Source organism: Sprattus sprattus, assembly GCF_963457725.1.
Source record: "Sprattus sprattus genome assembly, chromosome: 7".
Classification (NCBI taxonomy): domain Eukaryota; kingdom Metazoa; phylum Chordata; class Actinopteri; order Clupeiformes; family Clupeidae; genus Sprattus; species Sprattus sprattus.
The window spans coordinates 25,548,728-25,692,906 of NC_137926.1; the positions used below are offsets into that span (position 1 = coordinate 25,548,728).

The 144,179-nt window shown below is 42.8% G+C and overlaps 5 protein-coding genes across 12 annotated transcripts; 4 read left to right on the top strand and 1 right to left on the bottom strand.

Moving 5' to 3' along the window:
- Positions 1-2,544: 2,544 nt before the first annotated feature.
- Positions 2,545-15,620, bottom strand: wt1a (WT1 transcription factor a; the record flags this gene model as incomplete). 6 transcript variants are annotated; one of them, XM_080842051.1, is made up of 9 exons in its annotated part: positions 2,545-2,666; positions 2,950-3,042; positions 3,494-3,583; positions 3,690-3,837; positions 5,843-5,942; positions 8,106-8,186; positions 10,512-10,614; positions 12,167-12,289; positions 15,191-15,620. In XM_080842051.1, 9 exons carry the CDS (start codon positions 15,618-15,620, stop codon positions 2,545-2,547), a joined length of 1,290 nt encoding a protein of 429 aa, XP_080698177.1. The 6 variants fall into 6 exon arrangements, with proteins under 6 accessions (XP_080698177.1, XP_080698176.1, XP_080698178.1 ...); XM_080842050.1 differs by having other exon boundaries at positions 8,106-8,189; XM_080842052.1 differs by having other exon boundaries at positions 8,106-8,189; positions 12,167-12,277; positions 15,185-15,620.
- Positions 15,621-43,089: 27,469 nt separating this feature from the next.
- Positions 43,090-46,180, top strand: LOC308368537 (DEP domain-containing protein 7-like; the record flags this gene model as incomplete). The annotated part of the gene is made up of 9 exons (XM_080842732.1): positions 43,090-43,165; positions 43,410-43,824; positions 44,065-44,189; positions 44,324-44,516; positions 44,692-44,930; positions 45,279-45,421; positions 45,600-45,725; positions 45,811-45,889; positions 45,975-46,180. The coding sequence occupies 9 exons, from the start codon at positions 43,090-43,092 to the stop codon at positions 46,178-46,180; spliced, it is 1,602 nt and encodes a 533-aa protein (XP_080698858.1).
- A 770-nt stretch (positions 46,181-46,950) lies between these two features.
- On the top strand, positions 46,951-51,430 carry tcp11l1 (t-complex 11, testis-specific-like 1; the record flags this gene model as incomplete). The annotated part of the gene is made up of 10 exons (XM_080841767.1): positions 46,951-47,160; positions 47,972-48,152; positions 48,556-48,688; positions 48,871-48,991; positions 49,277-49,497; positions 49,713-49,849; positions 49,988-50,163; positions 50,335-50,516; positions 50,650-50,822; positions 51,207-51,430. The coding sequence occupies exons 2-10, from the start codon at positions 47,996-47,998 to the stop codon at positions 51,428-51,430; spliced, it is 1,524 nt and encodes a 507-aa protein (XP_080697893.1). The 5' UTR covers positions 46,951-47,160; positions 47,972-47,995.
- Positions 51,431-53,813: 2,383 nt separating this feature from the next.
- On the top strand, positions 53,814-85,093 carry hipk3a (homeodomain interacting protein kinase 3a). 3 transcript variants are annotated; one of them, XM_080842693.1, is made up of 16 exons: positions 53,814-54,195; positions 55,913-57,155; positions 69,651-69,774; positions 72,301-72,420; positions 72,602-72,688; positions 72,886-73,070; positions 73,648-73,807; positions 74,329-74,452; positions 74,751-74,872; positions 75,093-75,211; positions 75,345-75,506; positions 75,686-76,057; positions 76,265-76,411; positions 77,798-78,063; positions 79,328-79,458; positions 79,601-85,093. In XM_080842693.1, exons 1-16 carry the CDS (start codon positions 54,120-54,122, stop codon positions 80,087-80,089), a joined length of 3,927 nt encoding a protein of 1,308 aa, XP_080698819.1. In that variant the 5' UTR covers positions 53,814-54,119; the 3' UTR covers positions 80,090-85,093. The 3 variants fall into 3 exon arrangements, with proteins under 3 accessions (XP_080698819.1, XP_080698820.1, XP_080698821.1); XM_080842694.1 differs by having other exon boundaries at positions 75,096-75,211; XM_080842695.1 differs by having other exon boundaries at positions 56,099-57,155.
- An 11,060-nt stretch (positions 85,094-96,153) lies between these two features.
- kiaa1549la (KIAA1549-like a) lies at positions 96,154-112,577 on the top strand (the record flags this gene model as incomplete). The annotated part of the gene is made up of 22 exons (XM_080841768.1): positions 96,154-96,196; positions 96,319-96,672; positions 97,098-97,805; positions 98,053-98,168; positions 98,686-98,908; positions 99,004-99,137; positions 99,328-99,496; positions 100,035-100,094; positions 100,694-100,845; positions 101,140-101,311; positions 102,168-102,328; positions 102,501-102,536; positions 104,385-104,569; positions 106,463-106,587; positions 107,293-107,417; positions 108,181-108,455; positions 109,004-109,136; positions 110,218-110,673; positions 111,087-111,178; positions 111,577-111,719; positions 112,022-112,179; positions 112,548-112,577. 22 exons carry the CDS (start codon positions 96,154-96,156, stop codon positions 112,575-112,577), a joined length of 4,050 nt encoding a protein of 1,349 aa, XP_080697894.1.
- Between the last annotated feature and the right edge of the window lie 31,602 nt (positions 112,578-144,179).

The following is a 144,179-nucleotide window of genomic DNA, read 5'->3' on the forward strand; positions in this document are numbered from 1 at the left end:
CACAATTAGTTGGGCTTTAAATAACTTATGTGGGACCCTTTTCTGAAGTATACCACAGGGAAAGAAATAGCAATGACATCTTGATCATTTTGTATGGAAGTGCCCTTCTAAAATCCTAGCAAGCGTTCTCCTCCTTTTCAAGTCAGCAGAGCATTTTTAACTGTAATTACAGAGGAGACGTAGCCACTGCAGTGATATTCTTAGTTTAATGGCTTCTCATTAAAACAATTTTCATAGTCTAATCAGAATTACCAATGTCCAGTTCCAGTTCTCCCTGGATAATGTGGTCCCAGACTATTACAAACAGAAGGATGAGTATCTGATCTGGGTATTGCACCGTGGGCTGGCAGAACAACTCTGGAGGCCTCCTGATATGGACCTGTGATCTGAGGCCAGTGATAGTGCTATCAGGTCCAAGCTTTGAGGAATCAGGAGCAGTAGGCAGATCACAGGGCGTCACCCCGTCCACCTCAGCCTGCCTATCTCTACCAGTGGCTTAGGCCTGATAAACTTGGTCACTGTCAAAAGCCACCAGCATGTGAGAATCAGGCAAAGATCTCAATTAATCAGAATAAAAGAAAAAAAAACTGATAGAGGCAAGAAACACACAGAAACACAAACACACCCACACACTCAAGATAGACACAGAGAAAATAAATCTTGTGTACAGAAATATCACAGTAATATCCCAGACAAATTAAACTTCCAGTTTTGAGAATAAGACTCCAGATTCTTTCCTTCTCCGATGAGAGTTCAACCATAAACCTTACCAACACCGCACCCCACCCCCCACCCCTCATTCTAAGCATTGTAAAGTTGACTGAACCGGAGTTACAAAAAGCAGCCACCTCGCTTCAAAGGCCAAGCAGCCGAAATCTGGGACAGAGATTAAGCACTGTCACTCTGACATATAGCGGGGGTTTTCTCATGAGTAATAGGGTGGAGAGTGGAGCTGATTTACACAGCACCCGAGCCAAGCAAATTGTTAAGAAGTAGATTTCCACCACTATATCCACCCCCAGATCATGATAAAATGCCATCAGATAAGTTTTACGCTTTGGAACTAGTGCTTTTTTTTGGTATGTTGTTTTGTTTAACAAATAGTGAACAAAATGTGAAACTGGTGCTCTCTGTCATATTTTCATTTTCTCTAAACATTTAGCATTTTGGTTGAGATGTTATTTCAAAAAGAAACGACGGGGGAAATGAAAAGTCATATTTCCTTGGGCGGGAAAAACAGGGTGCAACAGTGTGCTGTCATTTGACTGTGATTAAAAAAGCGGACTAAAGATAAAGATGTTTTTTTGCTCTTGCTTTTTTCACTTCTTCGCCACACTTTCCCCTCCCACCAAGGAGGCTTAGGAATTTGAAGAAGAATGTGTTCAGAGATAAAGAAAACAGCCAGACTTACAGTGCTGAGGATTCTTACACAGCCTTCAGTGAGTTTACCACAATCCTGACTTGTGTGTGTGTTTGTGTGTGTGTGGTTGTATGTGTGTGACCTTCCCCTCAGAGACGGCTGTCCGAAGAAATTGAGAGGGGTCAGGACCTAGGTAGGTTTCTCTGTGGTCAACAAGCAATCTGCTCAGGCATTAAGACTGGCTGACTGTCATCCTATACACCAGCTCCCCCACCCCCCAAACCCCCCTTCCGAAAAACTCGGTTCAACTTCAACAAGTCTTTAATTCAAAGCTCAGTGGAGAAAAACCAATAACACAGTTGTCATATACCTCAAAAGCAAGAACAGAAATGTAATAATAAAACTGGCAGCACTGATTTAAACGTGCTTACCTAAGAAAAAAAGGAGAATGACAGTAATATGTGTTTAAATCATACAGTTATGAAATCCACCTTTCAAGGTATTTCCTGGACCCTTTAAAATACTTTTAACAAGTCCTCTCCTAAGCTGAATATGAAAATCACATTTCCAATAGAATTCTGTTTTCCCATTTAGCTGTGAAACGTCACTATTATGTACAACTTCAGCTACCACAGCCATTGGATCACAAAGCCAGTGCGACCAAATCATAATTTAATATCAGAGCATATTTACAAACATCAGAGAAGAGCTTCAGTGAAGAAAGGCTTGAGGTTCTAACATGAATAAGAGCTGTACTGTGAACTTTTCAAATCTGAACGACAGGCCGAACAAATAGAGGACTGAAAAATGACACACCTAGAAACCTTGTTAAAATAGAGTGAGAAATTCCTTCTGAATAAAACACTTTCATTCATAAAAATAATAAATTACACTGAACATTGCTAACGACAAGAACTAAAAACTCACATCTCAAGAGTTACAGCAACTCAAGGACGCTAATGGAGTTTCCTCATTCAAAATGGCCGCCCTCTTGTCTGATGCTATAATGCTGGGAGCTTCTGAGCTTGCGCATGAGCTCCTGTAGGGGGCGCGGTACATGCAGGTGAGGAGCTGGGTGACGCTCCTGCTTTGGTCCTGTGGAGAAAGAGGAGGTGGCTCTTTGTTGCCAGGTTTCCCGGCAGCTCCGTTGGAGGGTACAATAGGTGTGAGGTCAGAGACGAGCCTCAGATGGCCAGCTGCAGCTTGGTCAGGTTCCTCTGGTGCATGTTGTGGTGTCGGACAAGCTCATCAGACCGGGCAAACTTTTTCTGGCAATTAGGCCACCTACAGTTGAAAGGTTTCTCACCTGACCGGAGGAGAGGCAGAGAGAAAGAATATTTCACTATAAAAGGTTCATTATGCAATATTTAGGGAACATTTAGAGGAGAAATGGTGACAAATATGAATTGATATTGATAAATTGTATACTTTACTTTTTGTCAAGACATTTTGGTGTTTTCAAACCAAAGAAGCACAGGGCTACCCAAATAATCTTAACCACTACTTTCTACAAATCGTTTTTTACTCATGTGCCAGAGACAGAGGAATAGGAGGGAGGTAAAATGTGGAAAAATAAAAGTTTTACGCACTTGTTTTACCTGTATGAGTCCGGGTGTGGGTCTTAAGATGGTCAGACCGTGAAAACTTTCTCTGACACGTCTCGCACTGGAACGGTTTAACTCCTACACAAACACATATACATACATACATGGAGAGAGAAACAGAAAACGGTGGATGCCAGGCGGGAAGCCATTCCAGGAGACGCCAGAGTGGAGCCACTTCCAGCTACTGCATGCTAGTGCTAACACCATCGCAAACAGTGCCATGACAACAATGTGGTGGTATGTTTTCAGGTTTGCACTGAACCCAGGAGGGTATTTAAAATGTTCTACAAAGAAACCTTTGAAGGTACCCCTAAGGGTTCTCATCCTATTAAAGGCTTCTGTGTGGAACCTCTAAAAGTTGCCCCAAAGAACCTTCTCTTGAGGTGGTTTAAGATTTTTGGGGAGGAGGGGAGGGGGTAGTAAAGCACACAAACATTCTCTTGCAGGTTGAAGCAGGCAATGAAATGGAGAGTGCAAAAGACAGGTTCTTAGAGAGGTGAAATGAATGGAGAGTAGAGAGGGTCCAAACCTGTGTGCCTCCGCTGATGTCTCTTCAGCTGGTCTGACCTGGAGAACTTCCTCCCGCAGTCTGTGAAGTCACACTGGTAGGGCTTCTCGCCTGCAGGACAGAGTAGGATCAGTGGTGAGGGTTAGCCGGGTTCAAGTGAGGAGGCAGGCCTTTCCAGATGACTGCTAACCCACTGGGTTTTCTTCCCGAGCCTTACCTGTGTGCTTGCGGCTGTGCATCTGAAGGTGAGAGAGTTTGAAGTAGCGCTTGTTGCAGCCGGGGTAAGCGCACATGAACGGCCTCTTCTCATTGGTCTCTGACGAGCGCACGATGGCTGGGGTGATGCCAGGCACTCTGCGGACATCCTAAAAGACAGGCAAAGACATTTCATCAGAGCGCAAACAAGGTGACATTTCACGACTCGCGTCAGAACGGCTCTCAAATGTTACAATGTAGCAGCAGCTCAGGGCCATGGCCAGCTGTCTCTGAGGGCTGGGGTTTATTTACAGTTAATATCTTTAATCATGCTTGGAAGAGTTCCCATTCATTGCAACATGCTTGACACCTTTTTGAATGACACACTTGGCACCCAAGGCCCACTTGCTACAGCCCAGTAGCTCCAAAGCTGCTGCCTGAATCCAGAGGAGAACTGACATATGACCCATTTAATGGCCAGATCATTTCCACAGTTAGCTCAGATCAGCTTTAAGATAGATCAACTGAAGCCACAGTTACTCCAAATGCCTTTTACACAGGAGAACCTTTGTCTTTCAGTGTTTTAGATCCAGAAGTGTACATTCTTGTTTGAGCTGGTCTTTCAAGTCACCATGTCACCAAAATTCTGTGTGACAAAACACTCCCTAACCCTAACACCTTAACCCTAATGCTGGCATGGTAAAGGTTACAGTCTTTTAGCGCCAACACAAGTCCTCCAGGTAGCACCTGGTAGGGACAAATATAGCCCAGATACGGTCCAGACCAGGCCCTGAGCCGATCCAGCTTGGGCACAAGTAGCTGTCACAGAGAACAGATTGCACATAAAAGGGTTCCTGAACTGAACACAGGGTCTTTCCGCAAAGGACAAATGAACAACCCAATTCTCCATAAGTGTGCGTTTAATAGATTATCATTTGGAGGGTGGGTGGGGGGACTAATTATATTGGAATTAGCTGTGATCACGGAGATTAAGCCTGGCCTCTGATTTACTATGTAAATGTTGGCCGTTAGTCACAGGCACTGCACAGACCCTATTAGAGATCAGCTCCAATCTACCCCAGCCACCCCCACCCCACCCAACCCAACTCAACCCTACCCCACCCACTCCTCTCCCAGACCCCCAGTCCCATCTGCTCCTCATTAGCCTGTGCTTAGCATAATGGTGTTTCTGGACACCGCCACGGTAATTAATGTATGTTAAGTGCTATTGATAAGTAAATTACTTAAAGTGTTTTACGGCTGTTCTGTCCCATCTTATCTATCCCATGGGGGTGATAACATCCCACAGCCAGGGCCAACTGTCTACCTCTACTCAAATCCTCCGAGCTCTGAGCCCTCTCAAATCAAGTCTTAACATGGGGACGGATCAGAGGCTTTCAGTGGCTTCTCGTATTGACCCCAACATATTTATCATGTGATGTGTGTTATTTGGTTGCGTTCTTGTTGGAACAAAGCAGGGAACGAAACCTGGAGACGTTGAGGGGAAACATCCTTTTCTGAATGAGCTGAGCAGCTCTGGACTATCTCTGCTCGCAGTGCTTTCAAAGCCTCTGGCAGACATTAATTAGTAGATAATGATTTATTAGAGCAGGCCAGCGTATGGAAACTGTATCTTTATTGCTAATGGAGTTCCTGAAAGTGATTCCTCTTCCCTTTTCATCCCAAAATGCCTTTTAAATGTTTCAAGCGCTCTGGCAAAGCCCTGCTTCCTCTCACAGAACAATTTTCATTGCATCAGCCATCTTTCTTTTTCTTTTTCTTTCTTTCTCTCTCTCTCTTGCTTTCTCACTTTCTTTTTCTTTCCTTTATTTCTCTCACCCTTTCTTTCTTTTCTTTTCTTTTCTTTCCTTTTCTTTCCTTTCTCCATTGCCCTATCTCACACTCACGTCTTCACCCTCAGTGTTTGTGGAGCACGCCCTAACATTCTAGTGTTGAGCAAAGACACCATTAACGTCCACCGAGGCCCATGGTTCGCCCGTTGGCACTCTTGTCCTGACCTTGGCCCTGAGCTTGCAGTAGCAGTGCTGGAGTGTGCAGGCAAACGCCGGCCCCAGCATGAACTCTCTCCGGGGGCGGCTACCCCCTCCCCCACCCCCGCCTTCAGCTCCCCCTCCGCCTCCACCCAACCTCTACCCCCACAGAGCGAGGACTGACCTGGAGGCCCCTGAAGACGCCATGCGTGTGGAAGCGGTACTGCGTGCTGCAGCTGTACACCATGGGCGAGTTCGGGTCGCTCTCGTAGCCCGCTGCATGGCTGTGGAGACAACAGGACGGTTCAGTTTTAGGATATGCAGTGAGGAAATAGAGAAAACTCAATTTATCATCCAAAAATTCTGTTTAATGAGAAATGCAATTGAAAGTAAAACAGAGATAACATGTGTCAGAGCTCAGCATGGTGGTCATGGGTTTCTTGTGTTATATCAGGGCAATATTAAAGTTTCAACTCAGTTGTGTTGAGTATCAACACTCAACCCAACTCAATTGGCTTCCCTCCCAGCAACTGAATAGTTGAATTGAAATTAGATGACGCATGCTGTACAAGCTAAATCCCTCAGTAAAGGGGGAAAGAAACACTGTAATTCAGTTTGACAGTGGGGCAAATTGCTCTCTGCTCTTTAGTGCCATATATTTAGCTCCGAAATCCCAGGTAGGGGCCTGCGGAAAAGATGAATGGGGGACTGTGTGCCGCCCTCAGATTTATCCACAAGTCTGAGTGCTAACCTCGTAGTCCCCTAACAGTGACCCTAGATTAGCGCGCGTTCCTCCCCCATCCTTGCATGCCATGCGCCCTTTCCTCCGCCGCGGTCGCGGCTGCGCGGGAGTCGGCTTTGGAAGCAGCCTAATGCAGACGGACAGCCCTGTTCAGCTCAGAGTCTATGGTACGTTTCAGAGTGCTGGTCTCGTGTCCGTACAGGGTCGGTAAAAGGTTTTCATCGCCGGCATTTAAAAATAAAAAAAATGATAGGTTAATATTTTTGCAGGTTTGATGTGTTTTGTTTCATAGTTTTTCGTGGAATGAAGTCCTGTTGAATAATATCTATGGTGTCTGAAGGTGAGGTCGACAAAAACATCATTAATGATTTCTGTTGACTATTGCAAACATTTCCAGAGATTTACTCAACAGTTAGGGTGACAGGAGGGGCAGGATTTGGGTCCCATTCGATCATAGATTGAATTTTTTTTTTTTTTAAATAAAACAACTTTGTTAGCGGGGCATAAAGGCTTCTTTGTCTCTCTGCTGTACTCTACAAGACAGCCAGACTGGGGGACAGTGCAGACGGCATCCTGTGATAAATCACCCTACAGTTCCTTCATTCACTCGCTTTTGGCGATGGGGAGAGGGGCTATGGCTAAAGCAAAGGGAAGGGAAGGAGGGGCTGCCGGCACTTGGCTGGAGGAGAACCAGAGGAGCGCTCTGGCTCTCGCTCTAGCTGCGTTCTCCCCGAGAGATGGGCCTTGTGCGTCTTATTTTCCACAGGCTGGCCTCTCGTCACTCCTGCACTCGCATTTAGCAGCGGATTAATCATCCTTTCGCCCCCGATTTTCTATCTCAGACTGTTTTTTTCTAATATGTTTTTTTTTTTAATGGAGGGGGCGGGAAGGGGAGAGTGGTGGAGCACAGGGGTCACAGCCTCCCCGGAGCTCCACGCACGCAGACGCGGCGCGACCCACAATACGGGATGCCGGGCCCAGCTCCCAGGAGTCGGGTCGTCCCATTGTATAAGCCAGGCTACTTCCACCAGCTCCCGGCCAAAAGACACCCCCTTTTCCTTCGCTCCCGTCTCCTGTTCTGGTCAAGGTTGACACACTGGGAAATATATGACAGGATACATTTCCCCCGGTAGACAAAACAGAGGAGCACACACACACACACACACCAGACTGACTGTACATGACCCCTGGCGTGAACATGGGGGCAAGGGATGGGGGCAGATGAGTCGGGGCGACAGGCCTAAAGCTTAAATTTAGACGTTTTGGAGTTGCATTATGCAACCAAAACAAAGAAGACACACTTTCCCAGTTAATGCTTCAAACTCTGTCAAGGACATTTCCGACACATAGCTTTTACTTAAAGGATTTAATAAATCCTATTTGTACTGCTATGAACTGAATTGAATTTTCAGTATTGCACTGTACGGCGTGTTAATTGCAATACATCTGGACAAAAGTTTTACAATGCATGTCTTTTACTGCATTTATGATGACTTTTTATGCCAATATATGTCTGCCCTTAAACAGCTTTGCGTCTCTACCCTATCATGCATTTCACCATGTGAGTGACTGGTAAAATGTGTGATTTAATGAAGTGGAGCTGTCCGGCCCAACACTATTCTGTGGCCATTGCAAAGATGAATGGTTGTTAATCCAGATCAAAGAGGAATTTCTCAGATGACAGGAGTGGGTCACGTTGACATACCTCTTAATGGAAGAAGCCAGCGTGTTAACAGGGTTCCATGCCATGCATTCCAGCGGAGATGCCATTTGGTATAAATTATCGCTGCTGGGGATTCAAACAAATAGAAAGATTACTTCAAGAAAAAAATGTATTAATTACCCTCCAAAACTGGCAGTGGGGGACACCTCCATTAAAAAAACAGTACAAAAGAGAAGAGAAGAAAAGGAAGGTAAAACTCCACAGGAGTCAGAGTTATGCTTGAAAAATGCCTCCTTTCCCATTTTGACTGATGCGTCCTGGGTAACGGCTAATGAATGTGTCATGCACAGAGAAGCTGCCCAACCCCAGCACCGTGGCCATTAGTTAATCTAACAGGGAGGGAAGCGTCCCTCATATGCGAGTGGCCATACATTATTAAAAAATTAAAAAAACAACGGCGGACTCCGGGGCCGTCCATTCTTTAACCTGCCAGGTGCTTACCCCAAACACATAGCTGAGATTTATACTCTGCGCCCCTGACACCCCAGTGTTTCATCACAACGCCAGCGGACGGGGAGCTGGGCAGCTGTGGTGCCTGGTACAACACTGAGCACAGCAGAGCAGAGGAGAGCTGGGCTGACCTGACCTGAGCTAACGGCCTGCACTTCAAGCTCTCTCTCTCTCTACTCTGCAGCAAACGGCGCTTTACTGTGCCCCCCCAGACCCCCCCCCCCCCCCCCCCTCTAGAGCGCTACCAGAGCTGAACTTAGAGCAAGACACTGGTGGGCTCGTGCTGACCTAAGTAACAGTGTGCAGGTGCAGATAATCCCTGTGCCTTTTGACAATGTGTACGCGAAAAGAAACATTAGAGGTCTGATTTAGATGTGTGCATTCACCCCAGGGATTAAGCCTGAAAGGTGGCAAGTCATCTGGCCAAGATGCTTCTGTTTACTGTAAGGTTTACTGTATGGTAGTTGCTCACTATTCTCTGATTCACTATTCCCTTTCTTTTATGTTAAAGATGGTTGACAGTTCTGGGATGGGTATTTGGCGATGATTTTGTTTGGCTTAGCTTTTGGATATCTGCCTTCATAGTTTGGAGTGGAGCAGTAACCCGTGTTGAGCTGGAAGTTTGATAAGTGGACATGTTTTTATTCCATCCAGCCCTGTCTGGCTAAAAACGGCAGCACTGCCTCTGGCCTCTGTAAATACAGTGCTGTTGGTACCAGGCGTCCGATTAGAGAACGGTCCCGGAGCTTTTGATTTGAGCATTCCCAGCCCCTGCGCTTTGCAGCAGATTATCAGGGCTGTTTATGACATTCGAAGAAGCAAAAGCAAAAAAAACATAGAAAAGAGGGACTGGAAAATTGACTGCTGCTCCAAATGGGCTGAGTGTTACCAAGCTACCCCCCCCCCCCCCCCCCCTCCTACTCTCACTTTCCTCTGCCCCCTCTCTCCTCTCTCTTGCTACCCCTTATCAACGTGAACTCAGTTATTTTGAATCAGTGTGTTCTCTCCAAAGTGAGAAAAGAAAGCACAACACGCCAGAGGCATGCAAGGCATGTGAGCTAATTTTGAGTCATCTCAGGCATACGAGCGAGTAAACAGCTCTGTGAAGTTTGCCGGATGGGACTTTCTTCCTCCTCCTCCTCCTCCGTCCAGCCATTTTATCTGAATGAGGAATTCCAAACTGGTAAAACAGAGTGGAAACTGGTAGTGGATTACAAGAGTTTATTTTGGCCAGTTGCATTCTGCTGTGTGGCCCCTTGACCTCTGATAAGACAGGACTGTAATGGATACAGCTGGACCATGCCGTACTTGGGACTATCAATTATAATTATGGCCGTTTACAACACAGCGCTCAGCAGTTTATGTGTGCGGTGGGGAAGTCCAGCTTGCTGTGCGTACAAGTGTGTTTGAACCAAAAAAAAAGGGGGGTAACTTCAACATAGAACATGCAAATGTCTGAGTTGGTGAGATTGCACTGGCTGTTTTTATGGAGAGTTCATACAGCCAAACTGGCCTATCCCTTTTCCTGTGTTCTGGAGGAATAGGGGTGTGCACCACGTAACCATAACTTTTGGGAGGGCAAGGCTCTTTGAAAGAACACATTCACACATTGATCATTGTCTCGGCCCCACTGCAGTGCAGGGCGTTTGCCGTTTACCGAAATGGCTGTGCTGGAGTTGAGCTGAATATCCTGTGCATCTGATAGGGGTTTATAACCATTGATATCTGCATTCTTAGTTTCCTTTCCATCTTTTAACACTGAACACTGCATGTCATCTCTATCTATGGCTCTATCAGTAGAGCCTTACTTAAGTCTGCATGTAAAAGCCAGTGGGAATCCAATACCTCAACAGATGGCATTTTTGGATATTTATGGCAGCAGCGACATGGTAGGTCTATGTTGGATTAAAAGAGTGCATCTGCGTTCAAGGTGCCTACCTGTTGTAAGGGTTCCGCAAGAGCAGTGCTTGACTGCCCCCACAACTGTCTGAGGGTGTGTGACAACCATAGACTGGGGGAGGAACAGGATACTGCTGTTCACCTGCAAACGGACACAAACAGAGAGAGAGAGAGAGAGAGAGAGAAAAAGAGAGAGAGAGAGAGAGAGAGAGAGATTAACTAGATGAAGATTTAGTTTGAAACAAAGAAGACTATGGCATTTTAATATTATTAAACAGAACAGATCTGTAAATTTAGCTGATGGCTGTGTGGCAAAGCAGGTATGTGGAAGTATCACAGACTATCAAAACCAAAATCTGTGTTACAGGCCTAACACACTGTAGTACTATGGGTGACTTAAATGATGATTAACTTACAGCTGTGTTTACACCGACAATGAAAGTATTTATAACTTTAATCCAAACATGCAAGGCAATCACATGGCACTCTTGATTCCAGGGGGTTCCCAAACAGTCCAGCTTAATACGAAAGCTATACAGATAGCACTGACCCCTTTCCTCATGTTTCGACCCTTTTCCCGTAATTACCCTTTAGTGCCATTTAATTTCAAATGTATTCTCATTTTCAAAATCATAATAGATGTGTGTTATCCTATTATAAGGTGACCATGGGGTAATCATCATGTATCAACCCCCACCCACTCCACCCCCCTTTTTATAAATGCGTAGCAAAAAAAAAAACATGGCTGGGTGACAAGTCTTGGGTTCTAGTGTAGCAGTAAGCACTGAAAGATGGGGGCGAGGGTTTTTGTGTGTGTGTGTGTGTGTGTGTGTGTGTGTGTGTTTGTGTGTGTGTGTGTGTGTGTGTGTGTGTGTGTGTGTGTGGTTGTGTACATGTGGGTGTGTGTGTGTGTGTGTGTGTGGTTGTGTGTCTCTGGAGACAGCAACCTGTGAAATGTAGCCACGAACACAGTGCACTTATGAAAACAGCGAGTTCGTCTTTGAAGCTGTTAAGCAAACCGCCTCGCTCCCCGTCTACGTTTCTCCCTCTGTTGCAACGTGCAAATGAAGGGTCTGAGCCTCAGCCTCCACAATATTGTGAATTGGTCCCCTGGCAGTTCTAGAACATTCCAAAAGGCCTCTAATTCTCTCCCTGTTCTCCAATGGTCACTTCCAAAGATAGCGTGCTGTTTACTAGTGGTGGAGTCAGAGTCATGGAGGACAGGAGAATGTCTAATGAAATAGGGGGCTGCCAGCAGTACATCATCCAGAGATGAAGCTCACCTCATTGAGACTTTTTTGGAGTAAACTGCATGCATATGCTGACATTCCCTCAAAGACACACACAGACACACTCATACAACCGCAAAGAGAACACACACCCATCTACACACCCATATACACACAGACATACACTCACATACACAAATTCACATACACACCCGCACACCCGCCTGCGCACACAGTTACAATAACACATACATAAATACACACACACGAGTCATTCATCATTTAAGGACTATGACACTTCAGTGCACGTTGTTGGGGATAAAAGTATCTGCCAAATTACTAAATGTAACTTAACATACGCGTGACAATGTTTACCAAAAACTTGTGAAAATGAATACATATAAATAAACAATAAAACCCACATAAATACACATACACATAGACCGTAATTAAAATGCAGTTTACCCATGTAGGTTGGCTGAGTGATAGAGTCCTCGTGCTTGAAGGAGTGGTTGGCAAACTGTGATGGGTGGTGAGAGGGAGTGTGTCCGTAGTTGCTGGCGCCATCGAAAGCTACTGCACTGTTACCTGTGAGAAGAACAGTTATTGTATCAGTCGACGTCTCAAACACCTTACATACAAGAAGAACTAAGAAAATCATACAGTAAGAACATAATTCACACAGCAAATTAAAGATGACTTTTACATTTGTCAATATTTATATCTTGCTATCCTCATTTATAAGTAAATAGATTACTTAATACTTATGAACTTTTTGTTCAGAATCTTGCAGGTCACTAAGTACATTTTTAAGAATTCTGCAATGTTCTATAACCATATTGCTCTTAGCCTTACCCTCAAGTCAACTTTAACCTTGGAACTAAAACAATACACATTGATAATTATGGTAGGTATAGCAACTATATGAACTCATATGATATATTTACAAAAACAATGAGCTCATAAGCATGTGCTGTAATGTAAAGGGTCACTGAAAATTCCAAGCGCATCCATCAAGGTGTTGACAGCGTCGCGAGACACTTTTGTGGTTAATGGGTACACAACCCACCCATCCCCCCAAAAAACACTCCACCCCTGTCCCACCCAACCCCCTTCGCCTAAGTTGCTCCCCTGCCTCGGTGAAGACCCACAGGGGGTGAGAAAGAACGCACCCTGTGTGAAAACAAACCCTGGCAGGACACTGAAGGGCCGACACCAGGTTTAGGGGGTGAGTCATGTCTCTCGCTGACCCCGGGTCCACCGGCGACTCGTAAATCACCCGCTCCTCACACGGACACCATTAATTACCCAGCACCACTCACTTTCACCATCGCAGAGGGAAAAAAAAAACTCATTAAAGGCACCCATTTGTCTTCAGCTTAAGACTGAGAGGAGTCGGATGTGCATGGAGAGGAGATGTAAAGCCAGGTTTGGAGCGGTCAGGCATATGGAGGTCTGCTCGGTGAGCCGTGCCATGATGGCATGCCGTTGGGTAAGGGGCGCAGAGGGAGCCCGCCGTGATGGTGCAGATGGGCAGAGTTTCAGTGCCCGCTGCACCATACCCACGGGTAGGGTTGCAATCCAGTGAGAATGCAATGGTGAACAACTCGGCAAAAGATTTTCCATGTATTCATAGGTTTAAGTGGTACTGTCTTTTCCTGATGTGCCTCTGTGATTGCCCTATATGTGCCATGAAAACAAAGTCACTCCTTTTTTCCACAAACACAGCAATCAAACTATGAGGAATATCTCCAACTCTACAGATGGAAAAGCTGATTACATATTAATTTCCACTTTGCTTTTCTGAAGGCTGCTTAGTAGTAGCTGTTGCATATGCAATTATTGGTTTAAAAAGCGTAGATTACTACTGGATTGCATGTTTGTAAAGCATTCATAAATCCAAAAGTAAAGTATTAATTAGCAATTCATTCTCATTGACTCAAGCATAACTTTATATTAGATTATTACATTGCCAAATAAGAAATACTAGGAATTGTGTTGTTTACTCAGAGGATTCAGTAACAACCTGTATTTTATTTATAGACCATGTATTCTTAATCACTGTTGCCTTAGACTTTGCCCCTATTTGTGAAAGTGTGCGGAAGATTATCAGATAATAATCAAATGGTGTATAAATATGAACACCATATGTCACTATAATAATCCTGTAGAGACTAACAATCATATACAAATAAGAATTAAAATAATTTTCAGTAATATATTTGATTTTAGTAAGAGTTAAAGAAGAATTCAAAATAATTTAATATTTTTTGAAGACTTTAGGAAAAATGTGTGAATGAATTAAAAGCAATTCAATTATGGAAACACTGTTAATAGAGGGAAAATAAAATAAACCTGATCATTCAAATGATGCCTTCTTGATGCGAACTTCCTCTCAATGCTCCAGATAAATTCATTAAGCAGCCAGTACTATGTTGCATATTACACACATCTTTCTCAAAGGTGACCATGTGTGGATAACCATTAAAACATTGTGTTTACCTCATCATAGTTAGCCCCTCATACATAAGATATTTGCATTTGGAAATTTCATACTGGGGTACTATCTTGGTTAATATACTTTATTATTATTGTAGACTAACAAGTTTGATATTTGGCATGTATTATTTTAATAAAGAAATTGGAGACATTTTAGAATGAATGAAGAAGAGGCTTTGATTTGAGTATGTGAATAATACAAAACTGACATTCGGCTACTTACATAGGTACAGACCCATATACAGGTCAGTATGAATATAAGACAATATCACTTCTGCTGTCCATTTAAAATGCACATCACAGAAAAATCTTACCTTACACATCTGAATGGCATAAATGATGATTATCTATTTAAGTCTATAAATTGTAAATAAATAAATAAAATAAAAAAGCAAATTGCCTTGCTTTAATATTTGCACTAGTCATCGAATATCACATCTCTGTTTATAAATCTGTTTTATGGGTATACAATTTGTTCAACTTTTTTCTTTTTACCTGGCATAAATGTTGTTTGTGCATACCTATGAACTCATAATGGAGTGAAAAAAAATCTTAATATAAGTAAGGGTAATTAAGACGTAGATTATGAGAGCACTACTCAGCCAATATGAGATGTTTCCTCATTCAACAGCTAAATCTGAAACTGACAATAATTCAAAAGGGAAAAAGCAAGCTGACATGAAAAAAATACCCTCTACCCTTGAGGGGCAATCAGGCAGGTAACGCTAGCTAATGCTTGATTAGCATGACCACTACGAGATGAGAAAGAGATTGACCTTTGTCATATTTGGAATGGTACCCTGACTTAAATGACCATGACAGAAAAAGATTATCATTCTTCCAACACTACACACAAACACACACGCAAGTTCTTGACACCGTGTTTCAAATCCACCTATGCGCCCAGAGCCTGATTTGAAACATTTGAAAAGTCACAAAGATTGTATGTGTGTGTGTGTGTGTGTGTGTGAGCGAGAGTTTGACTCTTACCCTGGTTCCTGGAGGCAGGCTGGGCATCCATGCAGTTGGACAGGTAAGACCCGTTGCCGAACATCCTGGGCTGAGTGGCCGTGGGTTGGCTTGGGGGTGGCGGGGCCCCAAAGGCCCCGTACCGGCAGGCCCCGGTGCCGGTGAACTGTCCGGAGAAGTGCACGGTGAAGGCACTAATCCCACAGTATGGGTCCTCGTGTGGGTCCGCGGCTGCGCTCCAGCTGGGCTCCTCCTTAATGAAGGAGTGTGAGGGCAGGGAACTGTAGGGGCCTCCTGCCGCCGGGTGGAAGTCCAGCACCGGGGCCCACTGAGGAGCACTGCTGACCGGTAAGGGGCCACAGCCGGTCCCGTTGCCTGCGGACAACGCTGGCACGGGTGGTGGCGGCAGCAGGGTGTTGAGGTCACGCACATCTGATCCCATGGTCGCCATTCCAAAGAGCCGTCCGGATGACAGAACACCTCACTGCAACCTGTCAATCACCTTGGTGTGACGGGGGTGAAGCTCTTCACGTACCACAAAGGAAAGAAGTGTCTTAAGCAAGTAGGGGGCTGAAACGATGGCAACTATCCAGCAGCAGGGAGTGAGATAGGCTTCGAATGAGAGTTGAGAGCAGAGTCAAGTCCGACAGTGTCTCATGGCGGCCAGCAAGGACCGCGAGAGGGCAGGGAAGAGAGAAGCCGTTTCCAGCAGACGCATGGGTGAGGCGGACCGGACCGACCCGTGACTGGTGAAGCAGGGGACGACAGTCGAGAGAGACGATCCCGTTGAGGCAGAGCGGCGCTGGTCTGTGGTCTGTTCAGCTCTACTCCACTCTGCTCTGGTCGGCCCAGGAGTGAATGAGAGAGAGCGCGAGTGAAAAAGTGGGAGTGGGAGTGGAAGAGGAGGAGAGGAGTCAGTCCTGGAGAGTAAGTGTGTCTGTTTTCTTTTGGGGAGCAGGAGAGGCGCCGATACCAACCCCACTGAGGAGAGCAGCGGAGGGAGGGGAGGAGGAGCCAGGGGGCCAGCGGGTGAGACGGATGAGAGCCCACTCTTCATTTATTTACTCTCTCTTTCTCTTTTACACACACAGACACACACACAAGCTTGCACACACACACAAGTATTATTCAGTATAGTCGTGAATGTGGGTGTGTTTATGTTGCTGATTTTAATTCAAATACATTTTATCCATTCATTTTCAAAAAACATTTGGTTTACCTTTACAGGACTGCTTTTCTATAGTAAATGTAACTATTATTTACAAAGCAGCTTGCTTATAGCAGAGATGTTTTGCTTCAGCTCTTAAGCAATTAAGCTATTTCTATTTAATATTGTTAGTCTGGGAAGTCCTAACTAAACGTTGAAGTTTAACCCTTAAATCTATCCAAATAATGTATTTTAGGTGCAATAGTTATCTTGAAAAATCGTTACTTAATTAAATTATTTTACCCCTTTTTCACCTCATTAATTCGTTCTTCATTTAATTTCGAAAACATATTTGAACTGATATGATAATGATATGATGCTATGAATATGATCTGGTCAACGTCTTAGTGGCTGTGTTTGGGAGCCAGTGTTCTATCGAGCCTCATCATCACACAGCTCCTACCGTTCCAATGTTCTGCATTTCGCTATCTGTTTGAAGAGGTCTGCCTTTTGACAAACAACACCGAGGGGGTTGGAAGATAATATATTCAATAACTCGAATTAAATAAATAGTGGAAGTGAAATCACAAAGACCCCTTGTTCTTTTACATTACCGAAATTGTTAACGAGTCATGCTAATTTCCAAAGAGGGTTTGTTACAATATTAATCAGTTTTCTAGAAAAAGCAGCTGGTAGTTTCGTTCAAAAACTTGGATTCTAAATCAAAACATTATAGCTAAACATTATTATTATCATCACTATTATTATTATCAATAACATTTATTATAAAGACTATAACAATATGTAAATGTTCTGCCTCAAAGGCCTGACTTTTTACTTAAACATGGGTCTTGTGTGTGTATGTGAGGCTATGGCGAAGACACCTTGAGTGGAAAATATGGTGAAATTAATTTTTGCCGAATAAACACTGCTCCCTTTTTCGTTTTAATGGTTATTATGCCTGTCAAAATCGACGTTCAAATAAATTCAAAATTCATAAATATCGATGTAAGAGTGGCACACTGTGGTAGGCTATGTATGTTCTTTATTTTTTTGGAAAGGTGAAAGGATTTCGGTTATGACCGTTTCAATATCATTTGACAGTGATCAACAACTGTGAGTCTATTTAGTTTGGTGATGAACCAAAAATAGGCCTAACTGGAATTTATAAACACAAAGGCACCAGACTAAAAACATTAAGCATGCCTTAACCAACAATGTTTTAATTTTTGCCCCTAAATCAATATATTAAATACCTTGATTGTTTTGTCTTACATTATTAAGTCCGAAATATACATTTTAAATTATGCACCATTTCGCCTTGACACACATGTTTTGTATACCAGGACAATATATTCCACAAAGACAACGTCAATAAAACGCTTCGCGGAGCCTCTAAATGCGCTACTTTAAGGAGCCAAGAGAATCTCGAAGATTAATGTACTTTGTCTCGGTGGGAATTCTGCTTAGATAATAACGCCCGTCTCTTATCTGCTTATTAACGGAGAGGTCATCCCGAAACTCATCCACAGGTGTTGACTTTTTGTTGAACTCCTCACAGAGGGAGGGGTGAAAACGGTTAACGGTCAAGTGATCCCAGCATGCGTTAAAACAAACCACGGGGTCAGCCCCTCACCCAGCACACCACATGAAAATACGCCTCCGTCAGGGGATCTGTCGTTTCTGACGGGAAAGTTACTCCAGCATATTGAGAGAAGAAAACTCAGCAGATAAGCTGGTATCATGCAATATCAACGGAGTAGCCTAAAGTTCCACCATTTTTATCCCCACTATTTAAGGGAAACGAAATGGGGTCACGTGCCACTGAATTCCAATTAAAACCGAAAGGCCACCATTTATCTCAGTAAAACATTGCTATTTTATGACCAAAATGAGCTGAGGACATCTTGTAATGTATTGAACATTAATATTTGTGTCCTGTTTTGGTGGTATAGGACAACACACACACACACACACACACACACACACACACACACACACACACACACACACACACACACACACACACACACACACACACACACACACGAGGGAGGGAAGAAAAGCATTATTTTTAACCCTTGGTATCAATTTGGAATTAGCAGAGAACAGGCGGAGTGCGTTTAAAAACAGACTCAAAGGTGTCATCACAGGATACACATGTGGCGAAGAAACAGTTTAGACAGAAGTCATCTAGAGTAGACTATAAGAAGGCAGAGATGGTGACACTGTCACTCACCGGGACAAGATTCTGACAAAGCCAAGCAGAGGAGAAAATATGATGTCTCCTGTCTCAAAGTGACCTATGATCATATATCTGACTGACTTTAAAATACAGCAAGGTCATGTTCTCAATTAATCTGAAACTTTATAAAAACATAATTATTCCATCATTACCTTTTAAAACGTCATTTCAATAAAGCGACAGAAGGTCTGCAAGTGTGACAAATACAATCCTGCAAGAAGTTAGAATTGCCATACATTACAATCGGCAAAAAAACATTTACACAGCAATGTGCAATCAAGAAGACTAATATCTTAATGTTTATATTTTGTATCTACCAACTTTCTGTTCTGATTGTTATAGTTAGAGAAAGTTTAGGCCGAGTCATCAAATGCCAAAGAATAATTAGAGGGGATAGTTAAAATGGCGCCCCACACACAAGCTGAAAGAATGATATCTTGCAAGTGTGGAAGTAACTGATGTAAATGGTCTCACCTCACTCGCTTATGAACCATATTTTCTGAGTTATATTTGACTTATCTGGTTCTAGCTTGTGAAGCATCAGTTCCTGAACAGTTTGTCCATGTGGTCGACGATTGAAAAGTGCATCTGTGGTTGGTTAAGGTCGTCACCACTTGTGGGCTCCTTTCCTCCATGACCTGGCATCATCTAACTGTTGCACAAATGTGTATACACATACAGTACCTGTCATATCAGTCAAGTGGTCTGAGACAGTATCTGCATATGACTAGGTAAGGGAAAACGTTTAGAAAAATCATCTGAGTAAAATGTCTCACTGTCTTGGTCTGAGGATAGCCACTGGCCAAACAGAATGGCAGAGCACAGAGCCAACACCTCGTTTATAGATTAAATCAAAATGTAGCCCATGGAGAACAGATACACAACAGCAACCAAAAAATGTAACCACAATACAAAATTAATCAGATGTGAACGTCAGAGAGTGGATTGGCAGAGTTGAAATACATGTTTTATCACACTTCTGAGATGTATGTTGAAAAAAAATATGTATAAAGTAATAAAAGGGAGATTACAGTGTCACTGTGAGATATATCTTTATGTTGCAATACATATAACTGACGAGGTCTCTGTCCATTCATATACACCCTGAGCCAAAAGAATTGTTAACACACAGCTGTTGGTGGACACTGAATGAAAAGCCAGTAGAATGGCCAGATACAAACCTTGTGTGTTGCATTTAATCATAAGAGGTATTCAGCAGTGTCCTTGAACAGTCCCTGTGTCTTGATCTATGATAGCTTTTAAGGTTATCTTCATTGCTTCTGGTCTTGCCAACCATTCTGCGCTCATGGCAACAGTGACACAAACATCAAGAGTTTGAAAGTTTGAGAAAATCTGAGTGTAGCCACACCATGGAGACGAGGCTGTTCTTCGCCTCTGATTAAATCACTGCAACGCTAAAACTGTCCACGACACTGCTGCCTCTGGCCTGCACGGGTGCTCCTCTTCACCTCTGCTATTTGTTTTTTATCTCCGAGTCGTTCGATCCCAGTGACGTGCTGGCATGGTGCCGAACAAGCCATCCTCTCCGCAGTCTGATCAAGCTGTTGAAGGTCCTCTTAAAAACATGTCAGTTCGGATGGGGTTCTTCTGCAGCCAATTCCAATCTTACACTGCGGTCATCGTGTTACCAATTAGGCGAGATATGTCTCAATTTGTCGGCTTGCGCAGGGCAGCCGACGCAACCGGAAGCTCTGGCCTGAGCGGGGACGAGGCTTTAGGAGCCCTCGTTAAATTGATGAGCTGAGACCCTCTCTTACTTCACCATCTGGAATTCTAGTCTGGGTTTCTGCTGAAAGCCGCTGACCCGGGATTCAACTTTTAAACTCGGGGAGAGCGAAAGCAAGAGGGGAAGAAAAAAGCCTGTCATGTCGGCAGAAGTCACTGTGTCAAAGTCCTTTATCTTGCCCTTCGCTGGAAGAACTTGAAATAAGTCTGGCGTGAGCGAGCCTGCTTCGCTCCTTGGCCAACAGGTCAACACAGAGGGCTCATGGACTTCCAAAGACTTTCTTTTAGAGTGCCACAATACTACAGTCACTCCTTGTAATATAAGTATGCCCAATATATATATATATATATATATATATATATATAAGTATGCTCAATATATATATATATATATAAGTATGGCCAGTATATATAAGTATGCCCAATATATATAAGTATGGCCAGTATATATAAGTATGCCCAATATATATATAAGTATGCCCAAAAGTGAATGCCTGTATGTCAATTAATAGTCAGTAAATAGTCATAACTATCATGCTAACATACCTACAGGCCAGTCCACAGAACTGGAGAAGTGAATTTGATGTATTTTGACGATTTTTATGCTTATTTTAATTCAGTGACCAACTGAATCTCCCTGTCCTGAATTCTCTGTTTTACCTTTAAAACAAATGCAGACTCACAAGGCTTTTTCTCTCCTTTCAGTTTTGAAAAAGGAGCATAGGTTCCTGTGTGTCCCAAAGGAACAACAAGGCATTCAGTAAACGTCCAACGCTTCGTCCTTAAAAAACAGCATAGACAAATAATGGCTCCCATGGAGATTCAAAGCCCTTTTTTACTCTACAAACAACAAATTATCTTAAAATAAAACCTAACTGCCTCCTGCCCAAGTGCTCTCCAGCCATAGGAAAAACAAAGCGGTCCAAGTGACCCTGAAAATATTTTGTTTTCCTACACCCAGCAGTTGCATCAAAGAGAGCCGACGTCAAGGTAGAGTCTCCACCAACTTCATTTGTTCAGCAGACTGACTCAAAGCCCCCAACAACTTTCAGCCGTTTGATGGATCTCTATTCAATTCCTCTGAGAGTATTTGAAGGCGATGAGAAATGGTCAGCCTCGTTCCATGACAGAGACCACTGCGCTTCTAACATGCGTGTGGCAGTGCGAGCTCACAGAGAACACTTGAAATGACAGCTTGTAGTAAACAGCAGATATAAATCAAATTTAAAAAAAATGATCCAACTATAAGAGCGATCTAAACAAAGGTTGGAAATATTGAAGTTTACAAAAAGTCATACAGTCACACAGCCATAAAACCTTACACACACACACACAAACACAAACACCTGTATGCACACATATTTAGATGGGAGAATTGAGGTTCATCCCTTAGCTCATCCACCTGGCGCTACATGCACAACTGTTTCCAAAAGTTCAAAGTCTGGTTTAAAAAAACAAAAGTACAGTTGGATAAGGAGGTGGGCTATTCGAGTGAGAGATGAAGCCGTCTTTTGTTCAGGCCTTGGGGCTCAGGCTCAGTTCCCTCCCTTAAGCACTATCTGCTGATAGCAAGGCCTATTCACATCAGCGTAGCCGGCTGGCAGGAATGCCATGCGCTCAGATGCCAAAATCCCCAAACAGGTGGCCGGAAAAATACATGTTGGGGGAATTCAAAAACTGATAGGGTCATCTCTATAGTCAGGGATTGTCTGACAAAAAACACAGACAGCCGAGTGGCCTTGGAAAAAAGAAATGGAAAATTAGCCCATGGGGATGACGGTTGTTTACGCATGGGATGTCATTCCCCATATGAGTTAAAATAATACAAAAGTATCAAACTACACAAAATATTAGTGAAATCATAACAACTTTTCAGTCTCGATTTTTTTTGTTGCAGTTTTTTCAGTTATTGGCATTTTAATAGCAATGTGCAGATGGTAGTAGCTTTCAGGGGGAATACAAGATAGGTCTGACTTCCCTGAAGTATACTTGACTTGCTGAAGAATATAGAACTTTGGCTCTCCCTCAAAAGACTGAATGGAGAGAAATTCAGCATTTGAGAGGATATGGGAACCCATCCAACATTACCTAAACACTGAGACTCTCAGAAAGGTCCGCCAACTGTGCATCAGGGAGAGTGGTACCACCAGCTGGGAGATCATTAATTAGCACATCTTGGTATGCCAGCAAAGCAGCCTTGAGTTTAGGTGAAAAATGCTTCTCTTAAGCTTTAATTAGAGACCCATCAAACGTGATGTCACTGTGATAAACTCACTGCAAAACATCCTTGACCAAATGACGGTCTGCTGTGGCTGGACAAAAGTGCAATATCTACTTTTTCAACCGAAAAGATAAAGAGCTATTGTCTGTGCTTTGGGTTTTGGAGTAAGCTCTCAGTAGATGCATCATGTCGAGTTCTACTCTAGTGCTCAGTAAAACACTGAGGGAGAAAAAAAAGACAGACCCTTGTACCATAAAAACGGAGAGTTCTATATCCTAAGAACACGCTATCAATCTTTACAGATGAATTTTTTTTCAGGCTCCACTTGAGTTTATGGGAAGGAAAAACTAGCTGGCTGGACTGGCTCCAAGAGCAAGTAGAAATTATGTTTGGTCGGGACATTTCTTCAAAGATAGTATCTCTGTGTTCGAATGCTACAGCATCAGTTCAGTGGGAATCAAATACCAGGCCTACAAATCACTGCAAAGTACTTATATTTTGCCAAAGCCAGAGTGCTGAACTCTCCACCAAGCAACATGTCAGGGCTGTTTCAGCAGGGGGATCAAAATCTGGTAATAATAAATGGAGAGAACGAACTGCTTTGATAAACGTCAAATTGTTACAGTGTTTAAATTGAAAATATCACCACCAAGGACACGGGTTCATTGCAGTGCAAAAACTCAGGCTTGCTTGCCGAGGGAGTTCAGATCAGCCTAAAAAAAAATGTAAAATAAAAATATGACTATGATAAGCCATTACATGGCACCGACTCTTTTATACTGTGTGTGGTGCATGAATGGGCAACCATATATTTAAAGTTTAGGTGCTGTGGCATAATTTCTTCACATGAAAAATGTTAAATACTGGCTATATGTCCACAACACTTGTCTGTAAGGCACTTTATCCTGATAATTCAGAGGTTTGTTGATAGGAACCTGGGTCTAGCAGAGCTAACTAGGCATTCCAAGCCAGATCATTTGGCAAGAAATCTAACAAGCATACAGTTACATGAGGAGAGATGTCTCTGACTGTGTCTGGGTTCACTGGCTGGTCATTTTTTCTCCCCATTCTTTATATGGGGGCTTTCCATAGGGAAAGCATCATTACCTGCCATCACAGAAATCACTAATTATCCATGCATTTAGACTCTAAGGCCTTTTAGGACAAGTGGCACATTTAGCTTTGCAAGAGACATTTTCTTTATTTAGAACAAAACTACTCAATGCCACTGGATAGGAACACAAATGTTTAAGGTGTGAAACTCATTTTGAGTGACAGATTCCACATATTCAAATCTATTGAAAATGAGCAAATATGTCACTTTCCTACTGAAAGGTATTTGAATCCATTAGTGTATGCTCAGCCACACATATCTATGCGTTTTATTTCCATAGGGTGGTAAGGCTGCTCATAGCGTTGGTGTGATTTTCACTCCGTGACCATGCTCAGTGAGTCAGAGAAGACTCACTATATAAACACTCCTTAGTGACAAGGAGGTGATCCATCATTGTGCACTGCCATTGTACTGCGTTTAAGAGTGATTAGGTCAAAGCAAGCTAAATCATCAGAATTCCTGCTGTGTCTTGGCCCTTGCTCTCAAGATTAAGATGAAAAGCCTGGTGCATTCCTCAGCTGATAATTAACGATGTATCTTGCAATCACAGTGCTAGTGTGGAATACAGAAAATAGCATGTGACTGAAGGCGAATGTGTGTTAATAAGGGGACTGTGCTGGATAGGAAGTCGTCTGACGACAAGGTCTTTAGCTTAAATGGTCTCTTGACAATTCTGAGACTTACATCAATTCTGTCCCAGCCCCTCGGAAGTCATAAAGCATTGTGGTTGAAAGCCTGATGCAGACGATTACTAGAAATAAACACAAAACAAATAAACTGAACTTTTCCCCTTATCGAGACAGCTGGACAGACAAATGTACACGGTGGCACCACCAACGCAGGAACTAAAATGATTTCAATCTGATGACCTTTGACCCCATTTTTCTGTAATCTGGCTGGTCATTAGAGGTTGAGCTTTAGGTCATTAATCTGGCGCTCAGAGGAGACCATTGTTTCCCTCCCGATATTTTTTAACTGACCCACTGCCAAATTCTTCGTCCACAACACTCAAGTGACTTGACGAACTGCTCAAGGTTGCCACAAAAGCTCAATCATTTCAGATGAAACGAACAGTGTCTCCTAACATCCCGTGTGAACAGCAGGTAGTCAGAACCTCATCCACTCCCTCTGATTTTTCCTTTGTAAAGTAAGCAATCAAAAGGTCTCCTTGCTGAAATACACTGTGGTTTTGTGGAGCCATGTGTTTAATAGGATGTAAAGCTATCTGACTCAACTCATCTCCTGCCCCTGCAAGGAGGGCAGGTACCCAAGGTCAGTGCTGGGAGTGATCATGGTGAACCCAGTGAGGTGCTGTGATGGAAGGCACCTGTTCTGGACCGCGGTTCCCCATCACTAAGCAACCGTCATGGCCTACTTTGACAGCCAAGCCCATCCCTGAAGCTCTGGGGTCACACTCTCAAGCATACCAGGGACTCACTCACACAGAGGGCAACGTTCGTTGAGGGAACTGAAAGGAACTGTCCTGCACTGCTGAAAAATTAGATGGGCTCTTGGAATTGGTGGGGAAAGTATGAAACCACAATGAAAAAAACAGGCTAAGGAATTGTTATTTTAGCAGATTTGTTGGCCTGCAATCTTTTTATATATTTTTTTTGTGCATTTGTGTATGACAAGAAAGTCAGCAACTTAGACTGAAAAAAAGATTTGGTCATGGTTGCCATCATCAGCAGGATATTATGTAAAGAAGTTAACTAAACCCTTTCAGAGAGTAATACAAACCTTGATCAGGAAAATGTATTAAAGGCACCCAGTGCAACTTTATATAAACATTCAATGAAAAATAAACATTCAATTTCTAGTCTTTTTTACAAGTAGTAAGTTTCAATAACTCCATACTTTTACATATCGACATTCAAGGAGCAAAGATGAGACGTCGTTGTGTGGTGAGAACTGATAGAAAATCGTAAACAACAACAATTGCCGGTGGGGAGAGGCCATTTTTCCATTGACTGGAATCCTGCTTTATTTATTGTGGGTCACAAAACATAAAGAAAATGGCGGCGATTGTTGTTGTTATCGATTTTCTATCAGTTCTCACCACACAACGACGTCTCATCTTTGCTCCTTGAATGTCGATATGTAATGGTATGGAGTTATTGAAACGTATTACGTGTAAAAAAGACTAGAAATTGAATGTTTATTTTTAAGCCTCGAAAGTTGCACTGGGTGCCTTTAACTGATGAGACCAAGCCGAAGGGATGGTTGAAAATTAAACATTTTAAAATACAACCCATAATTTAACGCAGGATTAATGATATGATGAAAAAGATTTTAAAAACTGTCTCTACGTACATCTACAGTGATAAGATGAGCCTGAAAGTGCTTGAGAACATTAATGATGCTAGATGCTACATACTGCTATTCAGTCCTACTGGTTATGTAAGCAAACTTTTGTGAACCTGTAGTAAATCCTTAAATAAAATGTAGCCCATCACTGTGCTGGCAAAGCTGGTGGAGAAATGCTTGAACAGAGTAATTTAGTGTTTCATACAAGCCTATTGTGAAACATATGAAGTATTTTATCTTAGTAATACTTTAAGGGTGTGTTCCAGTTAAGTTTAAATTTGTACATTTGGCAGTGAAGTGTATGATGTGGTTTTGTTCAAGAATTCTAGATTATTATCATTATTCTTGCACTATCATATTTTATCTCTCTCTCTCCACATCTGATATTAGCCTACACAGTTACTGAAGATTTGTTTAAATATTTTTGACCCAAATGTGCCGTATCTTCCAGCATAATCCAAGACAGATAGGGATTGGTTTTATCATCACTTGTTTTTCTTAATATTGTATGCTTACTCTGTTTCATAGTAACCAAAGAATGTTATGCAATCTAGCATCGTCTTTTATCATGACATAAGGTCTGTCTGAAAATATGAATAGTGCAGCTCGAATTTCTTTTCAGTCATGCAGTGAAGCAGAATCAAAATGTTAAATACATCCCTACAACAGAAAACAAGCCAGTCTGTCCAGAATTAGCAACCAAATCCATTTGTTTCCTAATGGGACTTGCCATGCCATTCACAGGCCATGATTTAGACTAGTGCGGAGCAAGCTGAGGTGGAGGCCAGACAGAGAGTCGGGGCTGGGGGGTAATGGCAGTTTTACAAGATCCCCTGGAGTGAAGAAGCGTTCTCCATCATTCGGCCGCGGAGTCCCTCTGCAGGAGACTTATGGGCTGACACCTCAATGGGGACGTGGCTAATGCAAGACGGCATTCGGGTTAAGACCCGGCTCTGCTTCCTCTCTCAATCACTGCCCAAAGCGGCACATCCTTTCACCGAGCATTCACAAAACGCAACTGTTTTTTTCCCCCCGTCCCTGCAGATATAAAGGCATCAGTGACACACCTTGTGTCCGTGGGAGTATCATGTACCCATGCGATAGTCTCAACCTCGGTCAAATTGAAAGCGTATGGGGCCTGCCATGGTGGTCCTCCAGGAATATAATTCAATCTGGTGGGGCCTTCCGTCGAGCACTGCCCTCACTTTCACATTTCTCACTTGGAGGATTTGCTCCAGGACATCCTGGTAATTAAAAGATTAATAACTGCGAGAACACGAGCAAAATTGTCCCAACACAAGTGCTGGGGCTTATTTAAGGCCTTATAAATGATGTGGATGGTGAACTTTAAACCCTGCTGACCTTTGACAGTACTGGGCAGGCAGGGATTATCTTTTCTTCTCTCTGCGAGGAGTAAGATGAGAAGAGGCTGAGTGCCGGTGATTCACAGCCGTGCACAGAGAGAGGGAGAGCAGAGGGGTAGCCATTCCTCTCCAATCTCACAGACACAGCTAAGGACAGTTATTCATCCACATGCCTGAAACATACGCTGGTTTAAAAAAAAAAAAAAAAAGCCCTGCTGTGGTCTGATGCTTTTACAACCACTTTGTTTCAGAAATGAAGATAGGAGCATTTGAATACTTGCAGGGATGTTAAGTAATCCTGACGAGGGATTTCCATAAGGTACGGACTAGATAATAGTAAAGTTAAGTAAATAATCACATAAATTACCTGTGCTCAAATGGAAGAAATGAAGAAAATTATTATTCAGGCGTGCCAAAGTAATTGTTATCAAAGACAGAACTGAAGGCAAGTGTTGAAGGTGTATTTTAATGGATATATTCTGATTACGTGCCTATTCGCAATTAATGTACAACGTAAGCATTTTCACATTTCAACTGTTTGGCACACAGAAATGGTCCAAAGAGACTGAGACAAGATTCTGGATGCCTTCGTCACAAATCTTTGGATTTGGTTCTTTTGTTGTCTATATTAAAACCAGATACAGGTGTGAGCAGTATTTCAGCTCCATTGATTCACTGGCATGTCTCACAATTTTGGAAGATTTTAATATGTTTCATCCTGTAGTTATGCTTACCACTGGAATAACTAAAAGTGTTGGAATACATAATTACTTTTAACCTATTTTTCTAAGTCACCACTGACCTCAACTATGGTTGAGTCAGAAGAATAAAAGCGTTTGTTTTCTTAGTTTTGCGAGCACATTCTGTCAGGTTTGTCTGCAATAACAAAAGCACCAAAGCAATTCTTTACAGTGAGGCATCAAGTTAAAAACACAGGACACCCTGGCTGGGTTAGGAGACAGAGACGGAGACGGGGACCAAGTTCCCACTCCCTCCCCCGTGTGTTCTCCCCTTGTTTGCTGGTGAGTGTTATTCTAGTGTTAAATGAATGCACAGGACCCAGTGGAGCACACAAGGGCCCAGCTAATTTGCTTTGGCACTCAGGACACAGTGATGGAATGTGAATGTCAGCAGGCTCTTTATTTACGCACTATATAAAACCCAGTGGTAATTAACACCAGGTACCCTCCCACGCTCAAGTGTAATTGACTGTTTCAAAGGACCGTCACTTCATAATCCTGCGTGTGTATTAAAATTACACCCTCCATATTGCCCACTCCCTTTAAGGATAAGGGTCAGCTCTGCTGGCAGAGGCTCTTACGCACATAAGATTTCTTTATGACGACATTAACATTTTGACATCTTCATAATGAGTAAGTGTATTAAGATGGACCTTGGAGAGACCTTGTGCCACCATCATGGAAAAAAAGAATAATCATTGCTCCATCATTTTTTTTTTTTTACTGTATGATTTTAATTTTGTACCAGCCAGGGGACATTTCCTTATCCAATTTCTTTGTTTAAGAGTAAATACAAATTAACTGGGGGAAATGGGAAAGGTAATGGCATAATTTCATTGAAGGAAAACAATCACAACAGTCGGTGGTGATGTTCTAACGTTCTTCAAGAATCTTATTTTCAGTGGCACTTTGTTTCAGTGAAGTTTGTTAAGTGCTGTAGTAGCTCAGGGGCCATCAGTGGTGAATATTTAACTTTGACTGTGACACTGGCCGTCTCATTTCCTCAGGACTACCGGCTGTTGTGCCACATAAACTAGCTACTTGTTTATTTCGGCCAGCAGCCGTCACACCCAGCACAAGTTGTCAACTGTGTCGCCCTAACATGTGTCCATATGGTCTTCACAGCCTCCTCAGTCAGAACATAAACTTAATGAGAGCTTCATTTGCATTTGTTAATTTAGGATAATGTGTGCTAATTGATTCTTGTTACTTGTGTATTCTAATTAGGCCAAGTTAGCCATGGTATGAGTGCTGCACATGCAAATGAATGTTGTGGCCATTAAATGTTTGAGTGGCCCTGGCACTGTCCTGATTGTAATTAGTGTTAATTACATCACATAGGACTACTAGCGGCTGTTGCCAACAGTCTGATTACTTCACAGAGGAGCAACAGGATAGAAATACACCAACGTCAAGGACGTATTTCATCCAGATACAATGTTATGCACTACAACTTATTCACATTATAAGAAAGTTGTTTTATTTCAAGAAGTATTAAGATGAAGGTAGAGGACTTAAGTTAGCTTAAAGGCAGCAGTTTAAGGAAAAACACAGAACTAGTATCATCTGAATAAATATAATTTAAAATTGAATCATAAATAAATAACATTAAACAATATCATAACAATAATATCATCTTAAATAGTCCATTTGTCCTCTTTTCTAAAAGTTTCTCACTTTTCAAAACAAATCTAGCCATGTTCCTATCTTTGACTGTTCTAGAACATATGTATTTGAGAGCAACAGAGCTGTTTAAGTTTCTCTCTCTCATAGCTCAACATCTTCTCTTTTCTCAATTTTGGACTTCTTGGGAAGGCTTACCCCTTCTGAGCTCAAAAACTGCTCAATCTTTGCTATTTGGGCTCGGATGTCGTGACGCGGTCGCTCTGGTTTGCCCTGCGAGCTCTGTGTGCGGCCCTCGACCACTGGCTGGCTCATCTGTCCGAGGCCCTGGGGTTGTGAGTTGGTAAAGGATCTGGAGGGAGTGCAATCCTGTCGCAAACCATTACCCCCGGAGATAGCTGCCGCCGTGCCACTCGCCGGGGAGCTGAAGGCGATGGACACTCTGCTCCCCTACCAAAACATCAGGACCGTCATGACATGTAATGACACCCCTTCAGATTCAATACAGGTCTACGCGATTTACAGCTGATAGAAATAACACTCCCTGCTCAAGTTACTTCTCCTTCCCCTCAATCTCTGGGTCATATTGCTCTGGAGGGGAGCAGGCAGGAGACAATTTGCTATCATCGCTTCCCCACCCCCACTCTGTTCATGAGACATGGCAGGGATCGCACTCTTTCACCACTGTGTTTGTGCTATGTCTGATTATTAACCCTCATACCATCCATATAGCCCTCTATCTATCCTTCAATGTACATAAACTACTTTTAGTTTTGTTTTTTTCGTCTTCCCCGCAAGCAATTCTCCTCCATTCCTCTCAAATAGCTGCATCTGGTTGCAATAAGCGGAAGAGTGACACGGGCTGATGGCTGGTGGAAATCGAATGACTGAGTGTGTGAGTGAACGTTGGTAGCAGAACATTATTAGGAAGTGCCTTCCCACAGGCAATAAATTCTGCATGTGCGCAAACTCTGCAGAGACCGCCAAGCCCTGTAGTGTCACTGCGGCTCCGCGCTATGCTCTTGCAGATGCCGAAATGTGGAATACAAATGGAAACAAAAAAGATGACTCTTGGCTGTAGTTTGAGTGCCTTGTGTGTTACTCAAAGCAGCTGAACTATACTGTATGTGCCATATTTTGTGTGTTATTTAAATGGGTGACAAGGCATGGATAAAGAGTAAAACGTGCTCTGAACACCTATGAACCGATGAAGAGGGGAAACTCAGGCAGGCTTTGCCGATACCGCAATTCCACCACTGCTCCCAGTGAAGCTGGGCCACTTCTCCGCGATGGATGCAAGGGGCCAAGGCTTCCTGCTGCTTTCCGTCAGAAATTATAACGGAGCTATCTGACATCTTCAGGAAATTGAAAATCAAACTGATATGCATGTGCAAGTGCTGTGTACTGCTGACTGGTGACTTTTGTCTGAGGGCGTAGACTTACCCTCCCTGCTGCCATCTCACTGAAGCTCTGTCTGATGGCATTCCAGTCTTCCTGCTGGTCTCTTTTGTGGCCTGGGTGGATGCCAGTGCCATCTGACCCTCCTGAACTTCTTCCATTAGCTGCTGAGTCTGAACAACAAAAAGACACAGCGGTTGTGTTCAAATCACACCAGCGTATCCTGTGTCATTCCTGCCAACTGAAACATCTTGTCAACATAGTTTTTTTTATGGTTTAACATAGTTCATATGTGGTCAAAATAAATAATCTCTACATGCAATCTTCCAAAATTACAGCATGTACAAGCATTGTGCTGTTTGGAAGTCTTGAGCTTACATTACTTGCCCCAAAAGTAAAGAAGCAATATTTAGATAAGAAAACATGTCCTGAATGACTGATCATATCTGAAGTAGACGGAAAGTTTATATAATTCTGGGTTTCCTTCAACTATTCCTTTAAAATGATGATAAAGGAAAGTAAAGCACAGTCACACACACACACACACACACATGCACACACACGCACACACACACACACACACACACACACACACACACACACACACACACACACACACACACACACACACACACACACACACACACACACACACACAGCCAAGATAACACGATGACGGCCACATCTCAGACACTCACCTCTTTTGTTAAGTCTGTCTCGCTGAAAGATAGAGGCAGAGAAGGCAGAGGACGTCTCCTGGAATCTCTGTGGTGTTGTGGATCGGAGCTCTGACACGGCGGACCCTGGAGCTGCCATGGTCATGGTGCAGACAGGGCTGCCCTGAGTGACACCAGGAGAGCCCTCCACGCCGTGTGAACTCATCGGCTGCGGGCTTTTAGCCAGCGCACCCCACACAAAGGAGGACCTAAGTGTCTTCGTACCTGGGGTGCTGGAAGGTCCTGACGCTTGAGAGGGTGACCTCTCATCGCCCCTCCTTCCTGGGTTTGCGCTTGACGTTTGAGGTGTGGCTGAAGCGTCCGCCGGGATGTTGCCCTGGTCCTTTTTGCTGTCACTGGAACATGGTTCCTCAGATGGCCAAGTTACCTGTGGTGGGTCTGCTTCCGTGGCAGAGGATGGAAGGAATAATTCAGGGGAGCCCATGTTAGCTGAGACATAGCTGCGTTTAGCGTCTGCGGTTACAGTTGGAATGTGCTTCTCAGGGTTGAACCCTTGGACTGCTTCCACTCTCTCTATGGTCGCAGGTGAACATTCCACATTCTGGGTATGAAGAAAGTTTGTCACCAGGACACAGCTGCTTAGGCCATCACTTTTCTGCAGACCAAGGACGCAGAGGTCATTCTGTGGTTGGTCCAGACATTGTGAGGAGCTTGATTCAGCTATGTGTTGTGATTGTGAAGTGGGTGGGTCTGGACCTTGTGGAACATCGGTGGTGTTGCTCAGCTGCGTGTGAGCAGCGACCTCGGCAGGCCCATCACTGCTAAACTGGCTAGCCTGATCTGCTTTACAGGCTGAAGCCACGGTATCACTCTCACTGGAAGCACTCTGTGGCCTGGCTTTGGCCACTGGGGTCTGGAGCGGGGTCTCTGTGCAGACTGGGCCCTGTGCAGGAGCGACTGCCTGACTGTCTGAGTCCTTATCTGGTGACTGGGGTCGTCTTGCCTCAGGGGTACACAGCGTCTGCTGCACTCCCACCTCCCCTATTCCTCCAGCCCCAGGGTCATTCCCAACATCGTAAACAGAGCTGGTCTCAGGCACAGATAGCCCTCCACTGCAGTGGACCATACTGCTGATGCTGCTTCTGCTGCTGCTTTGGTCTGCACTAGACAGCTCACCCACGTCACATGAGGTGCAGGCCTGATTGCTCCCACAGATGCTAGGAGCTTGGTTCCTGTCGGGATTTGTCAGCTCACTCGTCACTGGATCATCGGGTCCATCTTTGGCAGCACCCCTCTCAGATTTGGGCAGAACTGGAGCGACAGGACTTCCTGCCGGTCCGAGTCCTGACTGGTCAGGGGGACAGCTCTGTCTGGGTTCTTCCACATTGGGATGAGATGGTGGTCTATCAGCTTGGGCAGACTGGATGTCAACATGAAAGTCTGAGTTTTGCCTGAAAGGAGAGTTGTCTGCCGCCATTGCCTGAGCCTCAGTGGGTTTAATGATTTTATCTGTCAGATTTAGATTTGGTGATCAGAAATGCAGAAGTCAAATAAATACATTAATCTGTTAACATTTTGAAAGATACACAGAATGCATTCCAAATGTATTTTCACACCAAAATACACTTTCATACTGAATTCATACCATGCGGCTTATGAAGTGATAATTAATGTGTGGTAGTGAAAAATGAAGTGAACATTCCGGAAGGCTACAGAGAACAATGTCAACATTGAGCTTGAGGTTACACTGACCTGGCACTGGTTCAGAATGTGTAGTGTCATTTCCTTGTGTACAGCTCTGTGTTGCGCTGACAGGAATAATCTGTTCTTCTGCAGAGGACACACTTTTTGTGTGTGTGTCTTCAGGCTGCTGGCCATCAGCAAGCACACTGGTCACATCTCTGCTGCGCATCAGTCCATACTGTTAAATGTACGTCAAATATCTTGTATTTAGTGGATACCGTGAATGACCAGCAACATGACTCATGGTCCCTTCACAATTTCAACTGAAAATACTTATATAAAATGAACCAATGTATGCTGTAGATGAGCTTTGTTTGCTTAATATATCTTTGCAAAGCCTGTTCTGCCCTGCACTGACTTAAAAGCAAAAAAGAATCAGGCAATTCATTTTCATAGTTGTTTTACCTCCAAGCCCTGGATGTTCTCAGCCTGCAGCCTGGCGCAGGAGAGCTGTTTGTGCTTCTCGTGGAGGTGGTCATAAGCCTCCTTCACCGATCCCAGCTCCTCCTGCTGGGACTGAATCTGCTCCTCCAGTACGTGTTTCTGGTGGAGGACAATCCAGGAAAAAAATTCACTCACGTTTGGCAAAGAGAGGAGGAAATAACAACATTACAGCTATTCATGAATTTACTACTAGTCTTTCAATAGATAACATTATTATACTGCTCTATGTCCGAATGGATTTAAGTTCCTTCAGATATATTGGGGACATCGTATCTGGTGCTTTAATGTTATAACTATTTTATTATTTTTAGAATAATTATTTATATTATTAAAATTATTGTCTAACTTGTCCACACACGTACCTCTTTTCCCCACAGGATGTTGTCATTTTTGCACTCCTCCTTCAGACGCCCAAATCTTTCCTCCTTCCCTTTAGCTTCTTCCCGAACCAGCTCATGCTGCCTTTTGAGAGCCTGGCCGTAAAATTAATCACCCGAAAATTTTTAATGCAATGATAAATTTTTATGTGTTTATTTAAACCACACAGAGGGCCCTAAACAGGCTGGGGAGCCAATACAAATCAGCCGCCTGGTGTCATGTTAATAATAGTTTTAATAAATGAATGAATATGCGAATTAGACTGTGGTGAAGAGGGCCAGTCCGAGAGAGGTTGTAAAAGACAGGAGGCAGTAAATGGAGAATAAACACACTTACTATTATTCAGTTGCACTTCATGCTTCCTAAATGTGCACAGCGTGATATACAACACCCTCAATCATCTTTATGAGCTGTGTGGGGCCGTCATCATTTATTTCTGCTATTGTGTAAATTAAGATCATTACCGTTTCCAAACTGGGTAGAGGGGTTTTGATGGGTGCCTTGTCAGTGCTTTGGTACTGAATCAAGCTGATTTCAAATGGTTTACTCCAAACATACAGTGTTTTGTATTTTCAAATATTAGAAAATACATTTTTCACTTTGTCATATGCACAAACACATGCCTATGGATGTAGGATATGTGAGACATCTTGCAAACCTAACACAAAACTTCAAAGCTGTCAGCTACTATACATTTTGAAGGTTCACTTATATAAGAATTGTAGCCGGGCTTTGCAATTATGCAACTTCTTATTTCAAAAATAAATGTTATCTTCTAGAATTTTCCTTCAGTTGGGGAACTTCATACATATCTGTCCAAACAAGGGTGTGTGTAATTTTTCTAAAGGATCCATACAACACAAAATGAATCAGCTGCTGAGTAGATGAAAGTACTTGTGTGAGGGTGATTTTAGTTTCAAAGGGCCTTCATTTAATTTCAGTCTGTGTTTATTGTGAGCCGGAGGGGGGTGGGGTCGAGATGGACAGATGAGGTCTGGAAGGTGCTGACCTGATACTCCTCTCTCTGAGCGAGCAGCTCCTCCTGGGATTGGCTCAGAGCCTGGGTCTGTGTGTGCAGCAACTGCTGGATGTGCTGCAGGGACTTCATCACTTCCTGCGTGCCACACACACACACACACACACACACACACACACACACACACACACACACACACACACACACACACACACACCCACCACACATATACATGTACATGCATGAACAAAACACAGATGCACACAGTGGCCATTCTGAACACATGCTGTATGCATGCATATGTACACACACACACACGCATGCACACAGTGGCCATTCTGAACACATATGCATGCAGATGTACACACACACACACGCATACACACACACAATTCCTTGATAGAACTGCACGGAAAAATAAAACACAGACAGACACAAACACACACGCTAGAACTCATACATACACCCACACATTAGGGAGAGGGGTTTGACTTCTGGTCATTACCTACAGCTTTTGTTTTCACACCCATACTTCTACCCCCTCTAGCTTTTTGGAGATTTTTATGCAAAATAAATTATTATTCACTGCAAAATAAGATGCACTGCAAACAAAAGAATTGAACAATTCTCACCCGTTTTTCCAAGTGAGCGACGTCAATCTCATGCTGTAGTTTTTTATTCAGCTCAATTTCCTACACAATCCAGTCACAAAATCCGAAATTGTTATCAAAGAGAGCTTTCATGAGGTGCAACCAAACCGATCATCGTAGCCGAGTGTGAAACCTCCTCTACCGTCTGCAGACGCTGCTGAAGCTGCTGGATTTGCCGCTCACGCTCCCTGAGGCTGGAGCTCTCCTCTCCTGACTGGTACGCAGATGACACCTTCGCCTTAATCAGCTCACTGTTCAGCCTCTCCACATCCTGCGGCAGGCAAAAATGAACTGTGGCCACCTTTGAAGCTATAGCTGACATACCATGAACTAGGAACAGATGGAGTTATGGGGGTTATTTGTTGGGATTTCCATATTTTATTTAAATTGACATGGCCAGTGCATAGGACTGTTTGATTAATTGTTGTGACAATTTATCATGGTTGCTTCGGTGAAGAATTTCCAGGCATAACAGTTTGCGCAAAAAGCACGTCTAGTGCTTCTGTCTGAAAATGGGCACTGGGTAACTGACAAGACTATTCATTTATTCAAGCGCAAGTTCCACAATGCACTCAATTTTCAGTATACTCCACAGAGCACTAAGCCTTCTCCTGGTCTGAACCCTCATCAAAACACTACAAATCAGTGATGTTGTGAAGTCTACCTGTGATGATTGAGAATTGTGAATAACACAAATATTTTGATAATTCATTATCAAATTACATATACAGTTGTTTTAAGTAGCTTACCTTTGTAAATGTATTTACTTTCGATTCTTGACTTTTATTCACAACAGTAAGCTTCTTGTTAAGTTTGATGGCCTCTTCCACTACCACAAAAAACATATATACGAATATATAAACAATGCTCATTTATTTTGGAGAGGATACTTAAAATGCTCGCTCAAACATTTATTACAATTGACATCTATTGTCAAACACTATGTTTCTACAATATAAAACAAACTACATGCGGTTAACATTTGTTACATGACAGACTAATTTGCTCTGCTACCTTAACAGTTAAAAGGTCAAGCCAAAAATCCCTACAGTCCAGCCGGGGAAAGGTAACATCCCTTCAGGTTCTATCAACATTCTTCACAATGAATGGCCAGCATATAACACTTTCCAGACTGACTCTCTGGGACAGAGGATCTGCCCCATATCTCCCTTAAATTATCCGCAGCTGCCAGGACCAGCACAACTATATCGCTGCTATACATAAATAGTGACCCTATAGTTTGGAAGCAGAAGATACATATGTTTACGGGGGCAGTTTCGCGTAGACACAATATTAGCACAGCAGATCTGAGAGAAACAAGACTATTTCTAATACACAACCTGTCACTTCTTATCAAAACTCACGCTTTCTTCTCAGTGGTCTGGAGACCAATGCTCAGCACTAAGCCTAAAGTAGACAGCTAATAACAAGTTATTTTTGTTGCCCTATAGGTCAGACTTGTTTGGTTGCTAAATAACAAAGCCCTTTTGGGTTTACTGACAACGATTAGGATTCAACTCCCTTGAAAATGCAAGGATTTTTTAAGTATGAATTATACTGTATTTTTTGTTGAAATGTTTCTCTTGATGGGCCATATTTCTTTAACTAGTGCATTGGTGTCAGCGAATGGTACCGTTCTCCTGCAGTCTGTCGTGGGCCTGCTTGAGGACTGAGGTCTGGCGGGACACCGTCCCAAAGCGCTGCTCCACCTCCCCCAGCTGCTTCAGGTAGCTGTCTTTGCTCTGGGTCTGCAGCTCAACCTTCTGCTCCTGGGTCACAAGCATAGTCTCTTCTTAATCTCTGACTGCCGGTTACTTTTTCATCCCACAGCTCGACTCTAACTAAGAATTCATTCAAGTGTCTCCCCCTCTCCTTCCTTAAAGCACAAGGGGGGTACTGACTGATGTGGCTGCAGTGATGTGCCGTCCTGGAGGCCTTTGTTTAACGACTTGGCTGACTGCTCCTCCAGAACAGATAAGGAGTCCGCTCTGACGCATGCCTGAAGGGCTTTTATTATGAATTTCTGTCGTTACTGTTTGATTGTCTGTATCAAAGCGATTTTCTTTTTTCCACCCTCCCCTCCCCCTCCTGCCCATTGAGAGGTTAAACGGTGCGCAGCTCTGATATAAAATATTTTAATAGTGATATTTTCTCGGCTGTGCCGGCAGTTCAAGTGTCAAGCTCACTCCCCATCCGCCACTGCTGATGAGCGCTTCCCACAGCTGAGCCTCCTCTGCAATTCCCCCACCCCTCCACTCCACCCCCAACCCCACTCTCCTTCAGTTCCACTCCACTGTTACTTCAGTCCAGTGCTTACCAGCTCACTTAACTTCTTCTCCAAACTGTACTTGCGCAACTGCAAAAACAGCAAACAAAAGCAGGAACAATTCAGCTCAGGACAATTTTTTTTTTCTTAACAACTGATAATTAATATTAATTAAATCAAAAAGCCAGAACTGCAAAATTTCTAAATCAAATTTTGTTAACCACCTTGTTAAAGTACAACATGAAGTAGCCACACATGCAAGACCAAATATAACACATTTGTTTCATTGAACTGTTTAAATTGTACATGACATATCACCTGTTCATCTACTTGAGTGTCCCCAAATAATCACAGTACATACATGTTGGAAAGGACACTGTGTTGGAACACACAAGCTATAAAGTGCTATCCGCTAGTGTGCTAATTACTGCCTTTATGTCTTGGTTAGAGCCATGTATCAGCATGTGTCATTTCAGATGGCCTTTGTGTGTTTTTCAATGTAACAATCTCATTACTTTACCTTAAAGTAAAAAGGTAACAAGAATCTTTATTGTTCTTTTAGTGCCTTAATCGCTGGTGTGCTGAAGCATGGAGCAGCATCAATCACCTGTGCCGTGTCTAACCTCACCACATAGAGCCATCATTGTCTCTTCTAGGGTCATGCATCCCATAGTGTTTCCCATGGCTCCTTCATCTGCGCCCACTGCAACGCTCCAAGTGGTATCGGTGTGTGTTTGTCTGTGGTATTACCTGCAATGACTTGAGCTCTTCCTTGAAACTGTTCATCTCCTTTTCTCTCAACTCGGCAGTCAACTGAAGTTTTCCCTGTATGGGTGTGTGTGTTATTAAGTTGTTGGCAGAAGTAATTACTTATTAGAATATTATGAAGAGGGACGAGCACAAACACAGAAACGGCAAAAGGGGAAAAAGCATACCTTGTCTTCCTCCATCCCTCGAATTTGGCCCTGAAACTAACGTATGGGGAAAAAAAATCATCTTTAATTCATTACTTCTCTGAGGTGACAGGATTAACTATGGGTTGTGGGTGAGGTGTAGGAACAACCCATTACCCTTTTCTTCAAAGTCTCAAGAGCCTCATTGTGCTGATTGGTCATTGTGTTGATCTGGTGCTGCACAGACTCCTGTGAGATGCAGAGCACACTTTCATACACCCTCATACACAGGACACAAATATGAGCTAGTTTTGAGTTTCTGGGTGTAAACAATATATTTCCTATACAGTTTATAAATCCAGTTACTAAACTATATCTCTGACATAGGCTAATCTTCATGTGATCACATACCTTTTGCCATTCTAGTTCTTGCTTCTCCAGTACCAGTATATTGATCTGTTCCTCATATCGAGTTTCCGCATCCTACAAGTAAAAGTGGTTTTACTTATAGCAATAGACTGCAGACACAGAGTAAGGTAGCTGTATCCCTGATGCAACATCAGTCCTCTACAAAGTCATAAATCATATCTGTGACTGCAAACATGTCCCTACTTCGACACTCAGCTCGGCTTACAAAATGATTTTTTGGAAACATCTGGCATATGTAATGTACATCCAGTGCTTTACTGACTGAATTACTAGTGATGGCATGAATAATGCTCTACCATTCAAGACACCAATTGGTTCCACTGTAGTGCTCTCTGTAAATAACATGCTGGCTTAGATAGTCTGCAGTCATTCCATATGTTAATGTCTTCTTTCAGTCCACCAATAAATTCACAGAATAGATGGAGAGAAGGAAAAAAAGAACTGTCCAGTTAAATAGCTCACGCTGCATCTTTGGGTAAGTATCGGTACATTAGATAAGCGATATTAGTGCAAAGCCATCCTTATCCTCCTTCACCTCTGAAAGGTAGGCAAAAGTCAATTGTGTTCTACGTAGTGACTTTTTATATGCATGTAGGAGGGGGCTTGTGGAGTTTATTTATAAGTTCCCATTAAAGTGGGCTACCAGCATGGCAGACTCTAAAAGTGCACACTAGATAAAGCTGTTAACAGTTGGCCGAGGAACAATAAATTGACCAGGGCTTTTGCTCTGTAAAAAGGACATTAAAGTTGGTAATCCAAGTAAATCACAAGAGGACAGCCATGGGTCTACTAGGCCATAAAGACAAAAAAAGGAATCAGCTGACAAGAGAACAAGTATTCTGTAAAAGAGTGAAAAGGAGTTCTGGCTGTTATCTAACAGCTGAACTCCGTGGTGGCCTTTGCTCCCAGTTCTGGACACGACAACTGCACATACTTTGTTTCAGATTGTCAGTGAATGAAAGCATTTACTTTATTTACACGGTGCAATTGCACACAAATGTCTTGTAGGACATACTCCACTGTAACCTCAAAGCAATAAACCAGGGCACTACAAAGTGTTGCGTTAATGGCATGCCTGAGGAACACATTGATTTAATGCTTTTGTTTCTCTCCAAACATGATAATAACAATAAAAGCAGAGAGATGGCAATGGTTCCATCTTTGTCTTTTAACCTTTAAACATGCCAGTGTGAGGTTTTAAGTGTTTGCTTGAGGGTACCATTTTTACAAGCATGCACGTGCACGACCCTGTTCTGATGTAGGTACAGCTGGCTCATATCCAGATGGTCAGAAGAATTGTGCTTTGCCTTGAACTCATAACATCTCCTACAAGCATTAAACGACATTTTCTGCTTCCTCTAGACATTAATATCAAATGTGTCAATATCAAACACGGTTAGACAAATCCAATACAATTTCTCTCTGGATTAATTAAACAATTTAATTTCCCTACCCTGCGAATGTACAGCTCTTGTACCGCATCCAGAAGAGTTGTTTTAAATTCCAGGACCTGAACAGAAAGGATACCATCCTCGGTCTCCTGTATTGTTTCAAAATAAAAGTTAACATATCTAAACCATGCTCTGCGACTTACAAATATCTGGTACTATGAATTGCTCTTAATCTGTAAATCTGTAGAATAATATCTAGGCTAATCCTATAAAATAGTCTCCAAATACACGTACACACACTTACCAAGGAACTCAGATGAGTTAAGTCTGAATCAGTTTTCAGATCCATTTAGGTGTGCGTAGAGGATTTCAGTCAAAAGACAAGCGCTATACTTGCCTCTACATTTCAGGAGACCAACAGACAATCCTCTAATGTAAAAAAAAAAAAAAAAAAAACTTCAAATAACCCTTGAGATTACTTTGTAATATATTTTTGGTACATTGTACAGAAATGTTGTCACTGATCTGCCTCTGCCTCTGCCACAGGAGTTACACCTTCAGCCCATCAAGGTTGAACCGTTTATGCCCATGAAAATGTAATAGGGGTCGTGCCAATAGCACTGAATGGACAGATTACTGTCATTCTGCTTAAATTATATAGACCTCAGTTATTTAATATGACCTGTAGATGGTCCCAAATGTAGTCATCACAACTGATGTTTGATGTGGGAGGTCTTCTCTCTGACTGATCCTTTAATAGAATTGAGATGTTCCTCTATTGTGACCTGTGCTGTGATCAATCATGTGCAGAAATTAAATGACCCTGTTAGAGCCGCTACTATCACAAATAACCTAAAGGGCCAATGTTCTTTATTGGCGTCTCCACTGATTCAGTTCATAGGTATTAAACATTTTTATAAGACATAAAAGCTCAAATAAAAAGGACCTCATCCATACAAATGGACAACTCCGGTCCACGATGGGTCTGGATTACTTTCCATATGTTATGAAAAGGCTGTAGAACTGCCTGTTTTACAAGATGCAGCTAGGCCGTTTGCGCAGACACATCATCTAGACCTGATGTTACACGTATTGGAGACAGAGTTAGACACCTTTAATTACATACTAAATGTACCGGAATACATTATCAGTAAAAAAAAAATACCACGACAATGTCAAAGAAAAAATATATCATCACTATTACAATTGCTATTACTATTACAAGCTGAAACAATGCTGATAATGGTATAAAACAAATGTAAGCTGCAGTCATAGCTGGCTATCAATAAACTAACGTTAACTTAACGTAAACTGGATCCCACTCACTAGTTTCCATTCATGCTAACGTTACAAAGTGAAGTTAGCATACATTATGATATAAGTATGATAACAGTTCAGTTACTCAGTTTGTAAGCTTAACGCTACTTACCATCTCACAGCCAGTCTTGAAAATGTTGTGATTGACTGATATTGTCCTTCAGAAAATTAAAATGACGAGATTACATGAGCATGAATTCATAGTCTACTGACAATAACATTCATAGTCAGAAAAAAGTAAGTTCCAAAAATAACTTCCTATCACAGCTAATCTAGCTGCAGGCTAAGTGAAGCATCCCTTTCCAGTATTCTGTCCACGCGGGAGGGCATGAGTCATGAGAGGTGTCACGTACCCCCGGGATGTGTTTAATCTAAGGGCAGACTGAGGTAATTAAAAGACATAACTGTAATACTGTATATTTTAGGCCATTACATTTCTTATTGAGAAGATGACGAGTGTCTTTCTCCCTTCAGAGTCCGATGTCAATATCGACATCGCATTTCTGACGCAGTGTCACCACCTAGCGGGGAGAAAATCACAAAAATGTGTTTTACTTTTCGAAGGCCCTGAGATTCTTAAGGAAGAATGCTTCCTCGTTTCACAGCTATTGGAATTTTCAATTAAATGAATGAAAGAAGGATGTTAGTCAAACAAGGCGTGTTTGTAAAAAAAAAAAAACATAACCTAAGCAGTGCTTTGTTGGACCAGGTGATCCAATTGACCGTACCCAGGTGATCCAACTCAGCCTTAATCAGGTTGTTATGGTGTAACGTCACAAGTGAGAGGTGTTAAAAAGTGCACATTCCCTGGGCCTAAACAAACACATTTTTCGTTGAGGCAAAAATAGGCAATGACGACAATTCAGGAAAGAGCCGCTGCCTTAAATCTGAAGGGGAAGCTGTACAGTCCTATGCATCTTCCTCGAGGTATTATCAGTCCTAATTACTTTTGATGTATTTGATCCCTGATGAACCGTGTTACGTATTAGCCTACTATTATTTAGTTGCTAGCCTGAGGTTAATTTCACATAAGCTACCGTTAAAGATCACCTCACCTTTGTACACTTGCATTTCTCCATTTAGCAGTAATAATGTCATTGTTTGGACAATTAAAGGCTAGTCTTGTGTTTTTTTTTTATTTTTTTTTTTTTTATTATTATTATTTTTTCAGTCTCAAAAATTGGCAACACCGAGCAAACACGGTTCCAATGGAGCAGTATTGTATCTCACCTAAAAGAACAAGTTCAAGTGGAGCAACGGTGGCATCGTCTCCGAGCCTACAAAAAATGCTTTTTAGGTTCTGATGCTGTGGATGTCATCCAGACTCACTTCCAGAATATCTATTTGGAGGGCCTTGACTTCCCTCGATCTAAGGCAGTGCGTGTTTGCCAAGCTCTCATGGACTGCGAGGTGATTGAAGCAGTGAGAAGTGGGGCGTTTGACAAGGACAAAAAAAGTAACCGTTTCCAAGATGCTAACTGCAGCCTCTACAGATTTGTGAGCACTGAGGATGCTGTACTGAACAAGCTTGAAAATACAGTCATTTCCCCCTTTACTAAAATGAGTTTTGATTTGCCTGATAAAGGGTATGTTTTTCTATTTTGTTATCCTCTTAAAATATTTTTTGTCTTTAAATATGACCATTTAAGATTTTTTTTTGTCTTTGTTAATTTCAGTTACACAGTTTGCCTTAAGCAAGCTGGCGAATTAACTGGGAAGTTTGTAATCTGGAACCAGACTGACTTCATTTGGACAAATGTTGACATTTCTGGAAAAGCTGTATGTTACACTTCAATTCTGTAATCTTGTTTTTAAATGAAATATAGAGAGATGGAAGTGCTTGCTCATAGCACACCTATGAGGCCAATCACCACTCAAGGCGACTGTGTTAAAAAGGCCACATTAAGGTCAAGCAGCCCACAAGCCACAACGAATGCTTTGCCACACTCATGTAAGCTCCATTATGTTTGCATGTCGGCTTCTAACAAGTTCAAACTTGAATTTGCTCTACAGTAACAATACCCAGTGGTTTGTATAGACAGCCATAATATGTTGCCTTAGTAATCGTTTTTTTCTCACATGCAGTGGTCAGTGAGGTGTGGCAGGAGCAGACACTACTGCGTCTAATGCAGATCCTAGAGCTTCCCTTCCTTGAGAGCCTGTTGGAGGCCAAAGATAATTCCTTGCAGCGATCTTACAGTGTGGATGATGACCTAGAGTCACTGCACAACAGCAGCTACCTTGACTGGGAGATTCTAAAGTCCTTTAGGGACTCTCAGTATGTTTTTCTTTATTTTCTATGCATTTGAAGGCACCATTGATGCAAATATTGCTGTCATAAATCTCGAATGTGTAGGCATGTACTGAAAATAACTAATATTTTGGAAATGCAGGAGATGTTTTCCTTTTAAGAATGTTCTTGGTGAATAACTTCTTGCTGTGTCTGAATGTAGGACTGATGAGTGGCTGTCAGCAGCACTAGATTCAATGGAGTTCTTGCCAAACCAGCTGGTGGTGAAGGTGAGCCGTGAACTCCCTGTAACATATGATGAGTTGAACAAGGGTGTTAGCACAATGCAGTGCAAACGTCTGCTTTTTGATGCTCTTGGCAAACATTATGGCCAACCTGACTGCTCTCCTCTGCTTGGTTACTACATGGGAGAAGTCTGCACAGTTCTCATTGAACATCTTGGTGAGTTTGCCTTGCTGTGCTCACTATACGATTGTTTTTCAGAGTGACTGTCCTTATTCTAGTTTCATGGCAGTTGCTAAGCAAGGGCATTCAGCAACCATTACTGATTTTGTATTTCCCCAACTTGATTCCTATTGTAAAGAATGGATCCCCTTTGAATCAATATGATATGACCATTAGCAACAGAAATAAATCCCCATTTCACAGGGATAAAGGTTTTTTCATAAAAAAATGATAATAACCATAATCAGTGAAGTAGACTATAGCATGCACTAATTTTGCCACATATTGTAGGTAGCGTTTGTTGCATTTTGCAAACATTCTTTTGAGTGGCTGCTTTTTATGTAGAGAATGGGAATCTCAAACTGGCTCTTGAGGTCATTCAACTTGGTTTGAAGCTCCTGCCTGTGGAAAGACGGGATCAGCTCCAAAAATTACTTTCTTTCATGGCTTTGGCTGCTGACCCACAAGCCATGAAGTTGCATAAGGAGGTAAGGATGTTGTCTTCACTAGGAGGTTTCCAGAGGTTTCCTGTTAAATCAGGATGAACTAAACCACTGAGACTAATTCAGATCATTTTATGCATTACCGTGTTTTTATTTTGATATTTTTCTGAATGTATTTGTGTTTAAGGATGATCATGTACTTAACATGTGTAAAACCTTTCAGTTGGAGAACAGAATTATTGTGAAAAGGACATTTTCCAAGGCAATCGTTAACTACAGATGTCTGTCAAAAGACAGGGCTGACCTCTTGGTCCAGTTCATTATGGACAATCATGATGCCGTTTTCCAGGTACTTTTTTTATAACTGGTGGAGGAGGAGGAGGAGGAGGAGGAGGAGGATTATGATTTTTTTTTTTTTTTTTTCAACCCTGCAGATCCCAGGATATTTGCACAAGCTGGTTAGTGAAAAACTAGCTAGAATTCAACAAGGGAAGGTTACGGACACCTTTTCAGGTAATGAGCTTTTCTTTGTTGATTAACTATTGCGTGTTCGTTTTTGTTGTACCTTGACAGCTCTACCTCCTTACCCCCCCTCAAGGCCCGAACTTCTGCCTTCATAAACCAGAACCTGTTCAGCAATCAACAAATTTTGAGTTACTTCAGTTGCTCAAGACAATTGATGAGGACTCAAAGTATACACAAAAAGATAAAAAGCGCCTGTTTGCCAAATTTTATCAAGGTCACCCAGAGATATTTGCTGAATATTTCGGGCCAAGAATGTCTAGCATAATCAGTGTCCTATAAATTGTAGTGTCTTGTGATGAGGGCTTTGGCAGTTGTATGGAAATGACTTAACATGAAGCCTAATAAAATGTGTTTAATGTCTTTATGTATGTATATATTTTATTCTAGTCTTTTGAAATGACTGGTCAAATAAATGTCAAGATCTATTGCTACCTGTTTAAAATTCTTTTTTTTTTTATGTGGTGAATATAAGGAAAGGCAAAGGGGATTTGGTCACCAAACTAGGAAAACCGTTTTTGAATTTCCAGAATAGTGTCTTTCCATATCCATATTGCATGTGAAATACAATCAGCATAAGATACAAATGTTTCAGCCTTGGTCAGTTGTAATAGTGCGATATCGCCACCTACCGAGTAGAAATGACACTCGTATCTAAATTTGAATTGCTGAAGGAAACTGCTAGCCTGGATACCAGCCCGAACTCCGCCCACAACATTTTTGGTCTGAGTATGACATCGTCAGGCTAGGAAACTGCGTCAACACTCTTAAAATCAACCGTGGATTAGCAGTGTTTACAAATAAAAGGATTATTGTAAGGCCTACATGTTATAAACAAAACTATTTCGATGCATGCTGTTTTGTTTGTTTCTGGTCTAACAAACATATGACTATTAGAAATAAATAAAAACATTTGACTGCAATGGATGCATTGGGGCTCTAACTCTCGGTGTGTGTTGCGACCAGGACTGAAATGTGGGTGTGAGCCGCCCAGTTCCACAGATTTGACATAGGCGGAGCTAAAATCTCTTTGCACTTTTTGGGAGCTGTAGTTTTGTATTGTTCTTGATTTCCTAACTATTCTGTTTAAAAAACTACATCGTCGTACTGTTCAAAACTTCAGTAAATATAACCACCTCGAGTAACGTTAGCTAGCAAGCCAGGTACTTAGAAAACCTCTTGGATATCCTTGATAAACAACGTTCCAGGACGCCATTCTCGGATATTCGCGCTTTCTTGTGGCTCATATTACGCCCCATCAGGTAACTATAATTACAGTTTACGCCTAGTGATAACCGCCTTGTCAGGGTGAAAAGAAACCTATAACTAATTTGTGTCTTACTGTAGGCCACTCATGTTTGGTAGCATGTAGGTGGTCGCATGTTATTAGCAAGCTAGCTAGCTAGATGAGCCTGCAAGCCCATCTCTTGGTTTCCTATCTGGATGATGCTGAGTTATTCTAGCTAATGTGGTCTGAATGGCAGCGGTACTATTACCTTTGCAAATCCCCAGCATGTGACCTATTGTGTGGCCTTTGCAAAATCATGACACTCCGGCAAAAAAAGCGTCGACTATAGTACATGATGCTACCAACGTTTTCTAACATAATATGTAAACGTTAACGTTATGATAACGCTAATTTGTGGGTGATTATGATCGACCAGTGAGCCTAGGGAATGAAGTCAGCAGTTACGTAATAAAAAAGAAGATGCTGGAGCTCGACTCAGTGCTGTTAGTCATTACCTAACGTTAACCGTGCTCAGCTATTGTTTTCCAGTGTTTTCTTTTGTATTTGTCTTCCATGATGACATGGCATTACTATCCAAATCCCCAACCTATCTAGAGCATGGCTGAGTTTACTGACACTATATGAGGTCCTGAACAAATGACGTAGCCCATATATTAAAAGATGAAAGACAACTTATTTTTAATTTAAAAAGTAATGTGAAGAAATTTCATTCAGAAAGCATTTAAAATTAGGCAAATAAAGCTCTAATGTAACAATATGGAACTGCTTGGGTTGTTTAGATGTTGTTATATTGTAACAATTTGAGTGTTTTTGTCCGTTTTAAGGATCAAATCAGTGCTGACTTTGAAATGCCAAAGGAATCCGATCAGCCCTCTAATGAAGAAGACAATCAACCAGATTCAAGAGACTCGGGGGGCATTACAGACGAGACTGATGCTGCTAAAGAGCTAGAACAGAAACGGATGAGGAGAAACACACCAAGTCCACACAGAATGACTCCTCAGTGTAAGTTTTAGCCCAGTAATTTGAAGGTATTTCTGTAATTGGCAGGTATGCATTTTAACCACCATACATTATATTACTATTGGACAGATGTGCTTTTCATCATTCCAGATTTTTAACATTTAAGTGTACTGTGTCAGCTGCTGCAGAGAATGGACTGATTATACTGATGCATATACAGCCTTAGCCCAAACTGGGATGCTTTATTTTTTGTCCATACCTCAAAGGATAGTAGGCTTTAGTCCACTGATCAAATGTGTTGTGGATTTAAAAACACTTAGTTGGTCCACTCCAATGGGTGTTGATTTTATTTAAAGATATTTTCAGTCTCAGTTAGGTTTCATTCTTTAATCTGGACTTCTAACTTGATAAGGGAAATTACATGATGTTGTCCAACTTTTTATAGCTAGCCCTCCCATGTTTGTATCCGTTGAGGAGCTCATGGAGACTGCCAAAGGAGTCACTAACATGGCACTTGCTCACGAGATTGTGGTGGATGGAACCTTTCAATTGAAACCTCCTGAACCAGCTGAAGGAAGGTGAGTGCTGTGAATGGACCAAGTTGTGCATAATTCATTTGAACTAGCCCAGCTTTTTGGATTGGTTAAATGTGTAGGCTGTGTGACTGCTTGTGACCCTTCAACCAAGAGGCTTGTGATGCAATCTTTTTTTCCTAAGGGTGCAATCATGAAAATGAAAATAGTTGTTTCTATACTAACAGCTTGGAAAAAAGAGTAAAGGACATCATGCACAAGGCATTCTGGGATTGTTTTGAAGCACAGATGAGTGAAGATCCGCCCATGTACGATCATGCAGTCAAGCTGGTTGGGGAGATCAAAGAGGTAGGAGTATACATGTAACCTCTTCTACCACTTCTGTTTATTTGAGTATTATTTTTATTATTATTATTATTATCATTCAGTGTCACAACAAAAGAAGGTAGCTGCTGAGTATCACTTAAATTGGTACTTGTATGTGTGTCTTTCTGTCCAGTTGTTAAATATTGCACATAATACTTGACACAACTATGAGGGGGAAGATTTACCTAACTGTCAACCCTAGACTTGCACACTGAACATACCCTGGTTGAAAAGGTTAAGCTGTGGTTCTCTCCTCTGCCATGCCAGACTCTGCTGTCGTTCCTTCTGCCGAGTCATGGCCGTCTGCGGGGGCAGATAGAGGAGACGCTGGATCTTTCTCTCATCCAGCAGCAGGCTGAGAATGGAGCTCTGGACATTGGCAGGGTGGCTCAGTTCATCATCGGCATGATGGGATCCCTCTGTGCACCCTTAAGAGATGAGGAGGTCAAGAAACTGCATGACATCACAGATACTGTGCCACTCTTAAAGTAAGAAAGCCACTGTTGCCTTTTCTCTTAAGGTTAAGGTGCAGAGATGGATGTGTTAGTACATGGCCAATTGTTAAAGCTAGTTCCATAATCTAATATTTGAACTAGAAAATAGATGGCAATCATCATACAAGTTATTATTATTTTTGCTATGTTAACCGATGCTTGTACATAAGTCTTCTGGTTGCTTAATTAAATATATGCTCCTATTCCAGGGCAATATTTTCAGTTCTGGATAAGATGAAAATCGACATGGCAAATTTTGCAGTCAAAAGCATCCGTCCACATTTACTTCAGCACTCCGTTGAGTATGAAAGGAGAAAATTTCAGGATTTTCTTGAAAAACAGCCAAGTAAGCAACATGACATTAATAGCTGGGGCATCATGACCCACCACATTAGAACTAATTGGATAGAACCGCTCAGCATCACAGACCTGAAGTTGAACCGCCGTGATTGAAACAATAACACAGAGACTGGTTGCTTTTCAGATGCATTGGATTTGACCAGAAAATGGCTTGAAGACGCAAATTCCCTGATAAATGGAAAGGAGCAAAGCAAAGTGGCAGGGGCAGGGGCAGCGGCAGGGGCAGGACACTTGTCTGTACACAATCATGCTTATCTGTGTCTGCTCAAGTGGGACCATTCTGCTGCTCCCTTTCCTGAGGTTTGTCAAACATGCACACATGCATTTAAAAATGCATGCTGGGATTAAAGTGTAATATATATGCACAAAGGAATATACATTTATCTAATAAAAAATAGCATAAGGACTCAATGGCTCCTCTGTCTGTCTTACTCAATTTCCCGACTCCCTTGCTCCCTTTCATCCCTAAAGACAATGCTCATGGACCAGGTACGATTCCAGGAAATGCAGCTGGAGTTGGAGCAGTTAACAACAGTGGCATCAGTGCTGTTGATCGTGTACAATAGTGCTGGGGATGCCATCTCAGGCCTGCCAGGCCTCATGGACCGTCTGAAGAATACTGTCAGAGTGCTGTTAGCAGACAGGCATACACCGTAAGACAAATGCATATCCGTAAAAAAAAAAAAAGCAATTTGTCACAGATATCTTGCCTTGAACAATATAGTATTTTGTGCATCGGTGACATGTTCCGTAATGTGATTTCATAAAGATGTCTTTGTTTTACAGCTCATTTAATGCAGAGGAGGCCTTCGCAACCATAGGGGAGCGGATGTGTGTGGAGCTAGAGGAGTGCTTGTCAAAGCACGCTTTCTCTCCTTTTGCCAGGGATCGGCAAAGTGCTTTGAAAGGCCAGATTGCTGCAGTCAGCTGCCCTGACAACCCTATTTTAAGGCTTATAGGTGCGCATATGCCTGTGTTATAGAGATTTTCAAAAAGTATGAACATTATAAATTAGAGGAAGAAAAAAGACTTCATAAGGCAGACCTGAACAGACCTTAAAAATAATGAATTTGAATTTCCTGAAATGGCCAAATCATGTCAAAGAGGATATGGCTATTGAGTTTAAATTATAGGCTATATTCAGACCAAACAAATCTCTCTTTAGATTTTACAATCGATTGGTCAAATAATTTATTGTGGCCTTTGAGACAACAAACAAAGATTGATCATACACAGGACTAAAGGTCTGGACCACACTGACTATTATTCAAATCCCTTGTTCATCAGTTGCATATGTCTTTCATACATACATTACATCTTTACACCTGACTCTCTCTCCACAGACTCTCGCATACAGACCTATCTGCTGGCTTTTCTGGAGTCGAATCCCCACAGGAGTCCTGTAGCCTTGCCGGGGGGTCTTGCACCCATCAGTAAAGAGCTGGAAGATATTGCTGTCCGGCTTGGGCGTCTGGTGAACTTCAACAAACTGGTCTACTCTCCTTTCTACCAGGATCTCCTCCAGGCCATCTTGACAGATGAGGAAAATGCAAACATTGAGACCTGAGTATAAAGCCCTTCACTTATATCCCAGCAGCCATTTTCCCTCTAGCTATACTGTAGGTATGGAGTCTTGCCAGTGTGACAGCAAAAATACTAAATAAAGAAACCCACCTGCATTGCCTCCTCTTAAAATGCACTCTTAAAAATGCTTATAATTCGTAATGCACTTGCAACCAAATGGACAGGTGAAATGTAACATTCCTTATTCTTGATTTTTTGAAAAGGTATTTTGAAATGTTTGATTGTTTGGAAATTCAGGTGAGTAGGAGGAATTGAAGATTTGTATTAGCGATTTACAGGGGGGGAAAGGTATTGACATTATTGACTGGTGCCTTAGCATGCTTTGCTGTTGTCCATCTTCAGTTTTAAGTTCAGCTTGTCTTTCAATGCCATGAGAGATGACATAATAGCTGCACCAAATGTTCAACTTCCTGTGTGATATGTAAATAATGGTACCAATATTTTCTCACTGCTGGCACCCCCAGAATCATTTGGTTTTCTTGTTACTCTGTGCTCATCTCACATTGTCTTTATAGGCATGCGATTAGTGGTCAGACTGCAGTTTTATTGGGCTATTGGAAATCAATGCAATCTGTTGCACAGCATATACATTTAGGATGGAAATAGTTGGACAAGAAAATGACTTGAATCGTCAGCAGATTTAGTGTACCAGTGTTTTTCTGTTATTTTATTTATTTATATATCCCCCCCCCAATCCTCTAAGCAGCACTTTTTCTCTATAACATTTTTTAAGCAAATTATTTTATGTTGGTTTTTAAACCATCTTTTGTATTCATTTTTAATTCTTGAATATGTAGTTATTTTTGAACTTGTTATTTAAAGATTAACATTAAATGATAAAGTGAGCACTGCGTGCTTCTTTTATTTGACTAATTTCTGGGTATCATCAACTGTTATCACTACTATAATACACACTGTAAACTGCCATTTAAACTAAACGCTTCATCCAAATAAATATGTCTGCAACATTATCAAGTTGTCTGAAACATTTGGAAAATGTAGGTATTTGTAGATGGGTCTGTTTTTGATTTTGCAAGATCAGGTAAATGTAAATGTGCAGTTAATATTTTGAACACTAGATGGCAACCACGCAGAATTCTACAACGTTAATGGATCAAAGTGTACTTTACTGATAAAAAAAGGGGACTGGCAGTTGTACTATTGAGCTTAATACGATTATTAGAGATATATGGAATTATAAACATAGCACAAGAAAGTAAGGACATTTGTTTGATAGATTCTTTGTTGTAACAATGCTTCTTGGCAATATGAAGATTTATTGCCAAGAAGCATTGTTACAACAAAGAAATAATCTACCAAACACGTATTTCCTTACTTTTTGTGCTATTTTTATTTGTGTGTTTGCTGTTTACTCCATGCTTTTGGCCCATGAAACCCCCTCGAAAACGTTCACTGGAGTCTCTTATTGTGACTAAGAGATATTATCAATTTCTTAAAATAACAAATCCTGGTAAGTCACAGGTTTCAGAGCTGAATCTAAGGGCGACATTGTTTTTTCTTGATGGCAAATGCTATCTAATTAAAACAATGCGTTTTATATTCATAAACTACGTCGAAAGTTGATTCCTCAATTCACAGAGGTAGGGAACTGAAACTGAAACTTTATGAGACGAACAAACCAGTGTGCATGTGTATTGAGAATTATCTAATAGACCGATATTTACCTTTAGTGGTATGGGGACCACTGAAACTAAATATTGAGGCTATTTTAACTTAATACCCTCAAGCTACATGCAAAGTGCTCATAAAATATGTTTTCTTTAAATAATTACTTGACAAAATTCACTTGATTTTACTCTCACTTGTAGATTCATATCTGATATTGAAAAATAGGTTTCCGTTAAACTCTATAAAAACAATGTAAAATACAATTTGTTAATCATATGCAACACTCACAAAGACATACAAACACAAATTATGTTGAAAAGTGTAACGATATACGCATGCAATCAAATAGTATGCCATAAAATTGATTGGCATTTGTTATCTATCTTCATGGGTTAGCAACAGTTGGCTGCTTGTGGTACTCCACACCTGTTGCCATTTCCTTCAAACACCGGTACGTCTAATTCCGAAACGGGACAACTTACACTTAAGTATTTGACATACCCACATGTATTTGACATGTACACAGGAAAATATATGTACTTGCAATAATTTCACACTTAAATCACGTTGCATTGGAGCCTAAAGTTGACGTGGTATGCTGATGGTACAGTTATGCTCCCCGGTTAACGTGGGTGGGAACCAAAGGTTTTATCTTGGGTGGGAGCAACTAACACTGAAGTTGTACGGTGAAACGTAGCGTGCTAGCTAGCTAGCCAGTCAGCGAAGCAAACCCGGCCGCTACGCTGTGTCTGTGCACATTAACCAGGAAAGTGGTAGACGCAAACAGGCGGAGGATTGTGTTTGGGCTCTCAGTCTTTTCAGAGTGTAAATATGGGGCTTTTCTCCCCATCAGCAAAAACTGGAAGAGCATATTTCGAAACCATGGGTCTTTAATTACGCCATGGGCTCTGTGATTATTCTCCCCAAGGCTGTAAATGCAAGTTAAACGAAGTTAAAAATGTGTTGGGTTTGTGATTTTTCGACGCTGATGTCTCCGCTGTTGTCCAGGAGGACAAGATGGCAGCAAGGCAAGCGTTCTGAGCATGGTGTGGGTGAAAATTAACTCCAGAACATGTTCAGAGAAGACTGGAGTTCAGACCATCTCAACGGCCTGTAAAGGTACGTAGTGTATCTTATTTATGTAAAATAATGATATACCATGCGAATGAAATTAGGTTATCGTTGATGGCTAAATGCATTTTCCGTTTACTAGGACAACACCGTAAGTTATGGCTAGCCAGCTAACATTGGCTAACAGTTTACTGGCTAGCCAACTATCTATGAAGTTGTGTTCGCAAGAATTGCTTTCTTAACTGGAAGCGAACGGAAGTAGTGTGCGGTTTATGATATCAATGAACAAGCAGTTGTTACACATATTTAATTTTGACATATCTGGTAACACACCAAGGCCTGCGCGGTTCAAGTGCTTCGTGGCGTTAATTGAGACAGCGAAGGCGATGCTGTTCGTCTACGCAGTTAAGTAGCTAGCTCGCAAGGTGGGAAAGCTAGCTAGTTATGAAATAGTGCCTATAAGTACTACTAGCAAACCTTAGCTACTTGGGTAAGTTTACATTGAATTGTTGTCACGCGAATGCTGCCAACGCCTTTGTTGTATTTTTGTCATAGCAGGCTCGAGATCAGGCTTAATTGTTATATAGAATACCGATGACGGTATCGTGCAAGAGTAGTTTCTTAATTCTTCACTGTAATAAAGCCAACTACAACAGCAAGCAAGCTAGATGGCTAGTTAGGTTTACAAATGCACCAGTGCAAGTCACTCCAGGCTAGCAACGTATCCGATGGGTTTAGGGAGCTAGTTTACGTAAATACATGGAACTAGTAATCATTTCATCTAAGCCAGTTTGCGCTAACATGACTTAGCCTTACTTGGTCTTATTTTAAAGGTTCTTGTGAAACCACCTGTTCAGTTATGTGTGTCTTTCAGAATGTTCTGTAAGTAACTGTGTGCTCTGTTGACACCAGTTTTCCACTGAAGGTAACGTTCATCTCCGCAGACTGTAGAGATAATCGGAACTCAGACTGTGAGCAGTGCCACAGCTGACCATTACCTTACTTGTATGTAAATGTTATACGAACACGTCGCCCTTGGTGACACATTGGTTCTCCAGAAAACAGCAATGGTTAACGGCATTAGTTTGCTCGAAAGCTTCTGCAAACATGCCTCAACCTGACAACACTATTAAAGCTCCTGTGTTATGCAATGTGTTGAAACGCTGTCCAAATAAGTCACATTTAAAACAACAATAAGCACAAAAGCGGTCTTGTGAATGGTTATTCATTTTTGTAATTATTTTGACCCGACGCACTCTGGTGACCTTAAATGCGGACTATTTAAAAATACAATGCGAAACTGTATCTTAGACTATCAGTACTTGGGCCAAATACCATAAGTTGTTCCCAAGGGACCCAGTTTTTGAAACCATTGACCCATTTCAGTTGAATCTTATATTGTGATGTGCCAGTCAGGAAGGTTTGAATGTGTTTCTTATTTGGAATTGTGTTCAGTTGTGGCTTGTCACATGATGACACACTCTTTTTATGGACTTGGACTGTGCTTTGCCTTGTCCCTCTGTCATGAGTACAGAGTGTCCTACACTGACATAGCGTTCTGTACTAACTGTACACTGAATGAGGAATTGTCTGAAAACAGTTTCCTGTGGTGGGTTGTGGAGCTATGCTCTATATGCCTGTTGATGTAGTTAAGACGTTTCCTTGAAAGGTTGTTGTTGTGAAACAAAACAGTTTGCTTCCTTGGCTAGACTTTTTAACATTAAGGTTAGATATTTAACACTGCTTATTTGTCTTTGCATTTCAGGTATGGCCGCACAGGTTTTGGTGTACCCACCACATGTTTATCAAACCCAGACAAGTGCCTTTTGCAATGTGAAGAAACCCAGAGTTGTGCTCAGCCGCTGTGCATACCATGAAAGGGTCCCTCAAGCTTATGTGATTGGTGTTAATATAAACGTTGCAGCCCCAACTAATATTGTCTCTCCTTCAGAGACTGAAGTGTCAACAACCTGCAAACCCCCAGCGGGGCAGTACTCATTGCAGGCTGTGCCCCAGCAAACAGTGCCGACTGAGCACCTGTCAGCAGCCCTTGACCCCCTTGAAGAAGGAGTCATCCGCTCGCAGGAGGTGGCCTCAGCACAGCAGGGCAGGCCGGAGGGCAGCCGTGGCTTGACGGTGACAGCAGCAGCAGCAGGATCAGACGGAGGAGACAGTGGCCGCAGCAGCTGCAGCAGTCCTGGAGGGGGTGGGCTGGGGCAAGGTGAGGAGGAAGACCTCAGTGAAGACTTGGACTTGGCTGACGGGCCTCTGAGATGTGGGCTTAAACGTAAAGGTGGGGCTTTTGAGAAGAGTGCAAACACCATGCAGATAGTAGAGGACTGTTCCACTCTGCCTGCCATGTTGCAAACTAATGTAGGGAGTGCAGCAGCAGCAGCAGTAGTACCCCCCAAAGAGTCTGGCACTGGCGCAGTGACTGGGACAGCCGAAGGGGACTATCAGCTGGTTCAGCATGAGGTGATCTGCTCCGTGAAGAACACTTACGAGGTGCTGGAGTTCCTGGGCCGTGGGACGTTCGGCCAGGTAGTCAAATGCTGGAAACGTGGGACCAGTGAGATCGTGGCCATCAAGATCCTCAAGAACCACCCGTCGTATGCGCGGCAAGGTCAAATCGAGGTGAGCATCCTGGCCCGTCTGAGCAGGGAGAATGCGGAGGAGCACAACCTGGTGCAGGCCTTTGAGTGCTTCCAGCACCGCAGCCACACCTGCCTAGTGTTTGAGATGCTGGAGCAGAACCTGTACGACTTCTTGAAGCAGAACAAGTTCAGTCCACTGCCGCTTAAAGTGATTCGGCCTGTGCTGCAGCAGGTGGCCACAGCACTGAAGAAGCTCAAGAGCTTGGGCTTGATCCACGCTGACCTAAAGCCGGAGAACATCATGTTGGTGGACCCAGTGCGTCAGCCATACAGGGTCAAAGTCATAGACTTTGGCTCAGCCAGCCATGTATCTAAGGCCGTCTGCTCTACTTACCTGCAGTCCCGATATTACAGGTGAGAATGCTCTTTGTTCTTTGCATTTTTAAGAAGATGGGTGTGCACTGATGTGTAGGAATAGGATGGGTTTTCAAACCGAAAGTACATTTTAAGTATTATTTCTATGCAAAAGATTTCTTTCTTTTTTTTTGTATTTTAATTCAGCCCTATTTGTGTAGATCTGTAACAATGCTTGCCAATAGACTAAATGTTCTCTAGTTAAGAATTGAACTGTCTGTAAGATGTGATTATTTTTAGAATGTGCTTAAAGCATGTTTACTGCTGTGTAGCATACATAAGGTTGTTAATCACCTTCTGATTCTCAGCAAGTATGTTCTCACAGTTGCAGTGTATTTTGTGAAGCGGTTACACCCATAAGTAGTCTGTTGCACAACCTACCTGAGGAGCAGGCTTGTTTATCTGAACAGAACAGCTCATTGGCATTTTGTCTCGGTATGCAAAAGGAAAGTTCACAGAGTCTTGGCCTAAGCTGCTCTCAGTGCTTGAAGTATAAAGAATGCTGATGTTCATGTGGAAACCACAATGCTGACCCTGCTCACTGTTCCAAGGCACATTGGCCATGACACAGCCCCACTCTGCCCCCAGGGCTCTGACCAGATTTCTGACCTCAAGTTGCCTGTGTAACTGTGTAGAAGTCATGTCTGTGTGCCTTCCCAGTGTGGCCAAATTTGTGTCTGTTATTCATAACTGAAGTAATAGCTTTTGAGTGGGGCAATTTGTAGACAAACTCTTAGCCTGGGTGTGAAATGGTGAAAGCCAGGAAGAGCAGTGTAGGGCAGGCACCTTCCTGTTTTTACGGCTTCGTCCAACTCTAATCGGAGTTCCTTTGCAATCAAGGCTTACGTATTTACAGACCGTGTGCTCGGAGACAAGCATACACAGAGTGTTCAGGTTTTGCACTGTGCACTCACCTTCATGTACTCTGCCAGTTGGTGATTGGTTTGACTAAGCTTGGGGACATTATGTAATACTGCAGTGAAGTGTAAGGCTAGGTGTTGAGTGTACTCACTGACATGCATGCAATAGGGGGAACCGGGGGAAGCAGATCACAGGAACAATCAGTTGAATGGTTGTTTGGAAGTAACAAACCACTTCAGCTTCTCTTCCATAATGTGTTCTTATGTTTCAAAGTAGGATCTTACAGCCTCTGTTCTGTTAGACCAGCCATCAGCTTGGCAGCAAGACAAAGGAAAATCCTGTGGTTTTATTTTACTTTAAAATGAAACTCAACAGTTGTCGTCATCTCCAGCAATTGCATTTTAACATAAAGGAGAATAATGAAATAATCTACATTTGATGATTTTGCATCTGCGTAGCCCTCTGTAATTGAATGCTTTTCGGTTGTTATCTTTAGATGTCTGTGTCCCTGCCTGAAGGTCAGTGCTCTGTCCTGACTGATAAAGATCAGTGGGGGTTAAGGTTTGGCATGTTCAGTAAGGCGGCCTTTTGCTTCATAGCCCCCAGACTTCTCAGTGTGAAGCACAGAGGGCTTTAGACCTAACACGGCATAATTCCATCCAAAGTCTGTGGCTGTTTCTTTCCCCTGACATTGTCATCTTTGCTAGCAGTCTTCAACTCCGTAAGCCACAGATGGTACAGTTTGCTGCTCTTTTTTGACAATGTAGCTTCTTAAAGTATGAGCCGTGAGCATATATGAGCGTGTTCCACTGATCGTATTTTCTCATGCTGCTTGCACATGTCTGCAGATTCTGTTTGGGGATTTTAGGGGTTTGCTGGGTTCCTGCTGAATGACTTGCATCGGGTTTGCAGCCTTACCACTTATGCACTTTTAATGTGCCCTCTGATAAGCATGTTTTCCTGACAAGGTACCTTGTTAGACAAAAATGTGCACTGTTGTGCATTTCAAAGAAATTGGTATGTTAGCCTTTGTCTGACTTCTCTCAGACCTGCACTCACAACTCACAGATGGTTTAACATGGGCTCCATTCACTGAGAGACACTGCTGGTTACACTTATTTGATTGGGAAATAATACAAATTGTATAACCTGTATTAGGATACCAGCCATTTATATTCACATTTACATGACTTATATTCATGTATTCATTTAGTCGATTGTTATGGCGAATTATAACATGGGCCACCATAGCTGCATACATACCAAAACGTTGTTGGACCATGCTTGCTTGCTTGATTAATGACTTCTGTGAATATTCTGGAAAAGGAGAATCTGATCCACACACTAGTAGTAGGTAGTCTTAGTTGTGTAGTCGAAGTCTCTTCAGGCTTGATCACTGTTTTTTTAGATAACTATTAATAATCATTTTAGCTGCCTAAAGTTGTCTTTGTTAACGTCTTTTCTTCTGCCCCCATTACCCTTGGCAAAGCCTGGTGAGGGTCAAAGTAGACACAGTGGAAGAAAATGAATGGAATATTTGTACAGGGACCACGACATGTTGGTTTTCATGTGGCACATCTCCACTCTGTGGTGAAGCCTCGGTGTCTGGGGAAAAGACTTTTATTTGTTTCCATCTCTGAGGCTGGACCGGTGCCATTGCCCAAACGGCCTCTGTTGGTCCTGGAATGGGGCAGGGCCGAACTGCGGCTCAACTAGGGACTTTTGGAGTGAAATACAGGGCAACAATAAAACCAAATCAATTAAAAAACTGGCATAGGTTGCCTAGCAATGGAAATAACTTAAATTTCTACAGATAAATCAAGGACACTGTGTCCAACAATTTCATGACCTCTTTAAAATATTGTTTACATTTCTTTTATGTGTACTTGCACGTTAATTGCTAAGCACTGTTCAGAAGTTTCTAGCGTAGATGCTTTTTGTTTTGTGAGTGTCCCCAATATTCCAACTCCTAATGGATTCAGAAGACAGAGGCTATTCACCCTGTGCTTAAGCCCAAGGAAAATCCCTGGTCTTAAATGGAAAAAGTCCAGTTGTGTAGATTGCCAGTGAAATTTTTTGTAATGCTAATTATAAAGCCCTTTATCATAGTATTATGTATTTTTAATGGCAGAAGCAAATACGATTTGAAATTCTTTCGCATTATTAAAGGATAGGTCAGTGACGCATTCCTAACCATAATGAACAGATGCTGTCCATTTACATCAGTAAGGTAAGCGTAAAGGAAGTGAACCTGATAGATGTGGCTGAACTGTTATGTCCATTAGGGAAGCTGTTTTTGTTGCCAGACAATCAAGAGTCAGTGGGTGTATAGCATATTTCAAATGCCTCGCATGAATCTACTTAGAGCTTTGGCTAGTTTCTGTTAGGGATGCACGATATTATCGGCAAGACATCGGTATCGGCAGTTATCGGCTTAAAAACGTAATTATCGGTATCTGCAGATATGAAAAATTTCTGCCGATGTACCTGGCCGATAAGGTGACGTGTAAATTATGCGCACGCAAAGCAAATTTTTATGAGCGTCGTCTGTGTGGCAGTATCCTACTTCACAGTATCAGAGGATGATGACAAAATGCCTATTTGTCCAGAAAACTTTTCAGGAGAAGGAGGAGGAGATGCAGCTTGGCCATAATGTAGGTTGCAACGCGTGCAACGCTTTACAACATTACCTGTCGCGCTAATTGACGTTAATAAGTCACAAAGTTAGTTAGACAACACTAGCTTGTTAACTTGCATGCTACGTGACACCAGAGAAGTTGATGATACCTCATTTCACGGGATGTGAAACGTTATGTCTCAAGCCCACGCTATCTGTACATGGCTCACTTTTGCATTTATGGAATTTATACAGCTAACTTGGCAATAACGTTACATAGCTTAGTCTAGAAATCCTAGAAGGGACGTTACCAAACTGTAAATCAGTTAACCAAGGTTAGCTTGCAAAGTTAGCCAAGCATGCTACGTGACACCAGAGAAGTTGATGATACCTCATTTCACAGGATGTGAAACGTTATGTCACAAGCCAACGCTATCTGTACATGGCTCACTTTTGCATTTATGGAATTTATACAGCTAACTTGGCAATAACATTACATAGATTAGTCTAGAAATCCTAGAATGGACATTGTTAAACTGTAAGTCAGTCAACCAAGGTTAGCTTGCAAAGTTAGCCAAGCATGCTACGTGACACCAGAGAAGTTGATGATGCCTCATTTGACCCGATGTGAAACGTTATGTCACGAGCCCACGCGATCTACATGGCTTACTTTTCCATATGTGGAATTTAAACAGCTAACTTGGCAATAACGTTACATAGATTAGTCTAGAAATCCTAGAAGGGACGTTATTAAACTGTAAGTCAGTTAACCAACGTTAGCTTGCCAAGTAAGCCAAGCTGCATTTCCAGAGTGTAGTTGTTCAAGTTCAAGGAGGTACTGTTCAAGTATGAAAATTGTGACGTGAAAATATAAATAAATCTGCCATATTTGAAACCATTTCAGTTTCATGAGTGAATGTCTATTTCTAAATTGATACTCATCAAGTCTGTAATGTCCTGTATTTACAGCAATACCCTAGCATAACAGATTAATTCTAGTACAGGAGAGACTTTTCAATAATTAAAAAGCTGAGGTGTATATATCGGTATCGGCATCAGCAATCGGCCAAAATGAGCTTGTAAATATCGGCATATCGGATATCGGCTAAAATTCAATATCGTGCATCCCTAGTTTCTGTGTTTACTAGTGCATCCTCTTTTTTCTTCCGAGAGAGACAGATTGTGTCACATCTTGAGCTTCAGGCCCAGATTTCAGTTTGGAGAGTCATGATTTTGACTTCAGCCACACCTGGATTTAACCTTTTCAAACCGGTTTAGGAATTCTAGGCATTGCCAACTTCACTTGTTCAAATAGTTGCTGAATGAGATGCACATCCTTAGCCCTTTCAAGATATTGGTGGACTTCTAACACTGTACCATTGGGAGTATACTCACAAAATGCATGCCAGTGTGACATAGCAGCTGCTCTGCACCAGACAGTAAAGCACTCTAGCAGGTGGTGGACTAATGAACCACCAGAACCTGGTTACCCACCATCAAGAGCCGTCATCACAATCATTGCCTGGGCAAGATGAAGAACCACATCAAGCATGCCTCCCACCCTAACCATCTCTTCACCCTCCTCCCGTCTCTCTACATATGTTGTGTATACTCTACATACAAAAGTGCATATGCTATTTATACTATACTTACAACCCTACATTTGTACTTTATTATCTAACTCTGTCCAATATCTGTTTTTAAAATGATAACATAGATAATATTTGCTCTCCACTCTTCACCACTGTGCATGTTGTGAAATATAGCATCACTTTTGCTGTAGTACTTACTTATCTGGTTTCACTTCTGGTTAGTTGCTAACTGCATTTCATTGGCCTTGCACCCATACTCTACACAATAGCATTAAAGGTGAATCCAATCTAATGTAATCTACACCTTTGTGGTGCATCTCCATCACAATTCATAAACAGTCATGCAATTGTTCACCTCCTAAGTACTGGTTGCCACATTTCCCAGTTACTTTGACTTTAAAGTAGATCTTTGATATGCCAACTGGTGACTGACTTTCCATAGGCATCAGGATATTAAACTGAGTGAAACATTGGTTAGAGTCCAGGATTAAAAGGGGATTTTTCTTGTGTTCGGTGTGCTTTCCATTTTATTGTTCTTCTTTGCATTGTTTTATGTAAAGCATGGGTGGTTTTGAACATAAACTTTAAACTACACATAGCTTGGAACTGCATGTTGTCTGGTTAGTGGTTCTCATTAAATAATGTAAGCAAAATTTAGGATGTTCTCATCGGGATAGTTATGCAGTCTATGTGGCATCGTCTTGGTCTTGGTCTGAAATTGGTTAAAGGCTTAGCCCCATGTGCCCATCCAGTGGCTAGAATGACAAGGCTGTTGGCTGAATAATTAACATGTAAGATCAGATGGATGTAGGTTAGCTTTCCTGGAACCAAAGTAGAATAGTTAGTATTTAATTTCCCTGCACTGTGCCTGTTAAGAAGGTGTGCCATTTAATTTTATATAAGAGGCCACTGCCTTTAAAAAAAAAAATAATGTATTTCTTCATCTGTGCGCTGCCATCTGTTTTGAGGTGTGGTTAGTGGTGTTAATGGGTTTTGTCATGTAGGTTACAGTTAAGACTCCTCTGACACTTTCTGAGAAAGTTTGTTTTTTGTGCAGTCGATCACGGCCATGAATAAGAGATGCCCATTAGGTTAATCATGTTGCCTAGATGTGCTTAGTTTCTCTGGCTAATCGGGGAGCATGCTAATTGAACCCTGCTGCATCGCGCACATTGAAATGGTGATTTAAATGATGCTCCCTGTAAGTGTAGAACACACTTGGAACTCAGAAGACAGTATTGCTGATTAATGATACAGTCTAGATGCTCATTGAAATTCTTACTGTCCTTCCCAAGACCCTCAAGGATGAACTTGGCCATAACACTTCCCTCCATGTCACCAGAGTCTCTGTTATTCCCCCCTTAAGATCTGCTGTGGACGTTTCTGTTTTGGTGTTGGCTGCAGAGTTTTCCCATGGATTATTACAACAGAACTGTAAAGGAACACTATGTATCAGTTATGTAACCTGCCACTCCCATTTAACCGCAGCGCGAGGAACAAGGGCCATGCCTGGGCTGCCTGAATGGGCTCTTGTGTGTACCGTCAGAAATGCTGCTGCTTGCTAAGCAGCACTCTGACCATAGGCATGTTTCTGCAGATACACATAAAAAAAAACACTTGATGCTGGTCAGCACATGATCTCTTTGACCTGAGCTGCTGATCCAGACCATCCAAGAAGCAGTCAAGTGTGCGTTGTACTACTTTGAGCTATCACGCCATGGCCCATATAGGCTAGTTGTGCAATGTATTTAAAAGCTTGGGCAGCTTCTTGCTGTGATGAGTGGAAGACAGGATCTCTCGGCGGAGCCTGGGAGAGATCACAGGCCTGTGCTGTTCAGAGCCGCTTGGCTGATGCTAGGAGGCGCGCTACACTTTCAGACGGCTTCAGAAGTAGTGCAGTGTTTTGAGATGAGAGCGGAAACAAGGGGAGTTTTGACCCTCCAAACTGTTCTGCTTTACTGATTTACTCCATAAACAGGAGGTATTGAATGCTTTAAACTTTACTTCCTCATTATCCTCAGTACAGCAATAAACCGAACTTGTGAACCTCACACAGACACATCATGATGTTTCATTTTTAATTCCGAATCGTACATGAATAACCATAAATGGTTCATGAGGCAAACTGTCCTTAATTGTGAACAGTATGAATGTGATGTCAAAGTCTGAACTAGATTACCATTGCATCCACCTCCCCAGAGATAGTCACTCACTGTTATGCAACAACACTGTTTTTCTCTGCTCCCCTCCACCACTGGGGCCATATCTATGCATCAGCCTAGCCTGAATTTTCTTCAAAATACCATACCAACTTTTCACACTTGTCTCACTGAGCACTTAGAGGCTTAACGTGTTCTTAGTACAGCGTGTTTCTTTTTCTAGCAGGTGAGAAACAGAAGGCTAACAAGGCTCCCCTGAAAGGGCGCCAGGGCCTCAGCTGACCTGGGACCTGTCTCAAGCCAGACAGGGCAGGCCTATTTGGCCAAATTCCTGCAGTAATGAAGGGTCTGCTGGGGCTGGTGTTTTTGACGGCAGAGCATGTGTGCAGACTGCTCGCTCTTTCAAGCAGGCACAGGCCGCCACAACATGCACTGCTATAGCAGATCCCCAGTGCCTGATTGCTGTTTGTTTTGACAGGTCGTCAGCTGCCTCTCGGTTGTTTTGAATCACCACACATGTTCTGTGGGAGTCTGCTGTGCGCGTCACACCTGGTGTTTTTTCTTTTCGTTTTTTCTCGTCTGTCTTTTTGAGACATGAACACGGTTGAAAGTGGGTTTATGTTAATGCAATGGGAGATAAGGAATGGAACAGGTGACCAGCCTCGAGACGCTAAGCTGGTTGTCTGTCTTGAGAAGGCACATTTTGACAGAGGCCAGTGCCACAGACCTCTCAAAGGCTGCGTGTGCAAAAGCTTTGCATTTTTTTTTACTTTAGGTCTCAGCGTTGAACAGATAAATATAATAATGATGTTGCTCCGCATATTGTAAGTTCTGATGATTTTGAGTGCCATTTCCCATGGGTTTCACAATATTGATTCCATTGCAGCGCTGGTCCATTGTTATGCTGTGTTGTGCACTAGTGCTGCTTTTAATTGGCCCCATCGCTGGGTTTTTAAGTTAAACCCAAACTGGGGTTAGACAATGCAACATTTACATTTTCTTGTGGAAATACATCTGTATGCATTAAGTCTTGCTTACCAAACATACACAAAAGCTTGGCCTGAAAATGTTTTCAAGTGTGTGTGATGGGAAAGGCTTGATGAGAAATCCAAGTGTTTTAAGTAAAATATCCAAGTGTGTTGCGACAGATATGCTACCAGTGCATGCATCCTCTAATGCCCTTTGCCCCAGTCCGGTGACATGTTTAACCTGTGTAGTACCAGATACCCCAGGTGGCATGTCTGATGAGGCAGCATGGCTTGTGAAACATGAGCAAATCCAGTCCTGGGCTGCTGGTTACTCCACTTAATTACGGTAGGGTTTCTGCTGGAGAGATTTGCATGAGCGGTCTCAGGGCTTGCCTTACCGGCTCACCCTATGGCAGTAACAGGGCTCTACCTGATGACCCCATCCTGAGCAGAGCAGAATATTAATGGCAGTTTAACAATTCAGTCCCATTTCAAGAGGTGTGTCTCAGTTTATGCCTGGGCTGGATTCAAATTAGTTGTAGGCTTCATGGGCATTGGCCGTGTTTCTACTATCAGGGCAGTGCGATTTAGGGCTGTCTTTGGGTCGAGGGGGCCAGTACCCTCAGTGTTAAAGCCGTGGGAACAAAAGGGATTTCTACCATTGGGCCCCTGGCCCAGAAGCATTGCCCTAAAACCTGCCCAAAATACACTGTCTTGGTTCAAACACATCCCACCCCTTTCACAAACAAGAGGGAAGTTAACTTAAGGTAGACAACTTGTTAGAATAGCTCAAAGTCAAAAGGTGGTGAGACACAGTTAGCGTTCAAATAAAGTTACTAGGGCTGTGCCTTTTTCCGAAGGGTATTTTGGAACGGGATCGAACAAATCCTTGTCTGTTCTAAAGTGTAGTCTACATAAAATAAATGGAGTCATCATACTCCTATTGCTTAAAATGGTCATGTACTGGAACAGAAGTTAATTTAGCAATCCATATTACATTAGTCATTGATTTAACGTCAGCCAGCTAACCTATAGGCATAGTTTCCTTTTAGATATCATGGCAAGCTAATGCCTCAGCCAGTTAAAAGCACACCCTGGGCTGGCTAACATTCATCGTTCCTTGCAATAATTTAGCTTTAATGATCATTCAATCTAAATAACATACATATATATTGAGCAAGCAGGGTTTTTAATTGAAATATGTTGAGATTAGATCCAGTGTTGTGGAGGGAATGTACCGTTTCTACAGCATGCTTGGTTTATATTTGTAACACGTTGTTCATTGTTGCACATTTTTACTAGCCCATTGAAAAACACTGCCTGAAAACAGTCAGAAAAGGGCTGCCCCAACACTGTCATATTAGCCATGGATGGCCATTTAGTCCTTAGGCCTGCAATATATCAGTGACAGTGGAGGGCAGGTCACAGAGGACAAAATGTTCAGTGACATCTCCAATAGGAGCACCAGTCCATTTAAAAAGCCTTTGTTCATTTTTGCCATTAATAGTCCAACCTGATTCTAGAAGAGCTTCTCTTTAAAACTACTCACAACTACCATAGCTTTCCACCAAGGTTATGCAAGCCTTTTGCAATAGTTGACGTCTACAATTTTTGAATTGTTGTTGTTTTTTTGTTGCTACCTTTTTGTCCTAATATTTACTACAGTTACAGTATAGGTTTAATACATACAAGTAATGAAATTCACAGTCCGGGTTCTTGAATTCTGGAAATGGTTCCCTGCAGCTAATTTTTTTAAAGTGCTGTGCAAGACCACCAGTGTGCTGCCTATTGTGTGGGGGGGGCTTCTAGAAAGCCTGTCCACACCAGCCAGTGGTCAGCTATGAGCAATATGCCCCTGTTTTCATCAGGCACGCTGCCTCCAGGCTGTGGCAGTGGTCACAGTCAGGAAAGCCCTTGCTCTTTTCTTTTAGCCCGGTTATGTTAGACGTGTATCTCAAGTTTCTGCTTAATCTCTTTTGAATGAGAGGGAAGTCATAGCCATGGTGTTGAGTCTATTCTCCTTTTTTATACTTCTGTTTAAAGCTCTTTTAAAGTGCTTCTCCTGTGGTATCATATGACTATGTTGGGATATGTTCTGTTGTATGGGCCTTCCTTTAGTTTGCTCCATTTCTTGCAGCCTTGTGTCTGCTAAGGTTCATCGCAGACATGTGAGTGCATGCTTTACTAAATCACCTGCATGCTTTTCTGTCTGGTCGCTGGCCCATTAGTCAGACAGATTCAGTTACGTGAATGCTTTTCAAAATCCAGATCTCCGTTTTTAACTTCAGTTACTAATTTGAGCCTGGTTTGCATTAATCTTTAAGCCTTGTTTGCATTAATTGGGTGTTGTGTTCTGTTATAAAGCTTGTTTGGCCTGTGTAATAGACACCTCTTGGCAAACATCACCGGCATCACATGTACTTAAAGCTAATCCATTAGCCTGGCACATTACGGTCAGAGCAGAACAGGGTACAGGACGTGCTGCCTTCCCCACATGGTGTAAAAGGGCAAAATGCAGCCTCCTTACTTTCTTCAGCTTGTATCTACACCAATCCAGCTGCAGCATGTGTGTGTTTTAGTTTTTGCTATGTTTTCTTTTTTAATAAAAGTGAACACGAGGCAGGTGGAGTTGATTGTCGTTAGATAAGCTTGAGCTGCTGTTTTGGTGGGATGTTTTGGCTCAGTGAATCGCCTAGAAACACGAGCCTCTTTCAGAACTCTGCTGGCTCTCCACAGCTGCCTGCCCCTCTGTCCACAGCGTTCAGACAAGTACTGAGCTGAAGCCTGGGCATGGGCCTGGGCCTGGGTGGAGTTGTCCCCTCCGCTTGTGTTTTGTTTTGTTACCCTGGGCCCTCTGATGGGTGGGGTGGAAAGGGCTTAATGCTGTAATCCTCCTCCCCCCTGACACAGATCCCTCTTGGCCTGGCCCAGGGGTTTTGTGCTGAGGGGGGTTGATGCTCCACTCCCTCTTGAACAGCTGCGTCCAATGCCTGCTCCTCCATAAACAAGGGGGAACTCGTCATGGCAGCACTGACTAGACGTCAAACTCTGTGACCCCAGCTCTCTCAGGCTGCTGATGTCCCCCCCCCCCCACAACAGTCACCCTGAGGGCCAGCAGGAAACCGCTGATGTGCAGGCCAAGAGGGTCTGGCCCGCCCTGGTGCTACGTGGGGGCTCAGCATTCTCTCTCTGACCACATTCCACAAAGATTGATATTTCCTGGCCATTTCAGTCAACATCCTAATTCCATGTTTCCCAATGAGTGAGAACTCACTAAACTTGAATCTAGCTTTTATTTCAGAAGCCACACCAATCTGTCCATGCCCGTGCGCTGGAGGATGATGCTGCTCGTTTCATGGCTGTTTGTCGAGGCAGATATGCATCCTGAGTGACGTTATCTGCTCGTTGCTGCACTGTTCTCAGCTTGTGTGGTTGCCTTAGGCTAAGCCCTACTGTCAACAGGATACCCAGCCGCCACTGCTAATGCACAAGAGCCTCTTAAGAAACTGCCTTGTCAGAGAGGCTCTGGCAGCCTTGTGTCTGCTTGATTTCTCCTAAATGAGTTTGAAGCTCGTACTATTGTTTTCCACCCTCTCTGATGATTCTTAAATTAAAACAAAATAAAATTGTCACAGTGATTTTTGATGGTCATTGTCAGTATGTGCAGCCCCTTCATAAAAAGCTCATTACTTCATCACCGTGGGTTTCAGACACATTTGTCAAAGTATTACATGGTGAAGTTCTGCGTCTCCTTCCCCCTGTCTGGTGTGGCACTTGCCCCATCTTCCCTGCGAACAACTGTTAGGTGAGAATGAAACGTGTCGGGAGCGGCTGCATCATGGGTGACCTCACGCTTCACCTTTTCATTAACCCCCCTCTCATGGCTTTATCGCTGTGTAGTGCGCACACGTTGCTAGGCAGCTGATGAGTTGTCCTCCCTCGTCGTCACGTCAGGTGGTGCCTACGGCTCCCAGGCCAGCCGGTCTGAGCCGAGGCAATTCTGCAGACATGACTGAAACCCTAATAAACAGATACTGTTTCTGTGTTTCATAAACACAGAACAGGGTTGTAAAGAAAAATACTTTGGGATTAAAGGGAGAGATCTTTGTATCATCAATGATCACAGCAATCTTACTGCCTATGTACCTTGTAATGACTTTGCATAACCGCAATTCTATGTTAAACTCTTTTAATCTGGGACATACTTTGACCTTTTGATTGCCATGCCATTTAACATTCTTGACCTTTTCGATTTAGTAACGTCTTTTGTCTTTCTCTCTTTTCTGTGTTGTGTTCAGGGCTCCAGAGATCATCCTCGGACGTCCTTTCTGCGAGGCCATAGACATGTGGTCTCTGGGCTGCGTTATGGCGGAGCTGTTCCTGGGCTGGCCGCTCTATCCCGGAGCACTGGAGTATGACCAGGTAAGAAAGCACAGGTGGGCTGTACGAGGTCAAAAGCTGCTTGGTGAACCAGTGAGCAGTCATCATTCCTGTCAGTGGAGCCTGATTGCGTTCAGTGTCTTTGTGGATTCTTTTGTCCGTTGGATTGTTTCAAGTGTTTTTAGAACAGATCTATTTTTGTGTGCCTTCATAGACATATGCAAAAGTTGTACAATATAAAGACTTGAAAGGGAATAAGGTTTATTTTATTCAGTGAACAAGTTCAGTAAAGTGTTGCCTTAAAGTAGTGAGGTCAAATTGAAGGTATTTTAGTGAACGGTACATGAACAGTACATGAAGTAGTGCCTGAAGTTTGCAGTGGTAACTGTTTTTGTGAGCTGGCATTGATCTCTGAAGGGTAAAACACTGCACACTAGCCTGCTAGTTCTAGGACCGTATGTCTGTCTAATATACTAATACTAGCAGCCAGGGTTTACGTTAGCCGGCATCACATTTAGTGGTCCGGCAAAGGAAAATATCAATAGCCAAAATGACCAGAGAGAAATATGCCAAATAATACATTGGTTAATAGCATATTAAATAGCCTAATATCATGTATGACCTATAAAATAAGTTGCATAGTCCACTTAAACTTAGATGCTGCGAAAAAACGAATGATGTTTTAAGCCAGAACAGCAGAAAAAGTTCATATGGTTAGGGCATGAAAAGATCGATTGAAGAGCAGGTTTGCAATGAGTTGCTAAAAAATAATTCGTGCTGACTACTTGTAGTGAAATATATTGGTGTTTTGTGTTTTTTAATTGCTGTTTAAATGTAGGTTTTTGTTTGGCTATTGTCCGATACTTGTTTAATATGGACGGAATTCTGAAATATTAACAGCCATAATGGTCATCAAAAAATAAACAGTCACATAATCTCTGCTAGGAGCCCAACACACACACACACACACACACACACACACACACACATACACACACACACAGGCACCCACACACCCCTACACCCATATCAACTCGGTGTGCACCATCAGCAGGTTCTCATCTCCGTGCTCTCTGTGTTTGTGCAGCATTGTGACAACCCAGTCACATCACTGCAACACCCCCTGCCTGCCATAAACACAGTTTATTTAACCCCCTACCGAGTGTATGTGTGATTGTGGTGGGGCTGTGGGGGGGAGAGACATGGAGACATGAGGGGAAGTGAAGACCAGGCCAATCCCTTCCTCTGCCTGCTCTGTAGTGTGCCCCACAGGTCTGAAATATACTTTTGCTGGTAACTGGCGGAAAAGGCCGGCGTTACCTGCTGGCGCAAAAATGGACTATGTGACAAACAACAAATATGTGTGACGATTTATTTAATATTTCTATTAAATTTCACATATTATATAGCTCACAGATCCAACCCCCCAAACATTCCCCTCCACCTACCTTCATGGAAAGAGTAAGAGAAAGTAAAAAATAAAGTAGAAAAATAAGAAAGTAACACTCTTTGTATATAGTGTATACAAAAATGGCACGGGTCTCAGCTCTGCCTTCCTGGGGTGTTGTGCCATCTTGTGGATTTCAGAAGCAATTATAAGCAGTTTTTAGAATGGACTTGTATACCTTAATAAAATAAAAATCATAATAGTAAATAAATTGCCATCACGATGCATGGCTCAGCTATATCGGTATATCGTGCTTTAAAATATTGCGATACTAAGGATTTTTTTCCTCCCACCTTTTATTCTTATGTTTTACCTGGGGGGGGGGGGAATCCTGTCAGCTACTAGAAAGTGAACTGTCTGAGCACTGAATAGGTGTGTGTGTGTGTGTGTGTGTGTGTGTGTCATCTGCATAGGGCATGTGAAGGGTGCTTCTAGCATCTTGGCCTGGCATCTCCACAAAACCTCAAGGACAGCCACCACATTGCTCTTCTTGCCCAGCCAACAAACATCTAGTCTCCTACGTCATACTTAAAAACACTGGCCTTTTTTTAAGGGAGGGGAGGGGTGGCATGTCCTATTCTGCTGCTGTTCATTTTATGTCCTATTCAAATTATATTCATTTTATTTACACTGTGTGCATATCTGCCAGTTTAGCATGCTCATTTAAGAGGTAATTTCTCTCAGCTACACAGCTCAAGGTGACAGTCACACACACACACACTCACTCAAAGTAGCGGAGACAGCGGACGGTTGGTGATGCTAGTTTTTTTGTATGCGTACTGTATAAATAGCCAAGTGAATGTTTGGTCTTACATGCTCAGTTATTGTCAGCTCTTTAAAGTGCACTATAAAGGGAATAGTGGGTCACCATCTCGGGTGGCCAGGGTTCATTGAGCTATAAATGCTGTCAGCTTATAAATGGATACAACTAAGAAATGAAATGAAAGGTATTATATGTTTCCAGTACTCGCATACAGAGAGGGAAGTGAAACAGACTGCTTGTTCCTCATCTAAATCTGGCTAATGAGACACTACAACATAATGTCTTTCTCTAACTCTGCTCCAAACATGTTTTTAACAAATTTTAAAGCTCAACTCCTATCTCTCCGTGCAATCTCCAGATTCGCTACATTTCCCAAACACAAGGGCTGCCAGGGGAGCACCTACTGAATTCAGGGACCAAAACCCATCGCTTCTTCTGTAGAGAGTCTGACTCGCCCTACGCTGCCTGGAGGCTGAAGGTACGGACTCCTCTCATCCTCATCCTCTAATGCCTTTGCCATCTTTAGTCGCCCATGTCTCCCTCATGCTGTTTAATTGTATTTCATCACTATCGACTCCCTCACAACCTTCTCTCATGTTTTGGTGTGAGTGCGTGTGTTTGTGCATGTATGTGTGACATTTTTCTTGCCTGTTCTGCAGACGACAGAGGAACACGAGGCAGAGACAGGCTTGAAATCTAAGGAGGCCAGGAAGTACATCTTCAGCTCTCTGGATGATATCGGACACGTAAGTGCCAAAACAGGCCTCTTCACCTCTCCATCCCCCCACGCTGATCACTCAAAACTGCTGAGCTTTAAGCTCTCTACATATCAGGTTATGCTGCATAGAACTCTCTCTTTCTCTCAGACAAAACAAACACCAAAACCCTTGGACAAGCATGAGTCTTTTTTTGTATTTTCATTTTCCTTCCCCCCCCTTCTAAGGTAAACCAGGTTCTAAGAATGGAGGGGGCCGATCTGCTGGCTGAGAAGGCAGACCGCGGCGAGTTTGTGGATCTCCTGAAGACAATGCTGCTGCTGGACGCTGACCAGAGGCTGACCCCCGGAGACGCTCTTGCCCACCCCTTCCTCACTATGCAGCACCTCTTTGACTTCCCCCACAGCAACCAGTACGTCATGCACATTTTAATGAGCCCTTGGGTCTCTGTCAGGAATGGTTATATCATTATTTTTTTTTTAACCTCAAATGGGTGATTCACCAATTGAGCTGCTTCATATTTGCATGAAATTGACATAATGCGTTCTGTACTGATCCATATTGCATATTGTAGTGGCAGTTGGCCTCTGTTTGTTGAGAAACCCCTTGAGATGGCACTGTGTGACTAAGTGTGCCAGTTTTTCTCCTCATTTGGAAACTCAAGCATACAAGTCAACAGGAAGATCTGCCTAGCAACAGCATGACATACAATTCAAATACCCAAGTAGTACTTGAAGAAAGTACGTTGATTCAGTTGAACAAAAATGTCTCGATTCATGGCATGCCTTTGCCATAGAAATGTAAACAAATAAAATGTGTCCGTCTAGTTGTGTCCAGATTGCTAAACTTGAAACCGATGAGACTTAATGGAACTTTATGCCAGTTAGATTCAGATAATCCTAGTTCTCCTCCAGGCAGACCCTAATCTACTGTATTCTTATGGTTTTGTCTTTGTCCTTATACTCAATTATTGTTTTTTTTCCTTTTAGTGTGCAATCATGTTTACACATCATGGACATGTGTCAATCGAAGTCCAATTCGTATGATTTGCTTAGTCGCAACAAAGCGCTCTCAATGAGACCGGTCACATTGCCCAGTACCACCAACATGAGTGTGGCTTTCAACAAGATGGCCTGCATCCACTCACAGGTAAGCCACTGCCTTCACAGAGCAATGGTATTATGTGTTAAATATTATCAATTTGCCTTAGGAGCCACTGACTTGATAATAGGTTTTGGGTTTCTTCTGTGGGGAAGTGTTGCCATCAGCTGGCTGATGCTGGTATTGCACCCAGTTGTCCAATTGCATCCGTTTAAAACTCAGAGGAAAGTGTAATTTTTTTTGGCCTTTCCCTAATGGGAAACGGGTAACAGGTAAAGTTCAGTGATGAAATTACGTGCAATTATGCAGCCGTGTGTACTGAGACTTTCTAAACTGAAGTTTTCACCTCAAGTGTCTTCACACTCAACACCCACTTACAGACAGGGAGATTCGCTGTAGAAGTTCCGAATCTGTAAATGTCAGTAAAGGTCATGTGAAAATTCCGCTAGAATCAGAAGTAATAACCATACACAAAGCTGTAATCTCTCTCTCTCTCCCTCCCCCTCCCTCTTTTTCTCTCGCTTTCTCATTCTCCTCTCTCTCACTCCCTTCCTCCTCTCTCCTCTTAGTCTTTAGCTCCATCTGCTCCATCTGTGCTTCATCCTGGGATCCCCATCCAGGCAGGAAATGCTCAGTTTGGCTGCAATGACTCCTTCCAGCAAGCCCTCATCCTCTGCCCTCCAACTCTTCAAGGTTCACTGCTCCTCTGATTTCTACCAGATCACTTTCATGTCACTTATATCCCTGTGTATTAGTGTATCGTAGAATCAAGTGCTATTTGTCCATTGCACTAGTGTCATGTAGTCAGTTTGAAACACCAGATTGGTTTATCGGTCTTCTTGTAAATTGACTCGCCCCTTTGCATGTTGTAACATATGAACCTTGACAAAGAGCTTAAGTCTGCTGGTTCTTGGGGAAACATTGTCCACATTTGCACTCATTTTGGCAGCATATGTGCGGTGCTGAGACTTCTGTCTGTTCTCTCTGGAAGGAATCCCCTCGAACCCAAACCAGCCGGCAGCCTACCCCGTTAGGATGGAGAGCACCATTCCCCTGGTCACACAAGCCCCTGCCATCCAGCCCATCACCATGCGGCCAGGAGTCATCGCCCAGGTGAAGCTACGCTGCTTACTCTAATGGCGATATACTACACATAGTATGGAACTAAATGAGCATATATTGCATCTTGTAGCATGCAATGATGGGCTACAAAATGAAGATTCACAGGCATTGATTAATGCATGAGTGTCAAGTAGGCATCAGCTGACAGTGCAAACAGACCCACAGCATGGTGTTTATCCTTTCTTCTCACCTTCCTGTGCGATCTGTGCAGCAGCCGTGGTCAAACAGGACTCCTCAGATCCTGGTGCCAGCCTGGCAGCAGGTGCCCCCTCCTGCCACCACTCTGGCATCTGACAGCATGGCACGCCCCCAGAGGCTTGGAGAGTGGGGGTGAGTGTGTCACACCTTCTGATTGAGGGCTCCAAGGGCCTCTGCTGAAATTATGATGATTAAGGACTGATTGGCTTTGACCGTTTTAATTAGTAACTTTTACTGTAACTTTGTCCTCCTCTTTTTTTCTCAGGAAAGTGCAGCAGCACAGCAGCCATTACGGCTCCGTGATGCAGCAACCTCTTTTAACAAACCAAATGGCAGTCTCTGCTCACCAGTCACTAAACATCGGCATTGCACACGTGGTATGGCCCCAGCCGGCCTCCAACATGAGGGGTTATCCCAACCAGAACAGGTGAGAACTGGTCGTATTGTTTTCTACTGTCAATTTTGCAATTATTGTTTGTAATTGCTATAGGCCCAGCAGAGTAAACCAGTGGTGATAGCGTTTAGGCTAGTGAATGGCTTTTTCCTTTTTCATGCGAGTTTCATTAGTTTGTAACTCATTTTTCTACACCTTTCTTGGTTATCCAGGAGTATCAACATGTCCCATAGTGCAGACCCTCTAGCCTCCACATACCGCCACTCTCCAAAGATGATGGACAGGCCCCGCAGCGTAGGGGCGGAGGACGTCCTGCAGCCGCCGGCCAGCGTGTCAGCCCAGAGGGTGGGCTCAGATGCGGGGCCAGGCCGGGGGAACAGGTCGGAGCTCAGCTGCTGTCAGGGGGAACAGGACTCTGATGATGGACGGCGCCGGCATCAGCAGCAACGGTGGCAGAGGAGGAGGAGAGAGCGGCGGCCTCAGCAGCAGCCTCAGCAGCAGCAGCCAATCGTCATCGGCGACTCGCCCAGCCCCACGGGCAGCGTGATCAGCATCAGCAGCGAGGGCGAGGACAGCCCGCAGAGGTGCGCAAGCAGCAAACAACCACAAACCACTGGGTGGCCCTAACAAGTGTGACACATGGATTATTATGATGAATCAAGAACATAATTTGTAACAGGTGTGTGTGTGTGTGTGTGTGTGTGTGTGTGTGTGTGTGTGTGTGTGTGTGTGTGTGTGTGTGTGTGTGTGTGTGTGTGTGTGTGTGTGTGTGTGTGTGTGTGTGTCAGTAGGTGTCGGGGCAGTGCGGAGTGTGAGGCGTGTGAGGGCACTCTGAACATGCAGCGTGTGTGCTCACTCAGCAGCCCCGACAGCAGCCTCAGCACCAGCTCCTCCGCCTCTGCCCGGTCCAGCCCCGAGCCCTGCAAGAGGACCAACAGGTAGCCACAGTATTCACACCTCTGCATATAAGGCTTAGATGGGATCTGTTTTTTTTATATCTTCATTTCATTTTACTGGGGCATTTTACTACTATGTTACAGACTTATACTACAATAGATTGAGTTAATTTTTTGCCTCAAACATCTAAACACAATAGCAAATAATGAAGTGAAAACAGGTATCGAAAATATGAATTTTATTTTACTGACAAAAATAGGTTACTTAGGGGTATATATCTGTACACATCTTTAGCCTAATACTTGGTTGCTACACCTTTGGCAGTGATTACCGCTTCAAGGTGTCTTGGGGAAAGAAGCCAAAAAGAACCCAAGAGCTTGGCACACTTGTTTCTGGACATTTTTGCCCATTCCTCTTGGCATATCCTTGCAAACGCCGTCAGGTTTGATGGGGAGCATTGGTACACAGCCATTTTCAGCTCTTTCCACGGATCCAGAATTGGATTCAGGTCCGTGCTCTGGCTGGTGGATTCCAAATAAATTGTAGAAACATCTCAAGCAGTATCAGTGGAAACAAAATGCACCTCAGCTCACTTGTGGGTGTCATATCAAAGGGTTTTCGCACGTGTGTACATATGATATTTTACATTTTAATTTTTAATAAATAAGCACAAATGTCTAAAAACCAGTTTTCACTTTGTCATTATGGGCTATTTTGTAATTTGAGACAAAAAAATAACTCCTCTATTGTAGAATATGTCTGTAACGTGTGAAAACGAGGAGAAGGTAGGTGAAAGGGGTGTGGAGACTTTCTGTGTTGACTGTTTATATAATAAAAACATAAAAGCGGAGCAGCTGGTGATATGTATGTCTAGCCTACAATGCTAAATTGCAATTAGCCTATTTAGAAAAGTCTTGCTGTAGAGCAGAAATGACCTAATCTGGAGAACACGGCATTAGCCATTATGCACTGTAAACTCGACGAGAGTAAATGGGGTCACCAAGTTAAGCACCAGGGAAACACAGAGACAACTCTTTGTTGAGGAGTTAAAAGATCACCCTTAATTTATTTTAACAACACCGCTCCACTCCCTCCTTGTTGCAGAACATTCGCCATGTCGCCATTTTTGACCAGTAAACTGACCTTTGGCGCTTGTTGTACACTACAATACATCACCTGCACCTGTACCTACGCTTGTAAAGCACTTTGTAGCTCGTGTCTGTGAAAGGCGTTACATTACCATCCCGGTACACAGAACTAAATAGCGAATATCCAGGATGACTAGTGGGAATGATTACCTATCCTTCACCTAACCATATGCCATCCAAATGAATGGAAAAAAAGTGGCCAATTGTTGTATAGTGTGGCTTTTAATGTTTGAGCTGAGAGAGGTTGATGGTAACTTGTGCGTTCTGCATCCCCTGCAGCATGTCCGAGGACGACGGTAACGAGAGCGGCCGCGAGACAGTGGACGGCTCGCCAGCCTCTGACTCCTCGCCAGACGCCAGCACCAGTCCCTACTCCGAGACCCCCTACCTGGCCAGCCAGAGCAGTGAGAGCCGGCCCGCCCCCCTGGCCCCTGCCTTGGAGCGCGGTGGCAACAACAAGCCCCCGGTCAGAACTGTTGTGGTGCCGCCCATGCGGGTGCAGAACAACAACAACTCCATTCTCGATGAGCGCTTGGCCAGCACAGGTGAGCTCTACCCTCTGGGACCGTTGAAAGCACTGTAGTGCCTCTTGTAGATGACACTAAAAAAGATAAAACATGTCAGTGTCATAAGGTCCTCTTGGGCACTGTAATCATAACAATCTCTGCTGTTAGTTACGTTAGCTATAATTCAAATCTTAGCTTGGATGGTTGTTTGGGGTGTGCACCTAATTAGCCAAAGTTCAGGTCGTTGGCATGAAGATTGTGAAGTGTAGTGGACTGTGCTTCTGTGGACTAGGGTGCGACCCAGCATCACCTGCCCCTGCCCGTCTCTGCTCCCACAGGTCATAGAGGCGAGCCAAGGGCTTACCACACATTAGTTGGTCCCCGAGGCCACCACAGGTGATTATGGGTAACACGCGCCGGACGGCTCGCGCCGGCCCGCGGTACCCCGCAGTCTCTGAGTGGACACTTGTTTTTTGGTTTGAGTTCCTCCACTGTTGCGTTTTTTGGTCTTTTCTGTGATATCTCTGATATCTCTCAGCCCCCCTCTCGTTTACTCCTGTGTGCGTGTGTGCCTCCTGTTTGTCTTTATTTGCAGACGGTGCATTCCTCTCCGCCTGTGGCATCTTTAGTATTACTTTCCTCTCTTCAGGGCATGCTATAAAGTAATATTGCGATTTCATGCAACCCTCGGGATGCGCTCATGCAGCCTAGTATTGGCTGTCTGGCCCCAATCAGGAAATACTGCTCATGCTGTGAGGGTCTGTGGCAATATAGCATCTTTATATGCACTGCAAACTGGGTGGTTCTTCATCTGAATCCCTTTTCATGTCGTGCAGCAGTGGCATGAAGAACACGCTCTAAGGCCATTTTTTTTAGGCATCTGTTACTTTTGTCCTGGTCATTTTCTTTTGTGTGTCCTTGGAAAGCACACGTTGTTGTTCAAGTGGACACAACATGGTCTTTCAACTTCCAGTTAGCCAGCCTTAGCAGTTGATGTAGAAAAAAATAGCACATATGTTTGCAAACCTGTTACAGCCTGTTTTCTTCCTTTTGTGGTTTTTTTTAAGAGCTTTTTTTTTCATTTGAAACTTATATTGTTATTGTGTCTCTATATCTGTCCTCTCTCTCTTGCTCTCTGTCTGCCTGGCTGTATTTCTTTCTTTCTTTCTTTCTCTCTCTTTGTCTGTCTCTCTTTTTTTTTATCTCTCCCTTTTAATCTCTTTCCGTCACTCCGTCTATTGGTCTGTTTTTCTCTCTCTCCCTCCATCCTTCTACTTCTTTCCTTTCCTTTCCTCCCTCTCAGTCTTAGAGTCCTTATGCCAGTCCAGAGGGCGCTGCGTCCCCGCACTGCTGAGCCACTTCTCCACCCACATTCTGCCCCGCCAGCAGAAGATGAGTTCTGCATTCCAGCAGCAACCGCTGGGCTTCGGCCAGGTCAGACACGCACACACACGCACACACACACACACACACACACACACACATTCTCACATAAACACACGTGCTTAGAGTAGTCTTGATTCATGTGTTGATGGGAAAAATATGATGTTTGACAGGATCTTGTCTAATCCCACAGGTCCAGCACTACGCCTCCTGTCACAAGGAGTGGAATGGCAACTACATGTCCCACCGGCCGCAGGCCTTCATCCCGCCCACCGTACACGCTCACGCCTTCCCCCTGGCAGCCCACGGCAGCCCCACCCACAGCGTGGCTCCGCCCCAGCCGCCCCCCTCGGTTTCAGGTCAAGCCCCTCCTCCTCCGCCACCAGTGCAGGCCCCTACGCTGCTCTCCTACCCTCCTCCCCCACCTCCCACCTCCGCACCCGTGGCCCACCTGCTGGCCTCACCCTGCCCGTCGCGGCCCGCCGTCCTGCAGCCCGCCTACGGACTTCTGCCGCACCCATCACTCACGGTGGGACTCAACCACCACCACCACCCCCACCTCCACCCCCACCACCAGGGCCAGTTCAAGGCGCTCTTCCCCCCGCACTCCTTCATGGCCTCACCCGTTTACGCCGGCTTCCCCCTCAGCCCCGCCAAACTCAGCCAGTATCCCTACATCTGAGTCTCGGCGGCAGGCCTCGGCTAGCCCACTCCACCACCGCCATCACCCCCACCAACACGGTCACCACCAGCGCAGCCACCGCTACTAGTCCTGTGCTCAGCTTTCGATTCTGAACAGGCCCCCGACGGACCACAGAGGGGGGCCACTACTACTACTATTACTACTACATACCCAAAAGAACCTTTTTCGTATTTTTTTAAAACCATGTAGATTGAGGATGATTATAATGATGCAAATGATATAGAGCTTTACAGTTAATCAAAGCAGTGAGTGAAATTGAATGAATGAATGAATGAATGAATGAATGAATGAATGAGTGAGTGAGTGAAATTAAACATACAAATGAGGTAAAGGGGGTAAGTGTGTGGGTGAGAGATTGTGTGTTGTGGTCGAATGAATTAGATAACTCGCTTACGATGTGTTTCTTTTTGCACATTTGATAACAACCCAGTCTTCAGATCTCCTTTTGTACAGGGATGAGAGGAATGAAGAAAAAAAAAAAAATCCTCCTCCCCTTTATTCTGACTATTTTTCTATGTTGCCTTGGAAACTTGTGTGCTAGACACGTCTTTTCTTGTGAAGCCATCCCAGTCGCCTGTGCTTGGGTGACGTATATGCGCGTATCAGCCTCATAGTGTATTGGTGGGAACTGTCTTAGTCTTTGTTGCATCCTGCTGTGGTTTCAGTGTTTAGTGACCCAACAGAAGGCACTCTCTCCCACAAAAAGCCTGCATGTTCTGTGCATGGGCAAAAGAAAGTGGCTAGAGTTTGGTTTGTTTGTTTGTTTCTTTCTTTCTGAAGAAAAACAAACAGTGGGACAGTTGCCTGAATGTCACACTCCCTCAATCTCTTGTGTCTGATGAGACTCACTGCATTGTGACCCGGTTCCCCACAGAAAAAGTGCCTTACCTTTGGTCAGACGTGGCGAGACATTGTGACCCTGGTGTTTCTAGAAAATGCCCCAGACTCATTACTTGCAGATCAAATGAAGTGGTTATTCGTTAGACGTGGTTGATGCTATTTTTTCGATCTGTTTTAATCGGTGGAACATCAGAAGTGTTCAGATGCCTGAAATATCCGGTATTTCATGGAGTGACATCGTTAGGGTAGGAGAGGTGTCTTTAACCCTTCACCCCAAATGAGAAAAACGAGATTCTGCAAGCGCACGTCAACGAAAACCAAGTCTTGCACATCTTTGCACGTCTTGCACATGGTCACTCTTGAAGTCCCACACAATAACTCACAACCATTTTGATAATGTGGCTCTCAATAGTATAGCAACATGGGACCAAACCATCTTCATCATTTTGTTCCCATCTGTGATCGTGTCTAGGATTGCTTCACGGTCACGTTTTAAGCTTGTTTTTATCGAGGAGGATTGAGAAAATCAAATGCTTCCAGTGTAGATTGCCTTTATACAGTTAAGCTCGTTATGTTGACTGCTAGTTAATGGAACTTCTGAGACCCCCAGCCTTTGTCCCTTATCACTGATATACTGTATTGCTTGTAATTGAGTTGATTATGCTTAGATTATATACCCGAGCAAAATGATGCTTTTTTGAAAAGTAGGATGTGGTATGTGTGTGATGGCATATGTTTGTGTGATCTCCAGCTTAGGACAGTGGTGGTGTTGACTTGAGTTAGGGTTAGAGTAAAGGACATTCAGGTGATCCACATGCCCATGTGCTTAGACTGTTTCACATAGTTATAGCGAACAGTATTGACGACGTTTTAACAGAACTGTAGTACAATCTGTACTCTTGTGTTCTTTTAGTGATCAAGTTTTGTTTTTCCTCCTTAGTTATAAGAATTAGCTTTAGCTTTGACACGCTATTAACTTTAACCTTCGATTTAATTTGTTTTGGTTTTCCATATAAGCTTGTGAAGACTTTTCAGTATTTAATCTCCATCTATCAATCATTGCTGGAGTGTGTGTTTGTGTGTGTGTGTGTGTGTGTGTATATGTGTGTATATATATATATATATATACAATATATATATATATAGTGCTTTACAAAGATGTGAGGTTGTGTGCAATTTATTCCTCATTTTGAGCATGGTAAAAATTGTGCTTTTAATCGTCCTGTTCGATTACAGATTTCTTTCTGTAATACATTCCATCAGGGAGTTGTCGTCTCTTGCATTTAGCTTTTCTTGTAGTTTGACTTTAGATGCATTGTCTTTGCTATCAAATGCTTTGCAAGACCAAAGACCATAACTTGTTTTGAACGCAAAGTAGCTACTGTTCCTTCTTATACCACAAGTATACCATAGACGGAACTTGGTGTTTGGCAAAGCAACTCTGTGTGTGGAATGGAAAAGGGGTGAGGTTGACATTTTAGCTTTTTTGGGCAAGTAGTATCATTTATCTTGAATGTATCATAGATAAGCTGCTATATACTGATTGCCACTTCCTAATAGCTGTGAAAGTAGGTGATTTTTAACGTAGATCCTACTTAGCATTCCAATTTTGTGTAAGTCTAATTACAATAGACGTGTGGTTTTGATATGACCTAATGATAGAAGTGTGTGTTCTTATGTTATGCGATTAGGACAGGAACCGACAAAACCTTTGTAATGCCTCTGTATATTTTGGCTTTTCTGTTTGGCGTGTTGTGACTACTGTATTGCAAGGTGCTTTTCTGGCTGTGATCTGGGTTGTTTTGAGTGGTTCTTTCTTTTTTGTTATCGGTTTGTTTCTTGTCTATGTTTGAAGTGTAGTTATCGTTGGCCTCATTGGCATGTACACATCGTTGTCTTGATGTACAATAATTTAACTATATTTTAATGTCCGCCTTCTGTTAACATTTGCCCTACCCTGTAGATTTCACTCAATGGCTCCACTGTTATGTATTACTGACACGTGGATATGGTATACTTTTAGTGCCGTTCTTCTTGTCTATGCTGTGAGATTCAGAGTAACCTAGATATCTGATGTTCCTTTAACATGCTATTAAGCACTTGTTAGCATGTCAATAGGCTGACCTGGTGTAGGTTTATTCATTCATGCTTTAGTGTTTTCCGTTTCTGAAGTTGCAGTGTTTAAAAGAAACTATAAGCCTCCTTCTCTCATAAATCCATGGGGAATGAAGATGTTGTGCAGATCCTTGTGTTGTAACAAAGCCTATGTGGTGTAGTTACTGAGCACCTGTTGATGTTGAGTGACTCTGCAGTGTCACCTGTCAGTGTGTACGTGGTTTAGGAGCTCTTGTGTTCTTTGTGAAACCCCTTGACCTTCTGTCCTGGTGGTCGGCAGCACAGAGTCTGTGCCTTTTCTAAAGCACCGGGGTGGGGCAGCAGGCCTTGAGTACCAATTGGTTCCTAGTACCTGATCTCCGCCCAATCCCATCTCTTTCATCACTTAAAGGGGGAGAGCACAATGTGCTGCCCAGGTGGATTGTTAGGACTCACTGTTTCCTACCCCTAGTCACATCAGCACATTCTAACCTCAGTAAATGTGAGAAGATTTTTCCTTTGAAAAACGGCATAGGGTTTCCCAGCAAGTGAAATACGCTTTTTCCTTGAATGGGATTCCTGATTATATGTTGAGATGATCACAGTACCACCACCTCCCCCCACACCCAACTCAAACACAGACACACATACATACCCACTCTTGAGTTTTGTTTGACTGTCAATGTGTGAAAATGCTGAGAACCATTTTTAGTGAACGGAATAGAGAAGTGTATAATACATTATTAATCAGGGAATATTTGTATGCTGATTGAATCACCCAAGTCTGTTCATTTGTATTTGGGGAGATTTACACTATACACTGTGAATGTATACATGAACAAAACATTGGGGGTTGAAGGCCATCAAAAGAAAAACATGGAGGAAAAACATCCCTCACCCATGGAATTAGTTATGCCTTACCTGTTTTAATTCACTTGTAACAGGTCTAGTTAATGCTTCTTGTATCACAGACCATTGATTTTCCTGTTGTGTCCATTTGTCACAAAACTGAATAATATTGCGTTTTTGGCGAAGGCTTCATTTTTTTCAAGCTCCTTTTTCTGTAAAAAAAAAAAAAAAGCATAGGTGGACATTTGGCTGAGCATGTGGCGCTAGAAGAAACGTATAGATACTACTACCTGTGCACATACAATAATGTTCACTAGTATGCATGTGGAATTGAAGTTAGTTGTGTCTCTAAAATGTAATTTGTTAAAAGAAGGCAGAATAATACCTGGAAGCCTTCACGCAAGCTACACCAAAACCATGTGTATTCTTTTTATTCAGATCTGATATTTGAGGTGAAATTCAGTCAAGCACTCAAGGATAGGACATAAGAAAACAGAGTTTATTTGATGAATGCTCAATCATGTGTACACAACAGACTGAATAGTATTTGTACTTTATTTGACATTTTACCATTATTATTCAAAATACCAAACATTTTAGTTTACAATTTTGTTTTCCTCCCTCTCAGTTAAGAGATTATTGTACATCAAATTCAGGGTCTTTATATTTGTCTCATGTGCTACTGTACTATACCTAAATCCTTAATGCTTGGGTTGGATTGCTTTAGATATATTTTTACATGGATTTTCATTTTTATTTCAGGCAGGTAATCCTCAAAAAAAAAATCACACTGCTTGGTTATAGATAATATATTTAGATTTTACAAAGCAAATAGTCTTTATTTACTAGATATGAGCGGTTACTGTTTTAATATTTTGTAGATTGTGTGGCTCCCTTAATTCAGTTTGCTTTAGTTTTTATTCCTGCTACATTAGTTTGCCATGTAGCCATTGCACTGTGCAATATTTACAACATGAGGACTGGGAAATATATATTTTTCCTTTATGTAATGTCTCTTACAGTTTGCGGTCGTTTTTTCCTCTCTAGTTTTCAGTGATTTTTCTTCTTTTTTTTTTTTCAATGTGACCAAGCCTTATGTACTTGTCACAGAAAGCGGGTTTCTCCTGGTGACTATTGGTGAGTGTCAAAATTAAGAATTTATGGTGTATTGTCGAAAATCACTTTGAATAAAAATGTCTATTACAGCAAAATGATTTCCGATTACTTCTTCCACCTTCTAAGTTCAAACTTTACCCATTTGCTTGTTTTATGTTACATAAAAACAGCGCCATCGTGTGGGTCAATACGCACAAAAGCATGTGTCCATTGGGATGCACATTTCCGGTTGTTATGCAACAGCACACTGTGAATTATATTATCAGGTTTAAAAAGGCAGTTTATTGTCCATACATCCGATTCCAAAGTTCAATGGAGAAACTCTTAAGTGTAACTTATCTACTCAATGCCTACGTAAATGGAATCGTAGTCTAACTTACTCATCGTGATATAACAGTCAATAATTGTAAGCAGTAATTTATAGCTTTTAAATAAAAACCTCAACATCGACTAAGATAATGAGCGATGTATCGCATAGGAAAACTGTACAAGCCTAAGAGCCACCTGTGTCCAGGTTGCCTTCTTAATTTTGGCGGTCATAAAACGTCCAGCTGCATATTTAATAGTCTACAGACTGTCCTTCAGGTAACCGGGCTGAAAATGCCCTATCTCACTTTTGATATGGCAGGAAATAGGCGCCACCACATTGAAATCGGATTATTCCTTCCTCGCTTTCATTCGTTCATTCTGGGCTCCGTTTGACCCAGCAGAGGTCGTCAGAATCTCTATTAGCTGCTTGTCATGGTGCCTCATCACTTGCTCGCCTTCAGTCGCAAACGTTCCAGTCACAGGCGTGATCTCTCTTTCTGAGGGGCACATCTTTTCTCCCGTATGGGATTGTTTTTGCCGCTTGGATGACCGTCATAGAGCGGAACACTGCGGTTTCGACACCGTACTAAATGGACTCTAAATGAACAGCTTGTAAACACGAGCGCATCCTCTCTTGTCCGCACGGCGCATTCATTTCCCTGCTTTTTCGTTTCGACGGGCATCTCTGGAGACGCATCGCCTTTAAAGTTTCAATGCTACCGCTCGGGCTATCATACCGACGCATAGGAAACGATCGCACTCTGGGAACTGGAAAGGACTGGTAATCAAATGTCTTTTGAGGCTCCAATATTGTTGAGCATATACAGGATAGACAGATGCCCTCGAGTATTACGTGTAACCATTCCTACATCTTGGTTACCAGTAAGGATGGCAAGCCACGGGCTCTAGGTTGGTCGGAATGGATAGATGCTGGGATTGGATTCACCTTGTCTGTGCGGATGAACGGCAAAATATTTGACCTGGACGGAGTGATGGCTAAGGGTCTCATTTCATTTGGAATGATGTTACTGCTTGTGCAGTCGGTTTTCGCCATTGATGGTAAGATGGATATTTTAATTTTTTTCTTAACAACCTGTTCGAGTTCATGTATAAAGATTAATCCGCAATTGTAATTGGTTTACTCAAATACCCACAGAAACAGTTAGCCTGACTGCTTTGTTCCATGTAGTGTACAATAGCGAATCCATTGTGTTTTCCCCAGAATAGGCTTTCAGCACCATTGAATGACCTAAAGCTCTTTGGCATATTTGCTGCTAAATATATATATTAAAAAAACACCAGCATTGTTTCATCTAATGTGAAAGGAGCCCCAATAGAGCCCAAACAATAGCCATACCTCCATGCTTGTATGTCAACAAACACCTCTCCAACCTGGGTTGCAGCATATTGACATGACAATAAATCAACTGATGTTACAACACCTTATGCTTTGTCACTTTAATGAACAAGTATTTTTTTCGTTGTTATAGGCCCCCTTCCTTTTCATAAGGCTAAGTCACAGATTTTTAGAAATGTTGACAGCTGATTTACTGCTATTGTAAAGCAGTGATGTAAGATGAGTAATTTATTCTCCCGCACGCTCTTGCACTCCACCAAGTGATGCATTTTGGCCCCTAGCATCTGGCACTTTGCGCAGTCACATATATGATCTTGTTACTGGGGACAGAAGGGCTTAGTCATAACAATAGATCAGCAAATGAATTGACGCGAATGACTGGAAATCACAAAACAGTGAGTTTTGTAAAGCTCAGTTTACAAAAGCACAGGCCAGTGGCATACAAATCACCAACTTAACTCTCTTTAAGTCGTCTACTGTATTAACGGCTGATGTTGACAACTTCAATTGATTAGTGACATTGGATTTAGTTGGGCCCTATTTATGAAGAATTTAAGATCTGTTCAATTGTCAGTTCTAATGATTGCCTGAGTTGTTAGTATACATATTACACTTGAACTCTCCCTTTATTTTCCATGATGACAGTCGGTGTGCCCAGTGATATAACACTGACTGTCCTCACACCATTACAGGTTCTAAAAACATTCCATATAATTTGTCCAGAATTTCAGATGCCACATAGCTGATGCCATATAGCCACATTAGAGTTAACTGTTATAGCAGAAAAGATAGATATAGATTTGTCATAGAAATGACTGCATTTGGTAAAAATTTTTTTACATGATTGGACGCTAACTGATAAGACAATTATTGACAGCATATGTTTTATGAATTATGCTTTGTATATGCGTGTATCTATGTCACTATCTGAATTTTGCATGAACTGTGTTCATTATTTGATGAAAATAAATATATACATTACATTACAATACATTTTTATTTTTGAACCCGAAAGAAAAGTAATAATTTAAGATCAGTTCATAGCATCATGTCAAAGCTTCCAAGTGCTGTTGAGACTATGCCATTTATATACTTATGTTTCCCTGACCATTTTATTCAGTTCTCTTTTTTCATTTGCACAACCTTGTGGCCAGAAACACTTGTGGCTCCCTGACTACTGCAGTTACTCCAATGCCCCCACAGTGATGCTCTCCGAGTCAACAAGAGCCCACTGTGCAGTGTTGCCATGGGAACAGATCTGCCCTGCACTTTTATTTCTATTTTTTTTATTTCTTTTGAAGCAGAAAGAGTGAGTGTATTATCTGAATGACAATGATGAACTGCATCATCTGTTTACTCGAAGGATTTATGACAAGTGTTTGATTGGCGAAGGGTCAGGTTTGCCGATGTAGTTGGGGAGAGTAGACACAAATGAACAAGTAGTTTAGCTTGAGTCAGTGCTTCTGATTTCCACAAAAATAAATAAAGAAAAATATTGAATGCCCTCTTTAGGGATCATGAAACAGCTTTGGGGTGCCACTTGGACTGTGGATTTGGTAGGGGAGGCAGAAGTGGGTGTGTATGTGATATGTGGTCCTCTACAGTCGGTCCTCTTCATCTTTAAAGCTCAGAATTATCTATCTACCTGGTTCAACTAATAATCTTGATCTGAAGCAATGAAGCCCCTGGAATATGACGTTGGGTATGATGCCATGAGAAGCCATGAAATGATACTGGTTGATGGATCTTGCTGGTTGAAGGATTGGCGTCATAGTGCCATGGCTTCAGTCCTCACTGGGCCTTAAAAATGTCTCTGTATGGTGGGTCAGTGTATCTGGTCATAATCAAGCATGGACTTTCTAATGTCTACAATTTCATAATCAGGTATATTAAAGTACTCATATGTATTCATATTAACTTAATTTGCCCTCAAGTGAACTTGCTTTCCAGAGTAGATGAAGCCAACTGATATACACCCAGAGACAAATAAAGAAATGGTTCACTGAGAACCAATGATGTTCTCTTACAGTGATGTCCCTAATGCCATGTAAGTTAACATATAAAAAGAGCCAGTTAAGCTGAATAGTTTCACCTCTCTCTATTGCCATTCCCAAGGGTTAAAGCAGTTTGGGCTGTCCTTGACTCGGCTTCTTGTCTGGCTGCGCCTGAGCGTGGCTTTGAGCTTGTTCCCGTATGACATGCTCCTTATCCCTCTTGGCTGTGGTTCATTAGGGAGATGGCAAGTGTGAAAGTTGATTATGCAGTGCCAAGGCTCGTTTGCATCTGATGATAGATATTTCTGTTTCCTGTTTAATGTGTTATACATGACAAATCTGAACACTGGTGTGTGTGTGTGTGTGTGTGTGCGGAGGGGGGCGGGGTGAGAGTGGAATGCTGGGGCTGAGCATGTTTGGATGTTCAATTTGTGATCTCAATTTGGTGCAGTTTTGTGCTGCTATGCATTCTGATGGTAGAGCGCTTGAGGTAATTACATGGCAATTAAGGGGCTTGTATTGTACATTTTTCTTTTCTTTGTAACTATTTCTGTATTCTCACTGGACGTACATGTGTGAGCAGTTCTCTGTGTGTGTGTGTGTTCTTGTCTGATGCATGTGTGTTATTGTCTGATGCGTGTGAGTGGGTCGTGTGTGTGCGCATGTGTGAGTTCTCAGGGGGTGCCTGCCTGATTTAATGACTGAGGTTATTTCAAGTCAGGGGTTGAGTCTTCAGGAGAAACGGCACTGCAACAGTGCTGTAAATCAAAGGCCGTGCAGTCGATGTATGTCGAGCAAAAAATCTGGGTCACATCCATTGCACGGCTCTAAGACAACACATAGATCACTGGCCTCCGACACCAAACCAGAACCAAATGTCTTCTGATATTAAGAAATATTTTCCGAGGTAAGCCTGTGTACTGGGTGAAACCCAGCTGTGAATGTTTGTTTAGTGTCTGAAGCTGGGTGTAACCGTCTGTGAATACCAATTCAGCGTTTGTTTTAAACAGTGTACTTCTGGAGTGTACTTCAGATCACATTGTTTAATACGCAGGCTGTGAATACATTTCCATTATAAAAGAATTAATGAAAAATATTGTTTATTCAATGCCATTAGCCCAATGAGGCAGCTTGAAAATTCCATTGTTTTCACATATCCTTCTCTGGCTCAGTAAATTGAATCACACAAGACTATCACATTCTCAATTCTTCTACTTACGATAACAAGATACCACGCAGGAAGAAACTAAACAAACAAAATGGCCCTCTTAGCAGAAATCTGCATTTCTATCTGTTGGCAATTTCCTCCCGTTTGTCTACTTACAGCTTAGATTCTCCACCTAATTCAGTAACGGCAAACACCGTCAAATATGCGTTCTACGGTCGCTGTTTGGGTTAGCTCACCAGGGGAACTGCAGAGTCAGAGAGAATCCATTTGCTCTCAGTTCACTAAATTGGAGTCAGTGACAGACTAAAGAGCATATTTAACAAATGTGTTTTGGTGCTTTCTCTCCAGTGGGGGCAGCGGGATTAGGCCTGACCTCAGGCGGCTTAACACGGCCGATTCAGAGCGACAGTAATGAAATGGCCTTTGAGCCCTCGGCGTCACACCTGAAAAAGCCTGTCCTCTGAGTTTAGGTAACGCATCCTTACCGCTGCACAGTGGTAGGCGCAGAGTAGAGGGCACGACAGGGTCAGAGCGCCGATGCTCGCAGGATGATGACCCGCAGGGTTATACTTGATTCTGTCATTTAGAATATTAAACCAGGTATGGATGTTCATCATTAGAAGTGCCTGTGCTCGGATGGCAGAGACATTTACTACAGGTATTCATCATTCACAGAGCTTGGCAACACTGGTGCATTTGAATTCATAATCCAGTGTGTGTGTGTGTGTGTTGTGTGAGAAAGAGTGAGAGCGCAGATCAACAGACAGTGTCCTTATTTTATTCCAGTCACAGCACCAGCTTTTTCATCTAAACGATGTTCTGAATAATTGCATTTTCTTCAGGATTTAGCAGAATTATTAATCCATTTCAAAACTTGCCATTTTCCCCTTGAGCCCTTGGGAACATTTCAATGTCCATCTGGGGAAAAGTGTTGACATATTTGTTTTAATTGAAAAAAGCCTATTATATATTATATACATATATGTATATATTGACTTTTCTGTGTGTGTTTAGCTCAATTGCTACATGAATTCAGCTGGATCTAAAGGGAGGGCAATATCTTAAGGAGGCGGCTGAGCACCTTGCTTTTCTCTCTCTTTCTATCAGTTGGTTAACAAACACTGGCCTCATCATACCCTAGATTGTTGCCGGCGGCTATGAGCTTTATCCCTTTAAAGACCTGTGATGTAATGGGGAATACAAATGAGATTGTCAATTTTTACCCTCTTCTATCATTCCAAAAAACAAAGCTCACTCCATGGGCTGCGTATTGTTTCTAGGCAGCTCAGTGGAAAGTGAGTAAAATAAATTACAGTGATAGAAGAGGAAGCCATGTCCCCTCTGTGTTCTCACTGGGGAGAGTTGTTGGCCAAGAGATGAGACAGGGAGGCTTGAAAAGTGGGCAGTGTTGCCGAGATGGATAGATGGAGTGAGAGCGAGAAAGAGAAAAGAAGAAAGAGAGCATGAAAGAGAGAGAGAGTACTCTTTGTGTGTTGGTGGAGGAGTGTGAGACTCATCTAGTTTTAATGGGGTTGTGATCGCCCGCCATGCCCCTGAGAGCCAGAGTCAAATGCATCAAAGGTGCTCCTCTGGCTCTGCCCACTGCCACACTCCCCCCTCGTCAAAGCCAGGGCAAATCTCAGACAGGCACTCATGCAGGAGCTTAGAAAGCATGGCAGTGCCCCTAGATGAGCATTTACACAACCAGATTTGGCAGAAGTGTAATGGAAGTGTCTGAGTGTGTGTGTGTGTGTGTGTGTGTGTGTGTGTGTGTGTGTGTGTGTGTGTGTGTGTGTGTGTGTGTGTGTGTGTGTGTGTGTGTGTGTGAGTGTGAGTGTGAGTGTGAGTGTGAGTGTGAGTGTGAGTGTGAGTGTGAGTGTGAGTGTGAGTGTGTTGGTGTTCGTGTACGGAAACACAACAAACATGTCCTCTCTTTAGCGTTCAAGGGCTGTTCGATTTCTTCAGGACTAATCACACGCAGTTTGTGCTCCTTGCACGGAACGGCCATAAGGTGATGTAACAGCCTGCTGTTTTTGGTTCTGCTCTTGGCTTCTGCTCGCGTGCCAAGAGTCCGGCATGCCCCCCCCCCCCACACACACACACCATACCCCCCTCCCCAAAGACATAAATAAGGCTCAATAATGAAATAAATAATACCACCAACAGACCAGCACCCTTAACTAGAGTGGATGTGGTTGCGAGCTGCAATCCTATAATTCCTCCATGCTGTTCCATGCTCTGGGACCATATGGCCTAGATTGTAGCTACATCATCCTGCATCTATTAGCATGTCCTTCCTTGACTGCTCTCACCCATAGCTAGCTACTGTGTACTACATCACACACTGGCATACTCTGTGTTTTACTTTTTTGCCTCACCCCCCCCACTCCATCTTTTTCCCAGACGTGACTGAGACTGGATGACCTACCCAGAGCCTGGGAGGAGGTCACATGATGGCTTTGTCCAATCAGAGGGGGCTCAGCCGTTGCTTACACACAGATGTGCTGTGTGGTGTTTCTGCCTCAGTGACAGTAACCGAGAGTTGATTCAGGCTGTTTCCCCTCCACACCCTTTAGCAGTGCTTACACGCACCCGCATACACACACACACACACACACACACACACACACACTCACATACACACTCAAGCACTCTGAACATTTTAAGAAGAATCTGTGTGTGTGTTCAACAACATGTTGTCAGATCTAACGTGTATCTGTTTTGGGGATATAAGCAAGCTTTTCCAGGTTATTTCCCTTGTAAAAGTGTGCATGCCGATATGTCCCCGACCGAGAGAACGAGTAGAATGCACTGGGAATGCAGATTTTAAATGTTGCACCGCAGAGCTCCTGCTGCTCCTCCCCACATCCCCCTCACCCCTTCCTCAAATCCCCGTCCCCTGTGTCTGGCTCCCCAGAGGGCTGCATTGGCAGCGTGTTTTAAACAGGCACGTGCCGCCACGCTGTCCAGCAGCTCAGCAGGTTCAGCTGAGAGCCACAATTCCCACAGTTAGGAAAGGAGGGGGGGGGGGGGGGGTGAGACTTGAAAAAGGAGCGGGGGGGGGTGGGGGGGGGGGAGACTTGAAATAGGAGCGGGGGGGGGGGGGGGGGGTGGTTAGACTTCAAATAGGAGCGGGGGGGGTTTATTCTCATTTCTCGCTCGTCGCTCGCTCTCTGTGTATATTGTTATCTCACGTATCTCTCTGTATATCATTTTGGTTTGTCTGTTACAGTTTTAAAAATCATCTTCGGTTGAGTACCACATCATAGGGAATGAAGGACAAGAAATTAAGTGGCAAACCTACTGCTACGTAAACTCAAATAGCAGTACATTCATTTTTATGTTGTGATCATGAATTGGCAGTATGATCTTGCATTTGAGTCCAGATTGCGTCTTTATTGGAACAGTGTTTATCTTAGACCAGTTTCAGGACCAGTTGGCGGAGAGCCTGTCAGTGTTCTCTTGGCATCAGTAGGTGTAATAGTGGTCGGAGATGAAGTTGTTTTTTAATTATTATTATTATTATTATTATTAACAGCTTTTTACACTAATTAGGCGTAGGTGTAGACTTAATTCAGCTTTTCGTCTGTTGTTTAGAGTTGTCCTGTGAACACTGAACAGTGGCAGAAAAGACACTCTCTCCTCACACACACACACACAAACACACACACACACACACACACACACATACACACACTCAACCATTCTCCTCAAAATTCGGGCAGTGTGTTAAATGTAGGGTATATTATGGGCTGCCAGCCTGATCGTGTTATATAGCTGTGCCAATTTATGTACTCGTTGCAGATGAACATGAAATGGCTGAGGTGGTGGGTTGCGTTGTCAGATTCCGTTCCAAGAAGGCCTAAGGTTACACCGGGCTCTGTTCCTCTTCCTCCTGCAGTGGAGCTAGTGAAAATGGGGTTATGCAGTCCTCCTTATGCAACAGGATTGGTGTGGTGTCAGTGCATTACTAAAAGACCAATAGTCACTGCTTACCATTCAGGGCATTAGCGGGGGCATTCAGTTCACAAGACTAGATCAGAAGCTTTTGGCTGGTCAACCATTCTAGCCGCACGGCATAATCAAAAACTCTTGTATCAGTTGTACCCCTCCCTAACACCATTCCTCCCTTCATTTGTTAGCTGTGGTTTGTTTACAGAATCATCATGTTAGAGTATATTTGGCCATCTATGCCATCAAGTTTGTCATGTGGTTTACAGGGTAGTTGAGGTTATGGATAGCTAAGCGTTTGGGTGGGATAGGGCCAGGGATCTTTTTGCTTGGGCCACGTGGATATTTGACCATCTGGATTTTAATGGTTGAACAATCAGGCTCTGAGGCATTTAAGCATAGACGAGGACACACATCCGATTAATCCAGCCGCTGTGCTTTTTTTCTCCAGCTATCTGTGTCAGACATTGTAAGACAATATACATTTCGCACATTCATCTTGTTAGGATAATGGCCTTCTCTGGTATTGGCCTGAAGATATAGCATTACGATTGAAAAAAAATCAGTGCTGAATTTCACATGAAAAACATTTTCAATGGGGTTTCAGTATATACCCTTCTTGTATCATTTCAGAGAAATAATTAAGCATCTAAAGCAGTAATCTGCTTTGCAGTAAATGGTGTTTTTATGGTGTTTGAATCCTAGACCCTCCAAACTGCTCATCTCCAAATATGAACAGAAGTGTTCGAATGTAGAAATAAAGTGTCAGCATTCAAATGCCCCCAGACCTCAATACGAGACGCAGAAAATTATGTTGTGGCTAAAGGCTTAAATAATGCAGAGCCCATGTATTTTGTTTTCAACAGATGTAATTGCGAGTTGCTACGTGATGCATCTAGGCAGATGGAACCTCGAAATAGACTCAGGAAACAAGACCATCCTGTTGGGATAGTGTAATGCCGTGCAAAGCCCCCCATAGACCCTTGCAGATTCCATTTCAATTGGCCTGTTCCCCGTCAGTCCCCCTCACCACCTGTCCACAAGATGGAGGAGCTCCATCCTTTGCTTCCATGGCTCACTCGGACAGATTGCCACCGTACTGAAGGACATGCAGGGAACTTATGAGACAAGTAGTGGATCAAGCTCACCATGTGGTCTTGTGCCGTTGCCTGGTGCTTCCCTCAAAAATGCCTCATGTCAAAAAAAATGGCTATTGAAGAGTTGACCCATCGTGGGGGTTTCAAGATCTTTTCTTTGTGTTCCACATAGTAAGCATACCAGGCGCACCAAGGATGTTTGTGCTTATTGCCACCCTACAAAGAACCAACATGTGATCGACATGGCTCCCTCCCTCACTCACAGTTATTAAGAGATCATGTTAGGTCTCAATATACTCCAAGGGTTGAATCAAGCTCCCTTTGGCTGTTCTGCTCCCACTGTTCTGTAAATAAATAAATAAATGACTCCCTTTCCTACTCCCCCCTTCTCTTCTCACTGTCAGCTTCCAAAGTGTGCCCCATATGCTCTAGCCGTCAGAGCAGGTGGCTATCTGCTGGAGCATAGGCTTTCAGGAGGGCCTGTTGTCAGGCGCTCGTGTTGGCTTCACCATCACTGTCGCTTGCCCGCACAGCAGAGCAGATTCTCCCTGCTAAGGGCCACGTTCACTTGCTTTAAAAAATGGATCATTATTATTACACACACACACACACACACACACGCACACACACACACACACACACACACACAAAGAAGGCTTTGAATAACTTAATCTTCTTAACTTCTATTTTTGAATGGGCTGGAGAGGGAGAGGTGACTGCAGGTAATCTCAACTTTCGATGACAGAATAATGATGATTAATCGGTTGCGATGAATCTGTCTTATGCAACCAGTTAGGGAGACGTTTGCTCTGATGGGGTGACTCGGTATGACTGGTGCCGAGAGAGAATGGTAGAATTTTGCCACCCACACTAATGTCTGCATTTGAAAGAGTCTGTGTTAGAAGTACAGTACAAATGGCCTGGAGGTTTGCCAACGTATCGTCAACTAAAAAGCTATCAGTCATATCTTCCCCCTCAGTGTCTGACTCACTGCACTGGGGAAAATATGTACTATGCGATTGCACTGTCGATTGTTATCGCGGTGAAGTAGTGTTTATATTTTCAGGGTACTTCAGTTTGGGGTAAGAACTATTTCAAGAGCATTAACATGCTGCTTAACAGAAAAAAATGGGTGTGCTTGACCTAAATATGAAATCATCTACTTATGAATATTATCTGTGTATTCCTCCCTTTAGATGATGACTCAGGAGCTTTGTGTGGATTTTAATGGCCATATTTAAAGCAGCACAAGCCGGCTCTGATAGGGAATGTGGACTCCAGTGATTCATGCCAGTTGCTCAGTGAAGGACAGTCAGTGCTTCATATCTGAATAGATTTGAAGTTAAATGAGTTTTTAATAAGCCCCTCGTGCTTTGAACCTCTTGATGAGTGTGTGCTAAATGCTAATCCTCAGCTCTTTTGTCGTTTGTCAGACAAGGGACGCTATGAGTCCTTGGGACAGCAAGCTCTGCCGCAAGAACCGTCCCGAGCCTCGAATGTTTCGACCACCTTGCCTTCAGTGGTAGAGGCGTCTCCGTCGGTGACAGGTGCGGACGAAGTGGCCAGGTCTGTCGGGAATGTCCGACAGCAGGCGGTGTATATATCGCCCGTTCAGACTCTGGCGGCAGGGACTGAAGCCGAGCCCAGGCCGTCAGTGCAGTCGGTTCCCACTTCACTCGGCAACAGTGACAATCCGACCAGTGGGAAACCCTCAGTGGAGCCAGCTAGAAACACGGACCCTCTGTCCACGGCCCCCGACGGGAATAACGTTGCGGACACCAGTTCAGGTAAAACAACAAAAAGTCTTGAACACCGACTTTCAATACACCACACTTCCCAACTACGCAAAACATGATGCCATCATAAAAATTGTACTGATGATGATATTCACCAGTAAATGAGGACGATGCCAAGAAAGACATAGTCTCCATTTACATCTTAAGTCAACCATCTAGAAATCAGTTCTGTGGGTGGGTGGGGATCTATTAGCATCTAGAATGTACTGGAAATATCCTGGATCTGGTAACTCATTAATGGCTGTGAAGATCCAAACAGAAAACAGTGAAGGGGTGAAAGTCAGTTCTAGGGTTAGACATCCAATACCCCTATTGTAACACCCCTATTGTTTACATCACATCTTAACAAGGCTACAAAAAATAAACTCCCATTCTTTTAATTGTATGATCAACTATTCTATCTTATTTCTCTGCAGAGGAGGCGCTTGACTACCCTCAAAATCCCGACCTGCCTACCTCCTCGCTGGCCTCCATCTTGGACCTGGAGGAGACGGACACCTCCCCTCTGGTCAACATGATGAGCTCCCTCTCCCCAGGCCTGTGGAACAGCACCTCCCCTGCTGCAGGGCCAGACAGAACCTCGTCCCCAACCGTGTCTCCAAGCGGCACAGACACTGAGACCGCTGACAGTCCCCAGCTCACGACGGTGACCACCACGACCATAACGCCCCTGACTGTCACTGTGACAACTTTGGCCCCCTCGGGCGCCGTGGCTTCGACGAAAGAGGTGGTGAAGACGACGAAGGAGGACGTCATGAGGACGACAGCCCTGCCTGCCACCACCACCATAGAGCAGACGTCTACCTCTGCCAAAACTACTGCTGTGGCAACTGATCCAATCACAACCAATCCACCAACAACGACACCACCAACAACAACAACAACAACCACCACAACAACGACCACCACCACCACCACAACAACAACAACAACACCACCTCCGACCACTCTGTCAACAACAACAACCACCACTACCAGTGCTCCGACCACAATCATAAGCACGACTGTAAACAACACCTCAGGACCTACCTCTGGTGATGTCATCCCTGAAGCTGAAACCATGTCCACCTCTGACAATGCACCTCTACCTTGCAACATCACTGAGAGGGTGTTGGTAAAAACAGGTAAAAAAAGCACCCCTTTTCTGCATCATTCTCAGCATCTGTGGCCATGATGCACCAGTATAGCATGTTTCCTACCTTTGATGTGCAAATATTATGTCATCTGTGTACCAGGATCTTAATAATTCAATAAGAGTAAATAGCATTGCCACTTATACTTACACACTAAATGTCAACACTAGCTTTGACTCTGAGTGAACACACCGAGACTAAACTCTGATCTAATTGACTGCCTCCACCTCCTCCTCAGTTTTGTCCATTCAGATGAAGGAAAACAGGCTCGAGCGCACCATGAAGCAGAACCTGTTGAAAGGACTCTCCCAGGCACTGCAGAAAGCCTTCAATGACAGCAACATTCGAGTGCAGGTTGGCAAGCTCTATACCAGGTTGCTAATGGATGATATTCAGAGGCTTAATATGTTGGTGGGAGGAATACATTTTTAAACTGGCTTTTGAATGGATTAATAAAAACATGGGAATCGCAGTGTGTTAAGTAGACATCTAAAATTACTCCTTAATTTTGGTAATGTCTGGTGAAGATGACTCTACTTGCTTAAAAGGGCTGCTGTAACAGCGAATCACCACTTGAGTGATTCAGAGGCAAAATTATACCAGTTAGAAGGTCAACAGGCGCAAATAACTGTTCTTTGTTCTTTGGGTGGTCAAGAGGGAGAAGCTATTTCTGGCCTAGTGCATATGTTATATCTGCTTAGTTGCTGAGTGGAATAAATACAATTATAATAATACAACATTCACACTGTGATCTGTGAAAATCAATCAATCAATCAATCAATAATCTCTACAAACCTGACACCATGCCCCCGTCCCCCAGCGGTGTGTTTTTGTTATCATCCAGGTAAGTGCTTTGTTTTTCTCCCCACAGATTGAGATGGAAATATGTAACCCCTCCAATGTGACTCTGGGCTACTATGTTGCAAGTGGGAAGAGTGTGTACATAGCCTCGGTGGTGGTGGATGCCCTGAACGCATATGGCTTCGACAAGCTGCTCACGGACATACGGCAGCATGTGCCCGCGGTGGAGGCCATGCTCCTTCCTGTCGACCCCTGGCTGGACAGCCCAGGAGTACATCATCAGCTGAGAACCGGTTAGCAGTGCATCATGGGAATTTTGAGTTGAGCTTATGTTTACTGATTTTTTTTTTTACAGTAGCAGTTTCACACATATCTGTTTTCTGTTTAGTCCTGAGGTTCGTCAGCTCGACAGACAACATTAGGTCCTGCAGCTTCACACAAATGATGGAGCTGCGTTTGGAGAACACTCTTGCTGAGGCTCAGGACAAAGTGGAGAACAACTTCGGCTCCCTCACAGTGGAGGTATTGCCACAGTTATCATAGCTCAGAAATAGACTTTCTACAGATGTCCAGCTAGTAACATCAGAATGAATAATGCACACTTCAAAAGGCGCAGACTGATTGAATAAGTAATGGCTAATTAGTAATTCATCTCTCCATTAGAGATTTCCATATTTCATATCTTACGAGTGTCTTCTCTGTGCTGCTTTAGATCCAGGGGGCGTACCAGGCAGAGGGGTCACCTTCTGTGTACCTCATCTATGTTGTCCGGAATGGGAGTGCCCTCCTCAACGGCACTATCTCCAGTGGTCTCCTCAACCAGCTGACAGCAGAGGTGGTGGGCTACTTCCTTTTGTTCCCACCACTGATCATCGCTGAGCGTGAGTACCGCACATCACCAGGAGGGAATTATGGGTCTTTCCAATATGGGAATGTGTGTTTAATCGGTGTGTTATCAGTTACTTTTGAAAAAGAACGTACTAAATATAACAAATGAACATGTTTGCCACTGTCTGAGATATCTATTGCACCCTGTGTGCTGTATTATGATTTTACTGCGCTTTGCATGGCATTGTAGACCGCTTGGTAGACATACAGTTGAGCACATGGGTTGTTGACTGTCCCAAGTGACTTTCCCAGTCCTGCATCACTGAGCAGAAGCACTTAACGCCTGCTCCCTCAGTGACAAACTCAGCTGTCACAAGTGAAGTCATTTTCACGAGTCATTTTCATCACACTTCATACTCACACATATTGGAATCTATGGCCTAATTTAGTTGGCTTTGGTTTGTTTATTTTATTTCAATTGATACACTTGCTATTTTTGAGCGGTGTGAAAACCGTCTGAGACAGCAGCGAGGGAGTCATTAAAGGAGACATCCTGAATGTTCACCTCTTTTTCTGTCTCTCTGTCTTCAGCGCTGGAATACCACAACCTCAACACCTCTGTTGCCACCAGAGAATACTGGGTCATCACAGGTAATACTGCGGGCTACTCTTCGATGCTTTTTGGAACAGCTAACTAGACTGCAGTGATTCGGTATTAATGGGTTACGTAACAAATAGGCCCTCGGCCATCTCTGTATATTTTCGAAAGCTGTAAACTCTTTGAGAGCTTCCACCCCCCACCCCCACCCCACCCCCTCAAGTATTGATACATTATTCAGTGCTGCCTGACATCTGCTTCTGAGAGATCACATCAGATCAGAGTGTAGCTTGTAAGAGAGTGGTCTCTCTTTCGAAGGGGCTGCTATAAGGTTCCTCACTTCGCTCCTTTATATCACCGCCAGGGGAAGCATAGGGGAAGCAGTAGAAAAGAAGGAACTAGCAACACCCAAGGTCCTATGTGCTGTAATTGCTGCTTTTGGGAGCTTGGAAATAAATCAGAGACAGATAATCAGAGTTATTCTCTACTCTTCCCAATTACCCATTCTGTATTTTTCTGTTTTTCTCTCCTTGTGTTTCTCGCTCCTCTCTCTCTCTCTTTCTCTCTCTCTCTCTCTCTCTGTCTGTCTCTTTCTCTCTCCCTTCTGTCTGCCTCTTTCTCCCAACCCCACCCCTCACTCCTGCCTCTGCAGTAATTCAGGATGTGGACAGCTCCACTCTGGAGGCAAGCTATCAGAGCTTTGCCAGTTTAATGGAGCAACGCCTGGCTGAGCTCTTTCTGGTGGCCAGCCGACACGGCCAGCGCTTCAGAAGAGCAGCCACTGTCGGCGGGTACACTGTCCAGGTACCGTATGATTTACAGGCCTGTCCATATATCATACACAGATGGGACAAAGCTCTCCATGTTATGTAAAGAAAATCCTATTTACTGCAGCCCAGTGAATGCCTCCAAGGGGTCTTAAAGTCTGTATTTAGATCAGTATGTACGTGGTGTTTTGTAAACATGGCTACATAATGTATGAAAATGTGGATGACTTAAATGAATAGTGACAAAGATAATCATTTAAAAAACGTTAAAAAAAAAATGCTTCCACCACAAGACAGTTTGAAAGCCAATCTACACAATGCCTTTGTGTAGATGGTCAACATACGCCGTCTCCCTGGCCCGAAGAACCCTGCTGAGATGACCTACTATGTCCAGCTGGACGGCGTGCCAATCTCCGGCACCTCCTCTGCCAAGACCTTGAACACGGTGGACTCGCAGACCATGGCGCTCACCCTGGGCTACTTTGTCCAGCTGCAGGCAGAACGTACGTAGCTCCCCCCTCCACACACACACACACATACACACACACACACACACACACACACACACACACACACACACACACACACACATACACACACAAATCACCCTTTTACTGCTTTAGCCTGATTTGTCAGCCTGGCTCCCGCTGTGATCAACGGCCCCAGCGCTGGAGGGATGCAGTTGTTTCCTCCCTCTTTCCCTCCTTCCCTCATTCCCTCCCTACCTCCCTCTGAAACAGCAGTAGGGACTGTGGACTCCACTTAGCGCCTCATCCCCAGGCTGCAGAGGAAACAGCGGCCAGGTTTACACACGCCTCAGCGGGGGGCTTGGCGGCGGCCTGGGTGGGATGGAGGGAAAGCTCAGGCCTAGTAGACTTCCACTCGAAAAGCAAGGCCCAGCAGTGGAGGCTTAATCCCACAGACAAAGTGAACACAAATGCTGGGCTTTTGGTCCATAATGAGCTAACTCCAGTGAAGAAGAGAGACAGTGCTAGTGAGACAGACAGTACAAGAGAGAGTGAGATGGAGAGAGAAACAGAGACAGAGAAAGAGAAAGAGAGAAAGAGAGAGAGAGAGAGAGCAAGAGTGACAGACAGACAGACAGACAGACAGACAGACAGACAGACAGACAGACAGACAGACAGACAGACAGACAGACAGACAGGCAGACAGACAGATCAAGATGGCATGTGACCATGAACCTGAATTACAGCTCTTCCAACCCTAAAAGCTTTGCTGCTTTAGTGTTATGGGCTAGCAGAGATCTCTAATAATCCACTAAATGAGTGTCTGCTTAAAGCCGCTCCATGTGGCGCTGTGTGGGCTGTAATGTTTGCTCGTGTCGCATGCCTCCGACAGCCGTGGTGAAAAGCCTGCCGAGCAACCTGTGGATCATGGCGGTGCTGACGCCCGTCTCCCTGGTGATGGTCCTCGTCCTCATGGCCGTGGCCATCGTGTGCCGCAGGAACAGGTCCGTCTTCAAGTCCAGCGCCTTCAGAGGCTTCCACCCACGAACCAAGGTGGGCTTCTTCTTTTTCTCCACACCTGTGCATCCATGCACAATCACATCTGAACTCAAAGTAATGGGAGATTGGCATCATCTTAGAAAAAAGCCATAGCATAATAAAAAATCAAAGCCACCTTGAGTTCTCTGTCAACTAAAAATGGCTCTTTACTCATTCCCTCATTCAGACATCTTATCGGCGGGACGCCAGTTATCACCACCAGGTATCGATCTCTGTGTGTCTCGATGCATGTGGCTTCAGTGCATGGTTACAGTTTAGACATCAGTCGTCTACTGAATGTGCCTGGGGGAAATCAGCCGGTTGGGGGAGGATGTTCAGCGGGGCTGTTCAGTTTGATCAATGATATGTTCAATATATAGCCTTCTTAATTCATTACACAGAGCCAGGAGCTATACTCATCCTCCTTTAGATCTGTGTCAGTGTACCAGGGATGCTTTATGATTGTTTAGATTAAAAAACGATTTTAGATTTAAATAGGTGCAGAGCTGACGCATGTTCTCAGAATGGACCGTGGAGGACGGGTCAAAGGCAGATTTTGTGGTACATTTTGGATTAGAATTTGAGCTGCAGTTGAAGTGCTTTTTTGAATATGCAAAGTGTTCAGTATGAATATTCAGGCATGAATATTCATGAATGAGTATGCAAGCGTACATTGTGGTATTGTGTTAGGTTGAGATAAAATGTGAACTTGATTGTTATTATAATCATTTTGATCCCTTTTGATCTCCACCCTAGTCATCCCTTCCAGGGCTTTCTTGTACAAAAAACACTTGGAATGTTTTGAGAAAAAAAAAATTGTTCTTGACAAAACAGCCATGCTTATCAGCTTGTAGAGAAAAAATGTGTTGGCAACAATAATGCAGTTCAAGAAAAAAATCCATAAAAACTAACAAATCAACACAATTTGGATAGTCTTTTTTACTGTGGAAGTAACTATATTTTAGACTAAGTACAAATGTGGACTTTATGAACTTCATGTCTACTGTCCTCCTATCAATCACAGTAAGCCCACAAAAGCTTTAATCAATGTGTCACGTCAGATCGTTTGTGTACAAATGGATGTTATTGATTGCCTCGTCGATTTGTTTGTTTATCAGGCACATCATTTTGTTCAGGCTACACTTTGATCAAGGCTGCATATATACTCTGGGAATTATAATATCATTAGCACATCATTTTCAGTGTTAGACAAAAATATACTGTGGCCTTAACTTCTCCCAGAATATACTGCAGAAACACTTTTCAATTACTAAGGTCAGGTTGTGGTAATAACGATGACCTAATATGGACGTTACTGGGGCTCCAATTAAATGGCCACAATTACCTCAGGCCTCCAGGTAAAGCCTGTAATACATTTTTTAAATAGTGTTATGAAACCAAGTGTCTCATCTGAGTTTTGACTTGGGTGGAGCCCGGCACAGCTCTCTCAGTCAAGTCAAGGTCAGACGGCTAGGCTGCATTTGGCTCCACCGGCAAGAGCCGTTAATGGAGCAGAATGGAGTGGACCACAGTGTCCCTCGCCATTACTCTAGTCAGTCTAAATATAGGGGAACATTACTCTAGGCAGAGGTGAGCGAGTGGTGACCACCTATTGATTTCTGCAGCCGAGTGCGTCGGCTTTGTACACGACACAGAAGCTACGTGTGAATGGGCTTCAAGCCCCCCTGCATGCAACAGAGATTTCATTTTTCAACATCACGCTTTCAGGGAAATAGAAAGACAAAAGCAACAAAATAAATATGATGCATGCTGTGTTTACACACAAGATAAACTGCTCAAATCCCTTATTTAGCATTTTCTGTGCTAAATGTAAATGTATGCCTCATGCATGGTTAATGTGTGTTGTGGCATATAACACTACACTGTTTATAGCGTGTGAAGAGTGGAGTGCATGAGGGGCATGAATAAGTCAGTGTAAAGACCCTTGACTGGCCGCTGCAGATGGAACTGCAATGAAATCCTCTCCCCTCCCCTTCCCCCCAGTGCCACTATCAAGTTCCTCTCACTCTCGGTGTCCCAGGCTGACTCTTCATCTGCCTTTGTATCACAGCCAGTGCAGGGTTTCGACTACGCCAAGAAGCACATGGGCCGCCCGGGCGAGGAGCCTCTGTCCGTCACCAAGGAGACCCTGGTCCTGTCCCTGCCAGCACGGGACACGCCCCTCTCGCTGGACAGGGTGGGGCACCAGGACGGCACGGCCTCAAAGAGACCGCAGTCCACCGAGATGCAGAGGAGGTGAGGGGCAGCTGCCTGAGCAGAAACACAGCTTACGAAAGCAGCGGCCGCAGCTGCAGCAGTCTGTATCCGCAGGAGAAGCTCGCGCTGTTCTTCAAATTAAAATAAAAAAACACTTGCCCACCTACACAGATCGCTCAAACGTCTTGCGATAAGCCATTCAAAGGCTTAGCGCATTCAGTACCAGAAGCATTGTTCACATATTTATATATATATTCAGTTTATCTAAAGCGTGTATCCATACACACACAAAATCATAAACAATAACTCAGATGCGAACACACACACACAGATCTGAAGGCTTCCTCGTTGCCGTGTAACCAAATTATTTCTTTCACGCTCTGCAGCATAAATAAAACCTCCCAAGGTCTTTTTTCTTCCTCCTATTTCGCTTTGAATTCAAAATGCGTAAAAATGCAAATTATACTTGGAGGAAAATGTATCAAGCAATAAACTGCGTTGGGCTCTCTCAGTGGCCCCCGGCATGAGAGAGAGAGAGAGAGAGAGAGAGAGAGAGAGAGAGAGAGAGAGAGAGAGAGAGAGAAAAAGAAAGAAAGAAAGAGCATGCCGGTGGAGCCTGGCAGCTGAAGGTCAATCAGAGCAGCTCCGGTGCATCTTGGCCGTACTCATGTCATATTGATATCGCCGGGGCCTGGCACGGTGACAGACTGCCGTTGTGATCAGTGATCCCTGAAGTTATTGCAGCAGCTACTGCTGAAGTCAGAGCTCGTCTTGCTCACTTTCACGCCGTCAATCAGGGAGGCTGTGATCACCAGGAATACAAATGCAGGCATCACTGCTGCTGCTGCTGTTATTGCTGCTGCTGCCAGTGCCAGTGCCAGTGCCAGTGCCAGTGCCAGTGCCAGTGCCAGTGCCAGTGCCAGTGCCAGTGCTGGCCTTTGCTGTCATGCCACACTCTGCTCAGGAGCGGTACGATTAAAAGAGCAAGCGAGTGCGCTGGAAGCAAGCTAGGGTAGCGTTATTATTTCAGGAGAGCAACAGTGGTAAATGCTTTAGAGCATCCAGTGAGTATGAGCATACTCAAATGAAATGAACACAAACATATACATGCAAAGACAACCAAACACGCACACACACACATATATATATATATATATACACAAATACAAATATGCATGAACAAACACAATCACATACATGCCAAAACACACACACACACATGCACACATTTACACGCACACATAGAGGAAAACTAAAGCATGCGGCGGCGTGGCGAGAGTAGCTGAGGCTGCCAGCTACAGAATCATGTATGATTCAGAGCGCCCGTGGGGCTCGGAGAGGATGAGGAGCTGTGCCCTCCTGTCTGCCCGGGTTAGGCTTTCAGACACAGCCAAGAGCCCCCAGCCATGCCACTGCTTCATGCAGGAGGGCCGCCGCGTTGGAGGGGTGGTGGAGCTGGAGTGTGTGGAATGTTCCACAAATACTGCCAATTAACAAGCGTTAATCACTGGAGCCTCAGTGGAGGTGGATGCATTTGAGATCAGGCTGGTGCTGTGGATTGCTGAGTTTTTTAAAGCCTGCTGTGGGGGGATGTGGGCTGTGTTCTGGCCGTATTTAAGTGGAACCCGGGAGTTTTTTGGGGCCGTTTCGTCCCTGGTACAGTGCCAGTGGAGCCGTTTCAGCATCTGCTCTCCCTGTTTGGGGCTACCTTGTTACACAAGCGGGGGAGCAGGAGCTGCAGCTGCACCTGTGGAGGTGTTAGTGTCACACGCAATGCCACACCGCAGCCTGCTTAGCATGGGGACATGGGGGTGGAGGCGGGAGGGATAGCACTTCCGCAGGCGTCCATTAACCCCCTCGAACATAATACTGTATGCAACGCGGGAGGAGCTTTTTTACCACTGCCTCTGTTGCCATGGTTACCCACTGCAGGTTGCCAAGCGAGGACGGCTCTGTCTCAAGCAACGATTCTGGGAAGCTGAACACTGGCAGGAGCTCGTCGACACGGAGGGCTGCGGCACCAAATAGCAGCAAGGCGGACGCACACACAAGGACCGGTGAGAGAGACAGACTGCCCCAGCAGCCACCCAAGCCGTCACTCTCAGACTCTCACCTAGCCATAAATGAATTAGCATGCTCTCATTGCACGAGCACTAGGTTTTCTTTCACACGGCAACTGCACTTATCCAGGCACAAACACATATCTCACACTCCTACACTAAAGCCAACACACTTCAGGTAGACTGCTTTTGTTAAGTATGGGCCTGCCTGTCTACCCTCTCAAGTGATGTGAGAGGAGAAGTGTTTTTTCACCATCATGCAGGTTGCCATCACTGTGTGAAGTGAGAGACTTTTGCCACACCCGCAGTCCTAAAGCAACACTTGGCATACCCAGCTGTGAGCAGTGGTAAAAAAGGAAACAGAACGCTCAACAAGCGTGCAGGCCTTCAGCACCAAGGAAAACACTCCCTTATAGACACACACACAAACACACACACACTCACACAGATGCACACACACACTCACACACACAAAGGAGGCTGCAAAGCTACATTTATCATTTAAGGCCGAGCTGAGAGTTCTATTCGGCTGAAGGGATTACTGTAATTAAATATTGATTTGACAGTGCTGGGTGAGAGTCTTTATTGGAGTAAAGTTTGCCTGTTACTCTCTGGGTCCTGTGAGCTCTAATGTGGGCCTTAGCTCAGAGGGCTTTCCATCTCTCTCTCTCTCTCTGACTGAGAATAATCTCTCGTCCACAGAGCACTACGACTCCCTGACTGGCTCAGTAAGACTCCTCTCCATCAAACCCATGGCTGCCCCGCCCACCTACTCCTATCCAGTCTCGTCCAATCACAGCCAGGACTCGGTCATTCTCAATGGCGAGGTGAGTCTGAAGTGCCTCTATCACCATGGAGACTGAGGTGCCTCGTCGAAAGTGCATTCCAAAAAGGCGGTAGGGTAAAAAGTTGGTTTATTTATACCTGCCCGGTAGCCAACACAGTGCAGCAGCATCACCCTGCCTGTCTCATCATGAGATGAGCCTCTGGGATACAAAAAAAAAAACTCACCGCTACAGACAGAGATAAAAACAGCCTCTGCAACATAGATTTACTGTATGGTGATTGTATTTGTGCATGCAAAGATCTCAGAGAAAGGAAAAAAGAAATAGTGGCAGAATCACAAGTGGATGAAAAAGACAGGGGAAAGGGATTAGGAAACGTCTATTGTACGGCCTTTTTTGTGCACAGCACTTTGATGTGTTCTGTTGTCATCAAAGCTGCCTCTCTGACAGTCAAGTGCCAGCTGCTTCTGTCTGTAGCCCGATCCCTAGGTCCTAGGCGATATATATTTACACACACACACACACACACACATACACACACACACACACACACACACACACACACACATATATATATATATATACACACACACACACACACAATCACACAATTACACACAAACACACACACACACACATACAATCACACACACACACACTTTCACACAATCACACACACACACGCACACACATACAATCACACACACAGGCACTATCATATCCTCTGCCACCCGCGGACAAAAAGATGGAGTTGTACTTGAACGCAATATGACCCCTCATTGCCTCCCTCTGCTCTGGTCCTTAGGCGAACGTGGGTCTGAAGCAGAAGTCTGATATCGAGCACTACCGGAACAAGCTGCGGCTCAAAGCCAAAAGGAAAGGCTATAGCGAGGCTGGCGTCAGCACCAGCAGCAGCAGTGGAGGCAGTGGAGGCCATGCCTACAACCACCGCAGCGGAGACAGAGACAGGGAGAGGGACCTGGACAGACTCAGGCGAGACAACGTGCCTCTGGACCTGGAGGATGCACTGGGCCCTGCAGACGAGCGGAACCCGTCCACCTACATGAAATACCGCAGGAGGTGAATGTCAGTTATACTGTAGGGTTGTCCCAACCATGTCAGATTCCTTTTTCGAGGCAGGAAGATAGCCTGCTGTACTGTACCTGTCAGGGGTTGAAACAGGCTGAAGAAGTAGTAGACCCCAATGGTATTTCATGTCAGTGTTTACAACTGAAGAACTAGGGAGGCAGAGCTCTGAAGTCTAGTCTAGAAAACATTGGAGGAGCTTTTCTTTCAACACCTAAACTTGTCCAGGTCTATCAGCTTTAAATGGTGGCTCTGGCAAGGTGACAAGGCCACGTTGAGTTTTTTTTGTTGGAAATTGCACTGACAAATGTATGCTCTTCTCCGAAGCCCGCTCAAATTCTATTTATTCAGTTTTAAACACATTTTTAGTTGCTTTATTTTCTTTGCCTTTAAATCTTCAGTGTGGTGTGCAGCTGTCTGAGGTGAAATAACATGACAACAATGATGATGGTTATGAAAATGTCAATTACATGATGTTCATATGAACATGTATGATGCTCATAATGTTACTAAAGCATTGACTACATGTGGGTGTTTTCCAGTGACTCTCACACCAGGGAGCCATCCTACTGGAGCAGGCAATCTCTGAATAGCACGAGCCCAGTGGAGACGGAGATGGACCTGCTGGTGATGAGAGAGAGGTCCAGGAGGGGCATCCGCAACAGTGGCTATGATGTGAGTGCTTTCCTTCTCTCCTACAGGGGTGCTTGCAGTATAGGGTACGGTAAGAGCTATATAGTTAATATATATAGTGTAATATGTGTATAGTTTCAAAGCATATATTTATGGTAGATTTAGTGAATGTTGTAGCCTTAAGATAGCTGAAGGCATAGGTAGACATTGTAACATCACACAAGGGCACTGCAGACATAGACATATCCTTGGCCAATTTAGTTGTCATAGCCAGCTAACATATTAGCAATGGACGGCAATATTATCAGTAGACATTTTTACCCTACTACAATGCCATGTCTTAGATAATCGTTTAAAATATTCTGTGCCAGTGGTAAAGGAAGACAGTAGCCAAAATGCCTCACGATTGACATTATTATGTTTATACCCTTGTAGTCACTATAGTGATGATTGTACGACAACTAGTACTGACTCATTTTGCATTGTGGAGAAATCATAAGAATTGTGTTGTGGTCAAACGACAGTAGTGTTGGCCTCGTTACCCTGCGGTGTGCAGGGCGTAGTGAGCAGAGGGCCCGAGCTGGTAGCCGGAGATAGGGCTCACTAAACCGCCTCCTCTAATCACTCGCAAGCTCCAACGAGCTCCGTGGCTGATACGAAGCAGATTACCTTCAGCCCCCAACTTTGAAATCCTGCGCTCAGAACAGAGTAGCATGGCCTCAATCAGAGTGCTCGTCTCCTCTCCCCTCTCCCTGCCCTAAGCTCACTGCAGCACCTGGCTGAATCTCAATGCATAGGGATCTGATTACGGGCTATTCAGACATTCAGATGGGAGACTCCATACTGTTAAATAGCCTTGAATGTGCTGGGCTTTTAGGTTGCAAAATGGCTACATGTGAGGTGTGTGTGTGTGTGGGGGGGGGGGGGCATGCTCTGTCTGCATGCTGGGCTGAAATGTATAATTTAATATATACATAAAAATTGATGTGACATATAAATAAATAAATATGCTCATGCATACATGCGTGTTAGTATCTCAGTGTATGCTAAGCCATTTTTGTCTCAGGGGTATATACTCACACTAGTGTATATTACCATCTGTGTGCTGATATGTGTGTGCCAGGGTGAGCCCGAGCCATTCGTGGAGACCGACGTGGACCGGCTGATAAGTTCACTGGGCTACGGGGGACCAGGCCTTGGGGGCATCGGGGGCATCGGGGCTGTAAGCGTGGGCCTCGTGGGGAAGGGCCACTCGGACTCATCCACGCTGAGCTCAGAACCCTCCATCGACGAGGTGCGGCAGCAGATGCACCTGCTCCTTGACAACGCTTTCGGCCTGGCCCCCACCGAGCCCTCTGTGGCTTCCCCTGCTACTGCAGTAGCCGTCGCTGCCTCCAATGGTCACCACCACCACCACCACCACCACCACCCTCAGCACAGCTCCTACAGCGCCCACCACACCAACCCCTACTCGGATGGGGTGACCAGCGCCCCGGGCACCATGAACCACCCCTCCGGCGTGCTGCAAAGGGGCTCGTCCTTTGAACCGGGCATGCACCAGTGTAGCCTGCCCAAACCAGTGAGGATTTTTACTATTCTATTGTCTTTGTTTTATTATGGGACAGTGTGCCAGAAAGATGTCACGCCAGATTTAGCAATGAGCTAATTATAAATCTGTGATCACTGTCACCAGCCGCTGGGAATGGCCGAACTCTCGCTGGCCTATAGAGTCATGGGTTTCTACCATAAGAACATGTGTTATTTTTTCATATAAATGTACTAAATGCATGGGATTCATTTGAAACGTTTCTATTGTAAACCTGTATATGAACCATGTATGGATATTGCCTGCCAACTGTCTAAAGCAGTCTTAAGTACACATGTAAGCTCTGGGGAGCCTTTGAACTGCGCTCTACAACTCTCTGGCCAGGCTGAGCACCATGTTCTTTGTGTTTTCTGTATCGCCTGTTTGTCGGGGAATCGGCGGAGCAGGGCTTCAGGTTTACCCAGCTTCCTGACATGGGTTTGGGCTCGCCACCCCCTCTCATCCCCCCGAGGCCTCCTCCTGGAACCTCCCTGAGGCGGTATGGGTCTCTCTCTCTCGCTCACTCTCTCTCTCTGTCTCTCTCTCTCTCTCTATCTCTCTCTCTCTCTCTCTCTATCTCTTGCATACTCCAAAGCAAAACCACACACACACAAATTCCCACTATCTTATGTCCCCTTGCATTAGAGATGTGCGTGTCAGCATTACATATTAATTGCTTCCATGCTATTCTTAAAGCTACAAAGCCGGGGTGATGTTTTCTAACCTAGCAGTGGTGCAATGGTACGGTGTCAATAATGCTGGCAGCGTCTAGGTGTTATTCTCCCTCTGCAGCTCTGCAGTCAGGAGCCAGCTGGGTATCAACTTGTGTGTACGGTGTCTGCCACCTAGTGGTCACAGCTGGGACTGACAACTCTGCCTCTGGTCTCCTCACTGCAGCTCCACTCCTGATGTCAGCCTGAAGCCCAGAGTATCTGAGCCCTCGGACATGCAGATTCAGCACAACGGAGCCCCCTACCTGCCACTCAACAGAGCGCCCTTCCCTGCTGTCACTGTGGACCAGTCCTTGACAAGCTACTCAGGTCTCACTACTAACATGAGTGCCTTTCGTTGCTGTATAGAGATGATGTAACATCACAACAGTTTTCACAAATTGGGATTTTTTTGTTATGCCAGATTAGAGTTCAAATGAAATATTACAAACCCTCACATAAATACAGAAGTTAGCATGATCCCTTTGATAGTAGGTTAACACTGATTGCAAGCTTAAATGTTAATTTATTATAGGCATGTAAAATATGTACCATTATATCCAGTAAAAAACATGTTTGGCATCTGGAGTTTAGACACTAAAATGAGGCCCTGTGTTTTATTAACCGAGCAGGAAACCCAATGACGGCAGTCTACGCCATATCTGCCAACCGGCCCGGATACACTGACTACTTTGTTGTCCCTCCCTCGTCATCTTACCGGAGCCCCTCCTGGATGTCCTACCCCCCAGAGCCAGAAGACCTCCCTCACCAGTGGAATGACACCGTAAAGGTATGTCTCCCTTTCTCCATATCTCTAGATAATTAGTCACTTTAGTCTATTGCTCTCCCTTATTTTCTCCATCCCCTATCTTTTTGATTCTTTCCTTTCATGTCAGGAGAGCACACATTTCCCTTCAGCCTGCCAGACTCTCTTGAGTATTCTTTTTATAACCTTCGGAGATGCCGCTCCCCCATCATGTTAAATCTGCCACTGCACACTCTGCTTCTCCTCAGATGAAATGCAGTCTGGATCAGAAGCTCTATCCAGCATTAGCCTTGACTCGCTTCTTCACTTTAGCCTTTAGCATCTTCAAAGCATAGTGTGTGTTTATGTCTGCTGATCTGAGGCAGTCTCTAACGCCTCTCTTCTATTCTCAGAACCAGTGTCACTTGGAGACCATCTGCTGAAGCGCGCCAGGTGCTAGCACAGAGTGGACATAACAAGATGCCTGGGTTGGTACTAACCTCCCTTTAATGAGCATATTAGCATTGTCTTTCTCCTGCATTAGCATTGTCTTCAGCTGCCCTAAAATGGGATCCTGTTTCTGATTGCTAAGCTTTGAGTGCTTTGAGGAGGTAGTGTGAAATGTAGCCTGTCTAATTGATCTCAAGTGTAAGATAATGTTCTTCTGTCTTTTACATCTGCCATAAGGTTCAGTATGCCAAATAAATATGCCTTTATTATGAGTCATATCAGTGTTTATTTTCTGCTGTCTCATCTGTGCCTGTCAGTTTATTTAATGTGCACTGTGTATGCGGGGCTTGTTACCACATAACGATGAAGCTTAGCTCAGGACTAAAGCTATTTTAAAACAAAACCTAATAAAAGTCACCAGAATGTCAGTTTGTCTGTGGACTGGTGTACTTCAGCTCAAATGTGTGAAAGTCATTCAGTGCAATATTCTAACTGACATTTTGTTTGTTCTCAGGGTTTGTACAGTACACTACAAGGCCTCCCTACATCTGTGGAGACCCAGAACAGTTCTACCGCTCTCTCTCTCTCTCTCTTTCTCTCTCTCCCTGGCCTGACCTGGTCTGGTTCGGCTAAGCTCTCCTGTGGGCCCTGGCCCTCCTCTCTGCCCATGGAACCCAGGCCAGCCGCCTCACCTGCCCCGCCCAGCAGAGCCTTGTAGAACACACAGACGAAGCCATGTCCCAGCCTCTACCTGGCAACCTGTTACGGCTGCCCGCACAGGCCAAACTGTGTTTTTGTTATTGTTGTTTTGTTTTTTTGTTTTCAGCTTTCTTGACGCTTTAAATAATTAATATGAACAAGTGTATTTTTTGCCAGTGGTTTATTTTTTACTTATGTCCTTTAACCCTGTAAGTGTTAGGTATCTGTGGACTTCATTCTGTTATTTGCTCTCATGCATTACAATTTCTTGATGCAAAGGTAAATATTACAGGCTTACTGCAGGTGAAACATTTGTGCACTGTATTTGGAACAAGAAAAAAAAATGTTAGTGGTTCCTTGATCTGAAGAGAACGTGGCCAAAATGCTTATAACATCCTCATAACCTTTCTCAGCAGCTTGTGATGTTAACGTCTCCATTTTGTATACTGTTAAGGAAACATGGTAGCTATTGTCTCGTTTCATGTCATAAACTGCATCAGTGCCCTGCACCATTGTGATTTGGCTGTGTTGGAGATGCAGACCTCTGTTTATGTTAAGTGCAGATAATGAAGTGATCTGAGGGGAGAAAGTGTGGAGTTCTGAGATAGTTTCCTTTCAGACGAGGGCTGATATTAACTAATGTACTTTTCTCGACACCTGCTCAATCGCCACAGGCGAGTGAAGCTTTTGTTTCAACGTTCTGCCTTATATCGGAAAGGTATCAAAATGTAGATCACTCATTTCAGAGCCTAGGGGATGGTGTTTTAGAAAAGAAACCATCTGAGACTGAACTGAAGTCTTACCGTATACCAGCAATATGAGAAATACCACATTTCGCAGTCGTAATAATTAACACTTGAATTTATTGCATAGCTTTTTAATAAATAATTTATGTTAAGAACAAATGGGGAAATCTGATGTCGACCAGAGGGCCTCTAAAGTCAGAATACAGACCAGCTCTAGGGTCAGTGTCATGTGCAATGAAGAAAGTGCTTTCCATAAAGGTGAATACTGTGTTACAAAGTGTGCTTCTTTGGCATGTGTTCTTTCAAGGACGAATGGTTTTTTGATGCATGCTCTCTGAGAATGTCTCATGCCATGGCTCTGTATGCAAGATAGCTTTAGATGTGGAAGCCACACTCACATCTCTCCAGAAAGAAATGGATATCCAGACCGAGTGTTTTTGGTGTTACTACTCTCCTATTGGAGATTGACGTCTCGTTTCTAAATACAAGTATACAAGATGACGCGTTTCCCCTCCTTGTAGCTGTTTTTGTTTGTTTGTTTGTTTAAAAAAAGGGAATAATTGCCAGAAGCATTCTGCTCAGTGTCTTGGATTCGCTTCCTGTGATCGCATCATCAATCTGTGATCGATTGAGTCAAAGCTGGAAACACTCCTTCATCTTATATGTTGTACTGTACTGTATAGGAGATGAATTTAGTTTTTGGCTTTAGACATCTAGTTTATCTCTTTTGTAACTGGGTAGAGATGTGGCGGTGGTGCTTGGATGGTTACTGTTGCTACTCAGTTTTATACTGTAAAATACTTTTTTTTTTCCTTTCTGGAGTATTTTTGTATTAATTGGACAATTCGCTGACCCCCTTTCTTTTGGACAGGTAGCATTTCAACAATGTCTGCTGCCTACTTGCAGTACAGTCATCTTACAAAAGTATTATTACAAAGTGTAAAAAACTGAAATAGACCTTAGTGTGAACTTATGTGGGAAAGGCAAATTGTGAAATATGCTATGTATGTATTTCCACAACTCATATATGCTAAGATGTCAACCTTTATCTCCGCACATTCATCTTTAAACTCCCCTTTTGCCAGATGTATATTTTCACCTAACAACAATCTTGTAAAATTAACAGATGTGAAAAAGTTGCTATTTACAAATCAACACACATTTCTGTGTTGGCTCTATGTTTTAATATCATCTGTGATGCTATTATCTCTCTCTCTCTCCATCTATCTCTCTCTCCATCTATCTCTCTATCTCTCTCTCTCTCTCTACTGTATCTATCTTTCACTTGTTCATTTTAACAAATTTCATTCAACTATTAAAAGAAATACCGTCATTTTACAACCATTACAATCAGTTCCATTTGTGTTTTGAGACTCATTTTGTTTGGTTTAGTTACACATCAATGGAAATAAAATATTACCGGAAGTATAATACATTTGATCATTCAAAAATAATAATAAAAATTCTGAAAACATATCTCTTGTGTGAATTGTTTCTTTATCTAAAGACAGAGACAAAATATTGCATGATCCCAGTCTAACATTTCCTTCAGATAGTGTCTACTTAGACACTGCCCTCTAGCACCTGCCATGGATATAAATTAACACTTAAACCTTTTAGGCGTGTTGTTGAAATTCGAAAGTCCCAGGGGTATGAACTAATTATCTTTTTTTTTTTTAGACCAGAGCAATATTGCTCATTTCTGCCTGAAGGAATTATCTGTTAAACCAATAGTTCAGCATCAGCACGGCCTGATCATTGTGATAATGAAGTTTACCACATGATCAATAGGCAACTCTGTTGTTATGTAGCTGATTAAATCATTTCACCAGAGATCTTGTATCTGACATCTGAAAATGAGACTAATTTCATTTTCACCCATGGCCAAAGGAAAGCTTTATAACCTCCTCTCAGGGCATGTGCTCCTGTGCAGCACAAATATTGATGGCGTGACTGCAAGTCATGGTAGGAACACATTGCTGTCCCAGTAGCCCACTATAACACTCACAAATCCCGCTCAGCAGATTATGGTGCGCACGGATTTTGTCATGAGGGGTTTTGTGCTGTTCCACTTTTGACGACAGCGGCCAGATGAGGTCAGTGAAATGGCGCGTGCCTAACGAGTCCCCTAGCACCTTTTGTGGGGCTGCCTGACTCACTCCGGTTATGCAATACCTGAGCAGATTCCATCTGTGTCTGTTCGAATCTCTACTTGACACCTTACTGCAATCCACCCCACAACCATTTAACCCAGCAATTAAATGACTGTGGACAGACTTTCCAGGCTTTCGTTAGTCGTAGTGGAAGATATACACCACTAGAGGACAGTCTCTCACTCAGGTGGCTTGGTCTTGTGTGAAAGTATGTGGGAATGGTCAGTGACAGAACACATTTAACAGTCATTTGTCCATAGAAATCCTCTGTTTATTTAATTGTCTCTGATTCTATCTGCATCTCTCTGATTACTCAAAAACACTCTATCTGATGTCCAACTGTTTGTACATCATTCACTCCCTATCCCCTGTCTGTTCTTTCCTGTCTCTAACTAAACTCTTTCATCTCCTACTTCATTTTTTCTTCTGTCCTGGGCTGACCTCGGCCCGGCCTTATCTGTCTCAATGTCAGCACTTGTTGGTGTGATGGAGTGACACTGCCTCGGGCTCTGTCACTGTGGCCCAAGCAGGCCTGGCACTCAGCACAGCGAGAGTGAGAAGAACCCGTCGACGTCGCTCTCATCCTGAACCTACCTCGCTGCTCGGGAGGCCATCTGCACAAGTGGCTCTGTCATCGCCTGCCATAACCACTCTGTGTCTGGCTTCCTATGGCGAGGGCTACGGTGATGCTTTAAAGCGCATTATTTATGAGGTGGCCTGAGTTTGTATTTTCCCCCACAGTGTGTCTTGGGGACATACCCATAAATTGATTGACATTGGGTCTGTCTTTGACACGGGGGTTGGTCGTTCAGTCTATTTCTGTGAACGTGATATCCAGAAATACCAGCAGCTCTTTGCTTGACGCTGTGAAACACTTGCTGTGAACAGAAAGATGTCATGGGAAAATGTAAGTTTTTGATGAAAAATTATGGATTTATGGACTGAGCTCAAAACAAAACAATACAGTGAAGATAAAAAAAAAGATCAATCGACAAAACATCTCTGGAACAAATATGCCATGTACACGTCAAACTTTCGGCTGAGTCTGACCTCTATTGGCACGTTGTACTTGCTAATCTCCTGGCTTACTCACTGTTGTTTTGAGCTCTTGTCCGGGCATCGGGGGTATTGGCTGAGGCTGGAGAAGCATCCTCTCAGTGTGCAAATAAGAGTCTGGAGGGCCTTCAGACACTGCTGGCTCAGCTAAACCTGGCTGCCTGGGAGGCCTAGTGTAATACAAGATCCTTAATGGTCTCCTGCCGTAATTAATGAGCAATCACTGAGAGGCAAACAAATGGGAATTACAAGATTGCAGCACTCAGCAAAAGATCAGGGTGAGCAGGCCCAAAATGGTTCCCAGGATTTATGCTTCTAAACAGGTAGCCAGTAGAATAAGGAAATGCTGCTGAACTTCAAAACCTATTACTTCAATTCCACACAGATGAAGTGCTATTGGTGTGTGTGTGTGTGTGAGAGAGTCTGTGTGTGTGCGTCTGTGTGTTAGTGAGTGTGTGTGCATGTGTGAGTGTTAGTAAGTTTGTGTGCGTGTGTGTGTGTTTGTGCGTCTGTGTGTTAGTGAGTGTTTGTGCATGTGTGAGTGTAAGTGAGTGTGTGTGCGTTTGTGTGCTAGTGAGTGTGTATTTGTGAGTGTCTTAGTGAGTGTGCGTGCGTGTGTTAGTGAGTGTGTGTGCATGTGTGAGTGTTAGTGAGTGTGTGTGCGTATGTGTGTTAGTGAGTGTGTCCTTGTGTGTGTCTTAGTGAGTGTGGGTGTGTTAGTGAGTGAGTGTGTGTACGTGTGTTTTTGTGTGTTAGTGAATGTGTGTGCGTGTGTGTTAGTGAGTGTGTGTGTTTGTTGTACCCATGAGTCACTAAGCTCTATTCAACCTCTGAGAAATGTTTGAATCCTTTCTGTAAGAATATGATTGGTGGATTCAAATAAATAATTTAAATGTGATTTTTTTTAAAAATGTGTGTTAGTGAGTGTATGTGTGTTAGTAAGTGTGTGCGTGTGTTTGTGCGTGTGTGTGTGTTAGTAAGTGTGTGTGCGCGTGTGTGTGAGTGTGTGTACGTGTGTGTGTTAGTGAGTGTGTGTGCCTGTTAATGAGTGTGTGTGTGTGTGTGTGTGTGTGTGTGTGTGTGTGTTAGTGAGTGTGTATTCGTGTGTGTCTAAGTGTGTGTGTGTGTGTGTGTGTGTCTCTACACGTGGGATTTTTTAAGGCATAACTCAAAATCTAAGCAGCCAGACTAAACTAAAGATCCAAAGTTTAGAGGTTATGTGTGAGTGTGTTTATGTAATAACAATGTTGAGCATGTCTTTGACCCTTGAATATAATTAATCACACAGGGCTGAAATACGAGATCTGAGTAGAGATATGTTTATCAGCATCCTGTTCCTTTTGTGAAACACTGAATTATTTCTTAGCTCTCAGGGAATACAGTGTTTTTGTGTATTTGTTTCAAAAGATGTTTTCTTTTCTCTTTCTCTTTCCCTCTTTCAACAGGAGTGGGTGGTTCATGTGAGGCCAAGCATTATACCAACAGGAGGACATAAAGGAACCTTTCTCTCATACTCAAGTTATGATTCCCAAGAACAACCTCAAGCGTGGAAGAGACTCTGTAATATTTACAAATATCATCACTGCACACTAAATTTCAATAGATATGAACTCCTGAGAAAGTCACCATCACAGCAGACTCTGATCTAGTATCAGCAAAGCTCTCAATATCACATGAAAATAATGTAATGCAAAAAGTGACACATTCAGTGAAATTGACTAGCATTTGGCTGCAAAATAAAAAATGAATAATACATTGCAATACGTATTCATACGTAGCTAAATTGTACTTACCTAGTGCTTTCTTGGTAAGGTTATTTTTGCCTATTTCAAGCAAATATTACTTATTTTAAGAAATCTTAACAAGCCAAATTTGCTTAACGCACTGGCAGCCAAATTTGCTTGTTTTAAGCAGGATTTTGCTTAAAACAAGCAAATTTGGCTGCCAGTGCGTTAAGCAAATTTGGCTTGTTAAGATTTCTTAAAATAAGTAATATTTGCTTGAAATAGGCAAAAATAACCTTACCAAGAAAGCACTAGGTAAGTACAATTTAGCTAGAAACAAGACCAACTAGATTTTTTCATCTCAATATAAGAGTAATAACACTAGGTTAGAAAAGCATTTTTGCAGTGTGGATACTGTGAAGCAACACATTCTGTTTCTTTTTGTGAAACATCGTTCATCATTGAACATCTTGTTTCCACTTCAGCTAACATGGCTGAACTCCATTACCATCACTTTGTCACCTCTCCATTTAAAGCTTTGCATAGGTACTCTACTCCGGTCAAGGTGAAGGCTGCTTTTTGGTTTCTCGTGTTGTTTCTTCATTTATGCTCAGAAAGATCTGTGCAACCTTGGGGCGCAAGGAGCTCCACAAAGCCTGGATGTTTTACACTGATGAAACTGCAAATGGATATTGGGCTCCTCTGTCTGCTGTTTTCACCTTCTTGAGCCCATTTTTGGTAGCAGGGGAAGGGGACGAGCAGGACAGAGGTGGTGGTTTTGGACACACCACCTGAAATTATCCAGCTCATTGGGTAATAGATGCGGTGAACTTTTCATCAACCCTCTTTCCTGGTGGCCTTCTTTCATGCTGCTAATGCCGTTACCCCTTAGGGACAAGTTCCCCTCTCATACAGGTCCAACCTCCCAGCCAACAGACGCCAACCTCAGAACTGAACTAAAAAACATTTCAGGTTTTTATGGACATCAAGAAATAGGGAGCTAGTTTGCTGCCAATCATTTAGTTATTCAAAGAGAAGCATTAAAGGTGCTTTAGGTAAAACAAAAATGTGCGATATTTTTAAAAAGTGTGACTAAAAGAGACAGTGAAATATACACTACTATACCAAAAACATTACTTATCAATGTTTATTACTTTTTTTAAAGACAAATTAACAGCAAGCAACATGTATATAAGCATATACAAGCACATGAACTTAAAGCCATTTAATTTAAAAGTAAGGAACGTAGCGATTTTTTGTATATGTATGCTCAATATGCTTTCAAGAAGTTTTCATAGTTCTCAGTTGTGATGGACGCAACATATTTCTGATAACAAAATCATAGTCAAAAACCATTTATATATGAAATTGAAACGTGAGCAAAGCACACTAAATCATGGTGAAGAAGATCATGCCTAAGTCTGAGGAAATCAGATAAAATCAAATATGGGAGGGTAACATTGCAAGCTTGTAAAAATGGGAGTGAACAGACATTTGCCCCAAATCCCCCCCCCCCCCCCCCCCCATCTCTCACTTTTTATGCCATCAGTATGATAACTACACCCCTCTAATGCTTTTCTGGCATTGTGGCACTGGCCATTTCTCCGCCAGGTTCTCTGGTAATCTGTTTCGGACAGCAGGTTCTCTCTCTCTCTTTCTCATACATACATACACACACATATGCACGCACGCACACACACACATATGCACGCACACACACACACACGCATACACACACACACACACAAACACACACACACACACAGTCATCTGTGGTGTCTTTGCTGACATGTGGGCCAACTGGTGGCACACGGAGCGTTTCAGAGAAAGTGATAAAGGGATTATGGGTGTGAGGATTATGATAAGGGCAGAGACTACCATAGACGCTAAAAGGCATACATCAGCAACAGCATGTCTGAGCCACCTCTAGAAGCCCACACACAATATCACCCCAATACTCCATCCTGGCCATGCCCATAACAAAGAGTACAACAATCCATCTGGGAGACCATTTGGATGGTATTTTGCAATTTTCATTTAAAAATAAAACAAAAAACTCAGTGCTCTGTGTTGTCTACAAGAGTCATAATAGTAGGAGCATGGCCAAATCTTTCTGCAGGGGACGTCTGAGCCATTTCCAAGGGCTTTTTTTCATTCCAAAATTCCATACGAACAAATTAGGAAAATAATGCATGAGTGGGTGAAGGTAAAAGTGAATTGTCATTTTGAGAATGTGCTCAAAGCAGTGTAGTCATCACAGGATAAATATTATTTTTTACAATCAGAGACTAACAAATGTCATGTAATTACAATCATGCTGTTTTCTGATCATATTTACCTTGCTGGGAACATAAAAGTTATCATGTGGGTCTCCCACAAATTTCCCCTCAGAAATAAATTTGACAAGGTCAATCCATTTAAAACAGACCCTGGTTGTTTTGTGCATAGAGTGGATCATGTCCCAACACAATCCAAAGCTACTCATCTGGTGTATGCCAGTGTGGAGCCCTCCTTTATACCTTCATATGTGTTGAAGCCTACACAATGATCGTGGAATTTAAAATAGGCCTATTATCCATGCACATATTCCAACATGCATTTGCCAGTGACTTGTTCAATCCACACACGGGTAATGAGATGGCCTTTTGTCTTATTGAAAAGAATCCTAGGTCTCTTAAATTGGGCTGGTAATGGCTACACCTGCAGAGGTTGGGTTGGGTCAAGGGATAAAAAGCCACTGTTAATTAAACCATCCAGGATTTTTCCTGAAGTCTATCAGGCCTCATGTTTTCAAAGTATTTACTGATGTAAAGGACATGTCAAGAGAATCCAGCAGGTCATGTAATTGTGCCATGCAGATTAATTCAAAGATGCAGGATCTGACACAGACATTAGCCTTCAAGCCTCTCTGTGGCGTCCTTCGTGCCTCATGATGAAAACAAGCCTTGAGTCACGATGAAACTCAAGCCTTGAGTAGGTCTGGCAAAGGAAAGATGAGAGGTGAGCAACTGTGACTGAAGGTTCAGTGCAGCATGACAATCATTAGTATGATAGCTTTTCTTAAGTTTTATTTTCTTTGTTCCAACCGTTTTTGGGCACCGCTTCTGCTCCTATTGCTGTTGAGATATTGACACCGCTCCCACTCTGACACATCCATCCTGATCCCACACAGTGCTCTTGTAAAAAGAGTTACAATATCCCCTGTCATTCTTTTGTCATTCCTAATTAAATGAATGGTGGAATGTTCGCCTATTGATGCTCTGGAAGCAACCATAGTAAATACCTGTTAACTGATTTTTTTGGTCTGTTGACCTTTTTAGAAAATGACAGAGAAGACACACAAATTTAACAGAGGATGAAGTTTCAACAATCCAGGAGGAGAAACAGAAATATCACAAATTGGATTTTAAAAACATAACCAGACCTCCTCAAAGAGAAGGAGAAAGATGTGGACATCAGCGCTCAATCAGTTGAACAATGCACTTCTACAGTTTAACGTAGCGGTTCAGACACCCAAAGGGGAAGATTATCCTAACATTTGGCTGGTCATCAGAGATTTTCTCAAACCATTTCAACCAAAGGTTTAAGGGCAATAAGTGATTAGCATCAGTCTATGTTTTATCTGATGTTTTTCTTGTGTTAATTCAAAGATAGAATAACCCTCCACTCAACTTGCTTCAGCCAGTAGCTAACAGGGTAACTTAGCCAATACCAACATAGGGCGCTAATTGAGGTTTGTGTCTGAATATCTGCTCATAGATAGCCTTTAGTACACTACAGCACAAGTCAGTTGAAATGAAATGTGTCTGTCACTGTTCTTTTGGTTTATAAGAAACAAACAGCCCATAAACGCTTGTCAGTTAGCAAGCAAGCTGCTAGCCAGTTAAGTTACTCAATTGCCATGACAATAAATGCAAGTTAGCCTCTAATCTCTTCCGAACAATCAACTGTATGTTGCCCTGTGCTTTATTTTCCTTTCATTTTCTTCATGTCAAATATACAAACCCGATTCCAAAAAAGTTGGGACACAGTACAAATTGTGAATAAAAACAGAATGCAATGATGTGGAAGTTTAACATTTCAGTATTTGATTCAGAATACAACATAGATGACATATCAAATGTTTGAACTAAGAAAATGTATCATTTTAAGGGAAAAATCAGTTGACTTCAAATTTCATGGCATCAACACATCTCAAAAAAGTTGGGACAAGGCCATGTTTACCACTGTGTGGCATCCCCTCTTCTTTTTATAACTGTCTGCAGACGTCTGGGAACTGAGGAGACAAGTTGCTCAAGTTCAGGAATAGGAATGTTGTCCCATTCTTGTCTAATACAGGCTTCTAGTTGCTCAACTGTCTTAGGTCTCCTTTGTCGCATCTTCCTCTTTATGATGCGCCAAATGTTTTATATGGGTGAAAGATCTGGACTGCAGGCTGGCCATTTCAGTACCCGGAGCCTTCTTCTACGCAGCCATGATGTTGTAATTGATGCAGTATGTGGTCTGGCATTGTCTTGTTGGAAAATGCAAGGTCTTCCCTGAAAGAGACGACGTCTGGATGGGAGCATGTGTTGTTCTAGAACTTGGACATACCTTTCAGCATTGATGGTGCCTTTCCAGATGTGTAAGCTGCCCATGCCACACGCACTCATGGAACACCATCAGAGATGCAGGCTTCTGAACTGAGCGCTGATAACAACTTGGGTTGTCCTTGTCCTCTTTAGTCCAGATGACATGGCGTCCCAGTTTTCCAAAAAGAACTTCAAATTTGGATTCGTCTGACCACAGAACAGTTTTCCACTTTGCCACAGTCCATTTTAAATGAGCCTTGGCCCAGAGAACACGCCTGCGCTTCTGGATCATGTTTAGATATGGCTTCTTTTTTGATCGATAGAGTTTCAGCCTGCTACGGCGAATGGCACGGTGGATTGTGTTCACTGACAATGTTTTCTGGAAGTATTCCTGAGCCCATTTCGTGATTTCCATTACAGTAGCATTCCGGTTTGTGATGCAGTGGCGTCTAAGGGCCCGAAGATCACGGGCATCCAGTATGGTTTTCCGGCCTTGACCCTTACGCACAGAGATTGTTCCAGATTCTCTGAATCTTTGGATGATATTATGCACTGTAGATGATGGTAACTTCAAACTCTTTGCTATTTTTCTCTGAGAAACTCCTTTCTGATATTGATCCACTATTTTTTGCCGCAGCATTGGGGGAATTGGTGATCCTCTGCCCATCTTGACTTCTGAGAGACATTGACACTCTGAGAGGCTCTTTTTATACCCAATTATGTTGCCAATTGACCTAACAAGTTGCAAATTGGTCCCCCAGCTGTTCCTTATATGTGCATTTAACTTTTCCAGCCTCTTATCTTTACCTGTCCCAACTTTTTTGGAATATGTAGCTCTCATGAAATCCCAAATTTCAAAATGTCTCACTTTCAACAATTGATATGTTATCTATATTCTATTGTGAATACAATATAAGTTTATGAGATTTGTAAATTATTGCATTCCTTTTTTATTCACAATCTGTACAGTGTCCCAACTTTTTAGGAATCGGGTTTGTATTTACAAATCTTTAAAAATGTTTTCAATACACTATGCCAAAATGTATTTTATTTTTCAATGGCCTGTATTTGATTTTCATTTCAATACTTCGTTTCTGTATCTTTATTGGTAGCTATGATAATGTGACCTTTGAACCAGAATTTATAGTAACGAAAGCTGAAGGGGGTTGATGAGAGGGGGAAAAGAGAGAAAATGAACGAGGGCGGATGGCTAGTCTGAGCCCGCTGTTCATAACGTTACCATTACACGGTTATTATTTATGTCTAGGCTACAGGACAACATTTGAACTGATTTAGTTGTCGGACAGATAACTACGACATCAGTGGCCTTGTTCTTGGACAGTTTGTTGAGTTTTAAACAACATCAGTAGCCTTCCTCGTGACGCCCCGCCTGGGCGCCATTTTAGCTCATAGTGCTCGAGACAGAAACAGTTACCATCGTCCTTGGTACACACTTTGCCGACTTTGCTGAGTTGACGTGACAGAGGATCATTTCTTTGCCGTTCGTTTGGACAAGACGAATGGACAGACATGATTGACGGAAGCGCAAGCGACTCTCCAATCTCTTCTCTTGCAATCTTACAACGCCTCAAGGTAAGCTGTTCACCTTTTTGTTGGCTTTCGGGCGAACATTCATATTGGACTGTTTCACTGTTTCGCTGACATATTTGAACTGTGAACAGTCCAGTTAGGGTTCATCACTGTTTCTGACTACATTTGAATGTTTACATTTGCCTTCATTTGCCATTGTGGTAATATTGTTTTGACTTGGTTTATGCACTAGGCCTAGGCCTAGGCCAATATAGCACAATCTATTACCATAGTTAAATGAATGTAATAATGGAAATCATGAACATGCCATGACACTCATTTTGAAGTTGCATTATGAACATAAAAAGCTTCCAAATAAAAATGAACTACAAACCAAGTTTAAGCTAAACCCTACCCAACAAAACCATGTACATAGGCCTAACCCTGAACCATTGACAATCACACACACACTGTACATTTTGACAAGGTGACTTTACTTAAAAAATGTATGCAAACTCATTGCCTTAAAAAAAAAACAAGTATATTGAACTTAGTAATTGTAAGTTAGTGCACCTTAATTGGTTTGAGTAAGCAATACTTAATTAACTTACAATTTTACCTACAGCTTGTTTAGTCTGAGTTAGTAACACTCATTCACTCACAATTTTTAAGTGAGCACTACTTAGTTCTACTGACTTGTTTTCTGGTTCAGTTTGCAGACTGAAAATGTCTATACAAGTAAAATAAACATCTATGCAAAAATATCTATCTAAAAGAAATAAATTAAAAGGTTGGTTTAGATTAATCTAGGGCTGCAACTATCGAGTATTTTCGAAATCGAGTATTCTACCGAGTATTCCATCGAGTAATCGGATAAAAAGTACTTTTGTGTTTTTAAACAACAATACCAATATCGCGTCCTGCAACGAGGTTGAAAGCTCAACAGCTGTGTGTATGTGTGTGACCACACTCGATAGGGAGAAATGAAGAGTGCATGACATTAGATCGTGAAGATCGAGAATTGTTTGCTTACTTGCCACTTAACACGATGCCTAGTCATCACTATAAACTCATAACATAGGCTAAAAATATATATCGAAATCTGAACAGGATGAACCCATCCTTATAAAGTCGACTCAACATAAGAATCATAACTAAATCTCCGCTTAGCATGCTAAGCGCTCTTAATAGCAATGTGTAGGCCTACTCGCATGAAGCTCAAATGCACGATTATCACAGTAGTAACTTTATGAAAACCCTTACTTTCATAAGGTACGCACACAATGCCTCACATACATGTCAAACAATGATGAGCACTATGGGTCAACTACTCTGCCACTGAATTGGCAACGTACTAAACTTGTCACTTCAGCATAGTGATGTTGCCTAGCAACGCTATCAACAAATGTCTTAATACAGTTATCATGCGGAAAGGCATTTTACGGCTGGTTTCTTGATTCTCCGCCATCGCGTCATCGTGAATAACATTTTTTGTAATCGAGTTACTCGAGTAACTCGAGTAATCGTTTCAGCCCTAGATTAATCACAGAATTTTTAAAAAAAATTAAATAAAAAATATGATAAACTTGACAGTCATCTTGACAGTCATAATAAACATGTCATAAATGTAAAAACAGTGAAACAACTTAAACAGTGAAAACAAGATGGGGTGCGGTCAGAGACAAAACGGGGAACTACACCAAAAAATATGTTGCTCACATTGAGCTCAACCTCAAAGTAAGGGTCCTTATTACACTGATTATGACTTAACATGAGATACATGCTTACAAGAGAGGTGACAAATGCAATGTATAGGCTACCATGTGTAACGACCCTCTCTTTTGTGTTCATTGGTGAACAAGGATCAGACCAAGGGTTTATTACTGTGGCTTTTATTGCTTCCAACAAGTTCTGTAACACAGAAATGATAGGGGGATCACACACCACGAGGCCAGGGTAAATCAATGCTGGTATCCCTCTGACAGACTTCCAAGCAAGGGCTAACAAATATAATGAAAATAGGCTACTGTAGGCTACCCACTGTTCAGTACATTACAGCCTACTGAAACACACAGGCTACAACACTAGTAGCAAGGCACTTAGATCCTATAGTGAGGTACAATAAACGGAAGGAATACAAATGAAAACATAGACTTATGAATAAAGTACATGACAGATAAGTATTCATAACACACTCAGGCAAAACATACCTGTAACACAAAAATTATAGGGCGATCACACAGTGTTTTATTATGTAATTTTAGTTTACATTTCAGAGCAACAAAACTCAAATATTTGTCAGAAAAACATAAAAACGCCTACTGTCTTTTTTATGTTATAGTGTAGAACTGGGTTTGGAATGTCATGGGAAACAAATATTTACATTTCCTGATGCAACAACATGTTGACAGTGTGTGAAAAAAAATTGAAGCAGACAGACAAAAGTTAACAAGTGTTACACATAGGGCTGCTGCGATTAGTCGATGTGGTCGACGAAGTCGACGGTAAAAATGCGTCGGCATCAATAATTTAAGTCGATGCATCTTTTATTTTATTTTATGAATTTACCTTTTCAATTTCTAAAACGCTTCAGTTCAGTAGCTATAACGAATGTGCGACTTCCGTATCACTACGTAATTGCTGCGTGCCTGACGTCAGTCTTTTTTGGCACCAGTCATTGGTCGCCTTCAGTCAACGCTTCAGTTTTTGAAACATCATGGCGGCAGCAATGGAGTCCGACTTGGTGGGGAAAGAGACGGAATCTACAGGTTTCCAAAGACCAAAGGCGTCAAAAGTATGGGAGTTTTTCAAGCAAGCACCTAACAAAAGGGTGGTTTGTGCACTCTGCAAAGTGTCGATGGCTTATCACAGCAGCACTTGCGCTATGCGCGAACACCTCAAACGAAAACATACAGGCGCCGTTGTGGACGATGGACCACCAGAAAAGCCACCGTAGTATTGTCTATTCATGTTTATTAATTTGCCGTAAGTTTAAATATCTTTTGTCATTGTAGCTGCTAAATACACGCATTATTAAAGCCATAAAGTTGTCTGCCTGCGACCTTAGAATTTCCATTGAATACGTTTTTACGTTTTAAATAACAGAAAATGTGTAGGCTAGATCTGGGCTTATTCTACGTTGATTGACGGTGCCAGTGTTTGTTCGTGCTTGTTGAGAATGTACCGTATCGAAATATTTAATTTCTGCCATTATTTGAAGCACATTTGTGTGGGGGATGCTTTAAATACAATAGAGGTTTAATAGAAAGAACATTTCTTTTGGAGTTGCGCTGCTGACTTAAAAAAAAAAAAAAAAAAAAAGAGGACTTGTTATATCATGTTGGGAGTTGCTAGTTTAAACTTGCAGTTTTGCACTTTAATATGTCAGCCTTTGTTTACATTTTGTTGTGTGCTGCATTATGTAAAAATAAAATGAATGAACTGAGCTGAAATGGTGAATTTTTTTATTTATTTTTTTGGGAGGAAAATTAATCGTTTAGCTTAATCGACTACTAATCGATAAAATAGTCTATAGATTAATCGATAGAAATATAGTCGTCAGTGGCAGCCCTAGTTACACATCAGTTTCCATATGGTGTCTTTAGACGTCTCCAAGTGTCTCATGACCTCTCCAACATCACCAAATATACCAAATACAAAAGCAAGTAGCCTACTTCTCACTGAATATCAAGCAGGACACACTTTTTTCTTGCATTGTGTACTATAGGGCTGCAACTATCGAGTATTTTTGGAATCGAGTATTCTACCGAGTATTCCATCGATTAATCGAGTAATCGGATAAAAAGTACTTTTGCGTTTTTAAACAACAATACCAATAGTGTGTCCCGCAACGAGGTTGAAAGCACAACAGCTGTGTGTATGTGACCACACTTGCGATAGGGAGAAATGTAGAGTGCATGACATGAGATCTTGGAGAATTGTTTGCTTACTTGCTACTTAACACGATGCCTAGTCATCACTATAAACTCATAACATAGGCTAAAAATAATCACAAATAATGTACGTTCTAACAAGCGCTAGTGTCCATATTAGTTAGCAATCATATATCCGCTAGCGTCAACTTTTACGTTACATTGAAGAGTGACCTGTGAATGTATTTGCTGGTTCTAGTCTGTTAAAACACCCACGATCACCAAAGCAGTATTCTTTATCTCCCTTTAATGTGCATTCATCAATTTCCATTTCATGACGATGTCTGTGATCGTACATACAGTATGTGTGTGTTGTCTGCAATGAGAATACAGACTTATCAGCACTGCACTGAATCACATTAACAGGAGTTATTGCTTCACGTTAACAATTACACAACGAATATAACTAAATACATATAAAAGTGTACATTACACTAGGCAGCATGGATCTCATTCATATCTCATCCAGTCGAAATCTGAACAGGATGAACCCATCCTTATAACGTCGACTCAACATAAGAATCATAACTAAATCTCCGCTTAGCATGCTAATCGCACTTAATAGCAATGTGTACTCGCATGAAGCTTAAGTACACGATTATCACAGTAGTAACTTTATGAAAACCCTCACATACATGTCGAACAATGATGAGCACTCGAAACGTAATAGGAACAACGTAGGAACCACTACTTTGCCACTGAATTTGCAACATACTAAACTTGTCCTAGAGCATAGCGTTGCTAGGCAACGTCACTATCAACAGAGTGTCTCTCATACAGTTACCATGCGGAAAGGCATTTTTGATTCTCCGCCATCGCACCATCGTAACTAATATGAATTAAACGAATTTGCCTCGAGTATTTTTTGTAATCGAGTTACTCGAGTAATCGTTTCAGCCCTAGTGTACTACAACAAACCATTCTGATCTCATTTCAGTGTAATATTTTGTAATTTATTGTGAAAACACATATGGTGGTCTACAACCTCTCGAAAACATACCCAAAAACCATAGGCACATTGGGGCAACAATAAACTATTTGGAAATTTGAAATGAAAAAAAAAGAAAAACTTCTAAAGAGATGGTGTGGGGTGTGTGGAGATGGCGTGGGTGGTGTGGTGGGGTGTGGAGGCAAACACTAACCATTAGATAAGGCTAATGTCACTGTAGCAAGCTAGCCATTTTAGCGCTCCAGGCATCCTTTTAGGGCAGAATGGAAACTGTGGGGGGCACGCATCCTCCTAAGAACCATCATGCCACCTGGTTGTGCTCCTCTTTAAAAGAGGCGGCGATGAAGACGATGTGGTCATGCATGATGTAGACTGGAGGCTTTTTAGAGACAGCTTTTATTGAGGATAATGAGTGTGATGATGGCTCTTGCTTGTCGTTACATGATGTTGAATGCACAGCTGAAGAAGATGATGTCAAATTCAGGACTGAGGAGAAAGGGAGTGTGAGGTGTGAGGTTTTGGAGAGGAGGGAATCCCAGCTGGACAAATACATAGCTTCACTGCAGACAAACAACGTCAGAATACTACAGCGTTTTTACGAGGTCCACGCGGACAAAAAGCAGGCGGAATGAAGGGATGAAGGATGGAGGAGGAACATTGTCTCCCTTAGGGTGTCATTTTCACCACTGAATGGACATCGCTCTGTGTCATTGGTTGAAAAGAAGAAGAAGAAGAACAGAAGAAACAACAGGGAGGTGATCATTTCATTATGAGGGACAGAGAATCAGAAAGACGAGTCTGTAGCAGTAACCAGTTTAAATGTGGATGCTGTCCTCTTGAGGATGGCCTCACAGTCCTTCTGGCCCTTGTCTTCCTTGATGCTGAAGGAGGGCTTGAAGGACATGGCAGGTCAGAAAAGCTGAGGGGTGCTGGGGGAAGGGAGCTGACAGATGTATCTCCCCCAGGGTCATCTCCTGAAAAAAAAAAAAACAATTGGCAAATGTTACACAACCAACACTGCAACTAAAAATAAGAAACATGCAGACATGGAGTTCACAACAGGAGAATTATATCAGTATATGAGCATTTATATTCTCACACAAGAATTACTATGTTAACAACAAACAGATTAGAACAGGAAAACATCTACGTGTGAGGAAAAAGACTGCGTGGCTGCATCCACATTGCTGGTTAGCCAGCTAGCATGCTTGCTAAAATTCTTCCTAGCTTATTCGGCAGAATATGAATATATAATAACTTATCAAATATCATGATTGATAATCAAACTCAAACAGCATATTGTACATATTAAAATATAGATAGCTGGATACTTTATTAATCCCGAGGGAAATTTAGGAAAAATACAGTTTGACCAAGTGAAAAGGCGCTGCATCCACATTGCTGGTTAGCCAGCTTGCTAAAATTCATCCTAGCTTATTCGGCAGAATATGAATATATAATAACTTATCAAATATCATGATTGATAATCAAACTCAAACAGCATGGTACATATTAAAATACAGATAGCTGGATACTTTATTAATCCTGAGGGAAATTTAGGAAAAATACTGTTTGACCAAGTGAAAAATTACTGCATCGTGGCTGCATCCACATGGCTGGTTAGCCAGCTAGCATGCTTGCTAAAATTCTTGCTAGCTCGTAAGCCAGTGGGCTACTGTGCTTATTTGATGGCATTCTTGCTAGCTCGTAAGCCAGAATATGAATATAAACTGTTATCAAATATCATGAATTGATATTCGAAATCAAACAGCATATGGTACATATTAAAAGATAGATAGCTGGATATTTCATTAATCCCGAGGGAAATTTAGGAAATATGTACATCTTGACCAAGTGAAAAAGCACTGGTGCTGAACAGTATGCATAGCCTAAACCTACACACATCTGACGTAAGCAGATTAGCAGGAGGCTTAGTTGCATTCTTGCTTTTTAGCAAGATAATACTTGGTAATAATATTGGGGAAACATACCGAAATGCATGCTAATAGTATAAGTATAATACACAGCCATAAATCCAGAAATGTACTTACATGTCAAGGACAGGATCCAGTCTTTCATCCAAATTTATCTCCTCTTCAGAATCCAAGCTTGCGCCATCTAAGCATTCTTCCAAATCAGGGTATAAATCCTCGTCGTCGCTGTTAAAAACCATCTCTAAGACTTGTTGGCGTGTATATCTCTCCATTTTTAAAGATGGATTTAATAATATAACAAACCAAAGACTCAAAACTCGTGCGTTATCAGATGGGACTGAGAGCGCAATGAGTTGCGCGTGACGCACTCTGAGATATATTGAAAGGTGGCAGTTACGCTCAATCCAATCAGGCCTCTGCATTATTCAAACACAGACAATATGCACATCGTTTTAAACCTGACAATGAGTACTATTGGTTGAAATAGGTGTCAATCAGTTTCCAACGAGTTGATACGAGTAACAACCATTTTCGTGAAACCGGAAGTCGTGCATGAGCTCATCGATGATCGGTAGTAAACATGAAAATGAACGTAGAACAAGGAATAAAGCTTTAGGCCCAATCTCAATACTTCCCCTTACCCCTTATCTTACCCCTTACCCTTGAAATTGCGCGTTCATGTGAGAGCTAGTGTTGTCTCAATACCCAACTTGATCAAGATTAAGGAGTAAGGTTAAGGGGTGTATGGCCCTCGTTTTTGAGATGATCGGAGGGCTACCTTAACTCCAAGGGCTATCCCAGAGCACACCGCGAAACCAGCTCGGGAATTTTCAAAAAAACATGGCTGCTTGAAGCGAGGAATATTTTACATGAATAAAGCTATCTACACAACTTTTTATATGTCTATAATGACTCGGTTTGATCTGAAATGTACTACACGAGCGATGCATAGAATTGTCGGTCTTAACTGAAACTTTCAAACGGTAGTTTTACCGATACAATTAGCGCGTATACCACCACTCCATTGGCTTATATGGTAGCTTGCCAGCTATCATGCTACATACACTGCATGTAAGTATTTTTGGCTTATAATTAATTTAAAAATGACGACAGTCTTGTTTCGTGCTCTACACAGTTGTATACACATATATTTGCAACCATGTTCTTCATTAGACTTTTTTTTTAATCGCTAGTTTCATAGCTCATAGTCACGCATGACGTACCCGAAACCTAGTGGCGTCTCATTTCATAGGGGAAAGATCTCAGCCCTTGGCCCTTACACTTGCAAGTGCTAGGGTTAAGACTAAGACAAGATTAAGCAAAAGGGGCAAGGAGAAGAATCGAGATTCGGCCTTACTCTGGCCCAAAAAAACTACACAGTTTTGTGAAAGAGATATATGGCTTTGATTATGTAAGGGATAATGTATTGTCCGGAGGTCATTCTCCAAAAAGAATTCCTGACGGGGCGAACAACACCCCGACGCGAAGCGTGAATCCTCTCAGGGAATCCATAGACGCAAAAATACTTGTCCCAGAGGACTTTCGCCACTTGTTTGGCTGATTGATCCCTGCAGGCAAAGGCCTGAGCCAGTCTGGTGAAATGGTCGGCCATTACTTAAACATCCACAGATTTTTTGTGTGAATCGTCAGCTGACCAGAAATCAATACAAACAAGTTGCAATGGCCATGAGGTGACAATGCTATCAAGAGGAGCTCTTCCTGAAGGCTCGGCGATCTTGCTTACTATACACCGCTGACAATGACGAACGTACTCTCTCACATCTCTATCCATGTGCAGCCAAAAAAATCTCTGTCTGGCAATGCTCAGGGTTCTTGACTGACCTTGATGACCCGCACTGTCATGCATTCCTTCCAAGACTTTAGCCTTCAGGCAGTCGGGAACGACAAACTGTTGGCGTCTTGCCTTTGAAATATGATCACGTGACACTCTGTACAAGACGTCATCACTCAGAACGAACTTTTCCCAATGCTTCAGAAGCCTCAAGACTTGACTCGACTCCTGTGCTCTTTCCCGTCTGGATGGTCTCCGGGACCTCCCCACAAAAAAACGGATGCGAGACACAGACTATCTCTAGACTGTGCATCACAGAGATCTCCAACAGCATAGGCAGGCAGGCTGGGCAGACCATCAGGAATGATCTGGGGTAGGTGACCCACAAGGGCTGTCGCACGAGTCCTTGCTCCAGAGGTCCATTCAGTGTGTGACTGGATAACAGCAGTGACTTCCTGTGTGGACAAAGACTGAGTTGACGTGTGAAGGGACTGGGCATTTGTAACTACAAGACATGTTGGTCTCTCTGCCATTATAGACTGGTCGGTGGATTCCCTGAAAGTTTGTTGAACAGCTGTGTCAGACAAAACAGCAGCTTCTCTGGCAAGTTCATGAAATGGTTCACTGACCAGTCTGCGGCCGACACTTTTGCAAAAAGGGACACGGCTAAGAGCGTCAGCAACAATGTTCCTTGGACCCGGCACATACTTGATGTCAAAATTGTAACTGGCTAACTTTGACACCCATCGCTGCTCACAACAGTCAAGCTTAGGTTTAGTCATTATATGTGTCAATGGATTATTGTCAGTCCACACAGTAAAATCATGCCCTTTCAACCAGTGGCTAAACTTTTGTTTCATTTTACAACGTATTTACTGTATAATCAACGGTAGCAGATGTAAACATTCCGCATTTAATTTGAACTGACGCGGCCAAGATCTAGATTTGTCACTGCCATGTGCTTTGAGAGCAGTTAACCCCCCATGGAGACCCCATGGAGAGAATCGGATGGGATCGGAGTGCTGCCATCATGTGCCCGCACTGAGTACGTCAGCCTGGCTCTTGTCCTGAGAGGTCAATAAATGAGAGAGGTCAGTTAACTGTATTTAAATTAAATAAGGTGTGTGTAGGGCTGGGCGATAAAACGATAAAAATAATTATTGCGATAATGACTTCCCTTGATAAAGCTATCGTAACATTAATTCATTTTCAATAATATCAATAATGTCGATAGAGAATAATTAGGAACAGCAGTCCATTTAATTTCTGTGATGCAGCAGGAAGTTGCGGAGAAATGGTATCAGGGTGGCCGCGGGGCATTAAAAAGTATTAAATCGCTGCGTTGTCTATGGTTAGGTCAGAGTGTAGACTGCGCAGCTAAAGCGTCTACAAACAAGTGACTAGATAGCCTACTAGCTGGCTAGCCTGCTAACTAGCTCGCTAGTCCTGTCAGCACTATTTCCACACGCTACACCACGCCCGCTAGCAATGTATTCATTTTTACCTTACAACGAACCAACAGTTTATGGAATTAAACGGTGGTCACTTAAACATATTTATCACAGTGTGAGACAGAAAAAAAAAGGTTTTACATTTACGTTACGTTCTAATATGTGACTGTTAGCACACCATTCATTCTCCATTGGTAGCTAACGTTACCACTTATTAGCAAGCTGTTCTGTAATCTTTAGCTTTGATCGCTAACTTGCCACTGTAACTCAATCCCTGGAATGCTTTGAGTAAAACACGAACAATGTCCTATGTTTCCATTTTGCACTTTATTCGCAAATGTTATTTTCTTGCTGTCGTTCAAATGATCGGAACTTCTTGCGTTAGGGCTGAATCTCGTAGCCTAGACTTGAGGGGATAACCCCTACCCCCGGATTGCTCCACAGCCAGGGCTCCTCTTTATTGGTTTATCATCGTATTTTCGCATTACACACATTTAGCTGATGTTCTTAAACTCAACCGGAAGAACCGGTTATTATCAGACATCAGTTTGTTTACTTGGAAAGATTACTGTATATTTCCACTTTGATTTGTTTTGAAGTTGAGAAATGTTGGGAGTTTACAATAAAAAAAGGAACATTGAAACCTTTGGTTTGTACAGGCGTTCTTGTCTGAAGCCAATGAAACAGACTTAATTTATATCGTCTTATATCGTTATCGAATGAAAATATAAATATCTATCGTGATCATTTTGTACCCATATCGCCCAGCCCTAGGTGTGTGTTTGAAAGAATAAATCAGATATAACACCAACACAGAAGGTCACAACACAGTGCAGTATAATTCTACTACCTTGAATTGTCCTCTGTGGATATGCTCTCTGAAGGACTGATACTCCTGAATGACATTGATCTCATTCTCAGGTAAAAACTTGTTGGCCAGGATCTTAAGGTGGGCATTATTCTGCTCATCACTTTGTGAAGTTGCCTGTGGTCCCAACACACTAAAGGCCCCAAGAAGATTTAGATTCTCGAACCTGCACTCCAGGTGATGAATCAGGCCACTGATGTAAGGACTGGCAACCTATCATGAGCAGAGAAGAAAACCAACCAAGACTAAGCCACTCAATACCTCAAATGATAATGGTCAGGTGAAAAAAAAAAAGAAAAAAAAACACTAGTTTTAATCCAGATTTTGATGAGAGATTATTCTTTGACTAAGGGGGAATTATTCTGTTTTGTTTAAAACCAAAGATCTCCTTCAATCTAAGAACTAATACTAAGCTGTGAAAAGTCTTGTGAAAACTTTTAGTTTTAAGAATTCGTAACTGAATTTACATCTGCCACAAATCTTGACCACTGTTGCTCTCGTGGTACGTCGTCAAGACTTTGTCCTCTCCTGTTCGTCTCCTCCTCATGATGTATGGACTGGGCTCCAAGTCCTGAGGGGTCATCCAGATCTCTATGGAGACAGGATAGGAAAGACCCATGTGGGGGAGAAGTGCCGGCATCCTTGATGCGTCTCAAGGTTTCAATTGTGATGGGAACCTAAAATGAGTATTGGCATTAGACTAAAAATGTATTTGTTTAAGATGTCCCAAGTTTCTTCAACAACTAATAACTATTAACTCGAACTAATATACCTGTTCCTTTATGTGCAGGAAGTTCACATTTGCTTTCTGAAAAATCTTGGACAAACGGGCAAGATATAAAGATGCCACAAATCTGTAAGTGGCACAAAAGGTGTACAGTCCCTTGGCCACTGGGCATCGTTTCACTTCAACTTCCTCAGCTAATGTGGCAAGCACAGCTGGGTTTCGCTGCAATACCTCAATGGCCTAGTGCTGAGACAGCCATCTTGTATCTTTTACTTGCTGGAAATGATAAACCAATTATGATTAACCAACTTAACTTAAGGTTAAGACATTTAAATTGATATAATTATACACATAAATGATTTGCCTTCAACTTCAAGTCAGCTAGTCCCAGAGTAGTAGCAGCAGTCTTCAGTGCTGCAGTCCGGTTTGCACTGTGTTGGAAGTACAAATACAGGTCCTGGAGGTGGTCTCGGAAAATTGCCATGTATCTGACACCATTGGAAGCATCCCTACAGGCCAGTGCAAGCCGGTGAGCAGCACAAGCAACACCAACAACCTTGGGGAAGCTATCAGTTAGTTGTTTCACAACTCCATTCAAACGCCCTGTGGTGAATAAAATATGTTTTACTAATGAATTCTTCAAAAAACATCAGGGAAAAATTATTATACCTGGCCTGTCATAACAGCAGCACCGTCTGTGCCAATTCCATAGAGCTTCTCTGTTGGCATATTCTTTTTCATTAGGACCGTTTTAATGGCAGTTACAATAGTGTCAGCCCTCCCATCAGTGACTGAGACAATGTCTAGGAACTGGTTAAAAACCAGTCCCTCATTATCCAGGTATCTGAATTGAACAAAAACAACATTAGGAATAGAACAGATTAGAGATGTGATTATTTCGCACACAGTTGGAAAAGGAAAAAAATCAAACTACATTGGTAACGGGGGTAAATTGTCCTCCAAACATACGGTCGCACCTGACATGCAGGTCAAGCTGGCGAGATGTGGACACATCCGTGCTCTCATCCACCTCAAGGCTCATGGCCTGGGATGCCCTAATCTCTTGAATAATGGGCTCTTCGATAATCTGTGAAATTATTTTCGATGATTCGATGAGAGCGATAATTGTTCCTGCGGTCCACCTTTTAAATAAGAACATTTCAACGCGATATTTACTTAAATATTTACTTGAATTTCCTTCGGGATGAAGTACTATCTTATTTTAAATGCCCTAAGTTAAGTTTGGAATGTTTGAAAAGGCATTCACCTTAAGCTTGTCAAAATAATCACACCCCAAAAGTCTGGCTAAACTAAGCAATTTGGGGTAGTGGGTGTGGTGAGCCATCTCATTTTTTATCAGCCAGTAAAGACACTTAAAACCACCAATAATAGCTTCGTGCTCCAAATGTATCACTGGCTCGAAGGTGGACATGATGGAGTATCCTGCATAAAGTGGAACAATTAAATTACTAACACTAGCCATTTAACTGTATAGAAAAATGTAGGGATTTGGAGTTTATTACAGGAGCAAGGTCAAGACATTACCTGATGCGACTGACTGCTGGGATTTCATGCTCAGTTGGTGGTGTTCAGTACTGATGTGGTGCTCCAGGTAATCCTTCCTGTAATGGAGAGCACCAACCTCCACAAAGGGTCTTTTTGTAGGACCATTCCTTACAGGTGGCTTATGCTGCCTGCAAATACGGCAAAACATTCCTAAAAATAAAACAATAAGCATTATAACAATTCCATTGTCCTCATCTCATCCTCGTCATTTTATTTCTCCATATTATTTCGAGCTTATCAAGTTAAAATATTCAAATATTATAAAGAAGTAATAATAACAAATGTTAAGCTTACCATGTGGAGTGGTGTAAAGCCAGGCTTTGAACTGAGGTAACTGCAGCCACTCCGAGTTCCAGCCTGACTTTCTGCGTTTGCCAGCTTTTATATAACACAGAAAATATACATAAACAACTGAAGGAATCGATTACTGCTCCTTTGTCATGAGTTGAACTTACCTGTTTTCCCTCCCTCAAGAGAGACAGTCTCTCCTTCTGCCCCTATGTTACTTGGCCCTGCTGCCCCTGTCTGCATGTCTGTCCCTATGTGAAATTCGGTTGCTTCCTCTGCCCCTGCCGTTTCTTCAACTACATGAAGAAGCTGTCTTTTCTGGTACAAAGCAATACATAATTACAATTGCAATTACTCAAATTATGTATTTAAAAATGAATACCAATATGACATCCTGACAAAGGCAGCAATTCATGGCAGTTGATGTTAGGCCTACCTCAGTTAGGCTACTACCTCTTCATCCTGAGGTGAATTAAGATCCCTCTTTTTAAAATACCTCAAAACGCTCATGATCTGAATTAACAAAACAAATGTAGCATCATCAGTTTAGCATCCTTCTGTCGGTGGCTAGCATAAATGCCTCTGGTGATTCTCAAATAATTCGGTCTTACGGTGAACCACATCATTCAAACAACAAATAAATTAATTACCAGATAGCTATTATTAGTAATGCATACTTACATAGTTGAGATGACTGTGGCTTGACTCACATGGACAAAATTCTTCCACTGAATGAGCTGAGTCCGTCCGTTGCATTTGCGCGTAATGTATGATTGCGTGGTTATCGCGAGACAGCTGAAAGGCTACATTTACTGGATTTATTCACTATCCAAACATGACCTTAATAATTTTATTTACACTTTCTGCAGATATACATTCTACACAACAGACGGCCAATCTCCTTTTTTCAGTGTACGCCTATTTAAGCACAATGGTGTGGCCTAAATGTCACCTTCTCAATCGTTTCATAGTTTATACATTTGTATAAACCCCCCGTTTACACAATGGGAAAACACATATGTTTTCATACGTTTTGCCCTTTCATTTAAGCTACACGAAAACAGAGTTTTTATCATTGTGTTTGCGTGTGCACTAGGTCAAACGGAGTTCTATGTTCTCAAACAGTATGCATCTAAAAATGCATCACCTATGTGAGCATCGTATGTTTACAGTTAGTTTACTTAGGCCGAATCTCGATTCTTCTCCTTGCCCCTTTTGCTTAGTCTTGTCTTAGTCTTAACCCTAGCACTTGCAAGTGTAAGGGCCAAGGGCTGAGATCTTTCCCCTATGAAATGAGACGCCACTCGGTTTCGGGTACGTCATGCGTGACTGTATGAGCTATGAAACTAGCGATTTAAAAAAAGTCTAATGAAGAACATGATTGCAAATATATATGTATAGAACTGTGTAGAGCACGAAACAAGACTGTCGTCATTTTTAAATTAATTACAAGCCAAAAATACTTACATGTAGTGTATGTAGCATGATAGCTGGCAAGCTACCTTATAAGCCAATGGAGTGGTGGTATACGCGCTAATTGTATCCTAAAACTACCGTTTGAAAGTTTTAAGACCGTTTTAAGACCGACAATACTATGCATCGCTCGTGTAGTACATTTCAGATCAAACCGAGTCATTATAAACATATAAAAAGTTGTGTAGATAGCTTTATTCATGAAAAATATTCCTCGCTTCAAGCAGCCATGTTTTTTTGAAAATTCCCAAGCTGGTTTCGCGGTGTGCTCTGGGATAGCCCTTGGAGGAGCAAGGTAGCTCTCCGATCATCTCAAAAACGAGGGCCATACACCCCTTAATCTTGATCAAGTTGGGTATTGAGACACCACTAGCTCTCACATGAACGCGCAATTTCAAGGGTAAGGGGTAAGATAAGGGGTAAGGGGAAGTATTGAGATTGGGCCTTACTGATCATGGATGCTGTTAAGGTAGTGCTCATACGTTAATGCAAAATTCCGAATGTCGCGCTCTCTCTTTTTTTAGACAACTCAAGACCCTCTGCAACGTTAGCACACGCACGCCAAACTGATTGGCTTTCATCACGATCGCCAGGCTCTCATTTAAATAAAGTTCAAGGATCGCCAACTTGGATTAGGCTGCAGAAGGCTATTCGGCACAGTCGCAGGCAGAGAGCCGAACTTCGTGCTCTCATGCAATCCCAATGAGAGCGTCTGAGCACCATAGTCTCGTTGATGTGTGGGAAACACTGCTAGCCAAAATGCAACCTAGGGTGTTTTTGTGAATGTACACAAGTCGAACTTTTGTTCAAAAGCATAATCACAAGGGAAGCGCCATTTTTAAGATTGACCGTTTTGCCGTCAAGTCTGCTTGAATTGTACAAGATCCCTCAAAATAGCACTTGTCTGCCACTATACAATAACTTTACAGCCCATGCCAATGCAACAGAGAAAATGAGGGCAACCATTATGTCTGTGGCTGCCCTGGACAAAATGTGATGACATTATAAAAAATTCCTTACCATAAAGTTGAAGTCCTTCATGAGTTCTGTCAACTTCTGCCTAACGGCCCCATTTCTTTCCTTAAATAGGCCTAGTTGCAAAAATCGAGGAATGAGCTGGTCCAGCACCTCAAAGAACTCTCCATCCAAATTCTTGCTTGCTACTCTATTGAACTCCGCACACACCTGAAAAATATCATATCATTTTCTATTCTGATTTTCTGTGTTATCATTTTCATAATTTCTCTGAACTCATATTATTCCAAAATCGTAAAGGATTTAGCCTCGTCAGATATTTGTGTTTCTCTGGGTCTTTCTCAAACTAGTTTTTACGCCCTTACAAGTTTTTGAAAGGGTATCTTCCTTACGTTCCAACTTCTTGCACAAGCTCTTACTGTAGAGAGAACTGTCATTGGTCGAACGCCTTCCCAGTGTTGCCCCTGCATTTACATTTACATCTGTGATTTAGCAGACGCTTTTATCCAAAGCGATTCACAAGAAATTTTGCATTTATAGATCATGAGCAGTTTAGGGGTTCACACTTACACACTTGGTAAGGAGGAGTGGGGATACACTAGCAACCTTCCAACCTCTGGATTACTAAACAACTCCTCTACCTCAAGTCTGCTGTGTCCGTCTCTCATCACAAGAGCTTTGCAATGGTGTTCTCAACGACGTTGACGACGTCAGATACTTACATTTTTGAGTTATCAGGCAATGTTAACTCAAAGAAATACATTCCAATACAATTAAAACGTCTGCACTTGCTCAGAAAACTAATACATTTTAAGTTGGGTCAACTAAATACCAGGTTTTAAGTACTGAATACATAATGTTAATGAGTTAGTAGAACTGTCTGGGTTTACAGTGCAGAAGCTTACCTGGCTTTTGGTGAAGAGAGCCGGCCATCGGCCCACCATACTCAGTACATCAGGTTCATCTCTGACGATCTCCTGTCGTCGCAACGGGAGCGTTTGATCCATCATTTGCAGAATCATTATTCCATTTGTTTTTTTTCTTTTTCATTTCTTCAGCTAGATTGCTTCTAATTGTTTAAAGGTTTGCTTCCGTTTTTCCTTCGGGCATGTTCGGCAGGTAGTTGGTCTCGCCTCTTTTTGGTCGTTTGATATTTTTTGATGGATGGTCTCCTCCCGGGTTTACTTTGCTTTTCTTACTGCCATTGATGGTAACGTCTTCCCACCCAGTCTTTCTTAATTTAGTCCGAAAATTTCCCATCTTAAATTTGAGGCTGCTTTTCCAGCCATACCAGCCGGTCTGTGTCCCAGGTTCAGTAAGGCTTGGATTCTTGGAGATCAAGACCTTAGCCACATCACTGAACTGCTCATCTGTAGGGTAAGCCTTGAAGGGATACATGGCTTCGGCAATTTTTTCAAGTATATCATGCTTCATGTTGCGTGATGGACACAGTTGAGTACAGTCATTTAAGTAAGCAAGATCTGCTTGCCTCAATCTGTAATTCACATCAACAGAAAATTGTGGGATTGTAAAAATCTGAGGCCATTGTTGTCTTGCATTGTTGACGGGTGATCCTGGAGGCGACAATATGACTGTGACAGCCTTACCGTCAGAAACTGATGTAGACACAGGCGGCTAAATTTAGTGTGAACATGGGGATAATTTTTTACTGTCGCTTTGACAGACAACTTATTATATTAGTTAACCCATTTAGGCCTAAAAACGCCTGCTAAAAAGGCCTTTTTTTGCCTATTCACTTTTCTGGAAACAGCCCACTAAAACCTGAGGGTTTTCAGAAAAATGAGACAAAATTTCCCACGCCTACTAAAACCTTAGTATATCAGGCTCTATAGCAGATAGAAACATAAAATAAAAAACATTTAAGAGCTTACCTCTTTGGCTTTCATCTAAACTGTCTGCTTTTATATAATCTTCAACAGCATTTAAAAAAAAAAAATCAATAAACAAAAACATCAAGTACATTTTGAAAAATCGATACAGATTTCCTTTTATTGTATTATATTATTCATTCATTTTCATTATTTATATTAATTATATTTCATTAATTCATTAAAACAGTAATTGAAAAACATTTTAAACAACATTACTACTTGATGGAACAAACAAACAAACAAACAAACAAACAGGTTTTTATAACGTAAACATTTTATGGACAGATCACAGATCATCAAGTGCGGCGGACATGTTTGCCAAAGCACTCAATGTGCAGGGGCACATTACACTGCCTGCATCCATAGACTGTGGCACCAGGACGGGCATTCCCTGCAGATCTTTATTTTCTCGTAGATTTTCTCACAGTCGTGATGGGCTGAGGCTGCCACAGGTGCTGTGGCACACTGAGGAGCACTCCTTGCTGTCACAGGGGTGACAAGCTCCTGTGCAAGGTCCTCCAGCCAATCTTTGAAGCCACTGCAGTTAGCTCCAGCACTCCTTGCAATGATGTAAGAGTTGTAGCAGCTGACCATCAGGAAATAAAAAAAGCCTCCGCCACCATTTCTTGGACCGATGCTGGATTTGATAGTAGCCCACCATCTGGTCCAACAGATCGACCCCCTTCATGTGCCTCTGATAGTCGGCGAGGCATGCTGGCACTGTGACCTCAGTCTGGATGGTTCCTCCATGTCTTCTTTTGACTGTCCCTGTTGCCGTTGGAGCATGGAAGTTAGACAGGACCAGGACGGTCTAGTTATCAATAATCACCTACTTATTATCTATCATAAGACACAAATTATTATCGTCATTATAATCTATCATTGTCATCTGTATTGTTTTCATGTATCATATTATTATCCATAATCATCCATTATTATCAGTGACTTGTGGCATAACGTATTGTAATTAGTATCAGGATCAAATCATTATCATCAGACATGAATTATTATCGTAAGAATAATCTATAATTGTCATTTGTATTGTTTTTATGTATCATATTATTATCCAAATCGTCCATTATTATCAGTGACTTGTGACATAACGTATTGTAATTAGTATCAGGATCAAATCATTATCATTGATGTAATCATGTCATATGACATAACAATCATCACTATCATTACGAAAATAGTTCCAATATTCTTATTAGCTTACCTCCAGATGATGGCAAACCTGTCCCTTGACATGGCTTGGGGAATGGATGTTCT

What these genes read in the sequence shown, in the direction of transcription:
- hipk3a (XM_080842693.1), top strand. Translation starts at nt 54,120, where the DNA reads ATGGTGTGGGTGAAAATTAACTCCAGAACATGTTCAGAGAAGACTGGA. An exon ending in GACTTCCCCCACAGCAACCA is followed by an intron (nt 73,071 to 73,647) that starts GTACGTCATGCA and finishes TTTTCCTTTTAG; the next exon opens with TGTGCAATCATGTTTACACA. An exon ending in GGCGAGGACAGCCCGCAGAG is followed by an intron (nt 76,058 to 76,264) that starts GTGCGCAAGCAG and finishes GTGTGTCAGTAG; the next exon opens with GTGTCGGGGCAGTGCGGAGT.